Source organism: Haemaphysalis longicornis, unplaced genomic scaffold (genome assembly GCF_048455015.1).
Source record: "Haemaphysalis longicornis isolate Haplotype H1 unplaced genomic scaffold, Haemaphysalis longicornis Haplotype H1 scaffold_7, whole genome shotgun sequence".
NCBI classification, from domain to species: Eukaryota; Metazoa; Arthropoda; class Arachnida; order Ixodida; family Ixodidae; genus Haemaphysalis; species Haemaphysalis longicornis.
In genome coordinates, this window is record NW_027526422.1 from 143,433,425 (window position 1) to 143,555,582 (window position 122,158).

General features: G+C 45.2%; 1 protein-coding gene across 4 annotated transcripts; it reads left to right on the forward strand.

Annotated features, from left to right (window-relative positions):
* Positions 1-240: 240 nt before the first annotated feature.
* LOC144147093 (caspase-2-like) lies at positions 241-92,852 on the forward strand. Of its 4 annotated transcripts, none has more exons than XM_077679139.1 (6): positions 267-437; positions 32,322-32,425; positions 48,140-48,216; positions 58,173-58,343; positions 71,955-72,177; positions 90,828-92,852. In XM_077679139.1, the coding sequence occupies exons 2-6, from the start codon at positions 32,395-32,397 to the stop codon at positions 91,211-91,213; spliced, it is 888 nt and encodes a 295-aa protein (XP_077535265.1). In that variant the 5' UTR covers positions 267-437; positions 32,322-32,394; the 3' UTR covers positions 91,214-92,852. The 4 variants fall into 4 exon arrangements, with proteins under 4 accessions (XP_077535268.1, XP_077535265.1, XP_077535266.1 ...); XM_077679140.1 differs by having other exon boundaries at positions 269-419; XM_077679142.1 differs by lacking the exon at positions 58,173-58,343 and having other exon boundaries at positions 241-437.
* Positions 92,853-122,158: the final 29,306 nt, after the last annotated feature.

Sequence of the window (122,158 nt, forward strand, 5' to 3'; positions counted from 1 at the left end):
CATTCAACTTAAATTGGGAGTAGACAGAGGGCATGCAAAATGCATGCGCGGGTATTCTAGTACATTGAGACGTTTTGATATACACCTTCAAACTCACCTCTTAAATTCTGCGGGTAGTTCAAAGATCCTCGGCGCCGGGCGAATGAACGTGAAAAATGAATGCCTGATAGCTTCGCGAGCAGTCCTCGGCGAATCTGGAACTGATATTCGAAAAGCGCCACTTCAGTAGAGCAGAAGTTACGCTTGGCTCCGTTGGGCGGCGCCACAAACCCTGACTTCTGGCGATTGCTCTGGGATATCTGCGTATTGCGTCACTTGTTGCAACGCTCTTCGGGCGCTTGGAGGTTCTCTACGAAATCTCAGAAATACTGTGTGGCATCGCAATACGAGACGCACACACGAAAGCACGTCCGTCGCCTGTGAGTACGTCTGGCGAAGTGAGTTTCGCTGCTGTAGTTTATTTTATTTTTAATTGATACAGCAATCCCACATTGAGATTTTGACAGGAGGGTACAGATGATGAGGAGATCGCAAAAAAGGCAAGCAACAACTACATAAGCACATAAAAAAGAACAAATGACATAATTTCAGCTATAACTTAAAGATGATGTAAACAAGGTAAGTGAAGACTGTTGTACTTGGGTGCTAGTAAGCTGCTTCTGTTCAGTAATGGTCCGCGGAAAGAAGGAATATTTGAAGGTATTGTTGCGTGTACGAAAAGGAGTAATTGTCTTTGATGCCTTTGCCTTGTGGCATACCCGGAGGAAAATGTTATTATGTTGGAAATGTCTAATTTATAGCGGCTCTCTACATTTTGATAGAAAAACTTTAGCCTGAGTAAACGGTTTCTTTCAGCTATTAGTGGTAAATTGGCTCTGGATAACAGGGTTGAAACAGAAGTACGCCCGTAGCTGTTATAAATAAATCGGACACCATTTTTGTATATTTTAAAGCTTGTTAATATTGGTTCAAGTGAAGGGGTCCCAAAAAATAGCTGCATAATGTAATGAGGGAAAAGTAAGAGCTTTATATGCGGTCATTCGGACGACATGAGTGCTGAATTTTAAAGCTCTTCGTAAATAGGAAAGCTTACAGTTGGCATTTCTTGCCACATAATCAATGGGGTGATCCCATTTTAAATTATTTGAAATCCAGAGCCCCAAGTATTTGTATTCAGATACTTCATGAAGGAAATTGTTGTTCTCGGAATACGTATACGCTAAAAGACTCTTCCGGTTAGTAATTCTCATAAATACTGTTTTGTCAAAGTTAATGCACATTTGCCACTTGTCACACCAGAGGACAATTTTGTTGAGTGTGTCATTTAAAAGAATCTGATCGGCTACACTGTTCACTTCCGTGTAGATAACACAGTCATCGGCACTCAATCGTATTTTCACAGGAATGTTGCAGACAATATCATTAACAAACAAAAGAAAAGGAAGGGGCCCAAGCACCGACCCCTGAGGGACGTCAGAGTCCACAGAAACATGTTCAGAACTTTCCGCATTGAATGCAACAAACTTTTAACGGATGGTAATGTATGCTGTAAGCCAATTTAAGAGCTGATGGTTATTTATAATTTTGCGGAGTTTGTGAAGTAACTTTTTATGAGAGACCTTATCAAACTCTTTTTAGAAATCCATAAAAAAAACACCAGTTTGTTTGCCGTTATTATTAGTGAGCGCAAAATTATGTATTGTTTCCGCTAGTTGGGTACACGTAGAAAAACCTTTTCGAAATCCATGTTGATGCTTTGTTAAAATATTATGTTGATCGATATACGTCGTAATGTGGCTATGAATAATGTGTTCTAAAAGTTTACATGCCGTGCTAATTACGGAGATGGGACGATAGTTCTTGGGGCTGTTTTTTTCCCTCTCTTATGTATAGGTGTTACGCTGGTGATACCCAGTCATCCGATATTTGTCCTTTTAAGAAAGATTTAGTAAACAGAACACACACGTATTTCGATGTCCATTCTGCATATCTTTTTAAAAAAGCGTTGGGGATGCCGTCCCGCCCCGGTGCCTTTTTGACATCTAATTTAACAGAATGTTCAAAATTCTAGCTTCACTTATTTAACATCTGGTACGCGCGGAAAATTTGCGTCAAAGTTTGGTATTACATTGTCATCAACAGTGAAAACGCTCTTAAACTGCTCATTGAAAGCCTCTGAGATTTTTTTGCGTCATCTACTTGTTCGCCTTCAATATCAAATACATCACACCCGCCAAAAGTCGGACGTACGTGCCGCCAGAATATTTCAGGGGACGTGGCTATAAAGTTTGGTAAAGACTACGAAATACCGTTGCTTGTCAGTTCGTACTTATGTTTTTACCTTTAATTGAATGTCTGCTATTTCATTTGCAATGCAAATGGAGTTACAACATTATTTCTTTGCCTTAAGTCGTTTTAGTTTCCTTTGTAACCGCAATGAGTAGTGAGAGATCCAAGCATTTTTGTTCTCCTACCTCTTGACAATCCGGGGAACATATTTGTCAATGAATCCCTTTCCTATTATTTTGAATTTATACCAAAGGCTGTTTATATCTCCGGATTAGGATGATAAAACATCGTAACTAAATGCAAGCGTGTCAATGATAGAGACATCGTCTGCTCGAGAAAAGTTTGAAAACTGGAAATTAGGTTTTTACATTGGAGTGTTGCACCAGTTTATTCAAGTAATACTTCAGAATGATCCGATATGCCCGGTATTACTTCACACAATGCTTGGGCTGTAATCGAGCCAATTAGAAAAAATAGGTGAAGTATTGCTTTTGAGTCACTATGAATTCTGGTGTAGTTTTTGACTGCTGGCTCTAGGTCAAACGCAAAAGCAATATGAAGCATCGTTTCACAGTGAATATTTCGGTTACCGGGTGTGAAAGTTCACCAGTCGACATAGGGAAGATTAGAGTCGCCTGCTCGAATGATTCTCTCCCCAAGCCTTACCTGCGCATCTAGATACGTTTTCAGGTTTTCAAGGATGATCGTGTCACTACCAGAACAAGGAGGCCTGTACAAAGCACCTATAACGTACCTAACTTTCCCACAGTACACTTTGCAAAAGATAGCTTCTACAACAGGCACGTCAGCCACTCTTTTCATACTTCAGCTTTTATTATACAGGATAGCAACGCCACCACCTTTGTTCTCGCGGTCTTTTCTATGCACACTGTATCCAGAGGGAACAAATTCACTGTCATAAATTCACGCATGTAACCATGTTTCTGTGAGGATGGCAATTTCAACGCTGTGGGTCAACAACAATGTCGCTAACTCAGTAACCTTATTAACAATACTTCTCCAATTCACGTTCAGTATTTTAAGGGACAGGTTGTCCTGCTGTTGCCGTCAGTTATCCTGTTTATTTAGCCTATAACGTGAACCAGTAGTTTCGCTCTACCCGAACATAACATCATCCACACTTAGTTATCAAAAAAGAGCTTTACTTTCGATCCCTTTCACCAGCTGAGGTCTTCAATAACTTTTTTTCTTATTTCTCTTACCTACTGCCGATATAGCTATCGAACTTCCCTTAAGCCTATTACAGTTTGTTACTAACTGCTTTTTCTCAATAATCCAGGAACTTGAGAATAACAGGTCGGGATTTATCTTTGGCTTTATGCCCAATGCGATGACATCTTTCGATGCCCGAGGTTGTTACCTGCAGCCTGTCTCTGAAAATTTCATGTTTCACTTTTTTAACAGGCCATCTGCAGTTTCCCCACGTGCTTCTTCTATACCGTATATTACAAGGTTGTTTCGGCAGCTTCTATTTTCCAGTTCATCAGCCTTATTCGTCAAGAAGACAACCTCTTCGTTTAATAATCTTGTAACTGTTCCTTCAACATCTTGGACTTTGGAGGGTAGGGAACTAAGTTTTTCTAGTTGTTCGTCCACTTTGTCAATGCGCTTTATTAAAGCCGAAATCTTCTTTTCTATCAAGTCTTGCGAAGCCTGTATTTTTTCAAAGCAAAGAATGTGTTTTGGCTTGAGCCTCAAAGATTTTTGCCAACATTTCACTTTCACCGGGACCAGGGTTTGGTTCACTATCCCCGCGTACATTTAAAGTGCATTTATTATTTACATGGTACTGCCGACCTCTGGTACAAGGTCCTTGGCAGGAGGGGGCGGTAAGAAAAAAAAAAGACGGAAAAAGACGCGACATGAAGAAGTAAAGGGAGCAAGAATGTGGCAATATGCCTAGGAAAGGTTTATGTGTAGTGGCATTATTGTAGGCACAATATAAAAAAGACAAAAAGAAGGCACCCAAAAGAAGAAAAGCGTTAATACAACCTGATGCACGCATGCGCAAAAAGATTTGCACTGAGGTAACAACCTATTAGTATCGATAAGATACGAGGCATCTTTTCAGTAGCAATTTCATCCGAAGAGATCGCGACAAAGTGAGCAAAAAACTGTCTGTGGGTGAAAGCAGGAAAACATACAAGGAAGCCACAAAGCACAACTGCACACATTGGTCATCAAGTTACAACTGGAGGCAGAGAATACAAGATATACAACTTCCGTTGTATATCTTGATGGAGAGGGGAAATGTACACAAGATGTTATTTTTTCAAAGCATTCATGAATGATTCGACCGTCCTACATTCTACAACGTCAGCTTTAAGCCGATTCCACTCGCGTACACTACGAGGGAAGAAGGAATTTTTAAAGTTGTGGGTTTTGCATGAAAATTCCTTCAATTTCTTTGAGTGCAGTGAACGAGTGGAACGCCTAATCACGGGTTCAATATTACCATCCCTACTAATCCCTAGTTTGTCATGGTACAGCAGGTACATGTATTTCTGTCTTTCATGGTATCTTCTTTGCTTTAATTTGGTTAACTGTGCTTTTTCCAAAAGTACACTAGGTGAAATACGCCAACTGTAGCTAGCATACACGATGCGAATAGCTTTCCTCTGAATGTTTTCTAATTTAGTAATGTTCAACTTAGTATAAGGGTCCCAAACAATAGACGCGTACTCAAGTATGGGCCTAACGTAAGTTTTATAGGCTAACAATTTTATTTCCTGCGTGGATTTTCGTAAAGTTCTCCTCAGGTACCCAAGGCTGCGCATAGCTTTCTTTTGAATGTAAGCAATATGTTGGTTCCACTTCAAATCGGAAGACATAATAACGCCTAAATACTTGATTTTATCCACACTTGAAAGCACATGATCTTTGATGCAGTAGGTAAATTTTAAAGGCTCCCGCTTTCGCGTAACGGTCATTGCTACAGTTTATAGGATGTTAATTTTCATTTGCCATGTTTCACACCACTGAAATATACTTTCGAGTGAAGCGTTTAAAAGGGCCTGGTCAGCAGGGCTGTGAACTTCTTGATACAGAACGCAATCGTCTGCGAATAGACGTACCTTTACGGGCAGGGCATCTGCTATATCATTGATAAAGATTAGGAAAAATAATGGCCCTAGGACGGACCCTTGCGGAATACCGGACTGTACTGGTTGGGGACTTGAGCGGACACCTTCAATATCTACACTTTGGCACCGGTGTGAAAGATAAGCCTCTACCCAAGACAGCAATAAGTCGTTTTTTAGAATAGACTGAAGTTTCAGGAGTAGCTTTTGGTAAGATAAGCGATCAAACGCTTTTTCGAAATCCAAGAATATAATGTCAGTCTGCCCCTGTTTATCTAATACTGCAGCGAAGTCGTGAACAGTTTCCAGTAGTTGCGTGGCTGTTGACAGACCTTTCCGGAAACCATGCTGACATGCACTAATTATCTTATGGTTTTCCCAGAAAAGCGAAATGTGTTTGAAAATGATGTGCTCAAAAATTTTTGCGCAAGTGCACAATTAGGAAATAGGCCTGTAGCAAGGAATTGAGGATGTGTTATTAGTTTTAGGTATGGGGAATATTTTTGAAAATTTCTAATCTATTGGACGTTCGGATACAGTAAGGGATTTATTAAATATAATGCAGAGGTATTTGGAACACCATTCCGCGTACCTCACAAGAAATGTATTCGGTATGCCATCTATTCCAGGAGTTTTCTTAACGTCAATTTTCAATAATAGTGCCAATATTCCTTGCTCAGATATTTCGATTCCGCCAATTGAGGTATGCTGTCCAAAACATCAAAATGAGGTTTCTCGCCGTCATCTCTTGTAAAAACGGAAGTAAAGAAAGTATTGAAAGACTCGGCAATGGTTGTCTTGTCTGTAATTGTTTCATTGTTAATATCAACACTGAACAAGGTGCTTTTTCTTTTAGAGAAATGACGCCAGAATTTCGCAGGAGAAGATAACAAAAAAATTTTCATTGACACACCATAGTAATACTTTTTGGCCCTTTGGATACTGTCGCTAAGCTGCGCGCGCAGATCAGCAAGTGTGCTCATATTTTCTGCGGAAGGGCATTGCGTGTACCGCTTCCTTATCTTTTTCGCCTTGCGTCTGAGGCGGACTACTTCCCGTGTTGTCCACGCGTTTTCAGCTTTTGTTACTTTAAGCCGCGTTGGTACATAGTCTTCCATACACTTGAAGACAAGGTTCTTGAAAAAACGCCACAGGTCATCTACTGAGCACCTGCACGTCTCAGAATGAAAAATAAATTCAGAAAACGACTCGTCAAGAACATCGAGTATGTCAACGTCACTAGCTTGTGTGAACACGGGAACCAGACACGATTTTTTTGTAGATTTCGTTCTCTGATCTAGTGGTATGGCCAAAGATATCATATTATGGTCAGATATGCCGTCAAGAACGTGCACCTCAGGATTCCGAATACGAACGCCAATGCTCACGAGGAACAACTCTAAAATTGACTTAGTATCACCATGGACGCGCGTAGGTTCCTTGACCAGTTGAGTAAGTTCGTGAAAAAGAAGCACGTCAACAAAACGCTCGGCATCTGTAGTAAGTGGTTCAAGAAAATCGGTGCACCAGTTAATTGAGGGGATATTGAAATCACCACTAAGCATCAAGTTCCTAGAATTGGCTTTGCATGCACACAAGAATTCATTGAGTTTATCGCAACAGTCGGGTTTCGCACTAGGTGGGCGGTAAAAACCACCTATAAGTAAACTTAGCTCGTCTAGCTGTAATTTTATAATGACGCATTCTATTCCCGGGATATCTGCCAACCTGGTTACGTGGAAATATTCACGGTAAATAATCACAACACCGCCACCCCGCGAGTCCCTGTCCTTGCGATAGATTCCATAACCTCTAGGTGTCACTTCTCCATCGTTAACGTCGGACTGTAGCCAGGTTACTGTTATTACGAGTACATCGGGTTTGTAAGTTACAATAGACCCTTTGCAAAAAGGTGGACAACACTGAGATATCAGCGGTGGTAACACTGGTGGTGAATGCGACGACGCCATTAGAAAGGAAGCAGGTCGTAGCAACGCCGTTGCGGTTGCACGTTTTCGCCCACGGCTTCACGAGTCTGTTGCCCCACGACGCGTATGCAATTACGTGGACGGTGGATGGTAGCTACCCCATAGAAACTCTGTGCTCGCAGCCTTTTCGCTTCCTTTCTAATGGCGACGCAGCGGGTGCACAGTGTTGCCATAGTGGCTTCCTGCTTTTCCGCCAACGATTTGGTCATTTTGCAAAGGGTCTATGACACTTTCTAAGTCTCATGATTTATTTAGAATGCTGCGTGCATTCAAGTGAACGCATTGTAGGGATTTCACTTTCCTGATTTCCGGTCATTTGGTTGGGGTTTGCTTCCTACCCCTACTACTGATAGGAACCAGCTTACTCGAACAGTCATCCCATTGAAAAAGCTCGTCATCAATTTTGACCTTGTCGTGAACCAGTTTCACCTTGCGGTCAGACTTTCTAAGCTCAGATGTGCTGTCCCAACTCATCTTTCGTTTTATCCGCATGGTCAAGGAAAAGTCCTCCGAGATGGATATGTCGCTACCCCTAAGCTTGGAACAGTTAACGAGTATATTAATCTTGTCATGTTGATCGATGAGCTTTAAAATGACGGGCCGAGGCCGGTCACTGCTGGGCTGCTTCCGTCCAATCCTATGCAGTCGCTCAACGGAGGATATATGTACACCCAGTATTTTTGTAAACACGTCCTGAATTATGCTTTCCCTAAGATCATCAACCATTTCTTTGTCTTTTTCAGGAATACCAAACACTAGAAAATTATTCCTTCTACTCCGATCCTCTAGGTCAACTACACTATCCCTCCAACTTTGCACAGTTTTTTCAAGATCAGACACCTTTTTACCGACATCTTTCAGAGCCAGTGTTGATGCTTCAATATTCTTGATCTTGAATTCAATATCATTCAGGGTTTCCTGGATGTTGTTTTGGCTTTTCAGCAACTGCGCTAGCAATTGCTCGGTGGTGGGCCCTGGATTGGACTCAATGTCACCACAAAGCATCAGCAAAGACAACAAGCAATTCCGCAATGTCATGCATGCTGTACAAAGACGCTGTGGGCACGCCAGCTGGATGAAACAACGATCGCTTGTTCTCACAGTAGAAACATTAGAACTAACCTGCACGAAAAAGACCAGGAGATTTGACATGGTGCTGACACGAGGCCAGCCGGCGCGCCCACTGAAGATGCTGGAGGGTGGCTGGGGCTTTATACGCTGTACCGTTGACGTCATCGAAGCCGGTCGCGCTGACACCCAGCGGTCGTCGTAGAGCATGGACCAATGTGCGCAGTCTCCGAAGAAAACTGGCCCAGGGGTGACGAAGCTTGCTGTGTCGAGTCTTGCCGTATCTTGTAGGAAGCTGGCACTCGTCGTCGCGCAGAAAAGAATCTGCACAAAAAAGACCAGGGGATTTGACATGGTGCTGACACGAGGCCAGCCGGCGCGCCCCCCATGATGTCAATTGATTGCGATTATGCGATCAATTGATTATGATGTCAATTGATTGCGTGGTCAGTCAGTTTGGCCCAATTTCTTGTCCGAGTTCGACATCGCTATAGTTTGGACTTGCCGGTGCTCTGCGTGCCATTTTGCCATTCTTTCATCAGGGCAATTCATCACTTTTCAACATTGTCCGCCCTCGTTCACGAACTTCGTCTGTACCGGGCTGTGCGCAGAAGTTTCAATTCGGTAGATTCCCACGAAACGAAAAAAAATCTGCACAAACTCCGAAAATACCCTGCTAAGGCATAGCATCATTTTACACTTGTCTTGAGTGTGGCTTCTTTGCATACTTAATATGTGGCTGTTTCTAAATCCTGTCCGACCAATTACCCCCTTTTCGCTATCATAAGGATTAGAGGGGTAACTTGCGCCAAATCTTCATTTTTTGTATACGAAGGGCCTTACACGATTTACTGTTTCGGAATCGTTTCGTTATATTCTTCTTGTTTTTTGGTTTTTCAAAATTCTGTTCAACCAGTTACTTCCATTTACGCCACTACATGAAGCGTGCGACACCTAAAGAGGGCGTGATGCTCCGCCTTGGCAGAGCCACCATCGGCCACGCCGGAGTCCCGTAGTGAGAGAGCTCCGCCGCAGCTGCTGCTAGACCGGCGTTCAGCATGGCGAACAGTGTAATCTGACCGGCTGTATTTCGCCGTATTGACGGTTCGGGATCTTTAGATGCGACTGCATCTCATTCACTCGCCTTGTCCCCGCATCCGACGTCGTCGGCGTTGTTGTCGCCGTCCGCCCCTCCCCCATTCTCCTCGCCACGTGAAGTGCGCTCTCCGCCGCTCACCCCCTCTCCTCTCCGGTAGCGAACACTCTCTCGCGAGGGGCATTAGATTGGCTTGGCTTGGCTTGGCTTGGATTGGATTGGATTGGATTGGATTGGATTGGATTGGATTTGGATTGGATTGGATTAAAGTTCATTGTGTTGGATTGTGTTGCGTCATAGCCGCGGCAGACGCACTGGCGCCGGCGCGTCCCCTCACCGTTATGCGCGCTATAAAACGCAGTGCCTGCGCCGCTCCGCTCCATCGTTCCAGCGCCGCTCCTCCGCTGTCCAACGCTGCAACGTGAACCCCCTATGCGTCGCATCTACACAGGGGTTCCCGCGAGGGGAGGTGGGAGTTTTTTATTTGCTCGAATGAAGGAAAGGGCGTCAACCTTTACGACAGCAAGCAGGTTTTCGGCGTGTCCGAGGTACGGGACGGCGCACACTGCACCCTTGTCAATGGTCGCTGCATACGCGAAGCAAGCATAAAAAAGGAGGCACACAGCGCCACAACTCGTGTGCGTAACCATCATTATTTAACTATAGCGCTGTCGTCTTGTAAATTTGCAAAGGTTAAAGTGACTAATCTACGCAAGTAGCCTATTCATTTTCGTCCCGCGAATACAAAAGGTTTCTATTTGCGACTTTGTACGTTAGAACCAGTGAGCGTATTCTTCATGAAGATAAAGCGTGCTATTGTTACATTAAAGCTCGTTTACGAATTGAGCGTTCAGCCTAACGATATGCTTAACGAGAAAGATGTTTACTTCGCGCGGAAGTCACCTTCAAATCCCGACTATCGCGTTTCTTCACCGTCCCATTTTACCGAACGCCGCCTGGTTTATGTTTCCCGCTGCTGCTTACAGTTGCAAGCGTTGAACTTTGGCTATAAATGTAAAAATGCTGGAATAGCCTGTTTTAATAGCTCATGTCCTTACTCTCGGACGCTTCGCCGCACGAAATGGCGCGGGCCCTGGGGCGAGCAGCGCGGAAACGGAAAGCACGTGTTGCGCGGCGCTTTCGAACACAGCGCAATCCGACCAAGGCCGCGCCTGCTCGCACCGGATGTCCTAACCGCTGCCACATGGGATGGCCACCGACAAAGACGACTGGCTTTTCCTTCTTCCCGGGCCCTCAGCGGCACGAGGAAGGGAAGATGAGACAGAGAGACGCGGTTCGGGCGCAGGAGAGCTCGGCCCGTCGTCTTTGAGTACTGAGTACTGAGTACTGTTTTTTAGCCGCCCGCCGGGCTTTAAATAAATGTACAGTTTTGTATCGGAAGCTGAGTTTGTCGGTTGAAGATACCTGGGGTCAGATCCTCAGCGCTACTGCGATTTGGCGAAGAAGCCCCGGGGAAAAGAACATCACGAAGATAACTGTTACCCTTCGAGGTGCTCATTTTTTCGTCAGGCGTCACCAACGTGCTCTATCTTCAACGTAATGATATAGAGTATATGGAAACCTGGATGCAAATCACGGGCCAGCCAAACACCCGGATGGTAAAAAAAAGTAGAGGTGTGCGAATATTCAAAATTTAGATTGCTTCGCGAATGGTATTTGCTATTTGCTTCGCAGCGCAGATTTATCGTTCGAAATATTTAAAAGTTTGCAAAATAAGCATAGCTTTGAAGCGCGTACATGCCAATTCACGGTTCACTGCACGGCATAATTTTTGGGTTGACTTTCTTGCATCATACCGAAGCTCTGTGAAAACACCCAACACGTGTAATCATGGCGCACAACAAATTATTTTAACCATAGGTGTAGACAGGGTACCAGTTTCTGTGTAAGAACACCATACAAAATTTCTTTAGTGCTGTATGTCCCACTCCGACTCATCCCAGCCTTTTATTTTCTCGCATGATATTAACACACCTCATCGATATATGTAAATATAAAAACAAAAATCAAAACAGTGTTGGGTTGTTGTTTGTGTGCAGTAGGGGTGTGCTTACTCTCCCTTCAGGACACTGCACAAGAACGAAACAAATCGCACTCACCAAGCGAGAAACAGCTGACGCGAGCTCTACCCGGACGCTCATTTTTCTTATACCCAAACATGAACCCCGGTGACTTCGCCGGCATGCAATGTCGCTGTGGCTAGAAAACGACAGCTCGTACAGGTAGTCAAGAAATACCGTGGCTTGCACCGAGTGATGGAAAACCGCGAAGACTAGAACAAAAATTGTCCCGCAATGAAGGCACAAAAGGCTTTATTGTTGCCGCTAGTGCTCAACAACCAAATGCACGCTCATTCTATCAGCTGGGCACGGCTTCCGTGATTCCCAGACAAAAAATTTTACCGTCTTCCCATAGGGAAACCCTGAGTAATATGCGAAGCAGCCGTGAGGTCGACTCAAGTTCCCTTTGGTTTATTATCAATCGCAGCGTTGCGGGAGGAGAATGAGGAGAGCGCAGCGTGCGCGCGCGTCATTTATACCGCGGAGCTACAATGGCGCCCCCAGCGGAGTATGCAGCAGCTACCGTCGCGTCTCTAACCCTAAGCTGCTTCCCATTATCACGCGCGGAGCTGCAAGTGTTGCCATTCGCTACGCAATCCCGGAGAAGAGAGGAGCTTCGGAGAGGAGAGGAGTGTGGGAGAGGAGAGGAGGAATGCCTCGCATACTAGTTACGGTTCCCCTACGGGAAGATGACTATGGTGGTTGAACGCAAAGCTATCTCGTGGTAGATTCTTTGGTTGGCCAATCCCTAGGGACATCCTGCCACAATCATCATCAGTGGTGCCTGGCCAGGCATGCGCAGTGGGGTGCGCATGGTTTACAACGACAAGGGAGGGAGGGACACAGCCGCAAGCATGACATGCATCGCATCTATAAAAATTAGCTCATAGGAAGTAATGGAGAAAACTCCATTACGCTATGGAAACTGCGGGCCGAACTCTCATAACCGGTGTTTTTTTCTCCAGCGATCGGAGTACGTTTGCTGTAAGGCAGCGGAAAACTCCTATGCGCATACGCCAGCGATCTTGGATCCGTCGATGGTTTACAGGCAGCGAAGTCGGCACGGCATAATCTTGCCCATTTTAACGCCTGCCACTCGGTTCAATCGGCACTACGTAAAACAAAATTGCAATCATCTTCCGGACATAGTCAGGTGGAAATGTCAATGACCACTTACTTCGTGCAGCGCACACAGCGCATCAGTTGAGTTGACTAGTCCTGAAGGCATAGCCGTGTTGAAAACCGAAAAAACTTCCTTCCCTGTGAGGAATTAGCGTACGAATGTGCACCTTGCACGATGCAACCATTCGTATGCGACATCATGAACACACGGGCTCTCCATGACACCCTCAGGGTTGTCTGCTCTGCAGCCCAGCGCCTAGTGTCGAAGCGGCCACGAGGGTGGCGCCTATGTTCTGTTGCGCGCTCCTGATGGAACTTCCGCGAAATCTGCATTATTTTACAAAGGCAGGTCGTTATACGTTTTGGCATTCGCCGTATTGTTTTATTTCTGTTTCTGTATTTCAGTTTTCCAAAAATTCTTTCGGCTAGTTCTTTTCATTTAAGCTATTATAACGATTACAAGTAGAACTTTCGCGAAATATGCACTAATGTACAAACACAAGGCCTTGCACGATTCGATTTTTTCCGGACCTTTTTTATATTTTCTCAATTTCTTAATTTTTCTAAATTTTGCTCGACCAATTATCTTCATTTACGCTATATAACGATTACAGGTGGTAAATGCGCCACACCTTGTCTATAACATTGAGTTCAACTTAAACTAGTTACCTCTAAAAAAATGCGGGCTCAAACTTTGCCCAAAAAACGTTGACGTAGAAATATATGATTAAGACCATATATATGATTAAGATCATATATATCATAATCATAATTATGAGGTCTTATGATATCATAATCAAGATAATCATAACTGTGTTGCCTCTGTATCTGCGTGAGATCTGCATTTTTTTTAAATGCAGGGCGTTACACGGTCCTGGCTCTCGTGGTACTAGGAAAAGAATGGTACGCATTAAAAGGCACATTGGAAGCCTAAGCGTCGTCTACACAAGACGATTCAAACTTATAAGAGACGCCTCAGCCAAGAAGTTATGCATGCCGCCCTGAAGCAGTCGTGTAGCTGTGCTTACGTAAAGCTTTTAGCCATGCAAAAAAATTATTGGGAGAAATCTCCAGAACTTCTTGCAGGACATCTGCGCCACTTCTTGTTTATATTTGAATAATTTATTATCAGGCAGTTTACGAAACGTTTCAAGAGAATTCAAGAACTCGCAAGAAGCTGTTATCATCGTATACTCAGGTCTTCCTCACTACACCCGCTACATGCTGGCGCCGTTCACAATGGCCAGCCCCAAAGCTGTGTGGCCGTTGTTATCACATTGGCCACACTGAGCGGCTGCTTTTGCAATACACATTTGGCCCGCGCCTTCAAACGGACCAGAGAGGCCGGTCATTGAGGAGTATTCTGGAAGCAACCGCTGGACAAATAAATTGCTTACAGATCGCGGCAATATCCGAGGCTGGCCTGGTTGAACAGATAATCATCAAGCGTCGAGCAGAACGAATGATGATGATGTTAGCTTAACGTAGGTAGGACGATTTCAAGTAACCTGCAAGGAAAAAGAGTAATAATGCCAGGTTCCATTTGGTCTCTATAGAATACGTGTTTTCTGTCCTATGTAAAGCAAAGCGATTGCAAATCAACCCGTAAATAAAGACTTGGAAAAAAAGGAGCCCTCAACAAGCTAGTCATTCATGAGGATTGATGTTACTTTATCTTGCCGTGAATGCAAGCGTGCTGATTAATTTCTTCCATCCAATTTGCTCTCAGCTAGTAGGGTGACTGCGCAGAACATAATGTGTGCCACTTACAAATTGTATAAGTAGTCAACATTGAAAGATAGCAGACCGAGAGAAAGACAGGTAATTAAGAATGCCCCTGGCCAATGTTAAGTTAACAATTTAAATATAAAATCTAGATCGACAGACATAGATGCCGGAAAACAAGTATACGATTGATTGACTGTTTGATTGATTGATTGAGCAATTGAATAATTGAATATTTAATTGATTAACTGATTTATTTTTATTTTTTTATTGATTGATTGATTGATTGATTGATTGATTGATTGATTGATTGATTGATTGATTGATTGATTGATTGATTGATTGATTGATTGATTGATTGATTGATTGATTGATTGATTGATTGATTGATTGATTGATTGAAGGGCTTAACGCGCCGACACAACGCAGGCGATAAGGCGAGCCGTAGTGGAGTGCTGCGGATTAGTTTTGACCAACTGGGGATCTCTAACGTGCGCCGGAATCTGGTACACATGGTTGTATTTGCTTTTCTCCTCCATCAGAAGAGCAGCAGCCGCGGCAGTGAATCGAACCCGCGACCTCGTGTATAGCAGCGCAACGTCTTAACCACTGAGCCCCCGCGGTGCGTAGACAAGCGCTAAAAAATAAAGCACCTGTAATCTTTAACCTTCACCAGTTCTGACCCTCCATTTTATTCAGTTGGCCCGAAATTGTTATAACAAAAATACTGTAGAACCCTACATGCATGCATTTTAATTAGTAACATGTAAGACTAAACAATACAATAATGCGTAATAACATTCATGCAGGAAATTTCATAGTTCATCCAACTTCACGGTTCAACCCTGTGAAACCTTCATCACACGCCTCAAGAGTACCCTCTCGAATCAGCAACTATTAATTGTATAACTGCAATCGAAAGAGGAGCGGGTGCCCATGTAGCGTGTTTCTGCTTTTTTGCAAGCGATTACAAAACAAATTCTTTACTGCATATTTAGGCATTGGTTCTATCAACATTTAGACGCAAAATGTATTTGAGCACTTCGGGGTATGACCTTGAGCTGTTGGAGAACCTGGTAACTAACAGCAATCTGGAAGTCAAGACAATTCTTCCTCCAGAGCGAAGGCTTCCCGCTCATCACATGGCTTTCTGAAATGGGTAACCACTTCCACTTCGCCGGCTCAATAAGGCGTTTTTCACCCACTCCCTCACTCGCTCGAGTGCACCATCCTGGTGCAATTTGTTTATCGACAGTTACAGTAAAACACGAGTGCCAGTCGTTTCACATTATCGCGACGCGCCTGCGATTAATTGATTGATTGATTGATTGATTGATTGATTGATTGATTGATTGATTGATTGATTGATTGATTGATTGATTGATTGATTGATTGATTGATTGATTGAGTGTAAGGTTTAACGCGCCGACCTAACGCAGGCGATGAGGTGCACCGTAGTGGAGGGCTCCGGATTAATTTTGACCACCTGGGGATCTTTAACGTGCCCCGAAATCTCGAACACGGGCGTTTTTGCTTTTTGCCTCCATCAGAAAAGCGGCCGCCACGGACGGGAATCGAACCCGCGACCTCGTGCTCCGCAGCGCCTGCGCTTGGGGCCCATGTATTGACAGCAGTCAGGAGCTCCTGAGTGTGTGCCACTTCACGATGAACTAGCCAAATATAACCACTGACAAATAAATCAACACGTGTTATACCCTATAGTGTCATTATTATAATCGCCAAACCGGGCACCGTCGGGAATTTCCGCTAGTACTACATAATTAGGCATTGGTTCTAACAACATTTAGAAGCCAAATCTATTTGAGCACTTGGGGGGATTAGAAGTCAATGAGAAAACGAAACCAGTTTGTCCGCTATTTTTCTAAACGCATTTCTCAACGAATAAAGGTTCCTGTCTTATGTAGGCGCCTCGTAACGACTTTCTAATGTCGTAGTTGAAATGTGCACGTTAAGGATACTCCTATTGGAGAAACCGAGAACGGTGGCCAAGGCAACCTGATGTATTAGGAGCGAGAGGCGAAATATTGGAGCATGGTCTGAGTTTGGGCGGGTGGATTTATGCTTTGTTAATAAAAAACAGTACTTTTAACGGGGACAAGGCGTGCACCAAAGAAAGCGTGCACTGAGTATCGACTGAGGCGTTTATAGTGAAGACGACAATACATAATTTAAAACGATTTAAAGTGACAAAGTGGGGTACTAAGCAAACATTAGGTGTTGCAAAACGTACCGCTTGAAATCAGCAGAAATGGCAAGCCTAATAGGCGTGTACGCGTCGAAAAGCGTTTCCTTTAAGATACGGCAATGCATAACCTAGAGTTATCACCGGACAGTACGTTTTGCTTTGGTGTCCAAGTATCATTGCTGCACAGAAACGGCTAATGGTAGCCAGATGACGTAAGACGCACCATCTTTGGCAGTGACGTAGGTTTCATTAATATCTCTGGCCGTGTGTGCACCTGTAACACTTCCATATTGTGCACTTTGCTTGTTGTCGGGAACACTAGCATGCCTTTCCAGTGATAGCCAGAATGCTGTCCGGGAACGGTCGCAGGGAATTAGTGGCGCGGGCTCCCGAAGGCGATCATTCCCACACCAGCATTTTTTGCGACCCCTATAACCAGAGTAACATAAGGCATCACATTCCTGCTAGTTTCTTGATCTTGTGCGAGACAACGTCGACAGACGAAATTACTGCATGTTTGGAGCCTTTCTGTTTGTGAGTGGTTGTTTTCCTTCCATGAGGTTGGCTCCGCTAGAATGCTTTCGGCTACGCTGCGCAACAACTCACTGGACAACCAGTTGTTACTAACCACCGCACTTGAATACCGAAGCTACACTTTACCTCAGTGCAGCAGGAGTGTTTAAGGTTATTCCTCGAACCTTCTTTCACATATCCGCGGTTCACCAGCTTTAAACACTAAGCCGTGTGCGAAGCCAACCTTTTTGCAAGTTCACGCCGCAAGCAAGGAAACGATGGCCATTCTGGAGGTATAGCTCAATGTCCTTCAAGTCGCAGTCACCCGTTCGTGTGTTTTACCTACAGTAGGTGTGCTTTGCTTATTTTCGACCGACATTCGGTCAACCATCGTCACCGCCGTTATTTAAAATCGCGGCCCGCCTCCTTGGACTCCTGGCTTCCCGCCTCTTTTGAACCCTAGGCTTCCCGCCTCACCACGCTCGAGCAAACTACACCGGAACTAACCCTGCCACACAGGCGTAGGTTGAAGACAGCGTCCAATTAGAAGAAGCCATGCCCATTCCCCATAAAAAAGCCAAGACAAATATCTTTCACGCTAACCGAACTTCTCGCCCCACGTCTAATTGCAGGTCTCCAGCATCTCCCTCCCACTTCACTCACGACTTACAATTTGGCAGTGAAATTTCACATTTCGAAACGAACAACAGGTTCTTACAATCGATGTCAACTGCACTATCCCAGTGTTGTTTTCTTAGAGGTGGCCCACACATTACCCCAAATTCCATTACACGCACACACACACACATACTCCCGCCGACCTCTCACCACCATCTTCCCTACAAAGCCCGATGCAGATGACTGGGTTTTTCATTAAGTGGCAATATACCTTCACTGACCCCCCACCGCAACATTTCTTGCTTAGCTACTTGTTCTAAGCAGCTAAAACCCCGCAGAACTACCAAGCATCTATCAATTTCCCCTTCAGAAAGGACAAATCGTAACTAAGTATTGTCACAAGGTTCTCCGCGCAGTATTCGACGCCCTACATACGGAATGGGGTTGTCTTAATACAAACAAAATGCCCTAAGTACACGACGCTTCTGAACAAGCGAACCTCACATTCTGTACGGACCATCATACACCCAGCTCATCGGCAGCCCCGTGGCACGAGACTCCGCTAATATTCTCAAATGCAGTTGCCAAATACCACAAACTACTTCCACACGCCTCGACGCAGCACCCGTAAGCACTTCAATACACCTTTATCCACTGTAAAAAAATTAAAACCCCTAGACACTATAACAGCTGAAGCCCGCACTCGCACCATTCCTCTAGCTGTTGGTAACCTCCTGTTGTTAACTTGAGGACAACGAGGGAATAATTTTTTGTCGAGCAGAGGTAATAATAACGGTCTCACACCGTAAAAGGCATTCCTGATCCAGGATTCCTTGGCTTCTACTGGCTGTTCCCACTCAGACTACCGGGTTTCTTTTTTATTGACGCATACTGCAGGACTCTTCCCGACTATTGCTTGAGTGGATATACTAATGATAAAAATTGACTGGTTTACAATAGAAATTACAATAAACAATAAAATGTGCACAAACAAATACAGCAGTACACAGAAATCTGTATTTACATAAATTAGATATCACATGCATAAATTGATCGGTAAGGAGCCTGCGAGTATCACCGGATAACGAGTTCGAGAACTCAATATTCAAAGGAAAATAACTATATTTACACAAATCAGTTTTTGGGGTAAATTGGGTAATATTTAGCGCATGCTGGCTTTTGGTGTGTATAGAGTGCGGCGTTGCAAGCTGCAGATAACTCTAAAGCTATAGCAAGCGTGTTGAATTATAGAAGGTGTACATACAATTTAGCAATTCGGAGTGGCGCCGAGCAGATAACGGAGTTAAACCCAAAGGTGACATGTTCGACGAAGGCAAAAAATCATGGTAATGTCTGCGAAAGATAGAACAGGCGGCTTTTTTGTATTGATTCTAATTTTGCAATGCCGGATGCTTTGTGGGGATTCCCAATGAGGAAACCGTATTCAAGTAAAGGGTGTAGTAAAGTTTCGGAAGGTAACTTCTTAATTCCCTTTGCAGGTACGCAGAAAACGCGCCGCTAGTATCCAAGACTTACGGCCTTTATTATAGGTTATAAGTAATATCGATGTGCTGGGACCAAGACATATGATGAGTAAATTGAATACCGAAGTCCTTATATTCCGTATTTATTTGTAAAGGGGAACCATTGAATGGGTAGAGAAATGAATGAGTGGATGACCGAGTAGAAAATGTAGTGACACAGTTTTCCCAAATTTACGCTCATTTGCCACGTCTGGCACAATGTACAAAAACTGAAAAATGAATTGTTCACTTTAGCATAACCCTCAGCAGAAGTAATCATTATATAAACTACGAAGTAATCGGCCCCTAGCCGGACCTGGGACGATATGTTACCGGGTATGTGATTATTAAATAGGAATAAAAGAAGGGGCCCAACTACAGCGCTTTTTCGGGACACCTGAAGTAATGTGTGTGGTATTGGATGCCGTTGAATTAAAAAGCACATACTGTGAGCGATGTGAAAGAAACACAGATTGGCAATCTACTAGCAGCGGGTTTTTATAATGTTGTAAAATTTAGGAAAAAGTTTGAAATGGAGAACTGTGTGGAAAGCTTTCGATACGTCAATAAATATAGCATCTACGTGACAACCTGCATCATGAGATTCAATGGTATAATGACTAAATTGAGTAAGCCTAGTAATTTTACTGAACCCACGTTAAAGCCGTGTTCAAAAACGCATCAGATATTATTAGCTTCCATAAATTCTACTATGTGCGTACGTATGATGCGCTCTAATATTTTTCATGAGTGAGATGTCAAGGAAAGAGGCCTGTAATTAAACGGCCAAGTTTTGCATCCGGCTGTAGAAAAAGTGACCACTTTATCAAATTCATGACGGGTTTTTTCTTGCTTTTTTTCTCAGATCTTAACTATTGTAAACTGGTATGTGGAACTTCAGAGCACTCTATTTTGCAGTGCATTTATATCCTGCAGAAAAATAATTCGCCATGTCTACAATACATCATACCGATGCCATACTGCTCAACTATTTCACAATGCCAGAAAAATCAGTATGTACAATTTATATAAATACGGACTGCGAAAAGATCGAAACAGAGATAAAACACAACCGGACTCCGTTACAAGGCCACGCAACTTTGCAAAAAAATAAGACTTCCACACTATGCAACCATATATACAGAATACTAGATAGTACCTACTCCTCATCTGAATACCGGTAAACTGCGTTTATCTTACTTTTTACCGTCTCTTCCCGCCTACAATGTAGATAGATTTGATTTGTTTTCTTGTCCTTACCGGAACCTCCGGCTCATGTATAGTGCCCATGTTTGATACCTTCCTGTATCAATGATTTCCTGCTATCCCGTGTTTTCTATGTCACTGGAACGTTTTTTATTGTTCTTGTTTTTCTTTAGCTTCTTCTTCTCCGAAAGAAGGGAGAGGTTTTTTTTTTCTTCCAGTGTATTCAGTTCATTTATAATGCCACTTACGTACTCTGTACTAATGTGCAACTGTGATGCTGTGCCAAACCAAAAAATTAGGCGCTGTGGCTGGTGAAGCTGCCTCTCAGCAGCTTTTTTTCCCGCCGCCCTACCATCTATACCAGGCATGATGGCAAATAATTGATTGACTGATTGTGGGGGTTTAACGCGCCGACGCAACGCAGGCGATGAGGCGCGCCTTAGTGGAGGGCTCCGGATTAATTTTGACCACCTGGGGATCTTTAACGTGCGCCGAAATCTCGTACACACGGGCGTTTTTGCTTTTCGCCTCCATCAGAAAAGCGGCCGCCGCGGCCGGGAATGGAACCCGCGACCTCGTGCTCAGCAGCGCAACGCCTTAGCCACTGAGCCACCGCGGCGGGTGATGGCAAATAAACATGATTTGATTTGATTTGATTTGCCGTTGGTAGGATTTATTGAATATTATCATAACGTAAAGGCTTCTCTATATGGAATATTGTAATAAAAATGCTTTGGAAATATTATCTGGGCCAGAGTTTGTTTAGTGTTTAAGTTTAGTATCAATTTTAGAAAGCCTTATTCAGATAATCATACGTCACCCAATGGAATTACAGGGTCGCCCAGTGAAAAGGTACGTGTTTGCAAATTATCGGTAGTGAAAACCGATTTAAAACAAGAATTAAATGGGTTGGCAATGATGGCAAGCTTGACAGTGGAAGCTCCAATAATGTCTGCCATGTTTGGTCCCATTGTACTCAACAAGATGGCGCTCCAGATTTTCTTAAATTTATTACCATTACAGTCTTCATTGTCACTTGGTAATAAAAATCAATTGCGGCTTTAGTTTCAGCTATTAGCTCATCTTTGTTTATTGAAATGATTTAGCCACGTGAAGTTATGACGGCTAGCGGCCTCTTTTAAGCAGCGCGAGAGTGATAACAACTCTCGGGTCAATGGCAGCCCAGAATGTTTCTTCCAAGTTTTTATGGGAACAAATCGGGTAATACAAGAGTGTGCAAGATTTTCAAAGAAAGCAACCAAACCGTTGACGTCCGCACATTAGCTAAGCTGTTTAAATTTTTCAAATGAATCACCTGTAATTGGCATGATACTGTCTTCATCAGCGCGGTTAAAGTCACAATGCGTTGAATACAGATTACGTTGTGTGCGTAACGAACATAAAAGGTAAACGAAAATGGCTTTATGGTCACAAAATCTATCCGTTAACAATCCAGGTAAACCTGCTTCCTAACAATGTTGGCCTAACAATTCGAGAACTGCAGACGGTCTTGTAATTTCTTCAACCACTTTGGTTATGTCAAGTACAGTGAAACCCGTGTATAGCGAACTGCAATATGCACCTCGATTTGTTTGATATATACAATAGTTCGATATAGCCGAACCCGCCTATAACGAGCTTATTGTTAGGAGTTTGCAATCTGCGGGAGCCTCCCCCCCCCCCCCTCCGAAACCCCGCCATCCCCGCATGCAGAAACGAGCACAATAAAGTAGCCATATCCACACACAAAATAATCCATTTATTGCAAGTAATAAATCTACTGTCCGCCTTACCTGCCTGCTTTGCAAAACAAAAGCGGTGATTTTTGTTCCCACTTGCATTTTTGGCGGCATCACCTAACATCACATTCTCTGCACGAAACGTCGTTTGCACCAGTTCGAGTTCGCGTCCTCCAAAATCGAAGAAGCATTGGCGGAACACATCTACTGCCGGAAGTGCTTCATTATAAGCGTCTGACGGCTTTCACTCGCGACATCATTGGGAACATTGGCGAGCTCTTCCCGCAGATCACCGATGCTGCTGTCTTGGCCCAGACTCGCTGACTGGGCGGGTTCCGTTGTGAGTCCCGCGCGTCGAAAACAGTTACGTAAAGTGGTGGGCGTCACGTCGCTCCGTGTGAGGCGCAATGTCTCAGTCGCGGCTCTTGCTCCGTGGTCGTGGCCAATACACATCTCAATCGCCGCTCCGAGACCATGAATTTCGGCGGCAATTCTAGGTGCGCAGAGTTCGATATATCCTATGTGAACTTCGTTATAAGGAATATGTTTCTCATGTATTTTCGTAAATGAAATATTTTTGTTCGATATATAGCATAATTCGCTCTATCCGGGTTCGTTATAGCCGGGTTTGACTGTAATAAAGAAAATTTTACAAGCTTCGTGTCTCCTAGGGAAGGCCAAACCGAACACCGCACGCACCAGCTGGGTTGAGCTGGATATTCAAGTCTCGGCTGGCCAATGAAGCCCTCCACTGCTTCAAGTTAGGGTTTGGACTTGGGGGAAATTGGGTTTGCGTTGCCATAACCACTTACCATGTGGTATAGCTAGTCAGGTAGGGAACACCAAGCGCAGGCCGAACAATGTTGGGTAGGGATGACAAGGCGTACGCGGGTAGGAAGAAGTGCTAAAGTACACAAGGCATGTTTGGCTCTTTTATTCTTCCATCATAACAGCTTGACCATCTGTCGTTGCTTCGGGGCAGTCTTCGGCAGACATTCTCGTCCTTCACTTGCATTATGGCTTATCCACCACTGGAAAAAAACTAAAACCTAAAATACAATTGCCCTCAACACACAACATGCAGCCGGCTATTACTTCACACATACATTTGTGACCGCCTTCAAGGAGCTGTCAGCAGTTATTTTACGTTTTATATCTGTGAAATCAGAGGAGAGACCGAGGTTCGCGACGTTCTGCTGACACGGTCGTGGTTCTCTTTACAATATGGCGATGTGAGGAAGATAAAGCAGCCCGAGAAAAACTGCTCACGCGAGATAAGGGGCACCGATAATAATAAAAGAAGACGATAAACACAATAAATAAACACAAGTAAACCCTGGTCAGCCCACGGCCAGCGGGTACAGTACGTTCTTTCTTGTGGATTCGGTGAGGCAGTGTCTTTAGAAGAAGTTGTTGGTGGGCGACTTGGTGCATCTTTATTGTAAAGTAAAAAACGGCGCACTTTTGGACGGCCACAAAAAGAAAGAAAATACAGGACAGGCGCACCTACGCCTGTCCTGTGTTTTTACTTTTTTTGTGGCCCTCCAAAAGAGCACCGTTTTTTTACTTTACGCTGGAGGCAGTGAGAATATGAACCCGCGAAAGTCCCGTTTACTGATCGCACCCTAATAGTGTTTGGAAAGTTTCCGTAGCCCGGCTGAAATTCGAAGCCTTCCTTTGAAGGTCTTGAACTGTGGTGTAATACAGGTTTTTTCACAGCTAACTGAAAAAAGCAGTTCCTTTTTGGCCGCTGTTCCATTCGAAGCCTCTGTAATCTTGTAGTTCAATTTTTATTGCCAGACGCCTTCTTGCTCTTCGAACGGTCTGCCGTGTACAGTTTTCTTCAGAATGTGTTGTCCTCGCTCAACGGCATTCTTTTAGGATGTCTCTAAAAATGTCGGTATTTCGACCTTCAGTTTCATGCGCCGGTTGTCCTGTTGTTAAAATATGTCTTTCTTATCTTGTCGTTTCATTTTTTAGGGAGAAGCATCCATGGTTTTATGCCCGACACACCCGGAATACGTCACTTCTAGCACTGTCACGGCACTAGGTGAACAGTCTGTCTTACTGCGGGTCATCTCCGGGAACTCTTCAAATGAGAACGAAAGCATGGTATCTTTCGCTTGAAGGTGACGTGCGGCTAACGAACATAAAATCTTCTCAATTTCTCCTTGGGGTAGGACATGAGGCAGATGCGCAGTTTAGTCATAGAGGCTTCATCGGGGTTTTTCAAATTTTGTTCTTGAAAGCATTCCTCGGTCAATGTAAGAAAGTCCCCGAAGTTTTCAAATGGATGCAAATTCTCTATAATCAGGCTCTGTTGTGTTTTCTCGGATGTTTTGCCTTTCAATCGCTGCTATATTCAGCACATGACGTGGGTAATTTTCTCTTAATAATGAAAGTCGGCTGCAAAATTCCTCGTCAATGGGTTCCATGTCCATAAAAGATTCAATTCTCCTGATCTCAAGGCAACTTCAGTTTTTGGTAACTGCCGGAGTAAGGTCACCAATACATTAAAATCATCACTGCTCATCACGGACAAGCTTAATGCGACCTCTGCGTTTCTGCTTAGTTCACGAACAAATATACTCTTATTTTTCTTTTTCGTTTTCAGTGTAAAAAGGCGCATCGTAGATTCCGGAACACACTGCTCGTGGAGCACAGGTAGAGCGTGTTCAATTGCGCTATACAATATAGCATGCACCTCACCGGTCACAAAATCAGTTCCTGGTGCCATCGGGCAACTGTCACAGGTGAAGATGCATCACTGTGTCAACTGCCCATCACGTCGGTGGGGTTTCGGTAGCACCAGCGTGGTGCTCGCCATCCAAACAGTCCGTCGTCGGAATGAAGGGGTTCTACTTCTAATAGGCCAAATTTCGGAAGGCTCCGAATCGCAAGAGGGCCTTCATCCCAGGTTTTCGCATCAAAATCTAAAACAAGAGGACAGTCCGAGGGCTGTGAAGTTCCGATGACACGGTGGTTGTTTTCTTTACATTATGGCGATGCGAGGAAGATAAAGCAGCTCGAGATAGAGCCGCTCACGCGTAATAAGGGGCACCAATGATGATAATAAAAAGGTTCAACAATATCGTCCGCTGTGCTCTAGGTGCCAAACACACCAAATCAAACACCACCCGCACCATACGCCGCCGAACCCACAATCACCCCCGACCCAAGGAAAAGCGTACTCGCACAATCACTCAATCACTGCCTCAGTACCCGGCCCCACCACGCGGCCACCCAAACCAAGAAAAAAACCCGATATGGACGCCCCTTCACCCTCCCAAATTCTACCCCGCCGTCTATACCCTACTCAGAACACCGCAATAGGAAAAGATGGAATGCCTATGAACTGCTCCTTACTACATTCCCACAAGAACAACCACGCGGCTTGGCTACTTCAGTATTGCGGAACCTCGAATTCTCTGCAATTTCGATGGGAAAAAACTACTTATACCCATCTACAACCGGATTCTCTACCCCGACGAGCCAGTAACACTAAAATATCTTCATCAAATTTTTTTAACATTGTGTTCCGGCAAGTCATATCAAAACCTAGTTCACTATGGAGTCTCTACATACGTCAATAACCACGAACTACAACACACCATTTGTAGTTTCCGCGCCCACTTATCCTCAAAAGACGCCTCGTTACTGCTAAAAGACAAAATGCTCAGAGCACTAAGTTCGCCCACCAAGCGCTATCCTTACTCTTTTAATAAGAACAGTTTATAATGCACCCATGAAGCGATATTGAAAGGTCTCTATACGACAAGCTCCAAAACGCTTATTTACCATTCAGTAAAACTTTTCGTACCGTACGCACCACCATCCCCTTACAGAGCCCAAACCACCCTGTGTACTTTTGTGCCTGACCCCTTGCTACCCTCAGGGTTCAGTCATTTTTCCGCCCATTTTTATCCTGGTCATGATAGAACTAATTACTTATACCCATCTTCAAAAAATGTCCACGCATACAACACGCAGTTTTGGACCACCTGTGGTTCAATTGGGGGGCATCAAGTAGTCCTCAACAAAGCCAGATAACAAACCCAGCTTCTATCCGGTCTCTGCTGCCTTCGTTGCACACCCGGAAAAATTCCCCTTCGGGTATTATATAAAACAACGCATTGCCGTATTCAGCAACATCTTCCAGGGACCGAATTTACGAAACACGGCGCGACATTCCCAACACCCCCACTATAAGCTTTCTTACAAACACGATTTATTACTACGTGGCAGGAAACCCACTATCCATAATATACATGGCAAACTATTGCAAACTCAGCCATTTCGAACTATCCCTCATCGTCCACAGGTCTTAAAAGAAAGCCACCTCGCCTCATTCTAGCTCTTATAGTTAGCGGCATTACCCATGGAAATTAGCTGCAATCACATTTATGCGGGCGAAGCAAAACTGCTCCTCTGGCATTGGCCAAAAACACAAAAAAGTTGCAACCAGACGCAAGGCTAGAGGATCGTGGCCTTTGTGGCTACACTTCTATTTCTGCTTTTCTGTTACTTTGATATTATTTATTTATTTATTCAAAATATCCCTGAAGGCCCTCATTGGGAGGGTATTACATAGGGGACGCCATACAATGAACAGAAAAGAAGGCTAAAAATCTCACATCGTGTTAAGCAAAGGACGTTATAACAAGTTGGTGCAAGGCAGAAAGAAACTTACAGCAAAAATTGCAAAAAAGCTGAAGAATACTTGCTTCACAAACTTGTAAGAACACTTTCTAATGAGGTATAGATATATTGTAAGAAACGTGATTGGATCACTGAAAGTTGGTAGGGCCTTCCTGTCAAAAATAGCGCCGTGTTTTAATGATTGCGAATATCTACAGGTGTGGTATTCTAGTCGTCGCCTTTAAGGGATGTTCCCATCGAGGAACAAAGGCTGGCGGCGAAGAAAAGAATGAAGAAGGAAGTAAAAAGTGGTTGTATCGTTCGTGAAACAATAAAACTGGTAGTTTACGACGATGTGACAGGAGCGGTGACTTCTGGCATAACGTGAATAACCCGAAAAAAAGAAACCAATGTCACGATTTACAAGGGATTCAATTTGGTCAACCTTATGAGCATTCTCAGGATCACAAACGGAAGATGTGTATTCAATTTTACGTCTGATAATAGTGGTGTATGGATGTTTGTGAAGGTGTGATGAAGCATATTGTATCCCCAAACATCATTGTTTTCTGTTGGTGCCATCATGCCCTGCCGAAGCTGCAAAAAACAAATTTCGTGGGTGGTCCTGACCACGCCTCCATTCTAGAATTTACCATAAGAAAACAAGACACGTAGGAGTATTGAAGAATCGAACCCTATAAGCCTAAAAATGCTTTAAAACTCGTTACCAAAAGTAAATCGGCTTGGGACACAAGGAAACGAGAAACGGCTGGCGGCACGAAGCGTCGAGCGCAGACGGGAAGGAAACGACGGCACGACTCGGCGTAGGAAGCCACTTGACAGGAACGGACTGATAGCAGAAATCAAGCGGCAATAGCCGGAGTTGAACGAACAGGGCGAATGTGGTGCGAAGGGAGGCGGATAAGGCTGTCCACGGAAGAGGCGTCGTTTGAAAAGATACGAGGAGAAAATCAGCCCTTGCAGGCGGCTGGAAAGACGGAAATGAAGTTTATTTTTTACGCACTCTTATATCTAACGGTTCTCCTATTGTAACTCCTGTTACTATGGCTCTACTTTTGCCGCGCCGACGTCGAGGCGACTGGTTGAAGCGCTCGTTGCACACCGAAAAAATGGTTGTGTTGTTATGTGCTGCGTTCTGTGGTAAATTCTAGAGTGTGGCCAGAATGGTTAACTCGGTGATGCAAAAATATTTCACCATTAGCGTACATGCGATCCGTGCTTCGTTCATTTAACGATGCTTTGTGGAATTCGCTTCAACATGGTGTATTAGTTATAATCTTGTAGAATGTGAAACGACTGTCAGATCGTAAAGACCTGTCGGATTTAGCTTAGGCACCAGGGAGTGAATGTCTGCCAAACTTATCATCATAAAGTGTACAAAGTGCACCAATGGTCTTCCTAAGAGATAGCCAGCGAAGCTGTAACATGCGGCTGAGGTTTAGGTAACTGGGCGTCGCTCCTTATTGTTCATCATGGTCATTTTGATTGCACAATATGTGTTGATATCATTTTATTCCGTCCCCATTCCTGCTCATGGCGTCGCTCATCATACGATGCCCGCTGATCTTACACAAGTATTACCCGTGGTCCACCCATTTCGAAATAACGTGGGGCAGTGTTTGCCATTGCCACGTTGGCGCTGCTCCGCCCGCACCGTCCGCCACTGCTACCCGCCCTTGTCGCTCATCTGTGCTTTATGCAGTAGCTACCTCCGTGTGCGCTCTGCTGCGAGAGACAAACGCAACCAAATTCTCTCCCCTTGCTCCTAACTAATCTACGTCCTGATCTTCCTCACGCATTCCTATCGGTTCGCTCCGGAGAACTTTTCTCCAGACAGACAACCACCGGATTTTCATCTCACGGAGGAGCATAAATATTTGCTTTATTTACCTCTCCATTCCAGCCTTTCAAAAGTACACGACAAGCAAAGCAGGAGAAACAGCAATCATCCTGACAATCGCCCAAACCTTAGCATCCACCATGATCACGAGCTGACAAGCGGCATACAGAAATTATGTGGCAGGAACAATTTGGAGGAGTTCTCTTGGCATCACCCTTCTACGCCCACCTCAGAGAAACATGACGATCATCCAGGCCTTAGCCCACTCCTTCCTAGTCAGATACCAGCCGGAACACGTGTTCGCTCAAGAGTTGGTCTGCCGAGCATGACTAGAAGAATAGGAAAAGACAGGATACTCCATTCCTAATTAAACGTACATTACAAACCTTTGTCTTCTAAGCTGAATGCGATGCCCTCCAGTGTCTGGGCAGTTTACCAGGCCCCAACCAACTCCGCTTCATCACGTCCAGACTGATACGTACACGCACCGTATGAAGCTACAAGCTAAAATTGACCATCTACCATCTCCTATGAAGGAACTACGTCGTGGTTGCAGCACTTTACTACATAGTATAATTACTACATAGTATGAGAATATCAAAATAACCTCAACGTTAACCCTTTCTCACACCCCTCTCAAAAGCAGTGGGAGCGACAACTCGCCAGCTCATTCATGCCCCAGCAGGCAGCTGCAGCTGATCGAACAGGCGAAGATGACGGGTTACTCCCATGGCGCCCTTAACTGAGGGTTCCACCCACACGATGTTTCTCATCTAAACAAAGTTCTACTCCATCTTTGTGCCCTTCTCTCTCTCTTTCTCTCTCCAATAGGCTAATGTTTTAACAGCCAAGTTTACTTATCTTTTGGGATTACTTCTGCCTGTCCGGGCAGTCCTGTGCGGTCGGAATATCGGCTGTTCCTGACTGAAATTTCAAAAATATAGAGGTCTGAAGTTCGGAACAAAGTCCCCATTTCAGCCACGCAATGAGACTTGGTGTGGGGCTAGTTGTTATCGGGACATGTTAGACGCCAAGCGATGACGATTACGGTACAAACACTGTTCGGTTTGTCCCTCTATTCAGTGTTTGTCTTATATCTGAAGCGCTCTTCGTATAATATCAACGAAGCAGCTGTACTACCTCAACGAACACTTTGAATAACAATGCTACCGTGTAAGAACACGTGTACCCGGTGACAAATGTACTTGGCAGGACAGAGTCGCGTTAAACACAAAGCATGGACTTTGCCTGATCTACGGTAATACCCGGGCGATGCCGATGGTACAGACAAGGAAAACCACGAGTGCTGGTGTGAGGCCGGAAATTTTGTTTATCATTCATTCTTCATTTTAAATGCAACGTATTTCCGTGTGGGACTAACGAGGAACCTGTATGTTCATCTCCAACGCTTCGTTTGGTGCACTTGCGCCACCCAAATACAAAGCTCTACAAAACAATTTGCCGGTATTGGGATTTCATCTTGGTACTCTTGCATTTATGTGCAGTCATTTAACTTACTGCACCACTTGCCTGTTCAGAAAAGAGATGCAACACTGTTATTCGCCTGTTGCATTAAAAAACATACATGAACTGCAAACATATCAATCATGCCATAGCAACGACGATGACGCAATAATTCCGCGCTTCTGTCACTTGAGCTGATGGCCAAGTTACACAACTGGGCAAAGTTAGTAGGTCCGTACGTATTGCGCAGCTGTAAAAGAAACAGTCCACCCAGGAGTGTATACTTTGCGAAGATGGACAGAATCTCTCGGGGTCTACTGGGCATGCCTCTGAATCACGCCTTGACCCTTTACGGCCGCAAGCGCCGTCGAAGGTGAACCACATCGCTCACTAATTGAGAACGAAGACACAAAAATGCTCAGCGACAGCTAGCATGAACTGTGTGCAAGAAATAACTCTAAGAACCAGCGTCGTGGGTTCTATCAACAATGGCAGGAGGAAAGAAGACGAACGGCCTCGTTTTTATTCTTTTTATTCAGCCAGGTATCCACGTTACAGAGAAAGCCGCAGTGCTTAAGAAGCCCTTGAAAATACAAGCTCGTGATACCAAACGCGTGATATCAAGTTCACTTGAAGGAGAACTGAGCACAAGTCATAGAATCGCGAACTACCGTTAACCATTAGTGTATGAATATATCATTACTACTAAATATTCCCAAATAAAAATTTAGTGCCCTTCCGCTCTGTGAAGAAGTACGACCAGCAAAGCCGTGGTGCCGAGTGTCAACGTGAGCGACCATATACTTTTACCGGGTCGTAGTCCCAGGGATGCACGAAGCAAAGTACATATGTTTGTACTTTGCGATTGAGCATTTATTTCTTGGTAATTACCTGAATGACACCTTGATGAACAATAGTCATATTCCAGTGGACAAACATGTGGCCATCCGCTTCTCTTCCTTAGAAGTCCATGTATTTCCAGCATACGAGAATGCAACAATGTATACAACTTCACTAATAAGTATATATTACGAAAAGTAAAAAAAAAAATTTCACCGTAAGGTCCGAGCCATCTTAGCGGCTAATTGTCATATAATCATTTCCAGGTAGCTTGAATAGAACGAGTTAGAGCGGCTCTCTGTAATGATACTCCCTCCGAAGATGGACGTGCGAATTCACTCCGAAACATTCAATGTGGAAAAGCCAGCTTACAAAAACAAAGCTAACACGATGGTTTTAAAGTCGGATTCCCCGCAACACACAGTGCATTGCTGTGAAGATGCTTGTACGGGGGAGTTATAAGCCGCCATAAAATAAAATATATGGTCCAAAGAGCTTTTTTTAATTTTTACTATTTTTAGGTCGCAGATCTTTGGCGGCCGTATCTGGGCCGAGCTGCGTCATCGTCGTATTCGAGTGAGCAATGCCAAGACCATGTAGTGCAAGAAAACTAAGGAGGAGAGTGGTCGTTAGGTCCGAATAGTGAAAGAAAGCCGATTAAGAGAGCGTCCCGAGGACCGGATAGTGAAAGAAAGCAAAGTAGGAGAGTGTCGGAAAATTTTGAGCGGAGATTGGTTCACCGTGGCGGTGTGAGCGCTGTCTGAATGTGTCGGGTGGGGTAGGGGGCGGCAGTACGCTACGCCCTCCACCCGCGCGACGCTGGCGAAAACAGGAGGGGAGCGTGCGCGCGACGATTGTATGCGTTCCTTGCCTAAGACGCAAGCGCGGTCCCTTCTTGAGATGCACTTCGCGCCGCCGACGCAGGCGCTCATCATCGCTGCCACAGAGAGAATCCAAGAGGGAGTGCTGCCTCAGCGCACTGCTGCTGCTCCCCAAGATCGCTTTAAGAAGTATCGTAATCGCCAGCCCATTCGTTTCGTACACTGAAGCTGTGGCGCACAGTTTACGGTACCCGGGAAATTTGTGGGCGCCTCAACGTAGCACTATGCTCGCGTGCGATTTTCCCAACGTTGCTCTTTTGCGGGGGACAATTTGCAGGATCCCAGCCATAGACAGCTCTGCTTTACAAATTACCGATATTGACGTCAACAAAAGTTTTGCTTCATTTTATGGCATTTTTCAGGAAAACGTGCATCCTGAGTAAAGAATTCTGAGAAAAAAAGAAGGCGGAAAAGGAATCGCTACCACAGGAATCCATGGAGAAATCTAGATCATGGGAATGGCCAGGTAAGTCAGACATAGTAGTTTAATCCACCTGAAATAAGTTGTGGTGATACATGAAGCCGTTTCCTTCTTTTTGTTGAGTTGTACTTTCTTATCACGGTAAAAATAGTGAGTTGTCCGAATATTGAAATTCCCTTGATTAGAATTTATCAATTCTGTCACTATTCAGGATTTCGATGTGTAGTTTTTGCTTTCATGGCATGCCTGAGCACTTTCACGCTCAGTGTCGCCTTATTACACAAACCAGATGTGATCCCACACTCTCCCCTGAGGAACGCCTGAAATTACAGCAACCAATATTTACCTTATCTTATGTCAACAAATTGCTGCCGAAAACTGGCATAACCTTCAGGCCGTGTTGTGGATAAAATATTTCGAGTTGTGTTCTACTTTATGAATAATATTGAGTGACACACGTCCACTTCAATTGGGTACTTTTTCGATTACCGAAATTTCCCCAGAAATGATTTTGTTTCCCGCGGGGTATTCTTTCAGCGCAGCTCAACTGTGTGCTACGTACTCGACACAGGTTTTCAGCGCTGCAGCCTAAACGGTGCCGTGCTTCTTACCTTGGGATGAATCGTCCCAAGCATAGAAGCAACACCGGCTCGATAGCTGATGCATTCCACAAAAAGCCATTCTAAGCCAATACCCTTATATCTTCCGTTTGAAAACTGGACTCTAATGACCCCGTCGTCGACACAAACGGGAAATAAACCCAAGAAATGACAATTAGCCCCAACGTGTGCAAGCTGCGAGTAAACGATTTCTAATAATCACCAAAGAACGATTCAGTTCAGTTTATTATACATATTACAAGGGTACAGTGCATGCTTATTGGTATTACAGAAAAAAGGGCCCGAAGTGCGGAACTGGGGATCGTCGTCTACTAAATGAACAGTAAGATTCTACATAACAGAATCAGTAATCATAACAGAATTAACTTAGCAAAGAAGCAGTGCTAAGAATATTGTAACATTACACAAAAGCCCACACTCCATAAGTTGGTTCATAAAACAGCCCATACACATCTTATATACAAAGTCCTAATATTTATGGAAAAACAGAACGATAGTAAGAACAAAAACCGAGAACAAACTAACCGCACCAGAAAAACATTCATACGAACTAATCAGCTGAAAGGTTGGGTTCTTCGAGGATGTATGTAAGAATTGATGGTTGGTAAGATGAGCAAGCAAAGACTTTTTAGCATTAAAAGGTCCGTCGTTCGAGAAAATAATGGCGGCAAGTTCAACCCTCTGTTTACCATATTATGTTCTGGATTTTCTGAGTAAAAAGAATGTTGTAATACAAATAGCGTTACGTTCAGTCTATTCAAATAAGAACACTCTTATTAGTATCAAGTCAATTGGCGGACATTCCGAAATTATGTAGAATAACTTATGTAGCAGGAGGAGATCCCAGGGCTGATATAGTGGAGTAACATGTAGTTCAAAGAGTCGAATGCCATTATTCGTACGTTTTGGTTTAAATGTGCTTGAAAAGAAGAAAAGGAATACTGTAAATTATGCCGCAGTATTATATACAATATTTTATATGGCTGTAAATAAAAGCATAGTAAAGAGTTTGAAGCGACCGCAGACGGTATTAATTTCTTGCCCGAAATTACAGCTTGATTCCCTACCCACATTGTTTTTAGAAACATGACCGGGTAAATGAATTTTAAATATCTGTCTATTTCAACCCCCAAAACTGAGCATCGATCTGTAGGCAGGATAACATCACATATAATGTGCAGAACTAATGGAATTTAAAGTCTTGAGACGAAGCTAGAAGCTCGCAACTTTAGCTTTGGATGCATTGAATATGAAACAGTTGCTGTAACACTATGAACAAACGCTTTTGATATCGTGGTTGCGGTGTGAAATAAGAACATCAATGGATGCGTGCAACATGTAGATGGAGGTGTCATCAAGGTAGAGGAGGCATTTAGACAATTTGAGGCAGTTAAAAATGCCATCATAGTATAATAAAACCAAAAAAAGTGCGAGAATTGAACACTACGGAACGTCTACGTTTGTGGTTTGTGTCTCCGAGAGTCTACCAAATATATTGACCCGGGACACATATAGGTAGGGAATGTCCCATTCTGCCTTGGCTCATACAAGAAACGACGAAGACGACGAAGTGGCTGTGTCCTGGCGTCCGCAATCTTGTGGCCACCACCTCTCTTTCACCAACTCCCCTTCTTGTTTTATTTCACGCTTTCACCGACGCAGCCATGAGCTGCACAACAGCAGCGGCGGGTGTCCTGACATCCCCCAGCTTAATGACTCTCGCAATATAACAAACACATACGGTCTCACTGATGAAGTCGAACTTTTTGGAATCCTCGGCGCCAGTCGGATCATGCAAAGTGCGACCTCATTTACCACCACCAACAAGTTCCGTGTCATCACTGACCGCCATGTCGCTCTACGAGAACTGAACAGGTTCTTCTCACCCAATTGTAAGGCCACCAACATTCTTTACAAAATTCGTGACCTCACTCACGAAGGGTTTAATATACGTCTGGCCTGGACTCTTGCTCACACATATGAAGCAGACGAAAACAATTCACCGCTTAATGCTGCCCGATAGTGTTTACGCGATCCTCCCATGGTTCCCGCGCCCATCCAGGAAAGACCTGAGCCCCAACAAGCATGCGAATTGGACTGGCAGCAAAAATACAGTACAATTACCAACCTCAGCCGGTAACCGGTGACGCCTCACCACCTGGTTTTCTTGCTTCTCTGCAGTCCCTGCCAAGAACAGGACTCATTTTTGCTAACAAAATCTTCGCTTACTCGGCCTATACTCCAAATGGACAACGCATAGGCACACTGCTAGTACTCGGTGCCCGTACCGCGGCAGCATCAATACACCGAACCCTTTTCACCTTATCTGGGCTTGTTCAGCTTACTCAACTCATAACGTGAATACGCCCGACGACTTTTGAAGAACATGTCCAACATGTCAAAAACAGCCCCCCAATTTTACAAAAAATCACACAATTCGTTCTCAAAACACGTATCTATAAAGTAGTATGATGGCGGATCGTTCACCCACTCTCTAGATGGCCCCCAAAAACAGCCTTTGTGACTCCTGAAAGATACGCCGATCACGGTCGTATTAGAATGTCTTCGCCAAAACTTCAACTGTGCATACCGTGCTAAGTGAACCCTCACAGTGCAGTGAAGACTTTATATGAACCATCTTCTCCTGCCCCTTTTTCCTATGCCCCCCAACAGGGCCTATTGGCCTCCTCGTATAATGAAGTCATTCATTGCATTCCATTATACATACTTTTAATGTTTTCTGTCCTTATTTTGTTTGAAGTTTTTATTTTATTTTGCTTTCAACACATCCTGGAGCTACGTCTCATGTTAGGGCAGTTTTTTCAGTATTATTTTCCTCCTATACGCGTATTTTATTTTATTCATCTAATGTGTTCATTTAATTACTATGTAATTTCTCTCGGTGAGCGCCCCTTTCCTGGCCAATCCCCCTTGATGGGTATGAGACATATCTTCGCGCACCACCACCACCATCATCTTATGACAAACATGTACACTCTGTAAATTTTGTTTGCATGTACATTTCTCTTCGCTTTTTTCAGCACGTTGGTTGGACGATGGAATACTTTTTGTAACGGGCTTTCAAAGGTGGTTGTATGGTTGCGTCTTTAGCGATATAGATAGTTTTTTTGTTTACTTATAACATCCTATTCCTCGCTCCCTGGCTTCTCCAGATTCTTAATTTCGCACAAATGTGCAGCATTCCCTTGATGCCACTTCACACGAAAATAAAAATGCAATTATAATGGGAGATATTAACATCAATTTACTAGGTGATCTCTTTCCTAATACGAAGAAATATCTCAGCACGCTGAACAGCTATGGGTATGGATGTTTACATAATCTTCCAATTAAACCAACTAGTAATTGTAACGGTTCTCTTATTGAATATGAATTGTCCAATCTTAAGACTCCACCAGAAGCTGGAGTTTCAGAAATCGATATCACCGACCACTATCCTGTAGTATTGTACCTAAATCATATTTCAAATCGCATTTACCTTTCTCTACTATATGTATATTCACCAAAAAAATTGTAGATGCCGGTGCTAAAACAGACTGGTCCGAACTTTATCTAATAAATAACGCAGAGGAAGCTTTCACCGTACTTTCTGGTTTAGTCCTAACACATTTTTAATCTTCTGCAGATGAACGAAAATGCCAAAAAGTAATAGCTTCGAAAGAAAATGTATGGCTGACAGACAGATCACTCACGGAAATGCGCAAACCCGATAACCTCTGCAGAAAAACAGAAAGGCAACCGAATAAGCCAAACTGGCTGGCTGGCTACAAAAAACATTTGCAACCTACTTAACTCACGGTTAAAAGAAGCTAAAAGAAACTATTCACTCCACCAATAGCAATAAAACTTCAACTGAGAAATTGAACTTTGATATGGCGAAGTTACCCTGTTGGTTTATCAAAAATAAGCTACAGATGAACGCGTCCAGAAGAAAATTTCTCGTCTTTACTCACCCCCAAAATCTTCTGTTTCGGCTGTCAAAATTGCTCAGAACGGCATCATTGTAAGTGATTGCTTTAGTTTTTTTTGGTGTCGAACCTGACTGTAGCCTAAAATACCATCGACACCTTGCACACGTCAGAAAAAATGATGACGTGCGGCATAAAAATAACGAATAAAGCTTACCCTTATTTCGACAAGGCAGCACTAAGGTCGTTATATTTTTCCTTCATCCATACATACATTTCTTACTGCATTATTTATTATGGGTAGCACATACAGCCCTCACCTTACGTAAATTCAGACAATTCAAAAACGAAATAACAATTGCCATGTCTAGCTCACTTCATACTAACACTAAGTCATTTCTTCATGCAAATGACATATTATTCCTTAAGGAACTTAAACAATATCAATGCGGTGTTTATATGTATAAGACAACAAACAATCAACTTCCACACTTATCAACTTCAATTTCTATGCATAGAAACACTAATTCCACGAGGTTTGCCCTTAACAATAATTTATCTTTCCCTAAGATCATAACTACGGCAAGCAGACTGTTTGTTCGTCTGGGATCGCGTTTTGGAATACCTTACCCCTGGATAATAAAACATCACGTACACTGAACAAAATTAAACACAAGCTAAAATATACACGTTTATTAGCTAGCTGGTTTTCGTAATTCCTAATATTTCTGTGTGTCGCTCTTGTGCACTTCTTTGTTGTTTTAGGTTTCATAAAATTTATTGCCTTGATTGTTAACTTTTCCATGCTATTGCATGCGTATATCCGTGTTTTTTGGGCGTCTAATCATTATTACTGATATTTTTTCTCGGTCTCTCGGATGTGCTTAGTAAACTTTTTTTTCACTTTTACATTGCACAGGAGGACCGCTTAGAGTCATCGCCTATGGGAACTCCTCTTTCTGTGTATCTTGCACGTGTTGTGCATTTTTGCATTAATAATAAACTGATTGTCATTCCCCGTGTTAGCCTTGGAGAAAATTACTTTTCCGCAGTAACATACGTATGGTGCAAGACGCTTCGAATTCAGTGATATTTATGAAAATTTACTACAAGCTACTTTAGCATTCCTGCAGCCATAAACTACCAACCAAATGTGATTGTTAATGAATTAAGTGAATTGTTGCCTGTTAAAATATAATTTAAGGAATTGCGTTTTCTTGCGCATTTTGTACGCTTGTAAAGAAGCGCTACAGTTTAATGGTCGGTAATAGTGCTTGAAATTATGAAAGCTTCAGCTAGGCTGGAAACGTTGCTAAGGGAAATGATCAATTGTTCAGTCCTTGTCAGTGGTGACACCGGGTTATTGTAAATTAAACAGTGAATCAGACTACCAGCCCAGAAAACAACTGCTATATTCGATGAATTGTGACAATACAAACTCTCAAAGATGGATGTTAAAAAATCGTGTAACAACAATTTCTTTGTTTTCAAGGATGATTAAGTGCAATGTACAATCGAGCGGCGCAGACGTTGTGCACCCAGGTTCTGGGCTACCTAGAAATACTGCCAAATACAGTGTTTTTCTCGTTAGCTTCCAACGCTGAGTGATCAACTTTCAGCCAAAAAGATTCACAATCAGCAGTTTTTTTAGTGAAAGGTGTAATCTAAGAATCTACAGAATATTATTCTTAACTGCGGGGCTGTTGTGCCTAGGGTGAGTTCGGGGTTAATGTACGCAGAAACTCTCCGCGAGGAAAGCAACGCACTGGTGTCGCGCAGTTTTTGCAATACCCACGACAACGAAACGGCAAGTGGTAGCGGGCGCTGAAGCACTGGAGAGAAGTATTTCCCCCTAATCGCGACAACACCGAGAACGACACGACATAGGATGCACTCCTGGGCTCATTCGTAGAAGAGCCGCTCGTCATGTCATCGTGCCCATGCGCCCAGTATCCTAAAAGAGCGCTTTGCGTGTCAGCTCATGTCGTCTTGCGCATGCGCTCTGTATAGTAGAAGAGCCTACGCACGAAATCTCTTTCCAGTGCTCGCACGGCCAGGCCACGGATATTTGGTACGCCATAAAAGAGGCCTGCGTTCCCAGATGCATGGTTTGCTACTGAAACTATGCGTCCGTCAATGCTCACCTACAAGAGCCTCGGCATTCAAATTTTGTGCGTGAGTGCAAGCCTCCTAGAATTTTTGAGAAAATAGCACACCCACCCAAGCTAGACGTGGCAGGGTTGCAATACTCACCGGAATATTAGGAAAAGGTAGTTGGCCAAGAGTAGTTGGCCAAGTTCCCGAAATATTAATGATTGAAAACGGCTGGGTAAGAAAATATATGAGGGCGCAGAATTTGTTTTAGTGCTTTTATGAGGCTGCCGGAGTTGAAATATATAACGGAATGATAAAAATGAGGTGCTCGGGTTCGAAGGTTTTAGTGCTCATATACGACATAGTGCAAAGCATGATGTAGCTTAGGCCGAAGTGATTAAGACGGGAAGGCCCGTTTTACGACGAATACGGAAAATATGACTACACTCACTCTTGCGGCGTTCAATGACTGAATCAGTGGTCCACAGGAATTGACAGTTCTGTTCCTTTTGCAGAGCGACGGCATTAGAGAGGAGCTGCTTGAATTCCGTAGTGAGTTGATCGCTTATGTAGACAGGCTTAGCTTCTGCTTCATGTAACCCGATATCTTTGGTATAGAGACGAGCCTTCCGTGCCTTTTGTGACCAATACAGCCTTTCAACTTGATGAATTCTTGGTGCAGAAAACAAACCCCTCGATTCGTTTTTTTTTTTCAATTTTTCGTAGGTGGCACGCGATGTACGATGTCAATGCCGGTTCCATGAGCGAGCAGTTCATTTTCCGTGCAACGGCTTTGGTGATCCCTAGACAATCTGTTCCTTGAGAGCATGCTCGGCATGCTCTCATCTCCTTTATTTTTTCAAAGAAAACATTTCTGTAAGTCGCCAAGCTTTCTCTCCAAGGTTTGGTTCCGTGCAATCAAGTGTGTGTTAGCGGCTTCAGTTGTACTTTCTCGGCTTCGAAGTCTGCAAAATTTCATTAATAAATTTTATGTTTTCACGGTAATCATCGAAGTCTCGCTTCCAGTCTTCAAATATTGTTTTCAAATCAATCTCGAGGTTATCTATGGCACTTTTCGCAACCTGATCGACGATTCCATCGATTGAGTGTTCCAGCTCGCCGAAACGTTCGCTCGTTTTAGGTGTGCTTTGCATTGTGACAAAAAGAAATGCTATTGCAAAAAACAATTGCAGCAGTATTCGTAACGAAACAACAGTGAAAGTAAGCTAGGACATCCAAACTATGCGGACCAGCTAATCAAACTGTCGCAGCTTAGGCGTGTTTCAACAGCGACCAGTGCTGCTGCGATGTTTAGTGCTGCTGCAATGCTGCGGCGAGGGATGTTGCAACACCTATAGCAGAAATTTCGGTGGCGCCATTCACTCCATCGCTCCGGTGTTTAAGTCACGCGAGGATGGTATTTCACCAGCGAAGAAGCAGTGCAGAAGTAATTAAGCTGCTACACGCCTGTCCGAACAGCGGAATCTTCGTCACCCTGCGTGGCGTGAGTTCAGTGCAGGGGCTGTCCATCCGTGTACAGTCCCACACGCCAGAAAGACGGAGCTCCTGAAGCCTGCAAATTAAAATGCCGTAGCTAAGCCGAGCTTGAAGGAGCCGTGCCTAAGCCGAGTCTGTTGCAATGTGTAAGGTGTGGTTAAGGTGTATTCTAAGGTGCATTGATGCAGTAAGCATGGTGCAAGTAAGGTGCAAGGTGCGAGTAAGGTGCATTGATGTGGAATAAAACTGCATTCGGATAGATATGGATTATTTTGGCCATATTAAGACAAATTGAAATGAGGTAGAACTAGTTTAAAACAAAACCATAATTTGTAGTTATTAGTAAGGATTCATAAGGAGGTATTTAAAATAGTAAGGTCAATTGAGATGAAATATGACCAAAATACGCTGAACGATGTCGATTAGGACAGAATAAATTCAAATAATGGTTGGCTTAGGGCGGGTATCATATGTTTTGCGTGGGTAAAAAGTGGTTACGAGAGTTTTCCGTTAATAAACAGAATCAGGGCCCAATATGATCACCTATGGTGCCAGTAAGGCGTAGCAGGATTACTTTTGGTGCATTAGGCTGGATCCGTATTAGTTAAGGTGGATAAGGCCATCAGGGTGAGTAAGGATAAACTAGCACGCATTAAGGTGGATCAAGATGCATTAGGGATGGCAAATAAACTTAGCGGCTGGGTTCTCGCTTGAATGTCTATATCAAAGCCCCACTTCGAAATTGCAGGTTAGGGTTTAAAAACATTCGGTCTCCCAAGCATGCTCAATCGTGCATAAAAATGACCTATATTTCGCATGGCGCTGTGATCTCAACTTAGCCGCTAATTATGAATGGCCGGCCAATACGGTGCATGTGGTGATCTACCAGGAAACAGATTGGGATTAAGTTTCGGTGGAGCTGGAGATGAAGGAGCAGACGTAGAAACAGCGTTAAAGGACTATCACGCGCATATGGGTATGCGCCACAAGAGGAGGAAAAAATTCGGGGAGGGCCGATTGCCTGGAAAGCAGAACGACCGGGTGGATCTTTGGGTGGGCTTCGACAAAAAATGGCGGCGGTTTAGCTCAGCTAGCACTGTATATGCGAAGCGAAATATTGGCTCAGCCGGCTTATTCCTTGTTGTCACTTTTTAACCTTTGACTTAGCTGTTATTATTATACTTCCAAAGCCTGCCTTTCCCTATGGTTGTGGTCCCGGTTACGGCGTTTTTCGAGCCGCACTGCTCGCTTTATCTCAGTCGCCGACGCTAGCATCGCGCGCTTGGAATTCTTCCAGTGAAGCAGTTCGCCAAGTAATATCTGAAGGTCTGGCAGACGCCAGTTTCCGAAGGCGGATCAAAGCCTCCACCTCCAACGCAATTCAAAGGGAAGAAAGGACGGCCCCGGCAACGCTTCCAAGGCCAATTGTCGCCGGCACGCACCGAGTCACGTGCCCAGGGGGTAACCCAGCTGCGGAGAGTGCATGCGCAAAACCTGCACTGGTGGCGAGACCAGGGGCTAGCGAACGTCGCTGACGGTGGACTTCCTACGTGCGAGTCATGTGCAGTGCAGCGGCGGTCCAATGAATGTCAAATCCTCCGCGACAGCGAAACCGCTTGACGAGATTAGTAAAGCTTTCATTTAAAAGCGACTTTCGCCCGCCGACGGCATCCGTGTTAGGGCGCGCGGACACTGCCAGAACTCCCTCGGCCACCGAAGCTCGCGCCGTAGTGATGGGCTACTCGTTCCTTCCCCAGCGGCAGGTGGCCGACCTTTCGGTCCGGAAGCCTGGCGTTCGTACATTTTTTTAGCGACTTCAACGTTTCTCCTTTGCACCACCTCCTCAAGCCCCACATTGAGACACCCTAGCTGTTCGCCCGGCAACCTTGGCTTGTGCGAACTCATCGCGGTCCGCCACGCCTACTGGGGGACCTCCCATTCCTCCACCCTCAAGGCATTTGTTCCCGATTCGCTCGTGCGGCTCCCGTTGTGTTAAAAACAATAAGAAAGCCACACCCTTGTCCAACGACAACGATGTTTGAACGCGAAGTGTTCCCATGGGGGACTTCTTGGTTCACGTCTTAGTTGGACTTTGTCTCCTTGACCTTTCATTTTGACTCGCACTCAGTTCAGACTTTTGATGGCAGTTGGTTTGACATTTACCCATCCCCATTTCATTTCGCAAGACGAAAGCTTCGCGTTCAAAAATCGTTTTCGTGAAATGAAGGGGCGCATAAATTTTCTGTCTAATTTTACACCTTCATGAACCCTTCTCCAAATCCAACCAGCTTCAACTGTGTTGGAAGGCTGCAGTCGGATAGCGATCGATTTCATAACGCGAGGGATCTATGTTCAATCCCAACTACGGAAGCGTTTCTTCTCCAGTTCACTCATAATCATCGTCATTCGAGAAAGGGTGATTCCCTGAGAGAGAGAGAGAGAGAAAACATTTTTTATTTGGCAGATAGAGCTTAGTGGAAGTGGAGCCTTCTTACAGGTAGCCATGTGCTGTCCTTGATGCTACCGCTCTCTCAACCAGCAGGAGCTGATCGCAAAAGAGGGAGCTGGACAGCAGCGTCTCCCACTGCTCGGGGGAACGGGGAAGGGGTGGAGGTGGCAAATCAGGGTTCTGGGTGCATTCAAGGATAATGTGGCTAAGTGTTCCTGATTGCGTACAGAATTTGCATTGGGCTTCGTGCTGATTTGGAAACATAAGGTGCATCAGTGTTGGGTGGGGATACGTGTTTGTTTGCACAAGTCTGAGCGTAGTTTCTTGTGTCTTTGTTAGTTGTGGGTGGGGCAGTGGATGTGTTCTGCGACCGAGTCTGTAGTGCTCTGTAATTTCCTGGTACGTCGTGAGTGGCATAGGTTCATTTGAGTCCTCCGCGGCCTGGTCGACGAAACCTCGGGCCTTGAGGTGGGCTTCATCATTGCGCTCCATGGAGGAATGGGCCGGCGCCCACACCACTTCGACTACCCTGTCTGGTGGCTTGCTTGACAATATGCGGTATGTCATTGGAGCTACCCATCCCGACGTGAGACTCCTGCATACTTCTTGGGAGTCAGTAATTATGACTGTTGCCTTCGTTTGTGAAAGAGCTAAGGCTACAGCTAGTTCTTCCGCTTCTTTTGTTGAGGCTCGTGGCAGGGTTGCTCCGATGATGAGGTCTGTCTTCGTTGTCACCACCGCTACTTTGGCTTGTCTTTTGGGGTATGCAGCTGCATCTGTGTAGACCACTGTGGGCAGAGATCCATACTTTTTGTCCAGAGCTTTGGCTCTTGCTTCTCGCCTACCCTGATGGTGAACGGGATGCATATTCTTCGGTAGAGGACGGATTATGATGTGCTTCCGCCATTTCTCCGGCATTTCCTTTGTTGAGGCAGCGTCCGCCACTGGCATCAATTTTAATTGGGCAAGTAACTTCCGGCCCGTTTGGGTTCGTGCGAGGCGAGCTTTTTGGTTAGACAGGTGACCTTCAATTAGCTCATCGAGCTGCACTATGTGGTGCGGATCGACGCCATGAGTGAGATTCCGAAAGCTTCGCTGTTTAATGGTACAGGTGATGTTATCTCCAGAACGCGTCATCCGCCGTTAGAATAGAGTTTTGCTAAAAATGAGCGCCATTTTGGGTTACTTTAGTCGCTATTTGTTTTACCCAGCAGCTACTTTAATCGAAATTAAGTTTTACCTGATCAGGCGTATTGGGCGATCTATTAGACATGACTAATCTCTTAGCCAATAATCCGCGTGGCTATGCGGCCTGAGTGAGCATTGAACAGCTATTTATTATTAGGTAAACATCTAGACATTAGGTAAACGCGCAATTCCATTCGTTTTGTGCCTATCTGTGTTACCACAAAATTGGCAGCCTAACTTTTTGTACACCCCTCGTAATAACTGCACAAATAGCAGGGCTAAAAAAATGTTACCATCTTCCCATAGGGAAACCCTGAGTAGTATGCGAAACAGCCATGGGGTCGACTCAAGTTCCCATAAGTTTTCAGTTTGATCGCGGCGTTGCGGGAGAACAATGAGGGGAGCCGAGCGAGCGCGTCATTTATACCACGGAGGTGCAGTGGCGCCCCCAGCGGAGTATGGAGTGGCTGCCGTCACGTCTGTAACCCTAAGCTCCTTCGCATTATCGCGCGCGGAGCCGCAGGTGTTGTCATTCGTTGCGCAATCCCGGAGATGAGAGGAGCTTCGGAAAGGAGAGAAGGAATGCCGGAGGGAAGAGGAGTGTCGCAGACGAGAGGAGGAATGCCTCGCATACTACTCAGGGTCCCCCTACGGGAAGTTGACGATGATGGTTGAACGCGAAGCTATCTCGTGATGGATTCTTTGGTTGGCCAATCCCTATTGGCATCCTGCCACAATTATCATGAGCGGTGCCTGGCCAGGCATGCGCAGTGGGTGTGCTGACGCCGGAGAACAACGACCAGGGAGGGAGGGACACATGCCCCGAGCAAAAGATGCTTTGCATCTGAAAATTCAGTTCGCTGTTTCACTGCACAATTCGCCTTAAGAGAAAGTTTCGTTTGCGGTGCGGTATTGGAGTCTTCCTCTTGTACGGGCAAAATATAAACGTGCTGGCGTCTCCTTTGGCAGATTCTATAGAATGTGATGGTTATCGACACTGAAAACTTTGTGACGTCGTGCGACATATCCATAGTTCTTCCTTACGGTGGACGTTTTAGAGCAGGTCGTTTCTCAATTCCATTCGTTTCCCCTCAGAATGTTTTATTCGCCCGAAATGGCGAGAACCATGTAGGCACGTTTGAAGATGGCTAAACTTTTATTAGAAACACTTAGCTAGGAAGGTTCATTCACTGTGATAATGTACCCCCCAGTTGTGTGAACCTTTATTCGTTGGTCTTGTTGTTCACAGTGATTGCCTCCACGCAATCATTTAAAACGCGTGTCACCTAATTAAGGCCCATCCCATCTATGTTCCGCATTTATATACAATTCGTCAACTGAACACTGAAGAAGAGAGTTCACATGAGTGGAGTACGATTAAGGACAGACCCATCGCAAGGACAAGTTAGTATATATTAAAATAATTAAAAGGAGCTTAGTTCGATTGACTATCGATTGTATACGACCACATACGCAAGTGACACGAGAAAAGTGAGCGTGCGTAAAAGTGAGCACGAATGGTGCATGTGACTACCAGTACACATTACGTAAGAATGCCTATTTTTGTGTAAAAAAAGAAACATCCCCCTCGCGAGGGGCACGATCAAATGCAGAGCATTTCCGTGGGGGGCGCGCCTCCAAGTCGTATGAATTACGTATTGGTTGTTGTTGTTGTAATTGTTGTCTTCCAGCGTAGACATTGTCGATGAAGTCGATGGTGAAACGTGAAACGTGCCGTGAACCCCCTGCCGCGGCTATGACGCAACCTGGAGCGGCTATGACTCAACGTGGCGCGGCTATGACGCAACACAATCAAACATAATCCACTTTAATCCAATCCAATCGAAATCCAAACCAAACCAATCCAATCCAAGCCAAGCCAAGCCAAGCCAAGCCAATCCAATCCAATGCCCCTCGTGAGAGAGTGTTATAGCGCCGAAATCGCGCCACCACACGAACGCGTGATGTTGACGTCACGATCACGCCACAGATGTTAGCGACCGGAGCGCGCGCGAACGACATATGTGGTTTAAGCGCGAACCGACCGCGGCGAGAGAGCGCGATGCGAGCGCCCCCACCTGTTCTTGCGCGCGAACCGGCTGTTGCTCAGCGCGAACCCAACGCGGCGAGAGAGGGTGTTGCGCACGTCCCCACCTGTTGTGCGCCCGAACCGAACGCGGCGAGAGAGGGTGTTGCGAGCGGAGAGAAGGCGAGGAGGACGCGGGGGAGAGGGCGCACCTATGGCCGACGGTTGAATGAGTCAAGGATATAAGGCGCATTCGTAACCTTCCGTTCTGTGTCGGCTTTGTGGCCCAGTGGGTAGAGCACCTTGTACCTTGCGTTCCGCCCGCAGAGTCATGGGATCGAAACCGAGCGCCCGTAAGTATTATTTTTTTATATAGTGTAGGTGGAGCGATGCGGACTACGGACGTCAACGCGGGTGACATTGTGAGTTACTGAAATTCTCTGCATTTAAAACGAAAATAATGTTACTGAACAGGTGGACAATGCCCGATGTCCTACCATCGACGACGACGAGGGAGTGGCTGGCGTGCAGCCTCTGCGAGCTCTGTGATAGCCGCAATATAAATATGGTAAAATACATCGACCGCGTCTCATGGGTGATGTTCTGGTCGGAGGTGCGGTGTTTTATCTCCGTACTTGTTCCCCAGCCTCAGCCCGTCTCGGCTCCTGAAGGGGTCGTCTCAGCCCCGGTCGTCTCAGAAGCCGTCTCAGCCCCGGAAAGGCATGGACGCGCCCATTCCCAGCCCGTCGTACCCCCAACTAATCACCCGCCGAGACCCGACGAGATACTGCAACGGTGAAAGTGAGCACTGGGGTTTGCAGCAATAAAGAAAATCACTTTATTTAGAGGGCGAACTTGTGCCCGTAAGTCCGCTGTCACCGCGAGCTACAGCGTCCACCGAAACTGCTCCTTCGTCTTTCTCTTCGCCTTTTTCTCAGCTGCTGGCTTCAACGTCCTCACTTCGAATACTGGGTGTGGGCCGCTGGGTCCGTCTGGCAATGATGATAATAATGTCGTGGCAATATAACATGCCATAAACTTCAAAGATGACGACGCCGTTCCCCTGCCCCGTTTTCCGGCGTGCCTCCAGAGGCTTCGGACGTTCCTTCCTTGCGTCGGCGGGCACAGCTGTTAGGGAGCCAATGTTTATCAAGCTCATCATCTTCCGTGGCGGAAAGAACTTCAATGTACTTCTCATCTCATCATAGTTGCACCTGGTCATGTGCTGTGAATTCGACCGGGACGGCCGCGTTTCACAAAGGGGGAAATGTTACGGAAAGCAGAAACATAGCTCCAGGGTACCAACTCCGACGACAATCAAGCAGTGTGTGGCACGGGCTCAGCTCCTGCGGGGATGGTGCCTTGTACATAGTTCATCGTGCAAATACATGGCTGATCCATCTTCAAACATTCGTCTCTTCTTTACTTTATCACCACTTAACAATACGTACAGAGATATCAATAAAAATTAATGTTTTTAGCAGTAAGTAGTTTTGAATACCGAAGAGGACAGTGGCAATAAAGAATTTCTTTAAGCGTGATAAGTTATTTCAACTGTTGTCTGATAGCTGCACAGAAAGTTTGATTTACCCGTTTGATTAGTGGCAAAGCAATATTGTGTGTCTCTCAACTAAGAACAAAACCGAGTAAGAAAGAAACTAGATATTTACCACGTTTTTCTTAGAAGGAATAGTGTGTAAGTAGGCTGAAACAACCGCACCTCGGTTGTTTCATAATTGTACCAGAAATAATTGTACCAAAATAGAATTCACTGCGTCAACATTGACTCGGCTACATATGGTAGATACAAGGCATATATGCGTATGATACCGTTCTCACTAGGCTAGTGTTTACTGTGTAGGTAAAGAATAGTTTTTTTGTTCTTCATGATTGCCCGCAATAGTGCTACGTGTTGTCTGGGTGAATGAAATTTGTAATTTTAATCTTTTCTTGAAGGTTCCTGGACTCCAACAGATGTAGGAAATGCAAAATTACCTCTCCTTCCCGCTAAAGAGCTCCAGCATGGTGAACATGTGAGTTTTGTTTTGTGTACAATATTGTACTTTTTTAGTTCCCTATATAATGTTTTGTTTCATGCTACAATATTTAGAGGCCTAAATTTTTAGGAATAGATAGTGTCGCTGGTCTTTGTCCTATAAGAGTAGCGGGCTAGAGCTACCCGTCTTGGTAGAGTAAAGAGCTGTGGAAAATTATATTTTCTTTCATATGTCGTGTGCAGATATGCATAAAAACTGAATAGTGGACTGCACCGTTAGTATTCGGTGCATGTAAACTACCAGCTTCTCGTTATTCTGTAACTGATCATCGAGTTTCCATCACGGAGCAAATTTGGGCCGCCGCAGAACTTCTTGGGACACCTGAATCCACTTAATGCTTTGAAGGCGAAGCCCTGGTGTGCTATGCTTACGCATACCTATGATATAGACACCCAGAAGTTTCCACAGTTGCATCGCTATTTTACCGCCCTTAATCCATCCTAATCCACCTTATTCTACCTCAATTTGCCATTTTCTACCGTAATTGCTTTGTTCCTTTTTAGCCATCATAATTCATCGTTATCCACATTAGCAGCACCATATTCCACCTTATTCTCACTGAGTTATCTGACTTGAAGGTACTCTCAATTTATTCTAATACGCCTCATTTATCCCAATCACCGTGCACTCTGCTTACGTTTCCTAAATCCACTCTAGCGCCACCCTAATCTACCCTAATTCCTCATGATCCCACAGTATTTGACCTTAACTTTACTTAACCACCCAGCGTTGAAGTTATACAACACCTCAATTCTACTTAATTCATTCAATTCCCTTAATCGATCGTAATTCCCCCGTATTCACACCTACACCAAGTTACTGGTGGATACATATATGAATATGTTACAAATAGTGTTTTCGACGGGGTGAACGGTGGTTTAGATAGCACTTATCTTGCGATATAGCCGCACGTGCGGGCAGCTATTTGCCTTAAGTGTGCTCCCCTCGTTCTGCTAAGCATGGCCCGTGCAAAACCACCAAACTCTACCCCCTCTCCCACAACTGCAATCGACAGCCATCCTATTACTACAGTCAAGACCCTATTTTGGGGGATTCAGCGCCACAACTACGACTCAGGGCTTTGTTTGTCCTGAAATTACAAGCTTACAAATTGCCAATTTTCTTACTACTAGATGAGTTCTTCAGAATCATGTGCTCGCGATGGCCTCAAAATGTCACCAGGTGCCGCATCCCCAAAGCAATGCTTACCTCCCGAATCACTCACGGAGGTCTTATCTCGCGCTCAACTGCAAGAGCAGACTACTTTGCATTTCTTGTTAAAAAAGCCGAACAGATCGTGCTTGGCTTCCTAGCCGACCGAAGGGCTACTGCTTCTCGGCCTCTATAGCGCACTCACGCTATTTTTGCGAGCCCGCACAGCCAACCAATTTCCACGCCTACACTTCGCTCCAACAAGCCGCCACCTGGTCTACAAAATTTGACAACATGTGGTGCACGCTTACGCTACCGCAATAAGATTCGCTTTACGTACGCACATGCGCGTCCTTCCCAGTGTGCCGCATGTTCCCGCCACATACAGCATTGTGCACCGACAGCATTGGGCGGCGTCCTGCTTTAAAATACACTTTACGCCGATGGTATAACAATCTGGGTGACCGAACCATCACTGGCTCAAAAAGAAGGGGCTCTTCAGAAGACCGAAAACTCGGCGGAAGAACTAGCTAGACAAACTGAATTTAAATGCGCACCACAAAAATACAGAAAGTCATCAGAATCTACGGCACTCGCTACGTAAGCGCTGGGAGACTAAACATTAGCTTAGAGAACACGCAATACCCGAAAAGTACAGAATAGGAGCCTGAGGGAGTTTCCTGCAATCTAAAGGCACGACAAGCTTTCCTATTGAAATGATAAAAAGTCAGCTCTGCAAACAACGATTACAGTGAGTAATGTAACCTGAAATAGAGCCGCTGTCAATAAGAACTAAAATTTCAGCATTATGCAGGGCTGGTAGTAAGCCGCGTGGAATATTTTTCCTTTCCACTACCCTAACAGACAGGAAACAGATCAAGTTAAATTCATACTCCCCAAAGCTTGCAATGCGACGCTCGGTCGCCGAAATTATACTGCAAATGTACAGTGTATGAGCTTGGGTGTTGCCAACACTTTTGAAGAAATCAGATAAGCACTCTTCATTTCGGAAAACCCTCGTCTGCTAAAAACAGTAGCGTCCGGTGCCATTCGGCAACGATTGAGGTCACCCGTGGGCGGACACACGATTGTTGACAAATAGAACATGAAAACACAAGTCCGAGCAACACTAAACAGTCTCCCTTACGTGGAAACATTCAACCCTACCCGCGTAAAGGCAGAAGAGCAGCAGTAGCCTTCCTAGGGAATCAAGTTGACAACAACAAATGGCTGACGATTATAATACTCCCGAAATCGAAATTTGGGCACACCTCGAAGGGCAGTCTTCTCAGTGACAGCGCATAGCTGCTGCGCCTTATGAAGTGATCGCGTCATAAGAGAATGGATAACGGAGCGCCCCATACTCGCGTTCTCCAGCAGCACGTCACCGCTGAGATCATTAGCTAAAGCTAAATGACCGCATTTGTCCTGGGCTCCATGTTCTTCGAACAAATATGCAATAATTTCTCTTGGCCCTCCAAGCATGGGATACCATTGCACGAAGCTTGCTGAGAGAATCTTGTTGACACCACTTTCGACAAGTTAAATTCGATGTTAGGATATTTAGGCGCAGAACCACTCTCTAGGCCTACACCTCCTCCCGAGAACGACACGCACTCCCGAGAACGACTCGCACACAACTTTCCGTGACAGTGGCGGCACTTTGCCCGTGCAAGTACGTCGTCCAAGTTTGCATCAGGGCCGTATATCACTATGAATGAAGGAGAAGATTTTGTCGAGGCCGCAGCGCGGTAACACCACTGACGCAAATTCGGCGACACAATGCCGCCAGGAACCGATGTGAGCCTACCAATGGCCCACACCTAAGCAGCCAGCCTATTGCAGACACGTAAGGCAACATTTCCAGTCACTCCCCTGAGACAATTTTAAGGTCGTTTTCCGCATCTGGGGGATTCACGCCCAGTAGACGTGGAGTACCAGAAATTGCACAGGCCCTGCTCAGCGCCACAACGCTACGTGGCGACAGGCAAACCTAAAACTCCGCATCGAGTCTTAACAGAAGACGGATATCATCAGCATTAACTCGCGGGAATCAACCGCAGCCCTCTTTCTAGTCAAGTCCTCTTGGAGTCACCGTTCATTGAATTTCTCTTTACGGGCTTTATCAGGATGATGCCGGTGAGGCCGTAATCCCGCGGTTTTCCCACCTTCCTCAAAAATAACGAGGTTACAGTGCCTCGTCTTGACCAAGTAACGACCATGATCCTGGCCTTTGCAGGGCCCAAGGTACCCCTCCTTTTACGCCTCTTTGGGGCCGAGTACCTTTGCTCGCTGCACAAAAAAACCATCCCTGCTTCATCCACGTGCTACGACATAGGGCATCCATCTACGGCGTGCCATCAGCTCAACGGCCAAGTGAAGTACCACTGCAGCCTCCGATAACCGACCACAGCTCATTCGTGTCCCCCTCCCCTGCGCATTTGTTGTCTTCCCACCTCTCCGGTGTAACTGGATTCCCGAAACACTATACCAAAGCCTACATCCTCCGGCAACGACAGTTCCGGCAGGCCGACGTGGCCAGCCGGGAAAAAGCTTGCGACCCGACCACTCTACGGGGCTGAAGAAGGAGCGGTCTGCCACGCCAAGTAAGTAGCAGACGCAGGCGAAGATCCAAAAGCAAGGGGCCTCGTGGAGCACCAGCCTGGCCGGCTGCACTCAAGGCAGACCTAAATCAACTACGCTGGGCTCAGCACGTACCTCGCAGTGCTCCACCCCAAACCCCATCCCATGCTTTACAGGCCCAGGCTAACACAAAATGGCACGCGTGCTGTCAGTTTCTATAAATCCTTTGACAGCAGAAATATAATATAGCCTGAGTACAATCACGTCTGAAAGACTTAGAACGCACACTCCCATCAATAATCCAGAAAACGAAAGAAACGGAGTACTAATAAAGAAGCTACTGCTCAATTATCGACACCCGCCTGACGCCAAAATTCCACCTTACAGACTGGAAACCAACCTTCCTCCTCCCAGGACGCCATGGCTCAAATGTTCACTCAGCTGGGAAATTTGAATGACGAAATTGAACATTTACACTCAGGCAATGTCATTTTAAAGAAAGATTTGAATCCCTCAAGTGAGATCTTAGCACCCTCTTACTGAAAATACAAAGGCTCATCCCAAATACGAAGGCCTTGAAACCTGTTCCGACACGGGGACCATTAGACAAGATTGAATCGACTGCGGTGCCTCTCGTCCCCATGGCATCGCAGTACCATACGCTTGCACAGTCGATGGCATAAATACCAACCGCTTTCAGATGGTCACGCCACCTTTCCGGCCGATACCCCAAAAATGAATACACAATCTGCACATCCCCGAACATACAAACCACCCTGAGAAATGCCTTGCCGCCAATTCCTGCCACAAGCACCCCCTGCGCTGGGAGCATAGGTCACACTTCCTAAGTAGTTTGAAGAGCTCTAGTGGACCACGCTGGTGAACCACATTAAAAGCATGTTAGAACTATAGACGAGTATATCACGGCAATGTGACTGTGGCTTTCCACTAACAAGTCAGAACCGATGATATTCCACACCCGCACGGTATCGAATCCCTCCTTTGGATGCATACGGCTCACAGCTTCAGTGGAAGATTCAGGACACATATCTCGGACTTACTACTGACGATCACCAGACCTGGAGCCCAGAAATCAAACAGCCACTCGGCCAGTCTAGCCGTATTTTGAAGGCCATCCGTCAAATTCTGTCCAAGGGGCGTGGGTGCTCACACACTTGGGCACTTCGAATTTATGATACTATGGTGTGCTCCACAGTCCTATACGCTATGCTCCTTGTCATCGTGAAGCCAACACGGGGAAGGAAACTCGAGACCGAGCACAGTTATTCACTTCGAAACGCTCTAGGCTTTCTACGCTCGTTGCAATGCGTGGGCACTTTTGCTGAAGTCGGTGTCTGGCCCCTCGCACTACGCACCCTACAGCGAACCCTCCCTCACATCGAGCTGCTCTATAGGGCTCCAGACGGAGGCGCCCTCCTCGCATGGCTACGAGAACGACTTCACTCTCGAATGGGTATGATTGTCCATACCTTCGAAACGGTGATCGGCTAACCTCCGGCGGATCACATCATACGTCCTCCACCCCACGTGACGAATGAGATCACCATAAGTGCAACTCTACCGTACGAGACCTAAAAAATAACTCCACTGTGTGAATTAAGACATAAAGCCGCGGCCTGCTTGGAAACCTTGAGAGACACGTGCTTGTATTCAGCGATCGGTCCGTGCTCCCTGACAGGAGGGCGGCGGCTGCAGCATCCATTGCGCCTGCCTTCGCTTCAGCAGGACAATACCGCCTGCTAGTGGCCAGCAGCTCGACAATGGCAGACATCGTGGGTCTTCACTTGTCTTCGGACATCACCAAGGAGTGCGACCAGAATCTCATCAACCAGAAAGTAGGCATCCTCTCAGGTTCGAAGGCTACCCTTCTGGGGTTCGACCGGGTCCCCCTCAGCTGTCTCGCAGTACGAAGTCTTGCTAGCAAACTGAAAAGCCTCAGGCCAAAGGCCTCAGCAACCATCTGTAAAGGCTACCCGCACACGTAGGCATCAAGGCAAACGAGGAGGCTTATCGCATGGGAAATGAAGGGCGTCATCCACCCACTTCGATGATTGAGGCAATCAGGCCCCTTGACGTCGCGCGGTACCTTATCCGAAGGGACCCCCAAGCTATGCACGCTGACCCCCGAGTTGCATCCAGCAAGCCACCACGCACGCTTCCTTCGAGGGGACATACCCGAGCTGACCGTGCTCTCCTTTTTTGTCTGCAGCTCGGCTGTAACCGCTGCGCAGAAATTTTTGTGAAAAATGACAACCACAGTGGGGTGAACAAACATGCCACATACTACACGTAATAAAACCACACTGTTCACTGAAGTTTCTTTACGCAAGTTCCAGATAGTTCACAGAGGTGCAAGAAACTAACCGGCTTACACGATCGCCAACACCCCTCTGCAGCAGCTGCGGAGAAGAATTATTCATGATTCACATTCTAATAAGACGGAAGGCACTTAACCCAACACGGCACCAACTCCTCCCACAACTTTAATAGAAATACATTTTACCACACCTATTATATTTTGTAGCTTACTTGCTCGTGTTCCCCACCATATATTTCAAATATTTGTCCGGAGTTCCCAAATTTTTTATGGGAGGTTTTCAAGTGTGCGTTGGTGGTTTTCATATGAAGTTTTGAAATTATTTATCGGATGTTTTCAAGTTTTCAAATATTAATCCCAGGTTTTGTTTGTGCGACGCGTTGGTACCAGAAATAATCAAAATTTGGCCTTTCACACTGATTAGCATTAGCATTCGAATTATACGAGCTGACATTATCGGATCTATTTTAGCAAGCTGACTCCACTTGTATTTATTTTAATTTTTTTTGCGCTCTTTGCACTCATTTGGCCATTCGCCATTAAATGACGGTCATTATAGGTACTAAAGGTGGGCAGAGTCAACAAAACTGGATTGTGGTTTGCATCTACAATGCGTTTTGATAGCAATATTCAATCAGCAAGAACAATTTCGGCTCCCCACGAATGAACACCCCCTTCCCTGTTAGTAAGGTCTTCACAAAAGTGATGGGTGGTCCCTTTGAAAGAAAAGATTGAAGTTTACAAAAAATAACGTTGAGATTCTTACCACCTAAAGCTTCAGTAAGATGCATTCGCAAAAAATCAACCTTTTTTATCTTAGGTGAATAATTGTGCGTCTGAATGATAGCACCTAGGAATATTACGATGTTTAATAATGGTAAATTTAGAAAACAATATATCCAAAGAGAACATGCGTGAAGTTGGAAGTTTTCAAATAAATTCAAGGGTTATTTGTCTCTCCCTGAAGCAAAAGGAGAAGCCTGCACAAAAATCCACGACGCCTGACAAGTTCTCGGCACCCTTTACAGTTGGAACCGGTTTAGAAGCCGTTACAGAACATGTACACAGAATAGACGGAATAGGCGCGCAAACACACCAATTAGAAACACGTAGTACATCTTTACAGACGTGATATACACAAAAAAGACCAAACAACAAGCACTGTAGGGCACACAAAAAAGGTTGAGAGTACATACGTGTGTAGCCCTATACACGCGTACGAGTTTAAAACAATGAGCATCAAAAAAGACCAAATGACGTACACTGGTATGAACATATGAAAGGTTTAGAGTACACAGGTTTGAAGCCCTTTACACGGGTAAGAGAAAATAATGAGCCTAACGTATCTCCTGGAGAAACATTAAACATTAAACAATCAAAAACACAAGAATACACAGAGGGCTGAGAGAAGTTAAGGATGCTTTCGTTCAAGTATTTCTTAACATGTCTTGATAAATTTCATGAGATGTTAAAGATCCCCAGGTGGTCAAAATTAGTCCGGAGCCCTCCACTACGGCGCGCCTCATCGCCTGCGTTGCGTCGGCGCGTTAAACCCTACAATCAATCAAATCAATCAAATTTCATGAGATGTCTCGTCTTCACAATTCAACGAAAACAGGTTGAGAGCTGCGGACACCTCAAACTGCACATGTTTTGTGCAATAGTTTGTGCAAAGTTTGAGTACGGACTTTTCGAAGTAGGCAGGTAGTATTTAGTTTCTCGTGTTTTATGAGGGGAGGGATTTAAACGGTGTCGGTTTGTGTACTGCAGCACAGGAAAATAGTATATTTGTTTGGATTTTAGGATTCTATTTTTTAAGTAGAGGTTGTGTGGCCAGATAAATAGGCTTGCCATAATAACCTTCTCTTTCACGCAAACAAGTTTCTGCAGCAGCAACAGCTTATGATAGTCTGGAGGAGTTGTGGTGACCCAGACCAATAAGCAGTACCAGATAATGGAATAGAATAGGGCATATTAGGCTGCCAAAGTCCACCATCCAGGCACTAGGTTTGCGATTCTGTATAAACGCCCAACTTTCTTGCCTGATTATTAAATAAGCTTGGATACATGAACATTCCAGGGCAGGTTTTTATTGAGCCAAATACCATTTGTGAAACTTGTCGTAACTTTGTGTTTCGGAACCTAAGATGTATACCTTCCTGAATATTGACATTAATCGGTTTACAGACAATAAATTAGGATTATGATACGTTTGAAGTCATTTTGTTATTGTTTTGCAACACAGCTAGCTTATTTAATATATTTGGAGTTCTGTTGCAGGCATTGCAGTAAAAAATGCATTAGTATCGTCGGAACACACAATAAGGTTCGGCGATTCAGGTATTTTATAAATGTCATTTATATATCGGATGAATAAAAGTGGCCCAAAAAGTGAACCTTGCGGAACACGTTGGTTGATAACTAAATGATCTCAAAGGGTAACGTTCACACGTACGTACTGCGTTCGGTTCTTTAAGTAGCTGTGTAATAATTCGGAAGCTACACCTCGGACACTTCTCAAAGACTTTATCACAAAAACGAGAATCAAAAGGGCCCTTCCAATATAGAGCCTATTCGCCAATCAATTAATCAGGAATACTCTGAGCTCCTCTAATAAAGCTCGAGAAAAAAGTGTGCTTAATAGCTCTGTTAATTGTATTACGAGGTGAATAGAGGTAGGACACGAAACAGGACAGAGATTATTAACGAAAACGTTACCGCAACCAGTCAAAGGCGTTAATTTATTGGTTTTGACAAAGGAAAACCAAATGCTCTATGGTCATGGACTCATACTACATTTTGCCTAAGTCTGGTCTTTATAGTAAGCGAGAAAGAAAAAATGAGTCTTTTTAATTTAACGGTTTCTTTTCTAGTCTTAGTAGCCCACAAATTTAATTGAAGCACATCGTGTATAAACAAATGAACTGATTTCCATCACTACCAGCGAAGATTTACCTCAGTTCTTCAGCCAAGTATTTTGCCCATACCTATCCCTATATTGCGGCTAAGTGTAGAACAGTTAGACGTCTTTTTCCGCACCTTCAAAAAGGTTCCGCACAGAAGGAGACCAAAGGCATGTGCTCAAGTGCTAAAAGAATTTGACGTGGTGGGGGCACCAGAACAGAACTATTTAGAGAAGGTAAAGGAGCCATGAAGAGAAAATACAACTTCGTTTAATTTGAAAGAACTAGTATTCAGGATCTCACTCAGCTCCATTACAGCCACAAAAGATGCTTTTAACGAAAAAAGCGAGAAGTATTTCAAAACTTTCAAATTTTGCGCCACAGTGACGTATTATGAGCAAGAATGACGTCATACGGGCCAACAATAAAAGATAATTTTCAGTGCGTTAACTGCACGTTACCATTCAAGTGATGCGATCAAACGGAACTAGAGGCCCAATTACAGACGTCCAGTCATGTGATGTCGCGACTAGTCAGTTAGGCGGCCGCCAATCACGCAAACAAGGTTCCGTGACGTCATAGAAAAGTGACTGGAAATTGGCTAGGGGGTCGCGACTGCTTCACAGGTTTCCTTTAATATCTCCCTTATTTTTCGAAGATTGCGATGATATTGGTATCATAGTTATCGGGACTAAGCAGTCTTTCTAATAAACCCAACTTGCATTTCGTCTTCATGGCTCCTTTAACGATGTGTACGCCAAGTCAAACGAATGTAAGCGACAGCATGCTGGAGAGGGCCTGATACAAGGGTAAATGCCACGGCGTAAGATTTTTCTCCGTGTTTGTGTATTAGAACTACTTCAAGATGTTAGAACGCTAATAACTAAAAAACAGTTCAGTTGTTTGCAGGCATACTCTGTTCAGTAATGATTTGTTTTCATAATTTCTCATTCCAGGTGTATCCTATGACGCAGAAGCCAAGAGGCCTATGTATCATTATCAACAACGTTGATTTTGGTAATCACTTCCCAAAACGGCATGGCTCTGAGGTGGATGTGCGACGCATGGAAGATCTTTTCGAGGCACTTTTTTTCCGTGTCCACACTCACAGAGACCTCAGGGCTGAGGTAGGTCTTCACCGGGAACTTTCTGCTTTTGTATCTCTAATGGGGAACATGGCTCCGGCCATCCCTGTCTTCCTGATACCTCTTGGTTACTTTTTGAAGCAATCATTTGAAATGTTAGGGTGCGGCCTTGTTTTCTTCCGCTGCGCAAAAACACCTAGTGCTTAAGAAATATTTGGTACTGTTCCACAACACAAAGTATCTCAAACTATTGTTTTAGGAAAGTTTTCCAAAAAAATAGTTTTATTACGCTCGGCCACTAAGATTACTATATCATTACTCTGAGTGTAATATACCCGTCAAAATTCACAGTGAAGTTCAACACGTTAGAGAATTCCCCTATTCTGTCAATAGATGCGCATCTGTGGGAAGAGTATGGTTACAGAAAATGGTTGCACCTCTTGTTTATGAGAAGTATCGCAAAAAGCGTTACCTGATCACTGATGGCTGATATAACTGTGTCTTCATTCCTAGTTTCATTCATTCGTTATTGCTGCTTAATTCTCAGCCAAGTTGAAAACGTTCCAAAATTTCAATTATCTGTAACAACCATAACGTCTACGGAAGCATTATGCTTGCAAACTTCAGTAATTGATTTATTGGCACTAGTGATCTAGAAAGTACGCATCAATTCGGCGTAAAACGGCTGTATTTGTACACCAAATCTACTTTGCTTGCCTCAATTCACAGTGAAGTTGTAAATGTTACACAATTTTCGTCTGGTGTCACTACACCGGCTTCTACCGAAGGGAAATGGACAGCCACGCGTTTTGTCTGCTGATTTGAAATAATTGTCCATCCAAGTTTAATTAGGTCGTAAAAAATTCAAAGGCATTACCCTAACAAAATTATATGAAAAGTAAGCCCGTCTACCAGAAATATAGGTTTCCAAGTTTCCCCCTTCAACCTAATAATACAGCGTTAGGACACGCCACCCTGTGGATGAGCAGGGGCAAGAAAACGAGCTGCATAAAATATTAAACCCTAATCCTGCCCACCCTCAACGTAAATCGCCAATAATCATCACAGCCATGCCTAATTCTTTATAAAATAAACCCGGAAAGTTCAGTGTGCTTGTCGCCTAGCAATGCACCTGTCGAGGATTGCGAAGGAAATGCGCTCACCCTGAATAATTTTGAACGAAATTCCTGACATCAACTCTCTCCAGCAGTCCCGCACCTTTGCAAAACTCTGCCATTACAAATATTTTGCCTACTTGGAAGAAGACGCCCCTGGTGTTACTCAAAGCAAAAACCCCATAGTATCCAATCTCCTGAAGCTAAACATTCCGGCCAGTCGTATCGATGCCGAGATGAGCCCATCGTCAGTGGCTCACCTTCATGGTATTATAATTTCAGCAGAAAACACGGGACACAGAGCATGTGTATACCTAACGTATACAGTTATTCTGAAAACACACAAACTCGAAAAACGCTCTCGTAAAACCCTAAAACTGTTCCTGGAGAAACAACCTAATACGCGTCGGAGATTTTAATGATCACCACCCCGAATGGAGCTATGAACGCGACACAATCAAGAGGCGAAACCTCTGGCTCGATACGCCAAAAGAGGGCCTCACGTGGATTCCTGACCTGACACAGGACGCCCGCTTATGAAAAAGCGTGAGCGCCGGTAGTACTCCAAATCAAACCATTAAAAACACGCGCAAAGAGACCAGTTTACTCTAAACTCAAGAAAAGCTCGGTAGTGACCATTACTTCGTCGTTTTCAGGGTCGGACGCAGGGTAACAAAATGCCCATCCGGTAATAAACTCGCGCTCATTGATTGGGGCGGCTTCCGCAAAATACGGGCTGCCGAACGTACCCCCTGTGACGTCACGAGCAACCCTTCCTTCAACGACATATCTGACATTCGCGAATGAAAAGAACTCGCTGCAGGGAAGCCAACCAGGCTACCAAAAAACTACCATCCGGCGCAGGCCTCCAGGAAGCCGACGAAAACCTCCTGAACATGTCATATTTCAAGCCTAGTTTGAATCAGAGACTTCGGACGCAAAAGCTAAATAGCAAACTTAGCCGCTGTCTTGCTACACTCACTCTCGACATCGAAGACTACACAAATCATCTAGGGCGTCAAAATTGGCACCTTACAAGCAATCGAATAGAACAGGAAATCGGACTCTTAAAGAACTGTAATATTGTCCCCTTTCTCATCGACCCCGATAATAGTAAAACCACACAACTAAACAACTCAAAATACTTCTACACAACATAAAGCGTTCCGACACCCAGCTAATCAAGAGAATTTAATATAATTCGGAGACTCAGCACTTAAGGTCCTCCCTCGCTAAAGGGACAGGAAAACGACCTCCTTGGTCGAGGCATCACGGTAAGCGAAGTCTTAGGCGCCATCGTAACCATACAAACTCGCTGGGCCCCAGTTCCAGATGGCATAACGAATAAAATGCTCAGAAATCTGCACGATTATCAGTACCCTCACATGGTACAATAACGTGTGTTGTACGGGGCCAAATACCCGATATGTGGAAAACAGCATTGGTGGTTATGATACCCCAGCGAGGCAAGAAACTACAGCATGAAAATGTTAGATAGTTTCGATAATGCCTTGTGTAGGTAAGTTAATTGAACACGATTCAACAGGGCAACAGCTACATGGAGGACATTGTCTCTTTCCGCACACGATGATCGGCTTTCTACCAAACTTTGCAATACACGTGATGCTAGTCGAGGGCGCCGCACAGATGTCATCCATCAGGACATCCCACTCTTTGCTGGTGGTGCAATACAACGCCTTCCCATAGTGACATGCCAACGGGTCTTTTGCCTTCACATACAGGCAAACGGACGCATTTCCCAAACCGTCTTCGCTCTCAAAAGAAGGTATATCAGATCAAATCACGTGAGTATCTCGAGTATATCAAATCACGCGAGTATCTCGCGTATTCCAAACCACCATCATGACATGAAGAACACAATCTATTAATAACAGTTGAAACTTTCATCGTAATCAGGATAAGATAGGTCACTTCGTTCTTACACATAAAAAAAGAACGAAGAAAAGGACGAACTACTGCCTTGTTAATTACCTATCCGAGTACCGCCCCAACCAAAGTCCCACAACCTACAGACATAAGAGAAAGCATACACAGCCCATCTATTCCAAAAACCATGCACCCCGTGCACAATCTAGAGCAAAATCAGGCGCAAGCCAAAGCTCTGCACAAACAGTACGGCAAAGCAGAATTTGGCAAGCGTGGACGCAGCAGATTACCATGGCCACGACGCCATGGCGTTCGTGGTAGTAGGTGGACAGAGAAACTACGTCGCTTCTGGCTTTACTCACAAAAACGAACCGAAAGTCCGTAAAGAGGCAGCCATAGAAATGGCACTGACGGTCTCCGCAATAATCAAATACGCATACAGTAATTCCAAACCTCTAATTAGAATATTTTGAGCAAGAGAATTTCACCAGAAGTGTCTGCTTTTCTTAATTCTGACTTCCGTCTAGATTCGCAGACCCGCGAAATCTAGTTGATATGGGTATCTGCCCATTCCGGCCTATAGCCGGGAACGAGTGCGCGCACGACTCTGTTCGATAACTCACCGACTGAGCAGATATAGAACCTAGCACCACATTCGGTTATTCGCTCCAATGGCCGGGCAGGAGTCGGCTCCCGCCCCACACGAACTTTAACAATCACTATAGTCTGGAACGGGCCCGCTTCCACCCGCCTCCCCCCTAAGCCGCCACTCAATATGAGGTAGTCCATCCTATGGCGACTTTTTCTTCACACGAATTGGCATCCAAACCTGCTTACCTACAGTTACTGCTTCCAGGGAAATCTTATGACCAATGTCACAAATGACAAGGCAGATCTAGCACATATGCCCTCAGGCGGCTACGTCCGCGCGCAGAATCACTTAGGTGGAGCCATGGGAGACTGTCTTGTTCTCCTGTGGCCCAGCGGATCCTGTCTGGGCTATTGAGCCTGTTGGTCCACTGGCTGGCTGGCCACTGCTAGAGCCCAAGGGATATTTGCTCACGCCTAGCATAACTAGCTTCTTCCTTTAAATTATTTCTATCCCTCTCTCTATCTCTCTTTACGTTTTTAACCTTGTTTGTATGTGTATTTTGTACAGCCTCTCCGGAGAATTACCTTCACATAGTATACTGGTTTCTATTGTTCGCTGTGTATTGCTTTTCTAGAATTCTTTGAGCCTGGACAGTGGTGTGAATTTTGCATTTCAATAGCACCGAACAATTGATGTGAAGCTAAAACAATACCGGCGATGGTTAAACTTTAAACTCAGAGGTGAAGGGTTGCTAAAAAATTAAAAAATTTTCGAGTATTACCAACCTGCTCTTTGTACCTATATACAAAGCCAGCGTTATGATCAGGCATGTGCTTTAGAAGCGGAGTGCGCTACGTAGTCATAGCCAGTGTCACCAATCTAAGATGCGTTGTGCTTTAATGGCGAAGCTCTAAAGGAACGCACGGATATTTTTTAAAGTACAGAGTGTATTGGTTCTCCGAGCGGCAATCAGTCTACCAACCTGGCGTTGTCATAAACAATTTGCTATGTTTTATCATATCGAACACCAGTAAGCTGAATTTTGGTTTCTTTTTAATTGCGACAATCGATTTGTGACTGTCCTTTTCGTTTGCCCACCTGAGTTTCACAAAAGAAATAAAAAGGTTTACCTCCAGCAACAGGTTAACCCAGTTTTTAGTAATGCAAGGAGCATTTCCTGTACGAAAAATGACTACCATCTTTACGTTTCAACGCACGTCAAGCATCTTGCATTCGTGGTTTCTTTCAACGTTCAGTCATCATGGCTGGCAAATAAATATTTCAAATTATGCCCAGTCTGAACATAAAATCAAACCTCTGAAGCAATATTCTTGACATCGATTGTTTCAAATTAAACCTATGGTTTTCTTAAGATCAGAAACTGGGAGGCACGCGAAGACCACCTGTGCTAGCTAGCTTTGTGACCAGGGGGATACAAATTGAGATGCTAAGTATAACTGTCAGCAGCCCAATGCACTAAAAATAGTTTTTTGTTGACTGCACTGAGTAGTTTTGCGTGCATTGAAAATTGGAGGCCGTCGTGTTTTTACACAATATAAGCTGGAAAAATTCTTCATTTGCAATAATTGCATTTCTTAGACGGAAAAGCGTTCGCAGATCTGTGGTCGTGCTGCTGACCGCTGTGTTTGTTCCCCCAGCGCCAAAAACTGCTTCCTGCTCCCTGGTTTTACGGTGCACGGTAAAAGTTTCAGTTGATTTTATTTCCTTAGTACCTATATTGACTTCGCTGACACTTCTCCCTCCTTCAAGTGGCATTAGATTTTCCTACTAGCGTACCAGTCAGCGAAGCGTCGCATGTGCGCTTGTGCAGCGCTTGTGTACAGCGACCTGGAGTTTGAGCTTGATACTGTGCACAAACAAAGTAAAAAAAGGCAGATTCTTCCATTCAGAAACGTGTCGTGGCTTAGTTTCAACTGAGCGAACGAATTGCGACGACCAGTCGGCCGCCGGCGGACTAAACGCGGGGCCGACTGGCTGTGTCGGAAGGTTGGCGAACCGTGCAGTAGCGCAGCCAATTGCCACCTTATCCCGTCCTGACGCCACACGAAAATGCCACAGAAAATGGGTGAGGATGCAGAGAGGAGGACCGCCGTTTCGAATTGTTTTTTCTATTTAATAAATTCGCGTAAACGCACTCAGAGTGATCGAAACAAGGCATATGCACTCCGGACTACAATTTACGCTAGTAATCCCGCAATGTTTACAAATCACTTCAGCGTGGGCCGCGTCCTCAAAGCAAAATGCCGCCGCTTCCCGAAGAAACATGGCTTGTCCAGAGCCCGCGTTCCGGGCACAAAGCAGACAATGACGACCCCTCGATGGGCGCCGATGCCGAGGGGAGGGCTGCGGGAACCGCCAAATAAGGGAACAGCACAGGTTGTACGAGGGCCTTGAGAAATGACATACAAGGCAGGAAATAAACAAAGAAACAGCACAAAGAAAAAACATTCGCCGCAAATCAGCTTCTTGCGTTGCAAATGTCGTCAAAAACGATAGTCTTTATCGACTTTTGCCAAGTAAATGCCTACCTTCGCTTTCCCGCTCACCTCCCATGTTGTTCCTCTTGCGTCGCGCTCCTCCCAAGGTATAGACGCCAAAGGTTTCCCTAAATCATTTTAAATTTCCCGTGTTCCACTGCTACAAACCGGGTGTCTTGATGCCAACGCGTTGGTACGGCGATGACGCGCGTGTATACAGGATAGTTTATAGAAACGTTTATAGAACCGCGTTTCCTTACTCCACGTGCGTTGCAATCAGAACGTGGAACCTATTTAGTGGAGCCTTTTGTACCTGTTGCCAGTTGATTCCTTAAAATGCCGCAAGAAGCTATAGTGGCGCGGGCGACAGCAGGCGATGGCGAAGTGAATTTTTTTCTGGAGTTGATGAAGTATTTATATTTCGCCAAAGTCAAGAATGTATAATTTTTTATAAAGAAACACTGCAAACAACACTTCTGTAATAATTTGTTGTCCTATATTTGTGTACCGTCTTGTTCTTCTTCAACTATGTTGACAGGTATCAACATTACAGCGGACATAGACGGGTCGATTTAGCTTTGACTATACAAGACTATTGCGGAGGCATTGATTTAGTGTGGCCGTGTGGCTGAATCGAGTCACAGGCAGACAGACGGACAGACAGACATACAGACAGACCGACATTTCTGGGTTTAAGTAGCCCAAGAAAAACTATCGTATTTAAAAGCAGTTGAACGAGCCCCGAGCTCATGACATCAAATGTATTGTTATAACGAATTTGTGGCTTAGATTTCATATTCGTGAAGTATCAAGGGCTCGCATGTTTAGAAAAAAGAAAACAAAAATGTGACGCGCATACGAGAACAAATTGCCAGTGATCTAGGAAAGAAATCTCACTTCGTAACCGGTAATCAATGGCTGTATGAATTCGCACACAGCATAATTTTAACAAACCGACAAACGAAAGAACAAAGAATACGCGCGTACAAAACGCAGGACATGAGGAACCGTATCTGTGAACAAAAATATCTTACAAAGTGGCATTTCGGGCATAAGAGCAATGAAGCATATGAAAGAATAACCTATTGACAACACTAAACCGAATAGTGCTTGGAAAGTGAAATGATATGATGAAGTAACATTTCGTCCATGAGAAGCTATTAAGCATACGGAAAAGTAATCTTTTGACAACGATGAACCACCCAGCGCTCAAGAAGTGGTAGGATGTGGTATGTGCCGCTACAAGGTCTAGGCTTGAGGGCATGACAGCCTTCCCGGAGACTCATTGATACCCCTTGTGAGAGTGTTATATCTATGGATCAGATATGACTTGCAGGCTTCCCGGACGTAATGAGTTTGAAATCCCAATGGGACCACTGTGGCCGTAACTTGGTCGAACGAGTGTTTGAAAGAGTTCATGTTATTTGAAAGGGGAGATAACGTTTTGTTTTTGTATCGGATCTGTGAATATTGGTGCGTGTTCAGAAAATATTTTCGGTCTGTCCAATATATTGCGCACTAGAAGCTCCACATTCTAGGAGGTAAACTATATTTGCAGTGTCACAATTAAAGTTGCCCCTGATCTGCATGAAAAAGTCAGATTCCCTGCTCTGAGCGCTAGCTCTTGGTGTCATCATCAGACACAATTTGCAACGGAGTTTTCCACATGGTGTGGAACCTGCGAAGCTGGTTTTTTTTCTTCGAGATGATGTTACAATGTTTCTGATGTTTCTTGCTCGGCTATACACCGCGCGTGGTGGATCTGGGATTACGTGCTTCATTGTTTCACTCTTGAGCAAGATGTTGTGGTGTCTTCTTAAAATTTCATAGACGTTTGGGCCAGATGCCGAATATGTCAAAATAAGGTTAGTTTGTTACCTCGAAGTGAAGGATTTATTGCCACTAATAACTCTAGAACACTCCTGTTCGGATGCCTTCCTGGTTGAATCTTCAATCAGTGGTACTGGGTATTTTTTTCATGCGAGGTCAATGCGGAGCTGATCACAATTTGAAGCCAAGTCATTATGGTTAGATGAAATTTTGCAGAACCGTAGGGCTTGGCTGTATGGAATCTTCATTTTGCAGCATCACACATGGCTGCCGTAAAAGGTCAAGTATTGGTGTCGCTCGGTGGGTTTTCTCTACACCGAAGTAGCCTCTGTCCATCAGTTTTTATCTGCACGTCAAGAAAACTTGTTGTAGAAGTTGAATACTCATGTGAGAGTGAGGTATCACTGTGAGCATGGTTAAAATCGTGTATGAAATTATTCAGGGTTTCCTCACCATGAGACAAAACAAAAGAAATATCGTCGATGTACTTCTTGTAAAACACTGGTTTTAAAGGAAACTTCTCCATGAACTGTGTCTCAAGGGTGCCCATGAATATGTTGGCATAATTTGGCCTAATTTTCGTCCCCATAGATGTGCCACTCACTTGGAGGTAGTGCTGGTTATTGAAATCAAAATTGTTTATTTCAAGTATTGAAGCTAATAGTTTGGCCAAAGTGTTCCTGTCAACCGGTTTGTCACCTTCTGAATTTCCGTAGGCTCTTACGACGGATTCGAATCCACCAGCGTGAGGTATGTTTATATAAAAAGAGGCTACGTGTAATGTTACAAGGAAGGAGTTGTCCGGTATCGTGAGGTCTTTTATTTCACTTAGAAAATGGGTAGTATCCTTTATCTGCGAATTAAATATGGGCGGGTTTCCTCTTTTAATGTTGTCGACATAGCTAGAAATGGTCTCTTTCACGTTTCCTATGCCAGAGACTATGAGCCTGCCCGGTTTGTTCAATTTGTGAATTTTCTTGCTGTACTTTATTTTGTATCCTTTCAAAATCATGTGTCTACGTGCTCGCAGCTCTCCCTTCAAGCTTTTATATACCCTGTTTCGGCCCTGCTGCTTCACTTGAAAAAGGCTGGACCCCGGCCAAAACTTCGAATAAATTTTGTTTTTCGTGGGGATTCTAATCTAATCTACTATATATTTACATATATATATATATATATATATATATATATATATATATATATATATATATATATATATATATATATATATATATATATATATATATATATATATATATAACAGTGCAGGGCTTGGCAGCTGCATAGTATATTAAATTAGAGTCACCACAAAAAACATAACAATATTAATTACGACGTTTCAGCTGGAAACCAGCCTTTTTCAAGTGAAGTACATAGGTCGAATACAGGGTATATGTAGGCTCGCAGGGAGCGCTGTGAGCACGTGGACACATTATTTCAAAAATGTACAAGAAGGAAGAACAGCAAGAAACAAGTGGAAATAAACGTACTGCACGACTGGGCGCGCAGGTAATCCATCTCAATATACAACGCGGCTAAAAGCAAAAGCGAGGCACTTAGGAAGCGTGTTTCCTTCAGCCACCGCCCACCCACGCACAGCAATATTAAGAAAAAAGTAAACAAACAAGGAAGGGGTACTGAGCATCTTACTCCAAAGGAGCGGAAACAACCTGCCGCATAAGGCGGAAGCGTAGAATCGACAATTAGTCATCGGGACACTGGGGAACGCAAAATGGCAGAAGGCGACGTTGAAGTTAAAGAATGCAGGCGGGAGGATTAGCGAGGGGGCCGCGTCCTCAAAGGAAAATGCCGCCGCTTCCGGAGGAGACCAGATAATAGCCACAAATGGCTTATCCGCGGCCCGCGTTCCGGGCAAAAGGTGGACAATGACGACCCTTGCTTGAGCTGCAACTGTACAATGATCTAGAAAATTTCTCACGCTCACTTCTGTTAAAAGAGTACTATCATGATGTCCCCAGGGATGATAACACAGGACCGAGCCTTCCATCATTTAGCCATTGGACGCCACCACCACAACGTGACAAGTATATGGATACATACATCAAGGTGGTTCAAAAGGATGTCAAAGCGGAATATAGAAAGCGCACCTCCTACCGACCGAATCTCACAGGAAAAGAACAGAGGGCACTAGAAATCCTTAGCACCCGCTCTGACATCATTATAAAGCCCGCTGACAAGGGAGGGGCGAGTGTTGTCATGAACCAAACGAATTATAACACTGAAGCGCAAAGGCAATTAGGTGACACGTCTTTCTTCCAGCCCCTTGCGGCCGATCTGACATTAGAATACAAAGAACGAGTCCGCAGTACCATAATTGAACTTAGGGATGGAAAACTGCTAGACAAAAAAACTGCGCGAGCTCTTATTCTATTGCACTGCACGCCAGGACGTTTTTACCTCCTTCCCAAAATTCACAAATTCAACAATCCGGTCAGGCCCATAGTCTCTGGCCTAGGAACCGTGACCGAGAACATTTCTTGCTATGTCGACAACATTATAAGGGAAATTCCGCCCACATTCAATTCGTACATAAAGGATACTACTCATTTTATAAGTGAAATAAAAGACCTCACAATACCGGATGACTCCTTCCTTGTAACATTAGATGTGGCCTCTTTGTATACAAACATACCTCACGCCGGTGGAATAGAATCCGTCATAAGAGCCTACGAAAATTCACAAGAGGACAAACCTATTGACAGCAACACTTTGGCCAAACTGTTACCTTTAATACTTGAATAAAACAATTTTGAATTCAATAACCAGCACTATGTCCAAATAAGTGGCACATCTAGGAGACAAAAATAGGCCCAAATTATGCAAACATATTTATGGGAACCCTTGAGACACAGTTCTTGGAGAACTCCCCTTTAAAACCATTGTTTTACAGGCGGTACATCGACGACATTTTCTTGGTTTGGTCTCATGGTGAGGAAGCCCTGAAACAATTCATATGCGATTTCAACAGTGCTCACAGTGATATCTCAATCTCACATGAGTATTCAACTTCTACAATAAATTTTCTTGACGTGCAGATAACAACTAACGGACACAGACTGGATACTTCTGTGTACAGAAAACCCACCGACCGACACCAATACTTGAATTTTCACAGCAGCCATGTGAGACACTGCAAAACGGCCATTCCATACAGCTAAGCCCTACGCTTCCGCGGAATTTGCTCTAACCAAAATGACTTCGCTTCAAATTGTGATCAGCTCCGCATTGACCTCGCACGACAGAAATACCCACTACCACTCATTGAAGATTCAATCAGGAAGGCATCAGAACAGGAGCGTGCTAGCCTTATTAGTGGCAATAAAACCTCCACTTCGGGGTCACAAACCAATCTGATTCTGACATATTCGGCATCTGGCCCAAACGTCAATGAAATTTTAAGAAGACACCACAACACTTGCTCCAGAGTGAAAGAATGAAGCACATCATTCCAGACCCACCACGCGTGGTGTATCGCCGGGAAAGAAACATCAGAGACATTGTAACATCATCTCGATCAAGAGAAACTAGTTTCACAGGTTCCACACCATGTGGAAAACCCCGGTGCAAATTGTGTCTAATGATGACACCAACAGCAAGCGCTCAGAGCAGGGTATCTGACTTTTTCATGCAGATCAGGGGCAACTTTATATGTGACACTGCAAATATAGTTTACCTCCTAAAATGTGGTGATTGTGGTGCGCAATATATTAGACAGACTGAAAATTCTTTTACAACTCGCATCAATAATCACAGATCCGATGCAAAAACAAAACCTTATCTCCCCCTTTCAAAACATATCAACTCTTTGAAACACCCGTTCGACCAATTTAAGCCGAAGTGCTCCAATCAGGATTTAAAACCCATTTCGACAGGGAAGCCTGTGAATCTTATCTGATCCACAAATATAACACTCTCACAAGAGGTATCAATGAGTCTCAGGGAAGGCTGTCGTGCCTTCAAACCTAGACCTTGTAGCGGCACGTTTCGCACGTTTCCACTTCTCAACCGTTGGATGGTTCATCGTTGTCAGCAGGGGACTTTTCCGTATGCTTTAATGCTTCTCCTGCACGAACTCTAGCTGTGTCCCATCATTACACTTTCCAAGCACTATTCGGTCTAGTGTTGTGAATAACTTATTTTCTCCGTATGCTTCATTGCTCTTTTGCCCGAAATGTCACTTTGTAAGCTATTTTTGGTCACTGCTATGGTTCCCCATGTTCTACGATTTGTACACGTGTATTCTTTGTATTCTTTCGTTTGTCAGTTTGTTTAAAAGGAATGCTGTGTGCGAATTTATACTGCCATTGATGACTAGCTACGAAGTGTTTTTTTTCCCTAGATCACTGGAGATTTGTTCTGGTACGTGCGTCACATCTTTATCTTACTTTTTTCATGATGTGCAAACCCTTATTACTTGCAAAAATATCAAATGTAAGCTGACATTTTGTTGTATCTATCCATTTCATGTCATGAGCCGGGGGCTCGTTCAACTGTTTTTTTCTGTGTGCTGTTTCTTTGTTTATTTCCTGCCTTGTGTGTCATTTCTCAAAATCCTCGAACAACCTGCGCTCTTCTTGGGTGGCTCTGACACACACCTTTGTCGGCGTCGGCGCCCTCCGAAGGGTCGTCATTGTCCACCTTGTGCCCGGGACGCGGGCCGCGGATAAGCCATTTGTGGCTATTATCTGGTCTCCTCCGGAAGCGGCGGCATTTTCCTTTGAGGACGTGGCCCCCTCGCTAATCCTCCCGCCTGCATTCTTTAACTTCAACGTCGCCTTCTGCCATTTTGCGTTCCCCAGTGTCCCGATGACTAATTGTCTATTCTACGCTTCCGCCTTATGCGGCAGGTTGTTTCCGCTCCTTTGGAGTAAGATGCCCAGTACCCCTTCCTTGTTTGTTTACTTTTTTCTTAATATTGCTGTGCGTGGGTGGGCGGTGGCTGAAGGAAACACGCTTCCTAAGTGCCTCGCTTTTGCTTTTAGCCGCGTTGTATATTGAGATGGATTACCTGCGCGCCCAGTCGTGCAGTACGTTTATTTCTACTTGTTTCTTGCTGTTCTTCCTTCTTGTACATTTTTGAAATAATGTGTCCACGTGCTCACAGCGCTCCCTGCGAGCCTACATATACCCTGTATTCGACCTATGTACTTCACTTGAAAAAGGCTGGTTGCCAGCCGAAACGTCGTATTAAATATTGTTATGTTTTTCGTGGTGACTCTAATTTAATATATATATATATATCTATATATATATATATATATATATATATATATATATATATATATATATATATATATATATATATATATACATATACGGACATACCGGGTAGTTACATGAGCTGCACGTGCATAATTTATTCCGTTTTATTTTAAATAGCAAGTTTTAGTAAGAGATAGAAAGTTTTGGCTAATATCCGGGTCCAAACTTTACAATATCGCTCAGGTGATCTTTGTTACTAAAAGCAAATTCTCAAATAATTTGAAGAGCCATTCAACTTCCCTAACACTAGGGCCTAGCTTTAGACACCTAAGATGAGACCCTTGTGTTTTGGTAATGGCTAGTTCGAACAAGGTTTTTTTGTTCAAAAGATGAGCCAAAAACTCTGAAACTCAGCGCTTTTGCGTAGTTCTGCTGAACACTACTGAATATTCTTGATACACAATCAAACGTTAATGTAAATTCTTCTTGCTACCTGGCTACATTGCAGGACATGAAATCAGTGCTGTCCGACGCTGCAAAGGAAGACAAGCAGAAAAATGCCGAGTGCTTAGTGGTCATACTAATGTCGCATGGAGAAAATGACGGAATATACGGCACCGATGGAAAGTGGCTCAACCTAAAGCAAGAAGTCTACACTCAGTTCAACGATAGCAACTGCCCTTCTCTACAAGGAAAGCCGAAGTTATTTTTCGTACAGGCATGTCGTCGAAGTGGGTACCTGAATTTTTCTCATGTTATAAAATCTACAATCGAGCTACTTGGTACTTTTACATCACTAAATAGCGCTAGAAGACGAGGGTAATACATGTGGAGACAGCGCTGTCATGTGTGTCCTCACTCATCTATTGCCTTCGTCTTGAAGCGCTGTTTAAGGATGTAGCTTTTTGTCCTTGCGCTAGACGATTGCTGTTTTCTTCTGCGCCCAGAGTGGACCAAAAATGTATCCAAGCGACTAATAACATTGCCAGGTAAAAGTAATAGATCATGACGCCCAAGTAGATTACAGCGTACTGATAAATAACACACTGATGGATCCAAAAATAAAACTTCTTTTATCATGCAGTGTTATCGAGGGCTCATTTATGCAAACTTCCCCCTTTTTTGTAATATCATATACCTCACTGACATCCCTATTCATTTGATTCCCATGCACCGAAAGAATGGGGGTATAATAAAAGCGCGGAAGCCACCATTGTTCAGGAAAAGGCTTGTGGACGTCTGAATATGAATATTTTTCTTGTCTGGGTACCTAGAAACATTAAAAACGGTGTAGATGGTGCAGTAATAAAAGTGCCAAGGTGCGTAGGTAATTTTATAGTTTCTTTGAACAAAGGCGGTTTACACAGACAATTACTGTGGTGGTTCAAATCTCCATAAGTGTGGCTTTGGTCTGCAGTTCACACATGAAGTGCCAACTAATAATCACAGCAGCTTCTATATGTCAAGGTTAAATTAACTGACGCGCACGTGGACTGGACATATAGCCCAGTATCGCAAAAGTGGAGAGTAAATGTTAATTCCGGGCATTCAAGGTAGTAACAAATGGTAGTGTTTTATTGTACGTGTTATCAGTCCCCTCGAAGTGTTGTTTTCAACAGGTTTCAGATTGTTTTTTGGCTGATTTGACGCGGTTAAGAAAGGTAGACTTTCTGGAGTGTGTTTTTTGTATGACAGCGCAGAAGCGTGTGAGGCGGATTAAAGAATTGGCCTCCATAAGGCTTGGGGTGGCAAGCTGCATGAAAATGAAACTGCGCTGTTATTCTATATAAGCACAAGTTGTCGCATTGGTTCCGAAATGTAGCTGGCGGGTTTGGCGTAAACGTTATTTTTTAGCCTCTAACATAAAGAGTAAAATACGTGGTTAGATTGAAAACTGGCGCCATCTGATCTTGAAGATAAAAAGAAATGTTGCACTCTTAAGCACAGTTCTCCGTTTATCAATCGCAAAACGGGTAGTTTTATATCAAATTTCTTTCGATAGTGGACGCGTGGACATCGCACAAACAGGTTTTTTAATAAATATAAGATTGTTGGAACACCCAACCTCACTCAACCATAAGACATTCACATGTCACCAAGCATTGCTCTAAACATGGCAGCGTTCCGCTTTTTCATGACACCGCAATCCTTTCGGCGCTCGGCACTTGGACCCCTAATGACGTCATTGAGTCATATCATATTAGAAAAAGGGGGCAGGTGTGTATCAGCGAGCCGTCGATAACACTGCATGAAAAAGAATTTTGGTTTTTGGATCGGTCCGTGTTTTATTGATAAGGTTGTTATAATCTAGTTGTACGGCATGATGTAAGAGCACTCGTGTTCGATTAGAGTCAGGAGATAGATGGGTGCGAGCGCCTCGTGTGGCCCAAGTATTACAGTGTGGCCAAAGAGCGTGTCGAACCGTTTAGAGGCGCTGCGAGGTACCCCTTCATCGTAATGCAACGGATACAGTACTCCGCTTCTATGCGGAATACGTGGGTTTAAGTCTCTCTGAGTGGAGTGGAAAACGTTTTTTTTTATTATCGCATTGAGTTCTACTGTAGATGGTGGGTGGACATCCTAGTCCGGTAGTGCACGCTGTGCTGCGGCGGCCCGGAACGCGTCACAAGCAACTCCTGATCCGCGAGCTGGCCACTGCGCAGCAAGCTCTACCACTGCTCAATGATGTGTGGTTGTGGAGGTGGGGGTTGGCAGGGCACATCCAAACCAAATGAGTTGTATTTCGGGTGCCGGGGCAGTATGGGCAGTTGGGGGGTATACGGTTGGGTAAATTTAATGGAGGATGGCGTGGTTAAGGTATGTCTCGATCTGGGTCGTCGCCAAATGTGCGCGTCGGCCGCACCTAGGGATGGATGTGGGGACGGTAGAGCCTTGCGGGAAGATTTGTAGTGATTAAAGATGTCGGAGTAGTTCTGTAAGAGTGGGTACAGGACCGGAGGGCCGTTAAGTGGGTCGTCTTCTTCCACTTCTGGAAATGCCCGGTGGGTAAGGTCGCGTGCAGTGGCATGCGCCACCTCATTCCCAGTGAGGGACGTATGGGCTCGAATCCATGCAACGCGGGTCTCTGGCAGTTCTCGTCGTTGTTTGAGGATGGCAGCTGCAAGGCTGGTGATGTTCCCCGTTGTGAACCGTCGGCAGGCGGTTTGTGAGTCGGTGAGCACGGGAATGTTGGACGTCGGTGTGTGCACCACCGCTAATGTGATGGCCGCATCTTCAGCTGTACTTGTAGAGCATGTATGGAATGTTGCTGTTCCCAGTGTGCTACCATCCGCCCTGACTACCACAGCCGCATGTGCATGTCGGAAGCGGTAGCTCGCGGCATCCGTGTAGCATGCTTCGGGGTCTGTGGCATATCTCGCTGTAAGAAGCCGTGCGCGGTGTCGCCTGCGACTAGCATTGTAAGTCGGGTACATGTGCTCTGGAACTGGAAGCACCCGTATGACAGCTCGTTGTATCGCCGTCATGCGCTGCAGGGTATCGATTGTTGGTGGAAGGGGGTAGCCCAAAGTGTTTAGCACACATCGCCTTGTACCAGTTTCTCGAAGCCGTTGATGCTAACTGTTGGTGTGGGCTTCAATTAGTTAAGCCAGGGTGTCATGCAAGCCCAGTGGAGGAGGCGGTTAGTTGATGGGAAGAATGGTAGGCCAAGAGCTGTTTTGTAAGCTTTGCGAATAATTGTCAATTTTGTTGGTCTCTTTGGTCTTGAGAGCCACGTAGGGTGTCCCATAAGTGATTAAGCTGATCAACATGACCTGAAGAACTCCGCATGTGTCTGCTTCTTTAAGTTCATGACGGCAGGACCACACACGTTGAATAAGATAAGTCAGCTGGGCCTCAGTCTGTTGAAGCCTAGGAAGCATTGCTGCTCCGTTTCCATCATGGTGGTAGGGAATTCCCAGTATTCGGAGCGTTTGCCCTGTGGGAACGACAGTACCCTTTATGCTCACAATCGGATCTCCAGTTGGTGGAACCGGTCGCCTTTGTGCCCGCGGGCGCATGATGAGTAGGCAAGATTTTGAAGGTTGGCACGTCACGCCACACGTTTGTAGGTATGCCAATATGGTGTCGACAGCTCGCTGTAGCTGATCTTGTGATCCACAGTGTTAGGTCGTCTACTTACAGCGCGTGGTAGATATCCTCTATGGAATTGAGCTGGGCTGGCTACCCCGATAAAGCGATGTTAAAAGGGCCCATCTCCCCGCGAGGGGGACTCGAGTAAATGCGTCGCATAGAGGGTGGGTGTATTGCGTTAACGTTTAGTGTTTGGGGAGTTGGTGGTAGTGAATGCGTAGTATCAGCAGCTTCTTGACGTAGTTTGAATGAGTCAAGGATATAAGGCGCGTTCGTAGCCTTTCATTATGTGTCGGTTTTGTGGCGCAGTGGGAGAGCACCATGTACCTCGCGTTCCGCCCACAGGTAGTGAATGCGTTGTATCAGCAGCTTCTTGACGTATTTTGAATGAATCAAGGATATAAGGCGCGTTCGTAGCCTTCCATTCTGGGTCGGCTTTGTGGCGCAGTGGGTAGAGCACCATGTACCTTGCGTTCCGCCCGCAGGGTCGTGGGAACGAAACCAGGCGCCGGTAAGTATTATTTTTTATATAGTGTAGGGGGAGGGGGGCGGACCTGTTGTTGAGAGCGAGGAGGGTAGCGTGATGCGGGAGGGGAGGAGTGGGGGAGAGGGTGCACCTGGAACGGCTGTTGCGGCCGCCGAGGCACGCCAACGCCGGGTGACATCGTGAGTTAAAGAAATGCTCTGCATTTAAAAGCATAGGCAAAATCACCGACCCTTGGGGGGTACCTATCGCTGGCGTGCTGAACTTGCCAGAGACATCGGGTCCCAAGTGAAGGGTGGCGGTGCGATCTGTTAGAAAGGCACCCACATAACTATATGCTGCAGCTCTACAATTGAGGGTTTGCAACCGGTTGAGAATGGCTGCATGGGTGACATTATCAAACGCACCCTGTACATCCAGTGCTAAGACGGAGATGGGTTGAGTCTTACTCAGGTTGTTGATGATGAGCTCTTTTAGTGGTAAATGGGCATCTTGGGTCGACAAATGGTTTCTAAAAACGAAACATTGTATGGGGGGCATGTCTCTCTCCTCGAAGTAGTCGGTGAGCCGGCGCGTAACCAGGTGCTCGAACAACTTCCCGACGCACGATGTCAAAGAGATAGGGCACAGGTTATCGATGGCGATGGGCTTGTTAGGCTTGGGTAAAAGCGTTATTTCGCCATGTCGCCACTGCGCCGGTACAATGCCCTGAGCCCAGTGATGATTGTAGCACTCCTGTAGCGACTCCTGGAGTTCGTTCAGGTTCCGCAGGAGGCCCTCGCAAAACAGTTACACTTCATGCCTTTTTAAATGTGGAACAAAGATCAATTCATGCCTGCCACTTAAAATTAAAGTCGCGGTACACATTGATATGGAACAAAATTTAATTATGACGCCGTTTCTGTGAAACAATACCTGCCACTGCTCTCTATATCTGTCTGATTAAGCTTAGTCTCTATGCTCACCAAAACAGCCTGTGTAAAGTTCCGAAATTTTGGATATGTGACTGGAGAAAGTGCAAAAAAATTAGAAACATTCCATTTCTAACGGGGACAACTTGACTCGGCACAAAAAAAATCTCAATTCTCGATTCGCGCAAGCTTACCGAAAAATTACTTAATAGCGCGGAGTCACTTCTACAACGTACACTCTGATCAGAGCCGTGAACACCGGCACTTCTTTTTATCTAGAGTTACAATCACAAGCTTGTTTGTTGCCTTATCAGATGTCAGTCTGGCATTTGCAAGGCGGGTAAATGAACGCAGAACGAATAGAGGCTGAACGAATAGAGCAGTGCTTGTGCAGCCGTCAATTTCGTGATGAAGCACACCATCGTCACCGACTACAGATGGCGTAACCTTGGTTATTCGTCTAACAACTTTTCGTTCAATTATCTCTTAGTATTAATCTTTTTGGCCATAGAAACAGTAATTGGGAATTTTAATTGTTTGTTGTTGCTGCGAACATGTGTTATGTTCGTGTTATGTGTTATGTTGCGGCGAACATGTGCATATAGAACAAAATACTCCCTACCAGACGGCGAGCTGATGGCTGTATCGCGCTGAAGCACACTAAATGCAAACGTTACGGCGTAACAACACCTTTTAAGTGCAGAGCACTTTAGGCGCTCGCCTTGTCGTCCTTGCTCGCTCGCTCGACCCAAGAATATTCGCCCTGAGATCGACCACAGTCGGCCCCTGGCGGCGGCGGGACGAACCGCTCCTAGTGTGGATGGCGCTCTCGCGTCGTCTGCTCGCACACGTTGCGCACGGCGCGAGACTCGTGTTGCGCACGATACAACAATCAATATGTGTACCTGTTTGGGTGCAAGCAATGACATACCTACTTCTGCTTGCGCATTTTTTTTTTTGATACGCAATGATCAGTGGCCGTTGCGGGTTAATGCGCTGGTTTAATTCCACAAAACATCTTCGCCGCTGTGAAACGTGTTATAAACATTGCTTCGACGCACTGCACTTTTCTTATTGATGAGTGCAGTCGTCTGCCATTTTGGGAACGACAAAGGGTGCTTTTTGAAGGTTGCGTGGTGGTTATTTAAAGGATAAAATTTTAATACACGAAACGAGTAAGAAGCGCCAAGACCTGTGCATACCGGTGCATTTACCACACCCTTGTAAAATTGCGCTGTGTCCTCAAAAAAGAAGAAAAAGAAACAATGACACTGCACCCGAGCCGTGCGCTATTGCCAATACATTACCGGCAATTTATTTACACTTGGAAGCGCCTGTGTTATCTAATTCTTCCCGTACCTTTTAAAAATAAATACCATTTTTGGTATACCATAAATACCATACTATGTTGCTAAATTTATGTATTATTTAAAATACATTTCTGTGGATGCGCAAGAGTATTTCGTGGGGATTTCTCAGTAAAATTAAGCAGATGTGAGTTTGCGCCTGTCCTGTGAATTCCGCGTGTCATTTTCATTTATCCCATTTTCAAATCCCGACATGAATAAGCTTGTTCAGAAATGGGATTCGCTCAGCATAACCAATGTCCTAATATGGTCACGTCATTATCTCTTAAGGTGGACCTAAGTTTAAAGAAGGAGGAAAAATCGCGTAATATAATGCAAGTTGTTGTCCACAAATGTGGAAGGTGTGTGCCGTGACTCCTTGGATTTTTTTTGTATTTTTCCCACAATGCTCGCTTTCAATAGAATTCTGAAAAAGGAAAGCCACAATTCCTCGACAATCTCGGCCAAAAATAGGGTTAATTAGTCTTGAAAATGCCGGCGTCTACTGGTTGAAGTACTCATTTTTCCTCACTACGGAACACGACGCCTAGCCCACTTTCAATTTCAAGCAATACTGATAGCCAACGTTTCGCTTTTCGCGTTACACGCGTTCTCTGCTCGCTGCTCTTGGAACTTTGGCAGAACCCTCCTCCACCCCTCTGAAAAAGAACGAAATGCACTGAAAACTTTTATCCTTGCCTTTTTTAACCAATCCTCAAGAAATAAATGCCCGGACAAAAGCGAGATTCAGTTTGCATCACAAAGTATTTACCGGGAACCCGTTGCGCTCTTTCGTAAAGAGAAATAAAAACAGCGCGTTTTACACATCTACGAAAGGGCAACTTGCCATCTTTATAATTCGTAAGCGACATAACGCTAGAATGCAAATACATCCCGCTGTTCTAGGCACCTGTTATATTTTTAAAGGAACACAAATGCTCAACAGTGCACCCATAAAAGAAAATGTGAGCTCACTCTGAGGTCCCAGAAGCTTGGTTTACACGCTGTAACCTGCTTGTCACTTTGCAATCTAGCTAAACATGAGATGTTGATGCACGCGTTAGAAATGTAATTCAAAGCCTTAAATAATCGATCTGACACCGTTATTCATCAAACCTGCCTTCAGAGCTGGTAAAATTTCATATAACTAAAGCTGCACGCAAAAGACATGTTCCAACGGTTGCATTTATATCTCTGCGCTGGGTGGAATTCAGTAATTTTGTTTTGCACTTCGAACACAAAAAAATATTGTAAGCTCTTAGAAAAGATGTCGGGGCAGGGAAGTGCTGTTGTAAACTGGTGTTGTAAACTGAATTCCAGAGATTGAGGCTTCCTGATTTCTTTATATTTATCATTTTATTTCAGCCCAAGCCATAGTGTGGAAGGATCGAGCTTGCTACGAGCCATAGCGTACAAGTTCATTGTCATTACTGCGGCCGTTCTGAGGTTCCCCATGTGTCGCCGCTTTTTGGCGTAATAATGAAAGCTTATTGCCGCTTCCATGTTATACATTGAACGTTGAGGAACTGAACTACAGCACACCACTCTTTTCTGCGCCTTTGGTGCACACGTACGGCACGAGAAAGGCACGAAGCGCGCCCAAAGTGTGCATTCTCCCGGGACGCTCAGCGGAGCATCCACACTAGCAGCGCGGCGCTGTCGCCAGCTAAATGTCGATCTCGCGGTGAATAGAACACGAAGGCAGCGTCCAGGGGTAACGCTGTTGTTCGCGGCGTACCCGAAAGGCCTCGAAAGCTAAGCGGTTTATATAGACCTTATGCAAAAGTGCCGCCATCTACCGGAAGAAAAATGAAACAAGCACGCGACGCCATGTTAGGGGATGGCGGTCGCGCGATTGTTGGTACGGAGCGTGTGAGGGGCTTCCTGGGTTTGGCGATCCTTTTATATTCATATTTAAGCGCAATGAAATGAGCGACGAGGGATCTCTGGACCTTTCTCTGTTGCCCACATTTGCGAGGGACTTCGTAAATACGCATTATGCATCGAAAAAGCAGTCAGAGGGGAACCGGCAGGAAAGCTTTCGGAGGCTGTCGCGGTTTTGTTTTTTGTTTGTTTGTTTGTTTGTTTGTTTGTTTGTTTTGCTTTGAAAACGCAAACATTGAAGGTACATCCGTGTTGGTTCGCATCCTGCCGGTTTCTCAGGAGCTCATTCCTGAAGCGCTTCGAGCCGATGCAGGCTGCCCTGCGGTGCAAAACCAAAAAAAAAAAAAAACACTTAATAAAACAAATTGCATACCTGGCATTTTTTAACAGCGGAGCTGTTGTAGCTGGCCGTAATGAGTAGCGCGTAACGCGCGTGGCGTGTTGCGCTTTAAACATTGCCAATATATGACCAATAAACTGCCAATGAATAATTAAATTCCCAATAAAATGCCGAGCGCTGGTGAGCGCGTGCCTCGCGGCGACCGCCGAGAGTCCCCAGCGCACGCGAAGGCTTAAGCAAAAAAAAAAAAGGAAAAACCTGCTAAACCCTTAAAGAGAGAGAAATTGCAGAGCGCTCGTGAGCGCGTGCCTCACGGCAACCGCTGAGCGTCTCCTGCTCGCGCCCTCGACAACAAAACTGGGTGCACACTACCGCTTAGAAAATTCCGCTCGAAAAATTTGATCTTGGGAAAATAAGGGTCGAACAACAGGCGACGAGCGGTAAATGACCGATGAACGGGGTACTACGTACGTTATTTGCGGTACTCATGGCGCTACGTGAAGGTTGCAACTCTCGCGGATCCCTTATTTCCTGCAGCGTTTGGCAAACGAAAGAATGCGTAGTACTTCCATAAAAGCCCACCGAACGTGCAGAATAAAAAGAAAAAACGGGCGCGCAAAGCACGAACGACAGACTCAAAACTCATCCCACACGATAAAGTACGAGCTGGCCGCCCTAACTACGAGCAGGCAGGAATGCTCGGCGGCAAATACAGGGCTAATATAGCTCATTTTGGACCTTTTTAGTCCTGCACATATTATTCACCTCGTGACTATGCGTGCGATCTACCTATAATATTACTACGCGAAGGGAAGTCGACACCCGCAAGCGACTTCACGCAGGGCTCGAATCATGCTTCCGTTGAGAAATAAAAAAAAAGATATGCACGCGATTTCCTCGGTCGTCCTCGTATCATCTTTGTGAAGAGCAAGTTACACGGCAGTATTTAAGGATCTTGGACAACGATAAATTCCGACGTACGCGTCGTAGCCTAGGGCTCTCACGTATACTGCGGTATCCGGAGATCCGGGAATCCCCCACCATGGCGGAAGCGCACGCGGTTCCCGCCAAGGGGCGCCAGTTTTTGCATAGGGTCTATAGTCCTAAGCGTTCGAAACTCGTGAAACACTGGCGCTTGTACTACATCTTCCCGTTGTTTAGCGCGAAGAAAAGTATAGGTACATTTGACGGAAAATATACGTAATTGACCTGCAGCGCCCGCGTTCCTTTCGATAAGGACGCCCGTTGGGTTGGTTTTTACGATAGTAAACGCAAAATATGGCAGTGCAACGCCGGCACGTGCGGGGAGAAAAGGGCAGGGGTCGCACGAGCACTGCGAAGGCGGGAAATGTGAATTGCATTGGGTGGTAGCAGTAATCGGATAACGGCGGTACAGCCCATTATGGCGAATCACTGCTCTGCACTTTCAACAGCTTTCACAGTGAGTGGAACAGCTTTAGCTTTCTACTTAATTTAACCTCATCATTTAATTCAAGAATATTCCACATAGAGAGTTCGTTAAAGCATTGATGTACAATTACCAGATTTTTTGCTCATGTTTTAGTCGCAGCTTTTCTTGCATTAAATCTAACAGCAGAAGTGTCCGATATTGCTTAGATCTCTGGCAACTGAAGCACTTAACTTGTGGTTATAGAACTTTATCAGCACGCCCTCGTCTATGGCCGTACCTTTCGTTCATGCTGCATGTCTTCCCTAGAGTTTTGTTCACCTTAAAGCAATAACTCAGCAGTGGGAAGCTGCAGGAGGAATTCCTGCCGGTTCATGGCCGATGTGTCAGTATTCTTGCACCTACACCACTCACAGTAACGTCAGTGGTGTATAGATTCGTAATGCAGGCGATAAAATCAGAAATTCAAGCATGGATGGAACAAAATGAAATTCTTGGGGAACTGCAGAATGAATTTAGACAAGACAGGCGACTGGATGACAATCTGTTCGTGATAACGCAATGCATTGAAATTGCCAAAGCACAGAATAGACCACTATGGATTACAATCTTGGACATTAAAGGGGCATATGACAACGTAAACCGCGAACGGCTGTGGAGAATGCTGAAACTCCAGGGATTAGATGACGAGTTAGTACAGTTCCTTATAGAAATCTATAAAGACAATAGACTGCACCTTACTTGGGAAGGACAGAAATGCGCCCAGCAGGTCAACATCCATCGGGGACTGAAAGAGGGATGCCCTTTGAGCCCAATACTGTTCATGCTTTGCATGGCAGGGTTAGGAAAGAAACTGGAAGAAAGTCAAGTAGGGTTTAGCCTAACCCATATGCTGCAAGGCGAAGTGGTACAACAGCATATTCTGGGAATGTTATACGCAGACGACATTGTTCTTTTAGCTGATAACCAACCCGATATGCAGCGGCTAATAAATATTTGCGGCCAGGAAGCCACTAACCTCGGGTTAAATTTAAGTGCAGAAAAATCTGGAATAATGGTTTTCAATGACGCTACCACCGAAGTAGTGTCTATCCAGCAAGGCGAATTACCTAGAGTGAAGGAATATAAATATTTGGGGGTGTGGATAAACGAAGGGGATAACTACCTAAGTAATCACGAGGAGCAACTTAAGGTTAAGGGAAAGCGAAACGCAGCTATAATGAAGCATAGAGCTCTGTGGGGGTATAACAAATATGAAGTAGTAAGAGGAATGTGGAAAGGAGTAATGGCTCCGGGTCTCACGTTTGCGAATGCTGTACTCTGCTAAAAATCAGACGTTCTATCACGCCTTGAAGTAAGCCAGAGAACGGTAGGTTGTTTGGCCTTAGGCGCGCATGGAAAAACAACTAACGAAGCAGTTCAGGTAGATATGGGCTGGCCGTCGTTTGAAGTTAGATAAGCTCAGAGTAAAATACGCTTTGAGATGAGGTTGAGGGCAATGGATCAACGAAGGTGGGCAGCTAAGGTTTTTAGGTACCTATACTTCAAAAGCTTATTCCCAGCATGCTTACAAGAAGTATTCAGAACGTTGGATTGGGAACAGGTGGGAGTAAGGGTTAATGACGAATACCTCAGTAACCTCAGATTTGCTGATCACGTTGCCTTGCTGAGTAACTCGGGGGACGAATTGCAAAGCATGCTTTCCGCACTGGGAGAACAGAGTTGAACCGTGGGCCTGAAAATAATATGCAGAAAACTAAAGTAATGATCAATAACCTCGGGACACCAGAGCAGTTTGAGATAAGTCGCGAGGCAGTGGAAGTGGTAAGCAAATATATTTACTTTGGCCAAGTTGTGACCCCAGATCCCAACCATGAGGCAGAGATAATTAGAAGGATCAGAATGGGGTGGGGTGCATATGGCAGACATTCTCAGATAATGAATAGCAGCCTACCATTGTCGCTGAAGAAGAACGTGTATGACAGATGAATCTTACCGGCACTCACCTACGGGACAGAAACTTGGAGGCTCACTAAGAGGGTTCAAATTAAACTGAGAACGACTCAGCGGGCAATGTAGCGGAAAATGATAGGTGTAACAATAAGGGACAAGAAGAGAGCGGAGTGGGTCAGGGAGCAAACTGGTGTTAAAGACATATTAGTAGAAATTAAGAAGAAGAAATGGACGTGGGCAGGGCATGTAATGCGAAGGCAAGATAACCGCTGGTCATTAAGGGTAACAGAGTGGATCCCTAGAGAAGGCAAGCGTTGCAGGGGGCGGCAGAAAGTTAGATGTGCAGATGAGATCAAGAAGTTTGCGGGGATAAATTGGTCACAGTTGGCACAGGACCGATATAATTGGAGAATAATGGGAGAGGCCTTTGCCCTGCAGTGGGCGTAGATAGGCTGGTGATGATGATGATAATTACTTGAAAAGCGTGGACACGCAGTGGTTAAGAAAGACTAGAAGGCTAACGATGAAATACGAAAAGAACAGTGGGGAATCCAAAACAGCCAAAGTAACCAAAAAAGAGGCAATGCAGATTGAAACGAATAAATGGAGGGAAAAAATGAAAGCTAAAACGTCGTTAGAGATGTACACGGCTGAGAAGACGAAAATCAGAAAGGAAAATTTCTGCGATAATTCCCAGGGCAGTGCTTTGCTTTTTTAGGCTAGAGCAGGTTGCCTGCGAACTAAGAGTTTTGTGAGGAATTATTCACAAAATGATGAGGTATGTGTGGTCTGCGGAAAAGAAACAGAAACTATGCCCTAGGATTTAAGGGCATCAAAGAGGAAGTTAACTTCGAGGCGGTCGAGGGGACGAAAAGAAGATTAGAATGCTAATGGACGAAAAGCAGAGAGGGGAATATTGCCTCGGACAGTTACCACCTGTAACAGGGAAAAGAAAGTATTTCGGGCCTAATCAGCTTTAGTGCCTGCCCTAAGCAGCGCTAGTATTAAACCAAGAGTGTAAAACATAGTTATATTAGTCCTTTTTGGTAAGATGACATGTCATCACCCCGCTTCAAAGGGGAAACCCATAGGAATCATCATCATCAATCATCATCATCATGTTGGTTGTTTTAAATGGCCGCCCCTTTCCACTAACACTCGCACAACATAAACCAACCTAATTATTTAGTACGCAGCAACAAAACGACGCATTTTAGGCGCGGTTGTATTTCTAATGAGATATTATGTAAAAAAGAAATCAGACGGCCCGAGCCGGCAATTGATGCCTGGTCTTACGCATAGGAACCGACTACTGTATCCGTTGCGCCGCGGCAGAATGGTCAGCCGTAAACGGGTTGACCCCTTTTTTGCCTAACATTTTTGGGCCGTTTAAACGACTCTGTACTTCTAGTTCACTTTAGTTTGGTAGAAGTACTTATTTTTCTGTGGGGTTTTCAGTAAAATAGGTTGCGAGTACAGCGTCTTTCAGTTGTCTTCTTTCCATATTGTCTTCATCTATTACGCAGCGGGTTAAGATGCGTTACCAGTACCAACTCGCCTAAATTTCGAGCATATTATAAGTGATAAATATAGCAAATGCATTGAAGGGTGAAGGCGATGTTAGACCAGCAAGGTCGCCTGGTTTCCTCTTCCTTATAATAAAAAACTCTCAAGCAGAAATACACTGAATAAGAAATAACTAATTCAGATAATGCGCACAAAATTTTGGACAGATACATGAGCATTTAAATGAAGTTTGTTACGGCAAATCGCGTAAACCTGTGTTCGGCAGGAAGACTGCCGCAGCTAGGCCGCCCAGCATGCTATTGGCCTCACCAAAGACACAAAAATGCTCTCAGCTCCACTCTCGTCGTTAGGCATAGGCAGAGGTGCAGCGAGGGAATTTCGGCCATACGTGAATTCTGAGCATGGTCTGAACTTTGACCATGCAGAAGTATGCTGTGTTTTCACGTATATCACACGTAGATAAAAAGGGTGGAGAGTCTTGTTGAAGTATTAACAGAAAATGGCTTGTGTAAGTCATGCTCATACCGCTCAATTTAGCACGGCTTCATCAGGCTTGTTGTACCCGGATCACATTGCCGCATTTAGGGTCAGTTATATCGAAACGCACGTATTGATGCCTTGCGTCACCCCAGATACACCCATATACAGATACACCCCGCGCATCTTCCACGCAATCGAGGATGAGACGGCTCACGTACGACGGTAGTCTTTATTGGGCTACTTAAAACGGATATTCAAGAATAAACCCTTTCGAGAGCGCTAACTTGTCCGTCTCTTGTTCTAGGGTGCCGTCTCTGGTTCTCGTGTCGTCCGTCTCTCGTTCTAGAGTTTTTTTTTTGTGCTGATCTTAAACAATGCACTATAATCTTTGTTGGGCTAACTAAACGCGAAAATGTTACACTGTATGTATGTCTGTCTCTCGGCTGGTCGGTCTGCTGCTCAATTCATGCACCCGGGTAAAAGTTGAAAGAATTCGTGAAAGAGCCATTTATATAGGCAAAGGCATTATAAACTACTCTACCAAGTGGCAATATTCATACTTCTTAACACTGTTCATTAGGCAAAAAGAAAACATTGAGCACATTGGGGCACGACATCAATACAAAATGATATTTTCATGGTTACTTTGTATACAATGCATGGTTACTTCATTTTTGCGATACAAAAAAAACAATACACCCCGAAAAAATGTTTTGACCCTAAAACACAAAAAAGCGCTCGCGGCGCCCACTCAAGGCAGCGTTTCAACTTCTAAAGTAACAAAAGTTTACAGTAGATGGCGTGATCAGTGGAAAGCGGTAACTTTGAATGGACTTGAGCGAACCTCCACTCTTTTTATCGTGTAAGGAGCGAAACGGGAAGGAAAGAGCATGAAAAGAGGGTGGGAAGAAGAAGAGCAGAATGGCAGCGGAAGCATGAGACTATCTTCTTTCAAGGAAAATTTCTGCAAAGTGAGCGGATACGCCGCGCATTTTTTTATTCGTGTGTCTGTCTGCTCCTCGATTGACCTACTCACCTGAACTTTTAATGTTTTTTTAACAAGACATTTAATAGGCAAAACGTTTCCAAACACTAAATTTGAGGGTAATGTTCATACTTGTCAACGTCTTTGAACAAAAAGAATGTATTAGGACTACTTGATGCAAAGCATGTATACATAAGTGATGTTTGCAGCTTTTGTGAACAAAAAGAAATGGCAGTTAGATTTCTGTGACAAAAAATTCAAGCAAAGCCTTGAAAAAAGGTTTTAATCCGGAAATACAAAAATACAATATTCATGGCGCCCCTTGCCGTTGGCAGTCTAACAGTATGAAAGGTTTCAGTAGAGGGCACGCGAGCGCGGAAACGCAGCAAAATTTATTTCAGTTGCGGAAACATCCACTGTGTTTACCGTGGATGAAAAAAAACCTCAGAAAAGGCCGCAACGACGAGAAGGATTTAAGCGGCAGGGGCGGCAGAAGACTTCATTTGACGACATTGGCACCGAAGCGAGTAGCTACGTAGCTGATTTGCTTTTGTAATGAAATTTCCAGTGGTTGTAAATGGTGGAAGTAGTGTAAATAGATAACCGGCTCGATTATCAACCTCGACATTACCGGCGTATGGACAATCTGCAAAAAACCATGGTAATCCCATGCTGTACAGCTTTTTGTTACTTACATATGCAGAAAGTATATTGCCCAAGCCACGTCTTCTTTCAGTAGCGATGCCAAGACCTCGGTGCTAACCATGACTTAGTCAAGGAACCAATGCAAGCGGCTCTAATACCTACTCCAAAGTATCCCGCAGTCGAGCTACCTCAGTAACCATTTATGATGTCTGGTGGGTACGTGGGATGCACAAGGTAATGCGCACCGAAGAATTTGAGACCCCAATCGTCCTAGATGCGGCCAGGACTGATTCTTCAGTCAATGCATGCCTGAAAACTTTATACTTGCTAATAATGAGCTCCAAGCAAGGAACATTACAGCAGAAAGAGGTATCTGTGCATTATTGTTGACGGCAGGCAATGCGGCTGCGAACTTAGTTGGAGGAAACATTTAGGATAACTGAGGTAGGGGCTGAAGCCGGGTAATAGGGCGTCCGTGACTCCTCAGCCTTACCCACGGAAGTAGTAGCTAGTGGATGCGGGCACTGCCTCGTTACAACGCACAGTGGCATGCGACTTAGTTCTGGGGCGCCTCCAGGCTACTCCATGCTACTCCATTCTACTCCATGTCACAGTTTGCACTCTCGAGGTGGGGTTTGAAACAGGTAGATTGCTAGTAGTTTAGACTGCGCTGTCTCTAATCCGTCTAAATTTACCTTAAAAAGAGCGGTCAGGGCTGGAAGCTTGTAGCGGTGTAGGCCTTCACAAAGGGCGTAATGCTTGAATGACCGCTGACGCGGCGTTCAACTGCGCTGTAGGCAATAATGGCGATGACACGCTCAAATTATCTGACCTTTTTAAAACTATAAACCCAGAGTGTCCACGTCAGATAGCGGTCAAACCTGGCACGCAGGAACTCCTGATGGGTGACGTATGTTATTGGAGTGACTGCAGCCATAAGCTGTCACTTCTGGACATCATTTTTTTTTCTGAAGGCAACTGCGGCATACTAGGCGGGTGATTTCGCAGTGCGAGGTGTCACGAAATACTTTGAGGTTGAATAAATACTAAATCGGTCATGTAGCTATGTAGCGCCGCACTGCGCCATCGTTTCTCGCGACGTAACGCAGCTTCTAAGAAGTATTACCCTAATTATTCTGACAAGAGTACGTATGAAACGGCGTTACTCTTACAGCCTTCTAGCATTTGTTCTGCAAGTGGAAGGGCGGCCTAATAGCACCTAGCTAAGAAAATGAAAAACAAAACGTGTGTATGTACTGCTAATGGGTGTTTTGTAAGAATGACTGTGCCTCTTTATCACGGAAATTGAGCCTATGAAAGCCGGGTACAAGGAAGCGCTATTGATGACGGCCATTCTTGTGAGGCCAAATAAATACGGAGAGCGAAAGAGCTGCCTTCCAGAGGAAAAAAGGGAAGTGCGAATACAGGGCTTGTGTATTTTACTTTGCCAAATTTGCGGACCGGATTTCATGGGGCTTCGAACTATTCTTGAACCACTTTATAACGGCTATGAACTACAGCGTGCTTGCCTCCCTTATTTCTTTTACTGGGATTAACCGTTGAAAGACTGCCCATACATTACAAAAGTAAGATAGAAAATCGGAAAAAAGGCGTCCAAAACTAGTAGTTATTCCCAGGCGGACAGCAGGCTGCGTTCCACTTTACCCAACTTCGTACAGGCAGAGATAAGACATGCCTATGATGCATTATTCATTTTTTGAACAGACCAAACGCACAGTTTACTTCAAGGACGCAGATTAAAGGCAAGATCTGAGGAGGACTGTACCCGTGAATTTCAAGGGCTGGGGGTATAGGTTTAACACAAAGCTAAACACGATCATGTGGTTTCGCGCGTCTGAAGACAAGATTACGACATTATACCAAACAAAAACTGCAAAACCTGGGCAACGGAAAGCACCGCCATCAATGTCCACAAACAAGTTTCAAACATGACATGAAGCAAGCATTTCAAGCACAGAACACAAAAAGTCTTACCAGCGTACGCGCATTCTTGCATTTACACTGTAACGATTTCGACAACTTTCTTTTTTTTTCTGTACAAGATAAGGCCACCAAAAACCTCCAAGTAACGGCATAAAGATACTAAGCGATAGGCAGTATCTATTGGTGTCGTGGAAACCTAATGATCTGAACACATCACCTGTGTGCTTCACGGAGAGCTCCCACATCTGTAAGCAGGTCTGGGCAACACCGGTGGCTTTTTAAATGCAGATCATTTCAGTAACTCACGATGTCACCCGCGTTGACGTCCGTAGTCGTAGTCCGCACCCCTCCCCCTACACTATATAAAAAAAAATACTATCCGGCGCCTGGTTTCGATCCCTCGACCCTGCGGGCGGAACGAAATGTACATGGTGCTCTACCCACTGCGCCACAAAGCCGACACAGAATGGGAGGCTACGAACGCGCTTTATATCCTTGACTCATTCAAACTACGTCAAGAAGCTGCTGATACAACGCATTCACTACCACCAACTCCCCGAACACTAAACGTTAACGCAATACACCCACCCTCTATGCGACGCATTTACTCGAGTCCCCCTCGCGGGGAGATGGGCCCAATTTTTTTGTGCTAATGTTAGGTCACGAACATGATTCGCTTTCTGTAATATACACCTCTCAGCTGTAATTTTTTTATTACTTAGGTATTGACACCAACGTGCTAGCTGCGGCCTTTGTGTACCTGTACCGAAATCAGTTTTGTCGCACTTGTAAAATACCGTATGAGTTCAGTTCTGAAGTTGGACGTTTGTTCGGAAAATGTGGCGGTATTTTTCTTGCGTTACTGTTTTGTATCTTCCGTGGTTGTTTCCTCTATCTCGCATGGTAATGGTTGATAATGCTATCGTTTTTCGGACAGGGCACAAAAAGAGTGAAGAGTGCCTTGTGTCTTGTCTAAAATAAACAATATCGTGCTCTGGTGAACACTACTAAAGGCGCGAGTGGAGCCGACTGTCCAAGTGGCGCCAACTGTAACAAGTAGCGCCAACTGTAAGCCACTGCATAGAGTAATTTTTATACTGTCAAGCACACCAGTACTACTGGGATATGCTCAAAGGTTTGGATACTAATACACCCATTCCTTTCAAAAATGCAGTTTTCGCTTTTGCATAAAGAGTCACGACAGCGCCTGCCTTATTTCGCGTTATTTATTAAAGCGATTTAGGCTTCTTGGAGGATTTTAAGTAAATTTATTGCCCTAGGTGTTGGGTGTTTTTTGCGGATTATCCACAAAAGAGGTTATAATTGTGAATGATATTATCTGATTGCTTCTTATTTACCACTTTTTTTACTTTTTAATGCAGGGGAGGATGTCTGCTGCACTGATGGCATGAGTGGCGCACCTGATTCTTCACATAAACGGAAAGACTGGCCCACCTTAGACCAGGAGAGACAAAGCGTGGATTGCATTGCAGATGTGTCGGAAATGCACATTGCGGAGGCTACAAGACCCGAACTTGTTGCACACAGGGACACAGCTTTTGGGTCGTGGTTTCTTTCTGCAGTGTACAAAGTTTTCACCTGCCATGCCTGGGAGCTGCCTTTAGAAAGACTTATGGAGCGGGTGCGAGAAGAAGTGCAGGAAAACACTTCCGACAGCAACCTAAAGCAATTTCCATTGTTCACCAAACTGCGTGTAACTAAAGCACTGTACTTCAACCCTGGCCTACGCAAAACTGCACTCCTTTAGGGGCTTACTTTCCTCTATAACGTCGATAATGATCTCTGGGCTAGTAGTACCTAGATGTGTCAGATTGTGCGTAGGGGGCGTTTACACTGACACAGCTGGAGACCATCAGGCCTGGAGGACTCGTTGGCTCAGTACAAGGCAGTCCACAATAGTTAGGAATGGAGAATTGACGACGGAATGCAATGAGAGACATACTGGCAATGTAGTTGCCTTGAAATGGGCCAACATGTGCTGTTCGAAAGTCCAGGTTTTATATCAGAACACCAGAGTGGTTTGCTCGACTTCCCAAGGTACCCTTACAGCTGTTTTAAGGCGCCCGTGCTCTTGTGACAATAGCTTCGTTATGACGATGGTGTACTTTACAATGCAGTATTTTTTACCATGAAAACAATACGAACATACTGCGCACATGCTCCGTGCCGAATATCCTGTACTCGTTTTTTCGGAAAATGGCACAATAATGTTTTCTCTTCGGCTTTGTAAGTTTCTTAATAACTTGCATAGACAATCTTAACCGTGGTGAGGTACAATAATGTAACATAAGTAAATAGGCCAGTATACGTTGGGCACGCATTCCTTCAAAAGGTATTAGACACGGCCAAGATTTCAAACACCGTGTGATCGTGGTGCATCACTTGGCGTTTTCTACAATTCGATAATTTTTGTCAGCCAGTTTTTTCGAACATGTGCATAATCCAATATTTACATCTGCGTAGCATACCAGCACCGCTGTCTTCTGGATGTTTTCCAGGAAATGGGGACTTGTACCGGTAGGCCCTTATGCCAAAGGGCATACAATCGCAGTTGACAAACGTTTTGCCGACTGTGTGCAAGAAAAAATTAAGAAACACTCATGTTGTGTTGTATCTTTTTTTATGACCTCACATTGCAACTTCTTCTACTGCCTTTCCTTGGCGCTATTTGCGGCAACAAGCGAGGGTATGCTTTCACTGCTAAGTGTGTGTGGGATAAAATTTTGGCAAAGTTGTCCAATTGTCTTACAAATCAATGGAAGTAAATTTTGCAAAAAATTGCGTGTATTGTAACTCGAAGGACACACGTAATGTGGTAATATATCGCTCTGCAGAGGCTTTCGATTGTTGGTGTCATTCATTTAAAAACTGTTTTTAAGAAGGCTCAATTAACCCAGTTTGCTTCGTTCACGTTTTTGACAGGAGTAGAAATTTTCTGTGTTCGTGCTCTTCCGAACTTTGTACTAGGTGAGATTCATTTTTATTTATTCAAGACTGCAGGCTTTACAACGCTCAAGCAGGAGTGAGAAGACAAGAATAGGTAGAAGTTTACACACGTAACTTTCCGTACAAAAAGTGCAGAGCAACACAAAAGAAAACGAAAAAGCGAAGAAACACCAGGATAAACATCTTAAAATATTACCATCACGGCAAAAAAGACGTGATAGATGGGAAAAATCAGACAATTCGCCGGAAAAACAATGCACCAAGCAGCAACCTCAGTTCGGTACAGCGGCACTTCGGTACAGATAGACCACGAAGTTTTCTACTATGGAAAGTTCAGTTACGGGAACAAATTCCATTCTTCAATGGTGCGAGGAAACAATGAAAACTTCAAAGTATTAGTCCTGACGAAAAAAGGGGTTAAATAAAGGTCATGGGTTTGACGTGTTTTCTCTTTTTGAAAGGCGCCTAGAAACCCAGTACGGTCTTATCCAAGCCTATTTGTGAACAATTGAAAATGGAACTTAAAGCGAAAAAATGTCTGTCCTAACTCTAGAGTTCGGATTATATTACTGATCAGAATGTTTATAACAGGCTCGCGGCGAGTGTATTTTGAACAAATACAACGTACAGCCCGTCTTTGGGTTTTCACTATACTATTGATGTTAGATTTCCTGTATGGATCGCAAATAATACAAGCACATTCTAGTTCTTGTGGTATAAAAGTTGTAGAGGCCAGTTATTAGATGCAAGGCATCTCTTACACTCGGCCTGTCCCGCGTTGACCGGCGTAGTCCGCACTCCTCATTACGCATGCGCAAACTCTCCTCTGTTCTTCTATCCGACAGCTGTGCGTTATGCGCTCTCTCCGGCTCATTATCAAAACAACAGCTGGCGCGCTTTGCCTAAGTTCGCGATGTGCTCCGGCGCGCTTGTGCGCGCATGTGTGCGCATGCGCAACTTTCTTCCGCTGTCTTCTCTCCTTAGAGCGCGCATATAAAGCGGTCAGCGCTCGGCGCCCGTTCAGTTAAGCGTGCCCTTTCGCTTGACGCAGTTGTTCGACTCCACTTGACTTTGCTCGTGCTTCGCTTGACGACGACGACTCCGTTAAATCTTCCGATGAAGACAGTCTTTTCGTACTTGGAACTCTACGTGTGATTGAGCATCATTTAGGGTTCACTACACTTCAACCACATTTGGATAACCAACATAACGGAAACGTGCATTGAACCCCGTGAGATGCATTGCATCACCCCAGGGTTCCCCTCATGGGAAGGTGGCGGTTTTTTTTACATAAAAGGGAGCATCTTTAAAAGAGCCATGAAGAGAAAACAAAAGTTTGTTTTATTCGAAAGATTAGGTGTTTCATAGTACCCCAAGCGCTTTCCCGGAAGCAAATGATGCTTTATTCACTGAGAAATAAGGCAATTTAAGCCAAAATTTGAAATCTCCCGCTAAAATTGAACATTCCGTGACGTGTACAATGGCGTCATAGAGCCGGTCCATGAAACAGACACTTAGTATGTCAACTCCATATAGCACCCACACGCGGGAGTCGATCGAGACGGCGACCATTTTAAAAATACTAGTAAAACCTAGTGCACCCGCAGCCCTAGTCATGGAATCGCCTGATCCGGAGAACAAAACTCTCGCCGAGGAGCTCGGGCTTGCATTTAACAACCTCACACCACAAAAACGCTCAATGCTTCTAAGTGCACGAGCGGCAAGAGTTGTGGGATACGTGGTGGACGGGAAAGCGACCATTCCGCGATAGCCACAACAGACGAACGCCCAGCCGTCGGCACCGCTGCCTCGTCAGCCCCGTCGCGACGAACGAATATAGACTGGAACGTATGTGCCGTATTTTGATTACGGTTAATAATAGTTCAATTTCAGTAGCAGTATCACGTATGCCAGTTGGCCGGTGTCGTGTATGGAAAGCCGTTCGCGCGAGCTCTCTGCTTCGACCAGAAAGATACGAGCGTCAATGCGCGGTGTTTACGGCATTTTTTTCCCCAAGGTCAGAGCGATTTGACGAAGTCGGCGACGAACGCCAGCATGTCCCAGGAGTGAGCTAACGTATGGGTCCCTGCCGTAACTGAACAAACTGGCGTTTTCAGTGGTTGTAAACTGGAAACGAGCTCGTAACGACAGCAGCAAGCCAACACCATTCGAAACTTACGCGACGACTGGCACTATCTCGTCGCTTCTTGCTGTTCCTTACTCCCCTCGTTTCTATTTTTACCTTTGCTGGTTGGCGATATGACGGCCAACCTCCTGTGAAGGGATTACGATACGAAGCAAGGTCGCGGCTACGCGTGCTTAAACGGTTCGTTGGCCCCGAAGAGCCTCGAACCCGAAAATTCGTCTGCGCGACGGCGAGGTGTCGAGCTCGGCCGGCGCTAGATTCGTCAGTTTCGTACGCATTGGCGCACACGCTTGCGAGTTCGTTCGGACCTTAAACCGTTTACTCCACCGTTCTTTGTCATAAAAAGAATGTTGCACTATGTTTCACGGGCATTTAGCTCGCTATGCAAGCTGTAAGCCCTGCCTAACATGCGTTTGCTTTTGCCGGCCTCCGCCAATCGCAGAGCATTCCCAAGTGACATCACAGGTTCTGTTGCGGAAAATGAGCTGGTGGGTCGCATTGTCATTTCCTTTTTTCCTAAATATGTAGCTTATTTGAGCGAAGTTTGCGTTATAAGTGGTGTCGTTATGGTTCTAACGAGGCAATCTTTCGAATGAACCAAACTTGTGTTTTCTCTTCATGGCTCCTTTAGGCGTATGCCTCAGTTTACATGTCCAGAAGATATTCACCATGTCGTATGTGTGTGTAAACGATATGACGAACCAAGACGCTCCTTGACAGTGACTTTGGGCAGGCTACCGACATCGTGTCTTACGTTGAGTGATGTGTTTGGCCCCTGGTCATGCGCAAAGATGGCTTCACGTGCGACGAGGGCCATCCTGAGCTTCATTCGCAGTTCAGTCCTAGTTCACAGACTTTAACAGTGCCGAGCATTGATTCGACATGTGCTATAGGACCGTGACCGTTACCTTTGCGCTCTCAAACTTTTAGTGGCGTCCCAGTGAACATTTCGGGGCTGTGTTCACCGTGACAACTAGGTTGGCTGTCAAAGTGTTATGATTGCTCGCGGTCGCTCCGCAGTTTCCTGAACTGTGCTCAAATTCAAAGTGAACCTTCAGCCATTGCGTGTTTATCCGTTCTTTTATTTTTAACCTGACCTTGTGATCTCATGACCACGTGTAGTCGCTCCGCGGTTGCCTGAACTCTGCTAAAATTGACAGCGAACATTTCCCCAGTGCGTTAGAACATTTCTCTAGTGTGTTTTAACACTTTTTTTTATTTTTACCTTGAACTACTGAACTCTGTCTACAGACGGCTTGTTTTTTTTTCCCATTTGTGTCATTATTCACCTGACGTAGCATGTTAGGCTACCTGCAGGACAGACCTCGTAAGTACCATTAAACTGCGTTCTCTCTCTCCCTCCCAGTTTACAAAGCTCAAAAAACGCTGAGGCGCAAACGTTACGGCTGGGAGTTTTTCAGCTTAAATCTTTAGTAATTGTAACAACAATATATTTATATTCGCTCTCTTCAACTAGGGAATTGTTGGAGAGCAAGTACGAAAGTTTAAGGGAAAATTTTTTTTCATCATTCTTAGATAAACTGATTTTCTGTAATTTAATTTCACAACCTATTTAGTGCACTATAAAACAATCCTGTTGAGAGAAGAGTTTAGTGTGGTCCGGTCATTTACAGAGTGAACGTTAATAAACAATATACAGTCATCTGCAAAAGGACATATTTGTACATGTTCGGCCACTACATCAACAATATCATAATTAAATAAGAAAGAGCAGGGTCTCAAGTACGCTTCCCTGGGGAAAACCGGATATTAGCGCAAGGATATTGGAATTATGGCGGTTAGGTTTCACATACTGTTCGCGGTTAATTAGAAAGGAGGAAACCCAAGCAACAAGAAAAGCAGCAATATCTAAAACACGTAGTTTATGGAATATTTTGTGATATAGAACGCAGTCAAATGCTTTACTTAAATCAAGAATAATTACATATACCTGACCACTTTTATCTAGATAGGATGCAAAAGAGTGAATTCCTATTGATAACTGGGCAATTGTAGACATGTCTTTACAAAACCCATGTTGGAACGAGGTAAATATTTTGTGTTGGTCCAAGAATTCAGAAATAGAAGTAGCAACAATGTGTTCCAGAAGTTTACAGGCAGAAGAGACTATTTAAATAGAGTGATATTTGGGAACGAGAACAGGATCCACATGTTAGTGAACGGCAACCACGGTGGCTCTCTTTAAGTCAGCAGGCAAAGTAGCTGATTTAAGGGAGTGCTGGAAGATAAAAACTAGGAAGCTAGCGAGGGTTTCTGCATAACGTCAAAGAAAACCGTTAGAAATGCCGTCGGGGCCAGCGGATTACTTAGTTTTATCCGAAGAATAATGTTCAAAACATCTGACTGCGAAATAGCATGAACATCAGTAGCAAAAGATCCGCTGTTATTTTGGAGCGACAGAGAAGGAATTAAGAAATGCGGGCTGATCTACCCTGTGAAAGTAGTTGGAAAGCGAAGTTGTGAACGACACCCACAACTATCAGCCATTCGAAGACACTTGAATTCACACAGGTCGTTTTACAAACAGTGCAACCACACACAAGTGAAATGTACTTAAGGACACCCTTTATTACTTCAAAGAGACATTCTTTGCTACGGTCAAATGAATACATGATTTATGGGCGGTGGTTAGTTGAGTTGTATTTGTGAAGCCCATAATTTGAAACTTTTTTTTATACAATTAAACGAAGATCAAACCCCGTGATAGACGATTTCACTTCTCCGTCTCTGCCGTAGTGACGGAGGAAACGAGAGCGGTGGCAGAGACGGAGAAGTGAGATACCATGAGCTGGTTGGAGCTTTCTGTAATTTTTATAACTCCTAGCCCCTGCACAAGCCGCGCACACAGCCGCTACACTTGCCGTGTAAGCGCCTTGCGCATGCGGTGCAGCGCACAGTGCAAGAGAGGTGGCGTGAAGCTATCAAGTGGCATTCAGCGAGAACGCAGTGGGTAAACCAGCAGATGTGCTCGGTGAGTGCACCAACTGTGTCCCCCTTGCCCGCTGGACTCGCAGCTAAATTGCTGAGACAACGAGCTCCCTCTGTTTCTCTTGCAGGCACCGATGTGGTCGTGCGACAGGGCCTACATTTATTTGCATACGAGTTTCGGTGGCAGCATGAGCCCGCGAGTAGAGAAGCGCCCGTAGAATGCCGCCGAGAAGCGCCTAAGCCTGGGTGTTCCCCTTCCTCGGCACGCGGCCCGCCTCCAGTGCCGTGGTCACGCACTGCTGACGCCGGCACAGCGGCCCATGGTGATGATAGCAGGCGCCCGCGGTCGATGCCGAAGTGGCCGCTACACTCTATTCGTTCCAGGTTCAATTCTTGGGGGTGTCAGCAACTTTGTTTATTTGTTCGCGGAAGTTTTCTTATGACATCAACGCTCGATACAGAACTTTGGGGGTAGAGGCAAAGAGCTTCGCTTTAAAATCGCTGTTAAAGTGGTTATTACACTGATCACTTATCACCTTGGGATCACCGTTCAGGAGGCCATCATGCAAGATGTGGGTAACCTTTTTCTACAAACAGCATTATAATCACAGAGTTTCTGTGGATTATCCTGTATGAAGCGTGGCAAAGAATTGTGGAAATAGTGTTCTTTTGCAATCCTTATTGTTTGCGACAGAGCTGCACAAATATCGACGAGTTTGGGGAAGGATTTGCACTGAGAACCAAGATGTTTAGCTTTGCATTTCAGATGTATAAGCGACTTCGTTATCCGTGGTATATACTTGACTGTTTTGTTTTTACTTTGATGGAATAAAAATGGCGATGCAGTGCAGACAGATTTTCCTAAACTTTTCCCATGCGACTGTAATGTCGTCCGGGCAAAAATCAAAATTTTCTATTGCGAAGCTGTATGTGTAACCCCCCCAGTTTTTATTCCGGTGAAGCCGATTTACTCGGCGCCACTGCATCGCTCCTCCTCGCGACTACCGATACTTCTCTCACAACTGTTATTCCCCTCGCCACCACTGTCGCCCCTTTCACAAGCTGCGCAATGGGCTGACAACAGCAGTAGTTCCCTTATTAGGCGCTACCAGAGAAACTTGTCCGCGTTGAACACCGGCGCGACCTTGCAGCCCGAAAGGCTTTCTACGCGACAGTTTCACCCGTGTATTTCACGCCTAAGCACGCGACCTTCACCGGTTGCCGCTTTAAACGTGTGTGTCCACCGCCCTAATACGAACTTTCCCGGGTCTTCAGAGGTCGCGGTTTGAGTTGGTGTGTTACGCATACAGTGCGATGCCTACGATACGATATACCAGACTTCATATTTGTACACTAGAATACATCTCGAGTGTTTCAAGCTTCATTGGAATAAGTGCTCATTGCTCCATCGCAAATTATAAACAAACGTGTTTTATTTCGTGCATTTCATGTGCTCCTTTCAGCTCCGCAGATGATCCTTCTTCACAGAGTGAAAGGGCGCTAACTTTTTTTAGGATATTCTACCACAGCTCTGTCATTCCCACAAGAGATATGTTTCACATGTTTAAGCGACCAAACTATTTCAGTAGTTTTTGCAGCCAAGTTGAATTAAACTAATACAACTTTGTGATCTAATAATCCGGGCTCCAAACAAACTTCATATTCGATACCTGAACTAGGTACGAATACAAGATCAAGTACACAACATGAGTTAGTAGTAACACGAGTAGGCGGCCGAACTACTTATGCAGGCTTGTTATCAATCGTAATGTCAAACGGTGAGCTAATGTCAACAGAAGAATCACAGGGCGAACAGAGGCTGCTCCAGACCACAGCAGGGAAGTTCAAATCACCTGCAATATTCCGTTTATCGCTGTTAAATTCCTGCATGGGATTTGTTAACCTTTTAGGGAAATTAGGTTTAGAGTCGGATGGGTGATAAACCGCGTATAAAATAAAACCACGACCACTAAGTAATCTTGAGGCACAAGCCTTTTATGTCCGAACATTGCATCACGAGAATGACATCGATATGTTGCTTGACAATGACCCTGACTCTTGTTTTATAGTCCCTTCGAAATATTTTGTATGCTGGCGTAACAACATCTTCATCAAATATAGCACTAGAAAACCAGGTTTCAGTGATAATACCACTGTGCGGGCTACGTGACAGAAGCTCGGCCTCGGGTGGGTTAATCTTTTTAAGTACACTTCGAGCATTTATATTCAGAAGCCTGAGACGGTAATCATGCGCACGTCACATTCTAGCCCACTGCTCGTAGGGGAAGATCTCGGTATCCCTAATAGTAACGGTAGCGGGCTTTTGAGTACAAGGGGATTACAACAAATGCGAACAACGAAGCGCAGTCTCCGACGCATTCCGCACCATCTGGATGTAAAATGAGTAAATTGCGCACTTCATCGAGGGCGTTTGAGATTGTGGCCTACATTTATTGGAAATCCATGATCAGGAAGCGTCGCCGGTCGTTTATTCTGATGCGCCTTTTCACGCTGCGTCGCAACTGGGCAGGGTGATTGTTGGAGGGAATCATGTTAGCTTCAATCAGCCTGCTGCGGGCTTGGTTCCCGAATGTAGTAGATAACATGATCAGTTGCCACACAACATAAAAAGATGCCTCAGTATAAATGACCGGCATCGCTTCTTTATCGAGTATTTCCCCTAACAGTAGTTCACACTCTCAAACGCTCTGAAATAACTGCGCATGTGTGCAGTTTGCTGACACCGCAGCCCGACGGTGCGGCTTGCATCCAAAGCTGTGGGCTCTGTTATTCATATTTCTTTTATTCCCCCTGCACGGCTACGGGAAATCTTTTGCCTGACATTTATTGCTTCAATCCAGACGAAAAGGTCGTTATCAACGCATAACTTGTCATGAATAAGAGAGAGAGAGAGAGAACAACATCTTATCGTCTTTCGGTCGCTCCTAAAAAAGCTTAAGCTTTTGCAGTGTGCGCTGTGAATAATCGTTCTGAGTAAATATTTTTGTAGCTTTTACCTTTTTCACGTTCTTCGATACAGAAGCTCTCTCGTTGAAGTCTTGGAAGAATAATTTGACTGGCCTGTTGGTAGCTGATTTTCCCAGTCTGTCAATCCTGGCTACCGACTCACATTTTGCATTTAGCTTTTTCTCAAAAGTCTTAGTGATCACCTTGCTTGTGAGGTCAGCCTCTATCTCGGCAGAATTGTCGGGAATACCAAAAACTACCACGTTAGAGCGTCTGCTTCTATCTTCAAAAGCGGTAAGTTTTCGTGTTTCAAGTTCGATTGTCTTCACTTTCAGTCAGAAATGTGATTTTCAATTTCGACCAACCTTTTCCCCGCCTCAGCTACAAGGTTTTCACTTTTTGCTTTCAGTTCAGCCACATTCCTTCACAAAACAGTTTGCCCCTTCAAAAGTTTTGAAACATTTCTTGCGCCCTAACTAAGCTCAAAATCTCCGGAAAATAATAACTTCAGGGCAGAAAAGCAGTCGCTGGCAAGGGCAGAACATTGGTGTGGGGCAGGCAGGAGTTACAAAAAATGGTCATCACTTTTTACAGAATAGTACGTGTTACTGACCGGCATGAAGGAGACGAAATGGTTGGTTACGTCCATGTTTGTGTCTGACCCGATGTGCCCACGGATGTCAAATCTGTGCATGAAGTTTTTTATAGGCAAAACAGTCTGACATCACATTCCCTGTGGCGGTAGGTGGCAGCAGCGACATACTGACGTTGGGAGGCGAAGCAGCGCGTGGCAGTGACACGATGATTGATGATAGTTAATAAACGACAAGATGCTTAACACCAAGTGGAGACGAGCAGTGCGCAGCCATTTCAGCTGTGCCGAGAATAATACCCAGCATGAAGCGGACGAAGTGGTTGGTTCCGGTTACGGTCATGTTCGTTCCTCACCCGCCGTGCCCACTGCCTATCATTGAGGTTCTACTGTATGTTTAGCCACTGCGCAAAGTGCAGCATGGATGGAAATAAAGAGCATTCAGAGCGTGTACACTTACGAAGGATCTGCATCACGTATGACCAGATCAAATATGGCCTCCTCCAACCGCTTTGAAACAGAGGCAAAACAGCATAACTTTCCTGTGGGAGCAAATATTTATGTACGAGAACCGGTAAGGAAGTTCAAACTTAAACACCCGTCAGGAATATATCGAAAGATCGGACATCACGCACAAGGCCAGTGTGCCAAAATACCTGGTTACTGAAGATAAATGCGAACACCGACCAGAGAAGAGGATAGATGGCAGTTAGATAACAGCCACCTGACGACAGGATCACCACATAGCATAAAAGAACAAAATTAAAGGCATTTATGCCCAGCGAAAGGTGGGTGGCCAGTGAAGCTCTTCATTCTTCTTATCCACAGAGACCTAAAGTAAAATACGTGAACAGGCCGAAGGCCATTAAAGTGTTTTTAAGCTGCTGCGTGGTTCGCAATAAAACAGTGCTTATTCGTTAGAAGCCAGGACGTCGTGCGTATTCCGCCTTGTCTGCTGGGGGACAATTCGCATGCGCAGGACAAACTAGACACCCGTTATGCCCTCCAGATTTTAATTTGAAGTTCTGTGAACCATCTATTGCCATTTTCTAGCCGTTACTGCTGGACTGCACGCCCCAGTACGGGACTCCTCTTACGACCACGACCTTTACAGTGCGCAATACAGAGTGGAGGTTCTCGCGGCACTGTCACAGACACTTGATTAGCCCTAGCCAGTGCATTCTCCGTTCAAGTCCTATTTATTACCGATCGCACCGTCGAAAGTAGACATCTTCGAAACACCTGCTAATGGATGATACGCCCACTTCAGCAATGCAGGCTTTCATTCAAACAACGCTGGGCCTATTTTTCCTGTAGACATGAAACTTCTATGGAGCAGTGGACCTAACCTGTTTCGCTGTAAAAACTCAAAATAACAACACTGTGCCGGCGGTGTCTTGAAGGCGTTTTGAGATCCTGTAATCGACTGGAGGTTTAGTGGGAGGGGAATCGAGTGATTGGTATCTTACGAAAATGACATTTTGCAACACTTGTTTCTGTAAGAAGGAAAAATAGATTATGCTGGTGTTCAGCGCAATTCGGGTAGAAATACGCTGCTGTACTGACCGATCAACATCAAGAAACGTTCTCTAACTGACGTTCACTCGAACATTAGCAAAACGTAGGTCCGCCTCATGTCAAAACAAGGCAACTCACCATCGATACTTGAGACCTATCTCGCACACTTCGGGTGTGGAAAACGGTCTAGAGCCTATAGTTCCTTATAAGATGCTGCCGTGCATGAAAGGCTGATGTGAAATCCCGTCAACGAAGGTTGAATTTGTACGCACGCGTCAATGCACGATATTGTTATGGGCTCACCCTGGAGGGCATGCTGACACATAGCTCCTGAGGATCCACGCCGACGACGATGAAGCGGTGTGTTGCACGGGCTGAGCTCGAGCTGTCATAGCCGCTGGTATATAGTTCATTCGGGTGAATTCATCGCTGCTCCATCGTCATATATTCGTCTCATGTATACCTTCTCGCCACGTAGCCACACCTCGGCAAAGTTGGCGTGGCTCACTCAAACTCACTCACTCACAAAAATTTTTTTCGGATCAGCACTCACTCAAACTTAGACTCATTGCTTAGCAGCACATCTGCGCTCACTCAAACTCCAACTCACAGTGAGCCCAAAACTCAGAACTCACTCGGACTCAAAATTCAAAATGTACTGATAACTCAAGATGTCCTCAAACTCAAATTGTACTCAAAACTCAAAAGGTGCTCGAAACTAAAAATGTACTCAAACTTAAAAATGTATGCAAAACTCAAAATGTACTCAAACTCAAAATTTACTCAGTACTCCAAATGTACTCAAAGAGTATTCAAAACTCAAAATGTACTCGAACTCAAAATTTACTCAGTACTCAAAATGTACCCAAAATTCAAAATGTACTCAAAGTTCAAAATGTGCTATAAGTCAAAATGTACTCAAAACTCAAAATGTTCTCAGAACTCCAAATCTACTCAAAGTGTACTCACAACTCAAAATGTACTCAAACCCAAAATTTACTCCGTACTCAAAATGTACTCAAAACTCAAAATGCACTCAAAACTCAAAATCAACTCAGAACTCAAAATGGAGTGAAACCTCATGCTGAATTCAGAACTCAAATGGAATGACAACTCTCTCGTGCTAAGAATTTACTCTGGCTCAAATGGACTCTGATTTCATTTGCATTCAGAGTTTTAAAATTCACGTGCGATAAAAATATTACGGGTGCAAATTCATAAGCTCAAACTCTTTCATTCGGTACTACAAGACACCGTAACTCCTGGGAGGTCGGAAACAATTTTTGTTGCAGATTTAATACAGCTATACCTGCTGGGCATGATGATTAGCGCTGCTTCGAAGCAACTGCGTGTATATATTGGATATCAAACTTTTGAAATAGGTTCCGTGTTCGTGTTCATGACAGAGGTGTTGAAACACACAACATTAGCGAGGGGACGTGCGCTCACTGCTCAGTTCATTTACGTGGAAACCGTTTGGGGTTACGATGCGGTGCATTCCTGCTCTGCATCCCGAAAAAACGCCTCGTGTCAAAGCCAACTGTCCCCGCGAATATCTGAAGCACAAGACGTTCATGGATATGCCTTTGCTTTTTAATGTGTAGCATTCTTTGCCGAGTACCCCGCTCCCTCTCCCCCAGTCAGGGTCGTGTAAGGCCCTCCATTTCCGCACAAATGCAGATATCACTAAAGTTCAACCGGTAATCATTATAAAAGCGTAAATGTAGATAATTGATCGAATAAAATTAAAAATAACTTAAAAATAAGAAATAAAAAAAATATCGAAAATGGCGAACCGTGTAATGCGGGAGTCATGGATAGTCACAGATTGGGTTAAAATTCAAAGTAATGTGCCCCTATGGCATGTGCGGTATAAAATTGAAGGTCTGGAGGAGGGAAACCACTTCCGACAAAAAAAAATGCTTTGTGATCATAATGATGACTAGGTACCGGGAGTCATAATAAAAGTTGGACCATAATTATAATCCGTAGGCATGTGGGGTCTAATAATAAATATTTCTATTAGGGAAATAGCGTTGGACAAATAAGAAATACATCCCGGTAGTAATATTGACATAGTCACGGTGAGTCATACAATGGTTTAAAATTTATTTAGATGTCGCTAGTGTGTGTGGAGTATCGAATTGAAGATCTCGGTGAGGGGATTCGTGTAGCGCAAAAATGCTTCCTGGTTATAAATGTGACACAGACATGGTGAGTCATAGATATGGTTAACATTCAAAGTGATGTGCGCTAGGGCGTGTGGGTTGTCAAATTGAAGGCCTCAATGAAAGAAATCACCTCACACAAATAAAAATTTCTCCTGGTCACAATTATGACATAGTCATGGTGAGTCATCGATTGGGTTTAAGATCAAAGTGATGCTGCTGCGAGGTAAGTGGTATCAAAATGAAAGTCTTGATGAGGGAAATAACTTGGGACAAATGAGAGATTTTTTTTTATTTGCATTTTATCTTCCTCGTTATCCTCGTGCGATAGTCATGGTAGTCAAATTAAGTTAAAATTCAAAGGAATTCCCGCAGAGTGTGTGGGGTACCAAATAAATGTTTTGATGAATAAAATCATGAGGCACAGTTAAAAAGGGCATCCCGCTGATAAGTACTAGTTGGGAGTAAACTGCGTAAGTTCATCGCAGATGCTAGAATGGTAGCAGAAAAGGAATCGTTGTGTCAAAGGGGAGGGGTTGAGAGAGAAAATTTAAACCAAGCAATGACCGCATAGTAAGATCATTATAAGCACTCATTTCATTCGGAGTTGTGTCTCAAGCTCATCTGATCGGGGCTGTACAATTATTGGTTTCCGTGTCGGAATTCGCGTGTAGCTAAAGCGAACCCATGCAACTTAGTAATGGCAAGTTCAGTTTAGAAGGAAGGAAGGACGAAAGGAAGGAAGGAAGGAAGGAAGGAAGGAAGGAAGGAAGGAAGGAAGGAAGGAAGGAAGGAAGGAAGGAAGGAAGACTTTGTTGAATGCCTGCAACAGATACAGTGTGTACACGGCGCCCGGCCGTAGCCACTCGTCGATCCCGACGTCACCCCTACTCGGATCATCCCTTCTCTACTCGCTACGGGGCTGCACGCCGCTGCCCCGTAAGGGAGGGCGTCGCCCCGCAGCTGTCGCTCTGCTGCTGCTTTTCGCGGGCCGCCAGGACCTGCTGTAGGGCTGATAGTTGGGTGTCCTTGTCATAAATGCGCACTGATTCTTGGATCCATGGCGGTAGGTCTGTCCTGGTTGCCGCCTCGTCAGGTCGCGCTTCACAGTCCCACAGTAAGTGAGCAATCGAGGCCCTAGCATTGTTACACAACACGCACGTGTCGTTCATATAGATTTCTGGCTGTATGTCTTTCATGACGACCGGGGTCATCACTGAATTCGTCTGCAGCTGTCTGAACATGGACGCTTCCTCCCTGGTTAGATCGGCGTGAGGCTGTGCCAGCACCCTCCTACTATTTCTATGTTATTTGGGGATACCCTGAAAGGTATCGTACCTCTCCTTTGCCTCGGTCCACCACCATGCAGTCGGTTCCATTGCTGCCGCGCGACCAGCTAACCTTCGCTGGACTGCGTTCGCCGTCTCGTTGTGGTTGGTGGCCAGTTCAGATACCTTGTTCCTCGCATGGGCGGGGAACCACTTGATTGTCACCTTGCGTCCATGGATGTTCACCCGCTCGAGCACACGCACTGCTTCGCAGCACAGCCAACCCTTGGCGAGATTGCGCACCACACTTTTTGAGTCGGTAAGCACCGTCAAAATGGTGCTGTTCTTCAACTGGGTCCGCGATGGCCAGGCTGATGGACAGCTCTTCTGCTGGCTGCGCGTCTTTTATGACGATGCTTGCGGACGACAATATTGTAAGCGCGAAGCTCCGAAGCGTAAAAATTCATTTATTTCACTTCCACATTATAACCATTATTAAAAACTTCGAGGAACACTTCGTTTTCTTCTGGACTATCATCATCATCGTTGATTCCTGGACCGGTGTTCGGAGACAGCCGTGTCGTGGAATAAACGTCCTACTTCACCAAGTACCAAGGCGCTTACAATATTCAAAAACCTTCCTCTGGTGCTTCAGAGGGATCAATCGTGCTTGCGGCATTTGACCAGGCCATCTTTGAAACGTGACTTGGTCCACAACCTGCAGTTCGAAATGTCTGGAAACAAGCCCGCGTAGCCACCGAAACCACACTGTTACACAGCCATAGGGGCAGGGTGGAAATAGAAATCGGGAAATTTTTTTTAATGTCGGGAAGGGTCAACATCCGCAGCCACCCACTGCTCACTGTACCGTGCTTCTATAACTTGTATAGACCAGAATTTGGCCGGCTCGGCCATTTTCTAACGATCGAGGCACCGCCTGGCGGGTATTTCTTGGGGACTGCAGGGCGAGCAGACGATGTCGCATTCCCACGCTGTTGCTCCGTGCTGCGCGTAGATATCAGACGTCCCGGCGGCATCGAAAATCGCTGTCATTTATTCGGTACGTCAGCAGCGACAAGTTCCACAGGGCTTTAAAGAGAACGTCCAAAGCGTCTGAGAGCTGTCAGGTTTGCCCATAAATTCCTTCCCCAACCTGCTAAGGCGGCGGGCCACACCACAAGCGCTATGTTCTGACGGGGGTTGCCTGTGAGGCTTTGTTTCACCGTGCAAGCAGGACGCCCGACTTTGCATCCGCAATTGATGTATATATTCTTAATTGTGGGCACGTTGCCGCCATTGCCTTTACTTGGCAATGTGAAGGAGCTACTCGTCCGGTTGTGAATACGCCGTGGTTGGCTGCACCAACGATCAGCGCTAGGACAAAGGGCTCATGCGACAAACGCGTGCAGTGCACCACGACAAAAAGAAGCTTCTGCATTGGCAGAATCTATTCGCTGCGCAACTTTCTTGCGCCCCTTGAGTGTAGCCGCGAATTGCTCATCTTGCTGAATCGTCGTGCTGAATTTGTCGTCGTCCTGCTTGTACTCCCCCGGCCATTTGTCACGACAAAACAGGGCATCAGCAGTAATTCAAGGTGGCCATTTACTCCCAAGAGTAGTTTACTCTAGAGAACATTTGGAATTTGTATCTTAACTACAAGCATATTTACACCGCACCATCGGTGACTGCCACCTCACCTACAGTCGGAATCTGTCTTCCATCTAAACGGACCACAGTTGCAGCCAGGCTAAGCCACAAACCACCGTCGACTACCTCAGAAATTGCTGTTTTGCCCTTTGCTTTGCAGTACATTTTTGGGCAATAAGCTTCTGTGTGGAGTATTTTCCCAGATTCACGGGCGGCGCTTCAACAACTAGCCTCATTTCCTCTGGAACAACTGGCCTATGAACAACTAGCACACTGCATATTGCCGCGAACCGTGTATGGATTTGTTTATTTATTGTTTGTTTTTACTGCCGGGCCACGCCCGTCTGTGTTATCTGCGTTTCAAACGAAGCGCGTCTTACATTATTTACTTTTATGCCACACGGGCTACCACATTCAGATAAGCAGACTCTTTCGCCCTAACGTCACTAGCACAGAATAATCTTCTCTGATCTACAATGTTCTGGATGTGAATCGACGTTTCCAGAAACACTTGCGCCGAAAGATAAAAGCCTGCAGAGCAGACGCCGCGGCATTCATTCGACGACACTCGCCTGTGCTTGTCACTTTGTTGACCGCTGCTTCTCTGCCTCTGTATTCTTTCGAGTAGTTAGGGGAGCACAATTCGCTCCAATAAACTTGTTTCTCCTTCAAGACAACTGCGTCGTCCTTGGCTTCGTGACATCTGGTAGAGGTGCTGGGTACTAAGCCTTTATGCTCTCTACGACATCTGGAAGCCGCCAAGCCAGTCCAACCAGAGAAAGCCGCCGACTGCAAGGATTGCTACCCGAGTTCGGTCTTCTGCAAGAAGAGCCCAAGAGAAGGAACGCTGCAACCAACACCATGGTGCAAGAAACAACGTCGCCAATCATCCTGCAGCAGCCCCGAGAACCGCTATCGTTCCGGGGAGCCCCCGCTGAAGACCCCGAAGAATGGTTGGAAAAGCTGGAGCGCGTCCGCATCTTCAACAGGTGGGACGACGAAGAAACTTTCCGGCATGTCTTCTTTTACTTAGAAGATGCTGCACGAAATTGGTTTGAGGACCATGAAAGCTCTATGACCGACTGGACTCAATTCAAAAGGGAGTTCCTTAAGACCTTCACTACCGTCGTGAGAAAAGAGCGAGCCGCGCTTTTGCTTGAAACTCGAACGCAGCACCCCAACGATTTTTGTTGTGATTTTTGTTGAGTCGTGATTTTCGTTGAGGAGATGAAGCGACTTTTACGTCGTGCGGACCCTGAAATGATCGAGGAAAAGAATCTCAGGTTTCTAATGCGAGGAGTGAAGCAACAGCTTTATGCTTGTCTAGTCCGTAACCCTCCGAAGACAGTAGCGGAATTCGCGTCTGAGGCGGCCGCGTTGGAGAAGACGCTATAAATTCGAATGAGGCAGTACGACCGCCCTGTCAACGCGCTGTTCTCGGAGACCATCGGTGCCGCAAATGGAAGCTCCGATACATTGCGAAAACCATCCAAGCAGTGGTCAGGGAGGAGCTTCGGAAGCTCCTCCCTGACGCCCGATGTGCACGTTTTACGCCAAGTGGAACGTGCACATCGGGCGTCACCATAGACGGCACAACGTACCCTGCGACGTTCGTCATTTTGCCTAACTTCTCCCGCGACGTAATTCTTGGAATGTACTTTTTACGGACAACGATGCAATAATTGATCTACAGACCAGGTCCATAACTTTTTCCTCCGATCACTCTATGACGCGAGAACCGGACCCCGAACACCGTGCTGCTTTAAGGATCGCCGATGATCATGTCACACTGCCACCCCGCGCATGCTTGATGATCGCCGTCTACTGTGAGGATGCTGTTCCTGACGTCGACGCTATCGTGGAGAGTGACCAAAAGTTGCTCCTCAACCGCGGTGTCTCCGTTGCAAGAGGCATTGCGCGCTTTACGCAACGCCAATCCCAAGTTTTGCTCACTAATTTCAGCGAGGTATACCCCCATTTAAACAGGGGCGCTCCAGTTGCGTACCTCGAAGAAACGAAAGAAGCAATTGACGTGATCGCCATTGCCGACTTTGAACGCGCACCCGACGAGACCTTCAAGCTTCCGAATCCCTTCGACGTGAATCCGGAGTTACCGCAAGAAGAACAGAAGAAATTATTGGATTTGCTGCATCGCTACAGAGCGTGTTTTTCGTCGAACTCAAAACTACGTCAGACACCTCTGGCGAAGCACCGAATAATAACCGAAGATGGAGCCCGACCAACCCGACAGTCACCGTACCGCGTCTCTTCACACGAACAGGAAGCCATTCGGACTCAAGTCGACCACATTCTCAGCGACGACATTATACAGCCGTCGAAAAGCCCCTGGGCTGCCCCGGTCGTACTCGTGAAGAAAAAAGACGGCACATTAAGGTTTTGCGTTGACTACCTTGCGTTGGCCACCGAGGAGACCACGTTGGCCACTGCCGCACTTCCGAGGGGGACTGCACAAGAAGTCGCAAAGTTCTTCATAAGCCAAGTTGTGCTGCGACATCGAGCCCTGGAAGTCCTAATCACGGACCGCGATATAACGCTACAGCAACACGGATCACCGAAGAACGACGGCGTACCACCCCCAAACGAACAAGACTATCGCCGCTATGCTGTCAATGTACGTCGACGTTGAACATACTACTTGGGACGAAGTGCTACCGTACGTCACCTTTGCGTACAACACGGCTATCCAGGAAACTACGCAGATGACGCCGTTAGAGCTTGTCTACGGAAGACGGCCGACTAGGATGCTCGACGCCATGCTTCCGCACGTAGAAGACGACGACATCAACGGCGACGTCCAAGGATACCTTCAGCGTACGGAGGACGCCCGCCAGCTGGCTCGAGTTTGTACAACGGACCAGCAGCTGGTGGATGCCGGGCGGTACAACCTCTGACGCCGAGAAACCGAGTACCACCCTGGGGATCGTCTGTGGGTTTGGACTCCCATCCGTCGACGCGGACTAAGTGAGAAGCTTCTGCAACGGTATTTCGGACCCTACCAGATTCTACGACGTGTCGGCCAACTTACCTACGAGGTGATCCCCCATGGTGATTCCGGAACATCACGGTAACGCACGCGGCCCGAAGTCGTCCACGTAGTTCGCTTGAAACCTTACTATGCAAGATGAGGGACATTTTTAAATGCGAATGCATTTCTTAGTCGGGGGTTGTCGTGTGGTCTGTGCCGGCGTCCGCACGCAGGTGTTATCTCTCCGCGCTCCTCCTCGCCCCTAGCAACAGCTGTGGCGCGCCTAGCAACCGGAGCAGGTGGCGGAGAGCGGAGGGCAAGGGGAGAGGAGGAGCGCGCGCGGTCGTGTGAGGTCGCTCGCATCGCGGAGATCGGGCGGAGTAGCGGAGAGTGAGTGGAGAGGACGAGCGCGCTCGGTCTTCTGAGGGCGCTCGCATCGCGGAGCTCGGCGGAGAGAGCTCGCGCGCGGGGCGGGCGTGTTGCACGGGTCTCTCTCTCCTCTCCGCGTACCCTCTCTCCACTCGCTACGCTCGGAAAAACATATATAAATGCTGTGGAGCGCGCGCCTCTCTCCGTGACTGCTTGCCGACTGGCGCGTTGATAGCGATGGAAGTCGGTGAAGTCAAATCCCTCGCGGCAACGGCACCGACAGCTAGAAGTGTACTCTGGTCTCTCTTCATTAATTACGCCATTAATAATAATTACTCGCAGCGCACTCATCGGTGCACCCAATGCATTCGCATTTCCGCACGATCCCCTTCGGGGAGGCGGGGGGAGTTTTTTTGTTGTTCGTTCGGACTGTGTTTTATTTTAGCATCGGGCCGATTCACTCTTAGAGGGGGCTAATGCCGCGAACCGTGTATGGGTTTGTTTATTTATTGTTTGTTTTTACTGCCGGGCCACTCCCGGCTGTGTTATCTACGTTCCAAACGAAGTGCGTCTTACATTCTTTACTTTTATGCCACACGGGCTATCACATTCAGATAAGCAGACTGTTTCGCCCTAACGTCACTAGCCCAGAATAATCTTCTGTGATCTACAATGTTCTGGATGTGAATCGACGTTTCCAGAAACACTTGCGCCGAAAGATAAAAGCCTGCAGAGCAGACGCCACGGCATTCATTCGACGACACTCACCTGTGCTAGTCACTTTGTTCACCGCTGTTTCGCCGCCTCTGTATTCTTTCGAGTTGTTAGGGGAGCACAAGTTCGCTCCAATAAACTTGTTTCTCCTTCAAGACAACTGCATCGTCCTTGGTTTCGTCACAGTATACACTCTGCCAGCTTGCTTCACGACGTCGTGCTACAGTGGCTACGTAGACCGTGTGGAGTGAAGGGAAATCCGCTGGGCGGCACGAAACAGCTTGGGCGTTTCACAACCAATCTAGCATTGCCATCCCGATTTCCTTCTCTCGATGTGATGCCCCCACGCTCGCGTACTCTGTGACGCGGTACTCACAATTCTCACTCTATAAGGACAGATCAATACATTATCAACCATTGTAAAGAATTATTACCGCCTGCACTTTCCGAATGCCGTGTTGGCTGAGAAAACGGGTCGAAGCAGTTCTTCACCACATTCGCCTTGAAATCGCTTTTATCGGGTACAACTTACACAAGGTCGCGCCGAGTTGGCTGCCCTTTTGGTAACGCTTGCAGTGCTTTCGAGGACATACAGCATGCACTGTATGTGTATCCACGCTGTTACACCTAACAGCTAACCATGATAAAAACTATGGTACTGCGTGCTGATGCACCATTGAAACTTAACGACGTCATCGGTCCATGTCCATGCATGGTTCAAGAGCCTTGGTATCCTTTCTCCTGGACTCTCATCCGAAAGAAACCCTGTGAACATCTGCACTAACTTTACTATTGTGCGTGTGCAGTGCGCTTGTTCCAGCATTTGTCAGTTTTTGCGTGCTTATTTGGTGTTGTTAGTGCTTGTGGATTTTTTGTGTCTTTGCTTTCTTCGCCCATTTTCACCACGCACATGTTCTTATAGAGTAGCAAGCCAAGCTAGCTCTCGGGCTGACTTCTCTCCATCCTTAAAGGCATCCATCCCCTCCACCCATATCACGCTTTGTACAGGCACGGAATTAGTGGTTGGATTCAGCAGACACTACAACTCGCGGCAGCAACAGTAAGCTAATGTGCCCCCGAAAGTGGCCTACAATGCTCACCCAAGAAGCCCGGACTGATAGTATTAAGCAAAACGATAAAATCGGCAAGAGGGATATAATTTTGTAACTACAGATGGCTACACGATTCACCCCAGTCCTTCACTCAAAATTCTTGGGCTCATCTATCCAAGCTTATACAAAGAATCAAGATGCAATCTCCAACCTCTGAAAAGTCATAACTCTGAAAAGTCTGAAAAATTTTTCGCCTTTGCACAGACATGCATCGAACTATGAAAGAAAAGGATGCAACGCACTTTGTACAAGCATTCATTATATCCCGACTAACCTAAGTCACACCGTATATCAAATTAACGAATGCAAATATCAACCACCTCAACCGCGTGATACGCAAAGCCCTGAAACAGGCACTGGGTTCACCTGTAAACACCTCCACAAGAAAAATGCTTCATATACGGTTTCATAATACCATAGAACGTATTGAAGGACACCTCCCGAGTCTACGACTTTGGCGCAAGCACAAGCTCTACTTACAGTAGTTTACCACTTCACGTGGCCCTGCCAAGAACCGACTCATCTGGTCCCAATATAAGACGTCTGGCGCCAGCCTATTTCGATTCGACAACCTAAAAAAAAACATGCACCTGGACCTTCATCGAGCGCGACGGGAAGCCCGAAGCCAAGCGCATGAACGAAACTATGGCAGGCTTTGCGACGTGGCCCATACCGACGCAGCTTGTACGACACCAACATACCCATGGTGGCTGTGGTAACTTACAAAAATGCCCATATAATCTGCCCGTCACTCCGATGATCTAAGCGACCCATCCAGAAGAATTTGCAATCGCCCTAGCCACCATCCAACGCTCTGCAAGCACTGTGATCACAGACCCCCAAAAGCGAAACGGAATTTTCTGTCAGGACCGGTGGCGCCCACGGCGCTCAGAGAGCTACAGAGACATACCCAATAGAGCTAGTCAACATCGTATGGACCCCTGTCTACTCCTCACTGATGGGCAGTCATTTCTTCGATGAATCGGCTCTTGATATGGCACGCCAAGCTACTGAGTGTCCGGCACCCCGCACACGTCTCCAACCTCTCAAGAAATCCCCCAGTATTACAGGACTACATGACAGACACTCCCAAGGCCTTCCAAAACACTAACAAAGTGAAAAAATTACAAGTGAGACAAATTCAAACAGGCACATTAATAAACCCCGTAAGAATGCATTAATTGTTCCCAACACAGTACGCAGCCGAATGCAAATTGTGTAATAAAAAAGGAACGCTCCGCCGTATCCCTGTGGATTGAAAGGAATACCCGACCTATCACCCCTACCAATTTCCCTTTCCCTTTAGGAGTGGGAGATGCTGTCGACTAGCGATCGCCTGGAAGTCCAAGAACTTCTTTTAACCCGGGCTACGATGGCGCGGTCAACACATGGCTTCCTGAACTGAAGATCCACTCCTCTTTTTACATTGCAATAAACGTTTCATCTCTCTCCCTCTCTCTCTTTCTCTCTGTCTCACTCAGTTTACAATAGGAAATTGTCGCTAACTCCAAAAATTGCCGCGTATCTCCTCTGTTCGTTGCAAAAGTTGACGACAGACGACAGTTGTCTGGCGTCCCCGCAAAGGAAATGCTTTCCTTCACTCTCCCGCTCACCTATCATGCTGTTCTTCCCCCGTCTCGTTCCTCCTGAGATAAACACGCTGCAGGTTTTCCCAATTCAATTTACATTTATAGCGTTTTACTGCGCCAGGTCGGATGCTTCGATGCCAGCGCTGCCGTACGGCGGAATCGAGGCAGCGTACTCACGCATGTATATAGCCTCGTTGCCCTACTCACATGCATTCCAAGTGGACCGTGGACTCTATCTAGTGGAATGTGTCGTTACTGCTGCTGTTTGAATTCTTAAAATACCGTCAGGAGTTATAGCGGCGAGGGCGACGGCAGGCGACGGAGTGAATTTTTTACTGGAGTGGATGTAATATTTCATTTACTAGTCGCTAAAATCAAACATCCATCAATTTTATAATACAGGAACAGTTCAAATATCACTTATGAATTGATTTCCTTCTTCATATTGGCGTAATGTATTGTTCACGTTGTGGCAAGTATGAACATCGCCACGAGCATTAGACGTTTAGATTTCGCTGTGGGTATATAAACCTATTGTGGAGCTTCAGTTTCATTTTGGCCGGGTAGCTGAATCACGTCACAGACAGGCAGAGAGGCCGACATACAGGCAGAGAGACGGATGACACTTTCTGCATTTAAGTAGAGCAAGAGAGAATATCGTCTTTAAAAGGTGGAAGTCACGTGGGCTATTTATAAATGAAGTGGCACTTGAAAATCATCGTCGATGTTCGGAAGATCTACTATACATGCTTCACACAGGGTGAAAGTAATTAGAGGTCTTTACAGGGCATATATAATAGGAATAAATCATGAAGGCATAATAATAATTAACCAAATTTAATAAAATTAGCCTCAGGCGGGACCATGCCGTTCCTGGCCCACCCTACATGTTCCTTCGATGTAAAAAACTCCAGGAACACGGCCCTCAACCACGTGGCCCAGATGGTATATTCTGAGACACAAATCACTAAAAAGCTCGACACAATTTTAAAGCCCCAATTGGGGTGCAGATAAAGCTCCTCCAAGTCATGCGGTGTGAACAAACGACTCTGTACCAAAACGTTGCCCTTATATACAACAAGAATTGTACGATTGGAAACAAAGGGTGCATGGACTATGCTAGGGGTGACGGCTTTCTTCCTTGCGTGCTCGCTATTAAGACGATCCATTTTTGTTTGAATAAACGAAACCGCCAGTGTCGGTTGCGTGCCACAGACTATTCTTTGGGTCAATTAGCCCATAAGTAGAATCTCATTTTGAATGTAACCCATTCGCATTTGCTAGCCGACAGTATACGGCTCCGATGAGCGTAGCAAATTAAGAGCATAGCAAAGACACTCCTCAATAGTAATAAATATTCGTGCCAATTGACAGCTGTTCAATGAAAACGATTACGTATTCCTATATGTATCCCTTTATTGAACTGGTCCCGCCCATAGCTAATGCACATACAATTTCGACATTCGTCGAGTAGCGGGGGAAACAATACGTGTACCGGGTCCTTGAACAATTTTCAGGACAAATTGGCGGTAGTCATGCGTTTCAGTTTTGGCACTGCTTATTTGGCGCCGCTGAACGCCCCTCCCCCTTCCCTGCCCTTGTTGCAGCTGTGCTTGTTACAAATTGCCGGTAAATACACAAGGGTCATCAGGGAGTTCTTAGTGCTTCGTGTACTTGATTTGAGTCAGCATTGTGATGTATGAAATGTAGCATTTTAAACAGACCTAACGAAATGGGACATAGGAAGTAGGATGATACAGGCGCTGTGCATCATTACTAGTTTAGTTAGAGGTGTTTTTTTAATTGTTTTTCACTGCTAAATACGCTCGCTTGGCATGTGGCGTCACAAAATGCCTTACAGATCTGCTCAGAACACAATGGATGCCTTGTAGAGTTGGGGTATAGCTACGCGCCTTCCACAATTACCCTTTAGCTCTAAACAAAGACCATATGGTATCTTGCAGGCGTTAAGAGCATTGAGTCAAAGATGATATCTAAATTAACGTATAATGCCGAAGCATATTTCACAACCCTATTTTAAACAAAACTGGACCGGTAGTTACCTGCGGTTTACATTCAGTAATAATATTTTACGGCCCTGCGTCCACGTGTTTTGGAGAAGCACGCGCTGAACATACGCAGTTAGAATTTTTTGGAGAAATACGTGCTTAACATATGCCGCTAGCATTGTGATCCATGCCATGCAAAAGGGCCGTATCTACGCTGGACGCTTGCTTCCAAAGTCACCTAGCTCCCGCGCACGCATTTACCCTAGTTAAACTGTGATTAATTGCTGGAATACCTCACAGCGCAAACAGCCATGTCCGAAGGACCCTGTTTGAATGTCTTCAACAGTCGTGCTACATTTCGAAGAGTACGCATTCGTTGAATTTGCGCATTTCTAGTGCTAAACTTTAAAATACGCATTAATGTAACACTACGTGCACGTTCGGGCATGCTCCGCTGGTTTCCGTTTAAGGACGGAAAGGCGGTAACTTTCTTCTTGCTCTCTTCTTGGCTGCTCCCCGATTGTCATTCATATGCAACAAGCTTACCCACAGAAAACGTCATTTATGTGGAACTTGTCTAGCGGAGAGAGAGAGAGAGGAAGGAAGGACGGGAAGGCCGGGAAGTTAATCAGGTGTAGAGCTCGGTTTGCTACGCTGCACTAGGGGAGTGGTGTTGAGGGGATAAAAAGAGGGCCGGGAAAGAGAGAGAGAGAGGAGCGGAAAGGCGCACTGTCTTGTCCGTTTTGGGCACTACAGTCTTTCCTGCAAACTCGTTTCGCTCAGAAAACGTAGAAGGGCTTTCGCCGCCTTCTGTGTACTCGATGGTGGTGACCGATGACCTAGGATAGCCTCTAGGTCCAATCTTCTGAGCGCGGTGAAAAGCACGCTCCTCTCGGAGGAGTATTCGGGGCAGCGACACAGCACATGCTCTGTAGTCTCTTCCGCCCCACAGGCGTCACAATTGAGCGCTGGTGGGAATCCCGATGAGGAAGGAGTACGCTTTCGTGAAGGCCACTCCCAACCACAGTCTACAAAGTAAACTCGACTTGGGTCGAGACAATTCATACGGAAGACGGCCCTGTAGAAGGGGGTCTTGAACATAGAGACGGTCATTCGAAAAGTACGGTGTGTTCCATTGCTGCATGGCGATTCTGCGAGCAAAGGGGTGACGCGGCCTCGCGGCATAGGTCCTTTAAGCGGAATCAGGATGATGCGTTCGCTGCCATGGCCTGTACGAGCAGCTTCATCCACCAAGACGTTGCCGATGATTCCGCAGTGACCTGGAAGCCACTGGAATATTATGTCATGGCCGTGTGTGATGGCTTGATGGTGCAAATGACAATGTGCTTTGCGGAAAAAAGAAACAAACTCACGCACACACACACATGAGTGGCGGGACGTGCGCTCGTCCTGTCGGTTCCTTTTTTGCACAAAGCACGCCGTTATTCAAACAAAAAAACATACGTTTTAGGGCGTATTAGTGGGAGGGACTTGCTGGCCTCCTGAACTCACGGCGTGAACCAAGCAGCAAAAGGGAGGAAAAAGGTGACTTCAACTTCGGTCACCACGTAATGTCAGGTTCTCGAAACTTCTGGCAATGCACATCCGTTCTCCTCATACTGCCGAATCTATATTCTTCATTCGGAAGAATTTTGTACCGAATGCATAAAGATAAAAAATAATAAAAATCATTGCGAAAGTTATTTGTATTAAAAGATATATTTCTCAGCTTCTTTAAGAGTTTGCGAAAACCTATTTCGACTTTATTTTCACTTTTCATGCTTGAAGGGAGTTACGAGCCACAATCAGATCCTTCGGAGAACAATCCGCCACACCTTCACGCAAAACTTCTAGAGAAGACCAAGTAAGGTCATAGAGCAAAAATCACCGCCATTATAGAAATGTGACAGGAATTCTCTTTATCTGCCACTAATTCCGCAGCACGTATCTAAAATTAGACAAAATGTGTTCTATAGGACGACTGTTTGCAAAGAAGTACTTCTGTTGCGATGAATAGACTAAACGTAGGCCCCCATTTCTGTAAGCGCCCAGATTCGCACTTTGGTCGTGGTTCACTCGTCAACTGCGCAGCAGTCCCACGGGAACTAGACGAACCGAATGGATCATTTTAGCAGTAGAGATATTTATGCAGAGTGTGGCCGTCCTTCGCACGAAAAAACTCGAAGCCTCCACAAAAGAAAATGTGATTTAGAAGAACTGCGAGTTGGGCTTGTTGGTATAGGTTCATAATGGGAAACAGCGCAAAAACAAAACTTGGACAAGAAAGACAAACGGGACGAAGCGCTACTAGCAACTGAAACGTTTAATCGTCAAAACACACAAATATATACACACAATCTAAGCCACCGCCAACACAAACGTACAGTACAATCTACAATATTGTACAATCACGGGGAACAACCACCAAAAACACTGCATACAACCAAACCGCACGTGTTCATACTCCGAAAAATGCACGGTACACTTTATCAGCCCTTATCCAAGAAAGCAAACTCGGCATCTGAAAGCAAAACAGAAGGTTGGCTGACACACGTTTTTTCCCCTTTTTTGATGTAAAATGCTTCCATTATCTCTCTTGTTGCCCGCTTACGGTGTTTGTCAAGAACGGTGGTGTGCGGTAGCTCCGGATGGCACGCGCATTCCTCGTGGTTTTGGTTTCCATCAGTGAGCGTTTCAGTTTCAGTGAGCGTTTCAGTTTCAGCAACTAGTTTCAGTTGCTAGTAGCGCTTCGTCCCATTTGTCTTTCTTGTCCAAGTTTTGTTTTTGCGCTGTTTCCCATTATGAAGAAAATGTGGTTACGGAGGTCATGGGAATCGAAACAAAGAGCCTTACTCCTTGAAACTGGGCATCTAACCGCAGGGCCACCCCAAAGACCGAAAGGTATGACGTTATCAAGGGCTGGCTACAGTATATTGAAAAGAAAAAAAATTGGCCGCGTATCTGCTCCTTTCGATGCAAATATCGTCAAAAAACGATATTCTTTGTAGACATTTGCAACGTAAATACCCCCTTTTGCTTTCCCTCTCACCTCTCATGCTGTTCCTGGTCCGTCGCGCTCATCCCAAGGTAAACACACGGAAGGTCCGCTCAAGGCGATTTGAATTTACCGCGTACCGCTGTTAGAGGCTGGGTTCCTCGATGCCAGCGCTACACTACGGCGGAGACGCGCGTGAATCGAGGTGGCCGACTTCAAGGTTTGTAGAACCGCGTTGCCGTGCTCCACGTGTGTTCCAAGCATAACGTGGAACCTAACTAGTGGAACCTTTCGTTGTTGCCGCGTGATTTCTCATATGCTGCCCTGAGGTAGCGCGAGCAACAGCAGGTGGCGGTTTTCTGCAGTAGATGTAAAATATCATTTGCTATCGAAAAACCAAGCATCCATAAATTTTTAATAGAGGAACACCGTAAATATCAATTGTGTAGTAATTCCCTGTCTTATATTTGCATAATCTCTTGTTCTTGTTCAAAGAAGTTGACAAGTATGAACATATAAACCGGGCTTAGACGTCTACATGTGGCTCTGAGTATATGACTATTGCGCAGTATCCGTTTTACTTTGGCCAGGTGGCTGAATCGAGTCACAGACAGACAGACAAACAGACATTCAGACAGGCCAAAATGTCTGGGTTTAGTAGCCCAAGAAAGACTATCGTCTATAAAATGCCTTCCGTGGTCGGAATCGAAACTGGATGTCTCACGTTATGGTGGTATACCGACAGAACAGCACGCGACGAAAGGGCATGTGACAGAAGAGCACCGCCATAACAGCACGGCGTCAAAAGAGCCCGCCAAAAAACAGCACGCGACAGAACAGCACAGCGTCAGAAGGGCACAGCGTCAAAAGCGCACACGACAGAAAAGCGCAGCGACAAAATCGCACGTGACAGAATAGCACGGAGACAAAACAGTACACGACAAAACAGCACACCGCAAGGGCACAGCCCTGAAACAGTTGGGTGTGGTGGCATAGGTAGGTCGTCTGACGTAGTGCACTGGCAGGGCGGGCTCGGGCCGGGTAGCACGCATTTTCTCGTGCCCGGGCCAAGCTCGGGTTTGAACCAACCTTATTTCGGTTCGTGTCAGCCTGAGCCGCCCGCTCCATCCCTGAGGCCCGGCAATCCTGTGCCGCAAATTATAAATCGTTTAAGTGAGAACAACAAAAAGGGAAGTGTAAATTTATTACGGAGCGGTTAAAAGATATGATAAAGGACGATTGCGCTTAGAAAGCCTCTACATCAATGAAAAAAATATCTGGGACTCACCAGCATAGTGGGAGAGAGTGGGCCAGAAAACGACGACACTGTAGCCACACACTACAACACGATTGTCTTTCCCCTCTTCTTTTCAAACACAAACAAAACAAACGCGACTTGGACTTTGCACTATGTGCAGAGTTTGAAGGAGCAACTTTTGTAGCAGAGCCCATGATTTCTGCCGGGAATAATTTTTTAAAACCATGAAAAGAGGCAAAAAAGAACAGAAGCGCCGATAAAATATTGCTGCCAACGTAACTTGAGGAAAATACTAAAATGAAGTGGTGAAACCGGACGCATCGTTTGCTCAAATTTCACCAAGTAATGGAACAGCGGAAGCTGCAGTATCTGCTGAAGAATCGCAATATAAAAAAATTATCCACTTGCTCCGAATCATTTAAAATACCCTCGGTGTGTCTTGATTTCGAAGACTGGCAAATTAAGTGGCAAATGGAGTTCACGACTACTGAAAAAACAGTTTCTATAAGTGAGGATAGTGAAGTTGTACAAAAGTCGGTCCAAGTTTAATGGAAATATAAATCCAAATAATCGTATTGGCTTTGTGCTTACGCTTTTTAAGCTAACAGCACACTTCTTAGAGTTCATGTTTATAGCCTGTTGGACTAGGGAGGGCATTTAACAACAGTCTGGCGGGCTCGGGCCTAATTTATCAAATTCTGCCGGGCTCGGCTCCGGCCCGGGCACACATTTGAGAAGTTTGACGAGGCTGGGCCGGGCCCAGGCCCTGGCCGTGTCTCTATCGGGCAGGTTCGGGCCGGGCCTAGAAATTGCGGTGCGGGTAGTGCTCTAGTTAGGACACATCTCGGGCCCGTGACGGTCCAAAGGACGAGCCCGGCGTGCTCGCGTCGGGTCGCAGGCATTTTTTGGGGCCCGGGCCGATCTTGGACTTGAACGAAAACAATTTTTGGGCCTTGCCGCCCCGAGCATACCCTGAATCCCGGCAGTCGTATGCCGCAAATTTAGAATGTTGACAACAAAAATTCGGCTCATTGATCGTTTGGGCGAAATGAAAACAAAAAAAAAAAACGAAGTGCTGTCAGTCTGTCACCGTGGGGATGCTAAAAAGTTAACAAAATGACGTATTGCACTTAGAAAGCCTTCTAGCCAACAAAAGAAAACGTATGGACTTCATCAGAATAGTGGAGAGAACGGGTCAGAAAACGAGAGCACTCTGGTAGTAGAGTACGTGATTGTCTCTTTTCTCAGTTTTTCAAACTAAAAAAAAGAACAAATGTGACCTGGACATTACACTTTGTGCAGATCATACCACCAAAGATAAGCTAACGTACTCTGGGGTTTTTTAAAGCGTTTCTCGTCACGTAAAGGTCTCGGTGATATGTATAAAACATTCACTGTCTATTCGACGCTAAGAGTATGTGCATTTAAGTAGCAGCACAGTAATTTCAACAGAGCTAAG

What these genes read in the sequence shown, in the direction of transcription:
- LOC144147093 (XM_077679139.1), top strand. Translation starts at nt 32,395, where the DNA reads ATGGAGAAATCTAGATCATGGGAATGGCCAG. An exon ending in ACAGAGACCTCAGGGCTGAG is followed by an intron (nt 58,344 to 71,954) that starts GTAGGTCTTCAC and finishes GCTACATTGCAG; the next exon opens with GACATGAAATCAGTGCTGTC. An exon ending in CGTACAGGCATGTCGTCGAA is followed by an intron (nt 72,178 to 90,827) that starts GTGGGTACCTGA and finishes TTTTTAATGCAG; the next exon opens with GGGAGGATGTCTGCTGCACT.